The sequence below is a fragment of the Calliopsis andreniformis genome, unplaced genomic scaffold (genome assembly GCF_051401765.1).
Source record: "Calliopsis andreniformis isolate RMS-2024a unplaced genomic scaffold, iyCalAndr_principal scaffold0015, whole genome shotgun sequence".
Lineage (NCBI taxonomy): Eukaryota > Metazoa > Arthropoda > Insecta > Hymenoptera > Andrenidae > Calliopsis > Calliopsis andreniformis.
Window position 1 is genome coordinate 14,775,531 of NW_027480428.1, and position 144,179 is coordinate 14,919,709.

Consider the following 144,179-nt stretch of genomic DNA (forward strand, 5'->3'; position numbering starts at 1 on the left):
ACTTCTTAGGCCCTAACTATTCGTCTATGTTGGAACAACGCCCTAGAGTGAAGCCTGGGTTGCCCGGTACGCAGAAATTACCATAACTTTCACACTGGTTGCAATTATTCGTTTTATACGATGGAAAAGCTGTTGTATTTATATTGTATTTTATGCTTCAGGCGTTGTCCTCAAAGGTCGTAGCTATTCTATGTGGTGGAGCAACGGCCTAGAGTGGAGCCTAGGTTGCCCGGAACGTAGAAATGACCATTACTTTCACACTGTTTGCAATTATTCCTGTTGTACAATGGACAAACTGTTGGATTTTTACTGTACTTTATGCTTCTGACGTTGACTTCTAAGGCCCAATGTATTCGATCTAGTGGAGCTATGCCTCACAGTTAAATCTAGGATGCCCGAAACGTTGAAATGGTTATTACTGTCACACTGGTTGCAATTATTCATGCTATACGATGGAAAAACTGCTGCATTCTTATTCTACTTAATGCTTCTGGCGCTGACTTCGTAGGCCCTAACTATTCGATCTGTTGGAACAACGCCCTAGAGTGAAGCCTAGGTTGCCCGGAACCTAGAAATTACCATAACTTTCACACTGGTTGCAATTATTCGTTCTATACAATGGAAAACTGTTGCATTTATATTGTATTTTATGCTTCTGGCGTTGACTTCTAAGGCCGTAGTTATTAGATGTGGCAGAGCAACGCCCTAGAGTGAAGCCTAGGTTGCCTGGAACGTAGAAATGACCATATCTTTCACACTGGTGGCAATTATTCCTGTTATACGATGGAGAAACTGTGGTATTTTTATTGTATTTTATGCTTCAGGCGTTGACTTCTTAGGCCCTAACCATTCGATCTGGTGGAACAACGCCCTAGAGCAAAGCCTCGGTTGCCCGGAACGTAGATATGACCATATCTTTAACACTGGTGGCAGTTATACCTGTTATACGATGGAAAATCTGTTGGATTTTTATTGTACTTTATGCTTCTGGCGTTGACTTCTAAGGCCCTAACTATACGATCTCGTGGAGCAACGCCCTAGAGTGAAGCCTAGGTTTACCGGAACGTAGAAATGACCATTACTTTCACACTGGTTGCAATTATTCTTTCTATACGATGGAAAAACTGTTGTATTTTTATTGTATTTTATGCGTCTGGAGTTGTTTTCTAAGGCCGTAACTATTCGGCCTGGTGGGGCAACGCCCTAGTGTGCAGCCTAGCTTGCACGGAACGTGGAGATGCCCACCACTTTCTCACTGGCTTCAATTATTCATGCTATACGATGGAAAAACTGTTTCATTTTTATTGTATTTTGTGCTTCCGGCGTTGACTTCTTAGGCCCTAACTATTCGATCTGGTGGAGCTACGCTCAAGAGAGGAGCCTAGGTTGCACGGAACGTAGAAATGGTCATTACTTTCACGCTGGTTGCAATTGTTCGTTTTATACGATGGAAAAACTGTTGCATTTATATTGTATTTTATGCTTCTGGCGTTGACTTCTACGGCTCTAGCTATTCGATCTGGTGGAGCAACGCCCTAGTGTGAGGCCTAGGTTGCTCGGAACGTTGAAATGACCATTAGTTTCACACTGGTTGCAATTATTCCTGTTATATGACGGAATACAGCCTTAGAAGACAACGACCGAAGCATCAAATACAATATAAATGCAACAGTTTATCCATTGTACAACAGGAATAATTGCAACCAGTGTGAAAGTAATGGTCATTTCTACGTTCCGGGTAACCTTGGCGTCACTCTATGGCGTTGCTCCACTAAATCTAATGGCTACGACCTTAGAAGTCGTCGCCAGAAGCATAAAATACAATATAAATACAACAGCCTTTCCATCGTATAAAATGAATAATTGCAAAGAGTGTGAAAGTAATGGTCATTTCTACTTTCCGGGCAACCTAGGCTTCACCCCAGTGCGTTGTTCCACCAGATCGAATAGTTCAGGCCTAAGAAGTGAACGCCAGAAGCATAAAATACAATATAAATACAACAGTTTTTCCATCGTATAAACCGGATAATTGCAACCAGTATGGAAGTTATGGTCATTTCTACTTTCCGGGCAACCTAGGATTCACCCTAGGGCGTTGCTCCAACAGATTGAATAGTTGGTGCCTAAGAAGTGAACGCCAGAAGCATAAAATACAATATAAATACAACTGTTTTTCCATCGCATAAAACGAATAATTGCAACCAGTATGAAAGTCATGGTCATTTCTACTTTCCGGGCACCCTAGGATTCACCCTAGGACGTTGCTTCAACAGATTGAATAGTTAGTGCCTTAGAAGTCAACGCCCGAAGCATCAAATGCAATAAAAATACAACAGTTTTTCCATCATATAACAGGAGTAATTGCAACCAGTTTGAAAGTGATTGTCATTTCTACGTTCCGGGCACCCTAGGCTTCACTCTAGGGCGTTGCTCCACCATATCGAATACTTAGTGCCTTAGAAGTCAACGCCAGAAGCATAAAATACAATATAAATACAACAGTTTTTCCGTCGTATAACAGGAATAATTGCAAACCAGTTTGAAAGTTATGGTCATTTCTACGTTCCGGGCACCCTAGGCTTCACTCTAGGGCGTTGCCCCAACAGATCGAATAGTTAGGGCCTAAGAAGTCAACACCAGGAGCATAAAATACAATATAAATACAACAGGTTTTCCATCCTATGATATGAATAAATGCAAACAGTGTGAAAGTGATGGCCATTTCTACGTTTCGGGCAACCTAGACATCACTCTAGGGCGTTGTTCCACCAGATCGAATAGTTAGGGCCTAAGAAGTCAACGCCAGAAGCATAAAATACAATAAAAATGCAACGGGTTTTCCACAGCATAGCATGAATAATTGCAACCAGTGTGAAAGTAATGGTCATCTCTACGTTTCGGGCAACACAGGCTTCACTCTTGAACGTTGCCCCACGAGATCGAATAGTTAGGACCTTAGAAGTCAACCCCAGAAGCATAATGTACAGTAAGAATCCAACAGTTTGTCCATCGTATAGCATGAATAATTGCAACCAGTGTGAAAGTAATGGTCATTTCTACGTTCCGGGCAACCTATTCTTCACTCTTGAGCGTTGCCCCACGAGATCGAATAGCTAGGAACTTAGAAGTCAACGCCAGAAGCATAAAGTACAGTAAAAATACAAAAGTTTTTCCATCGTATAACAGGAATAATTGCAACCAGTGTGAAAGTAATGGTCATTTCTACGTTCCGGGCAACCTAGGTATCACTCTAGGGCGTTGCTCCGCCAGATCGAATAGTTATGGCCTAAGAAGTCAACGCCAGAAACATAAAATACAATATAAATGCAACAGCTTTTCCATCGTATAAAATGAATAATTGCAAAGAGTGTGAAAGTAATGGTCATTTCTACGTTCCGGGCAACCTAGGTTTCACTCTAGGGAGTTGCTCCACCAGATCGAATAGTTAGTGCGTTAGAAGTCAACGTCAGAGGCATAAAATACGGTATAAATACAACAGTTCTTCCATCGTATAAAACGAATAATTGCAAGCAGTATGAAAGTTATGGACATTTCTACATTCCGCGCAACCTAGGCTTCACCCTATGGCGATGCTCCACCAGATCGAATAGTTAGGGCCTTAGGAGGCAACGCGCGAAACATAAAACACAATATAAATATAACAGTTTTTCCATCGAATAAAACGAATAATAGTCACCAGTGTGAAGGTTATGGTCATTTCTATGTTCCGGGCAACCTAAGCTTCACTCTAGGGCGTTGCTCCACCAGATCGAACAGTTAGTGCCTTAGAAGTCAACGCCAGAAGCATAAAATAAAGTATAAATACAACAGTTTTTCCATCGTATAAAACGAATAATTGCAACCAGTATGAAACACATGGTCATTTCTACGTTCCGAGAAACCAAGGCTCCACTCTAGGGCGTTGCTCCAACAGATCGAATAGTTAGGGTCTCAGAAGTCAACGCCAGAAGCATAAAATACAATATAAATACAACAGTTTTTCCATCGTATAAAACGAATAATTGCAACCACTATGAAAGTTATGGTCATTTCTACTATCCGGGCACCCTAGGCTTCACTCTAGGGCGTTGCTCCACCATATCGAATACTTAGTGCCTTAGAAGTCAACGCCAGAAGCATAAAATACAATATAAATACAACAGTTTTTCCGTCGTATAACAGGAATAATTGCAAACCAGTTTGAAAGTTATGGTCATTTCTACTATCCGGGCAACCTAGGGTTCACCCTAGGGCGTTGCTCCACCAGATCGAATAGTTAGGGCCTTAGAAGTCAACGCCCAAAGCATCAAATGCAATAAAATACAACAGTTTTTCCATCATATAACAGGAGTAATTGCAACCAGTTTGAAAGTGATTGTCATTTCTACGTTCCGGGCACCCTAGGCTTCACTCTAGGGCGTTGCTCCACCATATCGAATACTTAGTCCCTTAGAACTCAACGCCAGAAGCATAAAATACAATATAAATACAACAGCTTTTCCGTCGTATAACAGGAATAATTGCAAACCAGTTTGAAAGTTATGGTCATTTCTACTTTCCGGGCAACCTAGGCTTCACCCTAGGGCGTTGTTCCACCCGATCGAATAGTTAGGGCCTAAGAAGTGAACGCCAGAAGCATAAAATACAATATAAATACAACAGTTTTTCCATCGTATAAAACGAATAATTGCAACCAGTGTGAAAGTTATGGTCATTTCTACGTTCCGGGCAACCTAGGCTTCACTCTAGGGCGTTGCTCCAAGAGATTGAATAGTTAGGGCCTTAGAAGTCAACGCCCGAAGCATAAAATGCAATAAAAATACAACAGTTTTTCCATCGTATAACAGGAATAATTGTAACCAGTTTGAAAGTGATGGTCATTTCTACGTTCCGGGCAACCTAGGCTTCACTCTAGGGCGTTGCTCCACCTGGTCGAATAGTTAGGGCCTAAGAAGTCAACACCAGGAGCATAAAATACAATATAAATACAACAGGTTTTCCATCCTATGATATGAATAAATGCAAACAGTGTGAAAGTGATGGCCATTTCTACGTTTCGGGCAACCTAGACATCACTCTAGGGCGTTGTTCCACCAGATCGAATAGTTAGGGCCTAAGAAGTCAGCGCCGGAAGCATAAAATACAGTATAAATATAACAGTTTTTCCATCGAATAAAACGAATAATAGCCACCAGTGTGAAGGTTATGGTCATTTCTATGTTCCGGGCAACCTAAACTTCACTCTAGGGCGTTGCTCCACCAGATCGAATAGTTATGGCCTAAGAAGTCAACGCCAGAAGCATAAAATACAATAAAAATGCAACGGGTTTTCCACAGCATAGCATGAATAATTGCAACCAGTGTGAAAGTAATGGTCATCTCTACGTTTCGGGCAACACAGGCTTCACTCTTGAACGTTGCCCCACGAGATCGAATAGTTAGGACCTTAGAAGTCAATCCCAGAAGCATAATGTACAGTAAGAATCCAACAGTTTGTCCATCGTATAGCATGAATAATTGCAACCAGTGTGAAAGTAATGGTCATTTCTACGTTCCGGGCAACCTATGCTTCACTCTTGAGCGTTGCCCCATGAGATCGAATAGCTAGGACCTTAGAAGTCAACGCAAGAAGCATAAAGTACAGTAAAAATTCAAAAGTTTTTCCATCGTATAACAGGAATAATTGCAACCAGTGTGAAAGTAATGGTCATTTCTACGTTCCGGGCAACCTAGGTATCACTCTAGGGCGTTGCTCCGCCAGATCGAATAGTTATGGCCTAAGAAGTCAACGCCAGAAACATAAAATACAATATAAATGCAACAGTTTTTCCATCGTATAACAGGAATAATTGCCACCAGTGTGAAAGATATGGTCATTTCTACGTTCCAGACAACCTAGGCTTCACTCTAGGGCGTTGCTCTGCCACATCCTAATAACTACGGCCTTAGAAGTCAACGCCAGAAGCATAAAATACAATATAAATGCAACATGTTTCCATTGTATAGAACGAATAATTGCAACCAGTGTGAAAGTTATGGTAATTTCCAGGTTCCGGGCAACCTAGGCTTCACTCTAGGGCGTTGTTCCAGCAGATCGAGTAGTTAGGGCCTACGAAGTCAGCGCCAGAAGCATTAAGTAGAATAAGAATGCAGCAGTTTTTCCATCGTATAGCATGAATAATTGCAACCAGTGTGACAGTAATAATCATTTCAACGTTTCGGGCATCCTAGATTTAACTGTGAGGCATAGCTCCACTAGATCGAATACATTGGGCCTTAGAAGTCAACGTCAGAAGCATAAAGTACAGTAAAAATCCAACAGTTTGTCCATCGTATAACTGGAATAATTGCAACCAGTGTGAAAGTGATGGTCATTTCTACGTTCCGGGCAACCCAGGCTTCACTCTAGGGCGTTGTTCCACCAGATCGAATAGTTAGGGCCTAAGAAGTCTGCGCCAGAAGCATAAAGTACAATAAAAATGCAACAGTTTTTCCAACATATAGCATGAATAATTGCAACCAGTGTGACAGTAATAATCGTTTCAACGTTTCGGGCACCCTAGACTTAACTGTGAGGCATTGCTCCACCAGATCGAATAAATTGGGCCTTAGAAGTCAACGCCAGAAGAATAAAGTACAGTAAAAATCCAACAGTTTGTCCATCGTACAACAGCAATAATTGCAAACAGTGTGAAAGTAATGGTAATTTCTACGTTCCGGCAACCTAGACTTAACTGTGAGGCATTGCTCCACCAGATCGAATAAATTGGGTCTTAGAAGTCAACGCCAGAAGAATAAAGTACGGTAAAAATCCAACAGTTTGTCCATCGTACAACAGCAATAATTGCAAACAGTGTGAAAGTAATGGTAATTTCTACGTTCCGGCAACCTAGGCTCCACACTAGGGCGTTGCTCCACCACATAGAATAGCTACGACCTTTGAGGTCAACGCCTAAAGCATAAAATACAATATAAATCCAACAGCTTTTCCACCGTATAAAACGTATAATTGCAACCAGTGTGAAATTTATGGTCTTTTCTACGTTCCGGGCAACCTAGGCTTCCCTCTAGGGCGTTGCTCCAATGGATCGAATAGTTAGGGCCTTAGAAGTCAACGCCAGAAGCATAAAATACAATATAAATACAACAGCTTTTCCATCGTATAGCATGAATAATTGCAACAAGTGTGAAAGTAATGGTCATTTCTACGTTCCGGGCAATCTAGGCTTCACTCTAGGGCGTTGCTCCACCACATCGAATAGTTAGGGCCTTAGTAGTCGACGCCCGAAGCATAAAATACAAAATAAATAGATCAGTTTTACCATTGTATAAAACGAATAATTGCAACCAGTGAGAAGGTAATGGTCATTTCTACGTAACAGGCAACCTAGGCTTCACTCTAGGGCGTTGATCCGCCAGATAGAATAGTTAGGGCCTAAGAAGTCTACGCCAGAAGCATAAAATACAATATAAATACAACAGCTTTTCCATCGTATAACAGGAATAATTGTCACCAGTGTGAAAGATATGGTCATTTCTACATTCCGGGAAACCTAGGCTTCACTCTAGGGCGTTGCTCCACCACATCGACTAGTTAGGGCCTTAGTAGTCGACGCCCGAAGCATAAAAGACAAAATATATACAACAGTTTTTCCATCGTATAAAACGAATAATTGCAACCAGTATGAAAGTTGTGGTCATTTCTACGTTCCGGGCTACCTAGGCTTCACTCTAGGGCGTTGCTCCACCACATCGAATAGTTAGGGCCTTAGTAGTCGACGCCCGAAGCATAAAATACAAAATAAATAGAACAGTTTTTCCATTGTATAAAACGAATAATTGCAACCAGTGTGAAAGTTATGGTCATTTCTACGTCCTGGCCAACCGAGGCTTCACTCTAGGGCGTTGGTCCACCAGATCGAATAGTTAGGGCCTATGAATTCAACGCCAGAGGCATAAAATACAATAAATATACAACAGTTTTTCCAGCGTATAGCATGAATAATTGCAACCAGTGTGAAAGTAATGGTCCTTTCTACTTTCCGGGCAACCTAGGCTTCACTCTAGGGCGTTGCTCCGCCAGATCGAATAGTTACGGCCTAAGAAGTCAACGCCAGAAGCATAAAATACAATATAAATACAACAGCTTTTCCATCGTATAACAGGAGTAATTGCAACCAGTGTGAAAGTTATGGTAATTTCTGCGTTCCGGGCAACCCAGGCTTCACTCTAGGGCGTTGTTCCAACAGATCGTATAGTTAGGGCCTAAGAAGTCAACGCCAGAAGCATAAAATGCAATATAAATAAAACAGTTTTTCCATTGTATAAAATGAATAATTGCAATCAGTATGAAAGTAATGGTCATTTCTACGTTTCGGGCATCCTAGACTTAACTCTGAGGCATAGCACCACCAGATCGAATACATAAGGCCTTAGAAGTCAAATCCAAAAGCATAAAGTACAGTAAAAATCCAACAGTTTGTCCATCGTACAACCGGAATAATTGCAACCAGTGTGAAAGTTATGGTCATTTCTACGATCCGGGCAACCTAGGCTTCACTCTAGGGCGTTGCTGCGCCAGATCGAATAGTTATGGCCTAAGAAGTCAACGCCAGAAGCATAAAATACAATAAAAATGCAACGGGTTTTCCACAGCATAGCATGAATAATTGCAACCAGTGTGAAAGTAATGGTCATCACTACGTTTCGGGCAACATAGGCTTCACTCTTGAACGTTGCCCCACGAGATCGAATAGTTAGGACCTTAGAAGTCAACCCCAGAAGCATAATGTACAGTAAGAATCCAACAGTTTGTCCACCGTATAGCATGAATAATTGCAACCAGTGTGAAAGTAATGGTCATTTCTACGTTCCGGGCAACCTATGCTTCACTCTTGAGCGTTGCCCCACGAGATCGAATAGCTAGGACCTTAGAAGTCAACGCCAGAAGCATAAAGTACAGTAAAAATACAAAAGTTTTTCCATCGTATAACAGGAATAATTGCAACCAGTTTGAAAGTAATGGTCATTTCTACGTTCCGGGCAACCTGGGCATCACTCTAGGGCGTTGCTCCGCCAGATCGAATAGTTATGGCCTAAGAAGTCAACGCCAGAAACATAAAATACAATATAAATGCAACTGTTTTTCCATCGTATAACAGGAATAATTGCCACCAGTGTGAAAGATATGGTCATTTCTACGTTCCAGGCAACCTAGGCTTCACTCTAGGGCGTCGCTCCACCAGATCGAATAGGTAGGGCCTTAGAAGTCAAGGCCAGAAGCATAAAGTACAGTAAAAATCCAACAGTTTGTCCATCGGAGAACGGGAATAATTGCAAGCAGTGTGAAAGTAATGGTCATTTCTACGTTCCGGGCAACCTAGGCTTCACTCCAGGGCGACGCTCCACCACATCGAATAGCTACGACCTTAGAGGCCAACGCCTGAAGCATAAAATACAATATAAATACAACAGCTTTTCCATCGTACAAAACGAATAATTGCAACCAGTGTGAAAGTAATGGTCATTTCTACGTTTCGGGCAACATAGGCTTCACTCTTGAACGTTGCCCCACGAGATCGAACAGTTAGGACCTTAGAAGTCAACCCCAGAAGCATAAAATACACTAAAAATACACCAGCTTTCCATCGTATAACAGGATTAATTGCCACCAGTGTGAAAGATATGGCCATTTCTACGTTCCAGGCAACCTAGGCTTCACTCTAGGGCGTTGCTCTACCACATCTAATAGCTACGGCCTTAGAAGTCAACGCCAGATGCATAAAATACAATATAAATACAACAGTTTTTCCATCGTATAAAACGAATAATTGCAACCACTATGAAAGTTATGGTCATTTCTACTATCCGGGCAACCTAGGTTTCACACTAGGGCGTTGCTCCGCCAGATCGAATGGTTAGGGCCTTAGGAGTCAACGCCAGAAGCATAAGGTACAATATAAATACAACAGCTTTTCCATCGTATAACAGGAACAATAGCAACCAGTGTGAAAGGTATGGTCATTTCTACGTTCCAGGCAACCTAGGCGTCACTCTAAGGCGTTGCCCCACCAGATCGAATAGTTTGGGCCCAAGAAGACAACGCCAGAAGCATAAAATACAATATAAATACAACAGTTTTTCCATCGTATAACTGGAATAAATGCAACCAGTTTGAAAGTTATGGTCATTTCTACTTTCCCAGCAACCTAGGCTTCACCATAGGGCGTTGTTCCACCCGATCGAATAGTTAGGGCCTAGGAAGTGAACGCCAGAAGCATAAAATACAATATAAATACAACAGTTCTTCCATCGTATAAAACGAATAATTGCAACCAGTGTGTAAGTTATGGTCATTTCTACGTTCCGGGCAACCTCGGCTTCACTCTAGGGCGTTGCTCCAAAAGATCGAATAGCTGGTGCCTTAGAAGTCAACGTCAGAAGCATAAAATACGATATAAATACAACAGTTTTTCCATCGTATAAAACGAATAATTGCAACCAGTATGAAAGTTAGGGACATTTCTACTTTCCGTGCAACCTAGGCTTCACCCTAGCGCGTTGCTCCAACAGATTGAATAGTTAGTGCCTTAGAAGTCAACGCCCGAAGCATAAAATACAATATAAATGCAACAGCTTTTCCATCGGATAAAATGAATAATTGCAAAGAGTGTGAAAGTAATGGTCATTTCTACGTTCCGGGCAACCTAGGTTTCACTCTAGGGCGTTGCTCCACCAGATCGAATAGTTAGCGCGTTAGAAGTCAACGTCAGAAGCATAAAATACAGTATAAGTACAACAGTTTTTCCATCGTATAAAACGAATAATTGCAACCAGTATGAAAGTTATGGACATTTCTACTTTCCGGGCAACCTAGGCTTCACACTAGGGCGATGCTCTACCAGATCGAATAGTTAGGGCCTTAGAAGTCAACGCGCGAAACATAAAACACAAAATAAATAGAACAGTTTTTCCATTGTATAAATCGAATAATTGCAACCAGTGTGAAAGTTATGGTCATTTCTACGTTCCGGGCAACATAGGCTTCACTCTAGGGCGTTGCTCCAACAGATCGAATAGTTGGTGCCTTACAAGTCAACGTCAGAAGCATAAAATACAATACAAAAACAACAGTTTTTCCATCGTATAAAACGAATAATTGCAACCAGTATGAAAGTTATGGACATTTCTACTTTCCGGGCAACCTAGGCTTCACCCTAGGGCGTTGCTCCAACAGATTGAATAGTTAGGGCCTTAGAAGTCAACGCCCGAAGAATAAAATGCAATAAAAATACAACAGTTTTTCCATCGTATAACAGGAATAATTGTAACCAGTTTGAAAGTGATGGTCATTTCTACGTTCCGGGCAACCTAGGCTTCACTCTAGGGCATTGCTCCACCAGATCGAATAGTTAGGGCCTATGAAGTCAACACCAGGAGCATAAAATACAATATAAATTCAACAGGTTTTCCACCCTATAATACGAATAATTGCAACCAGTGTGAAAGTGATGGTCATTTTTACGTTCCGGGCAACCTAGACTTCACTCTAGGGCGTTGTTCCACCAGATCGAATAGTTAGGGCCTAAGAAGTCAGCGCCAGGAGCATAAAATACAATATAAATATAACAGTTTTTCCATCGAATAAAACGAATAATAGCGACCAGTGTGAAGGTTATGGTCATTTCTACGTTCCGCGCAACCTAGGCTTCACTCTAGGGCGTTGCTCCAACACATCGAATAGTTAGGGCCTTAGTAGTCGACGCCCGAAGCATAAAATACAAAATAAATAGAACAGTTTTTCCATTGTATAAAACGAATAATTGCAATCAGTATGAAAGTTATGGTCATTTCTACGTTTCGAGCATCCTAGACTTAACTGTGAGGCATAGCTCCACCAGATCGAATACATGAGGCCTTAGAAGTCAAATCCAAAGGCATAAAGTACAATAAAAATCCAACAAGTTTGTCCATCGTATAACAGGAATAATTGCAACCAGTGTGAAAGTGATGGTCATTTCTACGCTCCGGGCAACCCAGGCTTCACTCTAGGGCGTTGTTCCACCAGATCGAATAGATAGTGCGTTAGAAGACAACGTCAGAAGCATAAAATACAGTATAAATACAACAGTTTTTCCATCGTATAAAACGAATAATTGCAACCAATATGAAAGTTATGGACATTTCTACTTTACGGGCAACCTAGGCTTCACCCTAGGGCGATGCTGCTCCAGATCGAATAGTTAGGGCCTTAGAAGTCAACGCGCGGAACATAAAACACAAAATAAATAGAACAGATTTTCCATTGTATAAATCGAATAATTGCTACCAGTGTGAAAGTTGTGGTAATTTCTACGTTCCGGCAACCTAGGCTCCACACTAGGGCGTTGCTCCAATGGATCGAATAGTTAGGGCCTAAGAAGTCAACGCCCGAAGCATAGAATACAAAATAAATAGATCAGTTTTTCCGTTGTATAAAACGAATAATTGCAACCAGTGTAAAAGTTATGGACATTTCTACGTTTCGTGCAACCTAGGTTTCACTCTAGGGCGTTGTTCCACCAGATGGTATAGTTAGGGCCTTAGTAGTCGACGACCGAAGCATAAAATACAAAATAAATACATCAGTTTTTCCGTTGTATAAAATGAATAATTGCAACCAGTGTGAAAGTTATGGACATTTCTACGTTCCGTGCAACCTAGGTTTCACTCTAGGCCGTTGTTCCACCAGATGGTATAGTTAGGGCCTATGAATTCAACGCCAGAAGCATAGAATACAATAAAAATACAACAGTTTTTCCATCGTATAACAGGAATAATTGCAACCAGTGTGAAAGTTATGGTCATTTCCACGTACCGGGCAACCTAGGCATCACTCTAGGGCATTGCTCCGCCAGATCGAATAGTTATGGCCTAAGAAGTCAGCGCCAGAAACATAAAATACAATATAAATGCCACAGTTTTTCCATCGTATAACATGAATAATTGCCACCAGTGTGAAAGATATGGTCATTTCTACGTTCCAGGCAACCTAGGCTTCGCTATAGGGCGTTGCTCCAATGGATCGAATAGTTAGGGCCTTAGTAGTCGACGCCCGAAGCATAAAATACAAAATAAATACATCAGTTTTTCCGTTGTATAAAATGAATAATTGCAACCAGTGTGAAAGTTATGGACATTTCTACGTTCCGTGCAACCTAGGTTTCACTCTAGGCCGTTGTTCCACCAGATGGTATGGTTAGGGCCTATGAATTCAACGCCAGAAGCATAGAATACAATAAAAATACAACAGCTTTTCCATCGTATAACAGGAATAATTGCAACCAGTGTGAATGTAATGGTCATTTCTACGTTCCGGCAACCTAGGCTTCACTCTAGGGTGTGGTACCACCACATCGAATAACTACGGCCTTAGAAGTCAACGCCAAGAACATAAAATGCAATATAAATACAACAGTTTTTCCACCGTATAAAATGAATAATTGCAAACATTGTGAAAGTACCGGTCATTTCTACGTTCCGTGCAACCTAGGCTTGACTCTAGGGCGTTGCTCCACCAAATCGAATAGCTATGGCCTTAGAAGTCAACGCCAGGAGCATAAAATGCAATATAAATAGAACAGCTTTTCCATCGTATAAAATAAATAATTGCAAACATTGTGAAAGTAACTGTCATTTCTATGTCCCGGGCAACCTAGACTTAACTGTGAGGCATTGCTCCATCAGATCGAACACATTGGGCCTTAGAAGTCAACGCCAGAAGCATAAAGTACAGTAAAAATCGAACAGTTTGTCCATCGTACAACAGCAATAATTGCAAACAGTGTGAAAGTAATGGTAATTTCTACGTTCCGGCAACCTAGGCTCAACACTAGGGCGTTGCTCCACCACATATAATAGCTACGACCTTTGAGGTCAACGCCTAAAGCATAAAATACAATATAAATACAACAGCCTTTCCATCGTATAAAACGAATAATTGCAACCAGTGTGAAAGTTATGGTCATTTCTACGTTCCGGGCACCCTATGCTTCACCCTAGCGTGTTGATCCAATGGATCGGATAGTTAGGGACTTAGAAGTCAACGCCAGAACCATAAAATACAATATAAATACAACAGTTTTTCCATCGTATAACAGGAATAATTGCAACCAGTGTGAAAGTAATGGTCATTTCTACGTACCGGGCAGCCTAGGCATCACTCTAGGGCGTTGATCCGCCAGATAGAATAGTTAGGGCCTAAGAAGTCTACGCCAGAAGCATAAAATACAATATAAATACAACAGCTTTTCCATCGTATAACAGGAATAATTGTCACCAGTGTGAAAGGTATGGTTATTTCTACATTCCGGGAAACCTAGGCTTCACTCTAGGGCATTGCTCCACCACATCGACTAGTTAGGGCCTTAGTAGTCGACGCCCGAAGCATAAAAGACAAAATAAATACAACAGTTTTTCCATCGTATAAAACGAATAATTGCAACCAGTATGAAAGTTGTGGTCATTTCTACGTTCCGGGCTACCTAGGCTTCACTCTAGGGCGTTGCTCCACCACATCGAATAGTTAGGGCCTTAGTAGTCGACGCCCGAAGCATAAAATACAAAATTAATAGAACAGTTTTTCCATTGTATAAAACGAATAATTGCAACCAGTGTGAAAGTTTAGGTCATTTCTACGTCCTGGCCAACCGAGGCTTCACTCTAGGGCGTTGCTCCACCAGATCGAATAGTTAGGGCCTATGAATTCAACGCCAGAGGCATAAAATACAACAAATATACAACAGTTTTTCCAGCGTATAGCATGAATAATTGCAACCAGTGTGAAAGTAATGGTCCTTTCTACTTTCCGGGCAACCTAGGCTTCACTCTAGGGCGTTGCTCCGCCAGATCGAATAGTTACGGCCTAAGAAGTCAACGCCAGAAGCATAAAATACAATATAAATACAACAGTTTGTTCATCGTATAACAGGAATAATTGCAACCAGTGTGAAAGTGATGGTCATTTCTACGTTCCGGGCATCCCAGGCTTCACTCTAGGGCGTTCCTCCTCCAGATCGAGTAGTTATGGCCTAAGAAGTCAACGCCAGAAGCGTAAAATACAATATAAATACAACAGTTTTTCCATTGCATAAAGCGAATAATGCAACCAGTGTGAAAGTTAAGGTCATTTCTACGTTCCGTGCAACCTAGTCTTCACTCTAGGTCGTTGGTCCACTAGACCGAATAGTTTGGACCTAAGAAGTCAACGCCAGAAGCATAAAATACAGTATAAATACAACAGTTTTTCCATCGTAGAGAGCGAATAATTGCAACCAGTATGAAAGTTATGGTCACTTCTATTATCCGGGCAACCTAGGCTTCACTCAAGGGCGTTGCTCCACCACATCTAATTGTTACGGACTTAGAAGTCAACGCCAGAAGCATAAAATACAATAAAAATACAGCAGTTTTTCAATCGTATAAAAGGGCTAATTGTAACCAGTTTGAAAGTGATTGTTATTTCTACGTTCCGGGCAACCTAGGCTTCACTCTAGGGCGTTGCTCCACCAGATCGAATAGTTAGGGCCTTAGAAGTCAACGCCAGAAGCATAAAATACAATATAAATACAACAGTTTTTCCATCGTATAACAGGAATAATTGCAACCAGTGTGAAAGTAATGGTCATTTCTACGTTCCGGGCAACCTCAGCTTCACCCTAGGGTGTTGTTCCACCAGATCGACTAGTTAGGTCCTAGGAAGTCAACGCCAGAAGAATAAAATACAATATAAGTACAACAGCTTTTCCATCGTTTAAAAGGTATAATTGCAACCAGTTTGAATGTTATGGTCATTTCTACGTTCCGGGCAACCTGCGTTTCACTCTATGGCGTTGCTCCATCAGATCGCATAGTTAGGGCCTAAGAAGTCAACGCCAGAAGCACCAAATACAAAATAAATACAACAGTTCTTCCATCGTATAAAACGAATAATTGCAACCAGTGTGAAAGTAATGGTCATTTCTACTTTCCGGGAAACCTAGGCTTCACAATAGGGCGTTGTTTCACCACACCGAATAGCTACGGCCTTAGAGTTCAACGCCAGAAGCATAAAATACAATATAAATACAACAGCTTTTCCATCGTATAAAATGAATAATTGCAAACAGTGTGAAAGTAATGGTCATTTCTACGTTCCGGGCAACCTGGGCTTCACAATAGGGCGTTGCCCCACCAGATCGAATAGTTAGGGCCTAAGAAGTCAACGCCAGAAGCACCAAATACAAAATAAATACAACAGTTTTTCCATCGTATAAAACGAATGATTGCAACCAGTGTGAAAGTAATGGTCATTTCTACATTGCGGGCAACCTAGGCTTCACTCTAGGGCGTTGCTCCAACAGATTGAATAGTTAGGGCCTTAGAAGTCAACGTTCGAAGCATAAAATGCAAGAAAAATACAACAGTTTTTCCATCGTATAAAAGGGCTAATTGTAACCAGTTCGAAAGTGATTGTTATTTCTACGTTCCGGGCAATCTAGGCTTCACTCTAGGGCGTTGCTCCACCAGATCGAATAGTTAGGGCCTTAGAAGTCAACGCCAGAAGCATAAAATACAATATAAATACAACAGTTTTTCCATCGTATAACAGGAATAATTGCAACCAGTGTGAAAGTAATGGTCATTTCTACGTTCCGTGCAACTTAGGCTTCACCCTAGGGTGTTGTTCCACCAGATCGAATAGTTAGGGCCCAGGAAGTCAACGCCAGAAGAATAAAATACAACATAAGTACAACAGCTTTTCCATCGTATACAAGGACTAATTGCAACCAGTGTGAATGTTATGGTCATTTCTACGTTCCGGGCAACCTACGTTTCACTCTATGGCGTTGCTCCACCAGATCGAATAGTTAGGGCCTAAGAAGTCAACGCCAGAACCATAAAATACAATATAAATAGAACAGTTTTTCCATTGCATAAAGCGAATAATGCAACCAGTGTGAAAGTTATGGTCATTTCTACGTTCCGTGCAACCTAGGCTTCACTCTAGGTCGTTGGTCCACTAGACCGAATAGTTTGGACCTAAGAAGTCAACGCCAGAAGCATAAAATACAATATAAATACAACAGTTTTTCCATTGTATAAAGCGAATAATTGCAACCAGTGTGAAAGTTATGGTCATTTCTACGTTCCGGGCAATCGAGGCTTCACTTTAGGGCGTTGCTCCAACAGATCGAATAGTTAGGGCCTTAGAAGTCAACGCCAGAAGCATAAAATACAATAAAAATTCAACAGTTTTACGATCGTATAAAAAGAATAATTGCAACCAGTGTGAAAGTAATGGTCATTTCTACATTGCGGGCAACCTAGGCTTCACTCTAGGGCGTTGCTCCTACAGATTGAATAGTTAGGGCCTTAGAAGTCAACGTTAGAAGCATAAAATGCTATAAAAATACAACAGTTTTTCCATCGTATAAAAGAGCTAATTGTAACCAGTTTGAAAGTGATTGTTATCTCTACGTTCCGGGCAACCTAGGCTTCACTCTAGGGCGTTGCTCCACCAGATCGAATAGTTAGGGCCTAAGAAGGCAACGCCAGAAGCATAAAATACAATATAAATACAACAGTTTTTCCATCGTATAACAGGAGTAATTGCAACCAGTGTGAAAGTAATGGTCATTTCTACGTTTCGGGCAACCTAGGCTTCACCCTAGGGTGTTGTTCCGCCAGATCGAATAGTTAGGGCCAAGGAAGTCAACGCCAGAAGAATAAAATACAATATAAATACAACAGCTTTTCCATCGTATAAAATGAATAATTGCAAGCAGTGTGAAAGTAATGGTCATTTCTACGTTCCGGGCAACCTAGGTTTCACTCTATGGCGTTGCTCCACCAGATGGAATAGTTATGGCCTAAGAAGACAACGCCAGAAGCACCAAATACATAATAAATACAACAGCTTATTCATCGTACAAAATGAATAATTGCAAGCAGTGTGAAAGTAATGGTCATTTCTACGTTCCCGGCAACCTAGGTTTCACTCTAGGGCGATGCTCCACCACAGCGAATAGCTACGGCCTTAGAATTCAACGTCAGAAACATAAAATACAATATAAATACAACAATTTTTCCATCGTATAAAACGAATAATTGCAACCAGTATGAAGGTTATGGTCATTTCTACTTTCCGGGCAACCTAGGCTTCACTCTAGGGCGTTGCTCCACCACATCAAATTGTTACGGACTTAGAAGTCAACGGCAGAAGCATAAAATACAATATAAATACAACAGCTTTTCCATCGTATAAAATGAATGATTGTAAACAGTGTGAAAGTAATGGTCATAACAGGAATAATTGCAACCAGTGTGAAAGTTATGGTCATTTCTACGTTCCGCGCAACCTAGGCTTCACTCTAGGTCGTTGGTCCACTAGACCGAATAGTTTGGACCTAAGAAGTCAACGCCAGAAGCATAAAATACAATATAAATACAACAGTTTTTCCATTGTATAAAGCAAATAATTGCAACCAGTGTGAAAGTTATGGTCATTTCTACGTTCCGGGCAATCGAGGCTTTACTCTAGGGCGTTGCTCCACCAGATCGTATAGATACGGCCTAAGAAGTCAACGCCAGAACCATAAAATACAATATAAATAGAACAGTTTTTCCATTGCGTAAAGCGAATAATGCAACCAGTGTGAAAGTTATGGTCATTTCTACGTTCCGTGCAACCTAGGCTTCACTCTAGGTCGTTGGTCCACTAGACCGAATAGTTTGGACCTAAGAAGTCAACGCCAGAAGCATAAAATACATTATAAATACAACAGTTTTTCCATTGTATAAAGCGAATAATTGCAACCAGTGTGAAAGTTATGGTCATTTCTACGTTCCGGGCAATCGAGGCTTCACTTTAGGGCGTTGCTCCAACAGATCGAATAGTTAGGGCCTTAGAAGTCAACGCCAGAAGCATAAAATACAATAAAAATTCAACAGTTTTACGATCGTATAACAAGAATAATTGCAACCAGTGTGAAAGTAATGGTCATTTCTACATTGCGGGCAACCTAGGCTTCACTCTAGGGCGTTGCTCCTACAGATTGAATAGTTAGGGCCTTAGAAGTCAACGTTAGAAGCATAAAATGCTATAAAAATACAACAGTTTTTCCATCGTATAAAAGGGCTAATTGTAACCAGTTTGAAAGTGATTGTTATCTCTACGTTCCGGGCAACCTAGGCTTCACTCTAGGGCGTTGCTCCACCAGATCGAATAGTTAGGGCCAAGGAAGTCAACGCCAGAAGAATAAAATACAATATAAATACAACAGCTTTTCCATCGTATAAAATGTATAATTGCAAGCAGTGTGAAAGTAATGGTCATTTCTACGTTCCGGGCAACCTGGGCTTCACAATAGGGCGTTGCTCCGCCAGATCGAAAAGCTAGGGACTTAGAATTCAACGCCAGAAGCATAAAATACAATAAAAATACAACAGTTTTTCCATCGTATAACAGGAATAATTGCAACTAGTGTGAATATAATGGTCATTTCTACGTTCCGGGCAACCTAGGTTTCACTCTATGGCGTTGCTCCACCAGATGGAATAGTTATGGCCTAAGAAGACAACGCCAGAAGCACCAAATACATAATAAATACAACAGCTTATTCATCGTACAAAATGAATAATTGCAAGCAGTGTGAAAGTAATGGTCATTTCTACGTTCCCGGCAACCTAGGTTTCACTCTAGGGCGATGCTCCACCACAGCGAATAGCTACGGCCCTAGAATTCAACGTCAGAAACATAAAATACAATATAAATACAACAATTTTTCCATCGTATAAAACGAATAATTGCAACCAGTATGAAGGTTATGGTCATTTCTACTTTCCGGGCAACCTAGGCTTCACTCTAGGGCGCTGGTCCACCACATCTAATTGTTACGGACTTAGAAGTCAACGGCAGAAGCATAAAATACAATATAAATACAACAGCTTTTCCATCGTATAAAATGAATGATTGTAAACAGTGTGAAAGTAATGGTCATAACAGGAATAATTGCAACCAGTGTGAAAGTTATGGTCATTTCTACGTTCCGTGCAACCTAGGCTTCACTCTAGGTCGTTGGTCCACTAGACCGAATAGTTTGGACCTAAGAAGTCAACGCCAGAAGCATAAAATACAATATAAATACAACAGTTTTTCCATTGTATAAAGCGAATAATTGCAACCAGTGTGAAAGTTATGGTCATTTCTACGTTCCGGGCAATCGAGGCTTTACTCTAGGGCGTTGCTCCACCAGATCGAATAGATACGGCCTAAGAAGTCAACGCCAGAACCATAAAATACAATATAAATAGAACAGTTTTTCCATTGCATAAAGCGAATAATGCAACCAGTGTGAAAGTTATGGTCATTTCTACGTTCCGTGCAACCTAGGCTTCACTCTAGGTCGTTGGTCCACTAGACCGAATAGTTTGGACCTAAGAAGTCAACGCCAGAAGCATAAAATACAATATAAATACAACAGTTTTTCCATTGTATAAAGCGAATAATTGCAACCAGTGTGAAAGTTATGGTCATTTCTACGTTCCGGGCAATCGAGGCTTCACTTTAGGGCGTTGCTCCAACAGATCGAATAGTTAGGGCCTTAGAAGTCAACGCCAGAAGCATAAAATACAATAAAAATTCAACAGTTTTACGATCGTATAAAAAGAATAATTGCAACCAGTGTGAAAGTAATGGTCATTTCTACATTGCGGGCAACCTAGGCTTCACTCTAGGGCGTTGCTCCTACAGATTGAATAGTTAGGGCCTTAGAAGTCAACGTTAGAAGCATAAAATGCTATAAAAATACAACAGTTTTTCCATCGTATAAAAGAGCTAATTGTAACCAGTTTGAAAGTGATTGTTATCTCTACGTTCCGGGCAACCTAGGCTTCACTCTAGGGCGTTGCTCCACCAGATCGAATAGTTAGGGCCTAAGAAGGCAACGCCAGAAGCATAAAATACAATATAAATACAACAGTTTTTCCATCGTATAACAGGAGTAATTGCAACCAGTGTGAAAGTAATGGTCATTTCTACGTTTCGGGCAACCTAGGCTTCACCCTAGGGTGTTGTTCCGCCAGATCGAATAGTTAGGGCCAAGGAAGTCAACGCCAGAAGAATAAAATACAATATAAATACAACAGCTTTTCCATCGTATAAAATGAATAATTGCAAGCAGTGTGAAAGTAATGGTCATTTCTACGTTCCGGGCAACCTGGGCTTCACAATAGGGCGTTGCTCCGCCAGATCGAAAAGCTAGGGACTTAGAATTCAACGCCAGAAGCATAAAATACAATAAAAATACAACAGTTTTTCCATCGTATAACAGGAATAATTGCAACTAGTGTGAATATAATGGTCATTTCTACGTTCCGGGCAACCTAGGTTTCACTCTATGGCGTTGCTCCACCAGATGGAATAGTTATGGCCTAAGAAGACAACGCCAGAAGCACCAAATACATAATAAATACAACAGCTTATTCATCGTACAAAATGAATAATTGCAAGCAGTGTGAAAGTAATGGTCATTTCTACGTTCCCGGCAACCTAGGTTTCACTCTAGGGCGATGCTCCACCACAGCGAATAGCTACGGCCTTAGAATTCAACGTCAGAAACATAAAATACAATATAAATACAACAATTTTTCCATCGTATAAAACGAATAATTGCAACCAGTATGAAGGTTATGGTCATTTCTACTTTCCGGGCAACCTAGGCTTCACTCTAGGGCGTTGCTCCACCACATCTAATTGTTACGGACTTAGAAGTCAACGGCAGAAGCATAAAATACAATATAAATACAACAGCTTTTCCATCGTATAAAATGAATGATTGTAAACAGTGTGAAAGTAATGGTCATAACAGGAATAATTGCAACCAGTGTGAAAGTTATGGTCATTTCTACGTTCCGCGCAACCTAGGCTTCACTCTAGGTCGTTGGTCCACTAGACCGAATAGTTTGGACCTAAGAAGTCAACGCCAGAAGCATAAAATACAATATAAATACAACAGTTTTTCCATTGTATAAAGCGAATAATTGCAACCAGTGTGAAAGTTATGGTCATTTCTACGTTCCGGGCAATCGAGGCTTTACTCTAGGGCGTTGCTCCACCAGATCGTATAGATACGGCCTAAGAAGTCAACGCCAGAACCATAAAATACAATATAAATAGAACAGTTTTTCCATTGCGTAAAGCGAATAATGCAACCAGTGTGAAAGTTATGGTCATTTCTACGTTCCGTGCAACCTAGGCTTCACTCTAGGTCGTTGGTCCACTAGACCGAATAGTTTGGACCTAAGAAGTCAACGCCAGAAGCATAAAATACAATATAAATACAACAGTTTTTCCATTGTATAAAGCGAATAATTGCAACCAGTGTGAAAGTTATGGTCATTTCTACGTTCCGGGCAATCGAGGCTTCACTTTAGGGCGTTGCTCCAACAGATCGAATAGTTAGGGCCTTAGAAGTCAACGCCAGAAGCATAAAATACAATAAAAATTCAACAGTTTTACGATCGTATAACAAGAATAATTGCAACCAGTGTGAAAGTAATGGTCAATTCTACATTGCGGGCAACCTAGGCTTCACTCTAGGGCGTTGCTCCTACAGATTGAATAGTTAGGGCCTTAGAAGTCAACGTTAGAAGCATAAAATGCTATAAAAATACAACAGTTTTTCCATCGTATAAAAGGGCTAATTGTAACCAGTTTGAAAGTGATTGTTATCTCTACGTTCCGGGCAACCTAGGCTTCACTCTAGGGCGTTGCTCCACCAGATCGAATAGTTAGGGCCAAGGAAGTCAACGCCAGAAGAATAAAATACAATATAAATACAACAGCTTTTCCATCGTATAAAATGTATAATTGCAAGCAGTGTGAAAGTAATGGTCATTTCTACGTTCCGGGCAACCTGGGCTTCACAATAGGGCGTTGCTCCGCCAGATCGAAAAGCTAGGGACTTAGAATTCAACGCCAGAAGCATAAAATACAATAAAAATACAACAGTTTTTCCATCGTATAACAGGAAGGATTGCAACTAGTGTGAATATAATGGTCATTTCTACGTTCCGGGCAACCTAGGTTTCACTCTATGGCGTTGCTCCACCAGATGGAATAGTTATGGCCTAAGAAGACAACGCCAGAAGCACCAAATACATAATAAATACAACAGCTTATTCATCGTACAAAATGAATAATTGCAAGCAGTGTGAAAGTAATGGTCATTTCTACGTTCCCGGCAACCTAGGTTTCACTCTAGGGCGATGCTCCACCACAGCGAATAGCTACGGCACTAGAATTCAACGTCAGAAACATAAAATACAATATAAATACAACAATTTTTCCATCGTATAAAACGAATAATTGCAACCAGTATGAAGGTTATGGTCATTTCTACTTTCCGGGCAACCTAGGCTTCACTCTAGGGCGTTGGTCCACCACATCTAATTGTTACGGACTTAGAAGTCAACGGCAGAAGCATAAAATACAATATAAATACAACAGCTTTTCCATCGTATAAAATGAATGATTGTAAACAGTGTGAAAGTAATGGTCATAACAGGAATAATTGCAACCAGTGTGAAAGTTATGGTCATTTCTACGTTCCGTGCAACCTAGGCTTCACTCTAGGTCGTTGGTCCACTAGACCGAATAGTTTGGACCTAAGAAGTCAACGCCAGAAGCATAAAATACAATATAAATACAACAGTTTTTCCATTGTATAAAGCGAATAATTGCAACCAGTGTGAAAGTTATGGTCATTTCTACGTTCCGGGCAATCGAGGCTTTACTCTAGGGCGTTGCTCCACCAGATCGAATAGATACGGCCTAAGAAGTCAACGCCAGAACCATAAAATACAATATAAATAGAACAGTTTTTCCATTGCGTAAAGCGAATAATGCAACCAGTGTGAAAGTTATGGTCATTTCTACGTTCCGTGCAACCTAGGCTTCACTCCAGGGCGTTGTTCCACCAGACCGAAAAGTTTGGACCTAAGAAGTCGACGCCAGAAGCATAAAATACAATATAAATACAACAGTTTTTCCATCCTATAAAGCGAATAATTGCAACCAGTGTGAAAGTAATGGTCATTTCTACGTTTCGGGCAACCTAGGCTTCACTCAAGGGCGTTGCTCCACCACATCTAATTGTTACGGACTTAGAAGTCAACGCCAGAAGCATAAAATACAATAAAAATACAGCAGTTTTTCAATCGTATAAAAGGGCTAATTGTAACCAGTTTGAAAGTGATTGTTATTTCTACGTTCCGGGCAACCTAGGCTTCACTCTAGGGCGTTGCTCCACCAGATCGAATAGTTAGGGCCTTAGAAGTCAACGCCAGAAGCATAAAATGCAATATAAATACAACAGTTTTTCCATCGTATAACAGGAATAATTGCAACCAGTGTGAAAGTAATGGTCATTTCTACGTTCCGGGCAACCTAAGCTTCACCCTAGGGTGTTGTTCCACCAGATCGACTAGTTAGGTCCTAGGAAGTCAACGCCAGAAGAATAAAATACAATATAAGTACAACAGCTTTTCCATCGTTTAAAAGGTATAATTGCAACCAGTTTGAATGTTATGGTCATTTCTACGTTCCGGGCAACCTGCGTTTCACTCTATGGCGTTGCTCCATCAGATCGCATAGTTAAGGCCTAAGAAGTCGACGCCAGAAGCACCAAATACAAAATAAATACAACAGTTCTTCCATCGTATAAAACGAATAATTGCAACCAGTGTGAAAGTAATGGTCATTTCTACTTTCCGGGAAACCTAGGCTTCACAATAGGGCGTTGTTTCACCACACCGAATAGCTACGGCCTTAGAGTTCAACGCCAGAAGCATAAAATACAATATAAATACAACAGCTTTTCCATCGTATAAAATGAATAATTGCAAACAGTGTGAAAGTAATGGTCATTTCTACGTTCCGGGCAACCTGGGCTTCACAATAGGGCGTTGCTCCACCAGATCGAATAGCTAGGGACTTAGAATTCAACGCCAGAAGCATAAAATACAATAAAAATACAACAGTTTTTCCATCGCATAACAGGAATAATTGCAACGAGTGTGAATATAATGGTCATTTCTACGTTCCGGGCAACGTACGTTTCACTCTATGGCGTTGCTCCACCAGATGGAATAGTTATGGCCTAAGAAGACAACGACAGAAGCACCAAATACATAATAAATACAACAGCTTTTTCATCGTATAGAACGAATAATTGCAAGCAGTGTGAAAGTAATGGTCATTTCTACGTTACCGGCAACCTAGGCTTCACTCTAGGGCGTTGCTCCACCACATCTAATTGTTACGGACTTAGAAGTCAGCGGCAGAAGCATAAAATACAATATAAATACAACAGCTTTTCCATCGTATAAAATGAATGATTGCAAACAGTGTGAAAGTAATGGTCATAACAGGTATAATTGCAACCAGTGTGAATGTAATGGTCATTTCTACGTTCCGGGCAACCTATCTTCCACTCTATGGCGTTGCTCCATCAGGTCGAATAGTTAGGGCCTAAGAAGTCAACGCCAGAAGCATCAAATACAAAATAAATACAACAGCTTTTCCATCGTATAAAACGAATAATTGCAACCAGTGTGAAAGTAATGGTCATTTCTACGTTCCGGGCAACCTAGGCTTCTGTCTTGGGCGTTGCTCCACCACATCGAATAGTTAGGGACTTAGAATTCAACGCCAGAAGCATAAAATACAACAAAAATTCAACAGTTTTTCCTTCGTATAACAGGAATAACTGCAACTAGTGTGAAAGTACTGGTCATTTATACGTTCCGGGTAACCTAGCCTTCACTCTAGGGCGTTGTGCCACCAGATCGAATAGTTAGGGCCTAAGAAGTCAACGCCAGAAGCATAAAATACGATATAAATAGAACAGTTTTTCCATTGCATAAAGCGAATAATGCAACCAGTGTGAAAGTTATGGTCATTTCTACGTTCCGTGCAACCTAGGCTTCACTCTAGGTCGTTGGTCCACTAGACCGAATAGTTTGGACCTAAGAAGTCAACGCCAGAAGCATAAAATACAATATAAATACAACAGTTTTTCCATTGTATAAAGCGAATAATTGCAACCAGTGTGAAAGTTATGGTCATTTCTACGTTCCGGGCAATCGAGGCTTCACTTTAGGGCGTTGCTCCAACAGATCGAATAGTTAGGGCCTTAGAAGTCAACGCCAGAAGCATAAAATACAATAAAAATTCAACAGTTTTACCATCGTATAAAAAGAATAATTGCAACCAGTGTGAAAGTAATGGTCATTTCTACATTGCGGGCAACCTAGGCTTCACTCTAGGGCGTTGCTCCTACAGATTGAATAGTTAGGGCCTTAGAAGTCAACGTTAGAAGCATAAAATGCTATAAAAATACAACAGCTTTTCCATCGTATAAAATGAATAATTGCAAGCAGTGTGAAAGTAATGGTCATTTCTACGTTCCGGGCAACCTGGGCTTCACAATAGGGCGTTGCTCCGCCAGATCGAAAAGCTAGGGACTTAGAATTCAACGCCAGAAGCATAAAATACAATAAAAATACAACAGTTTTTCCATCGTATAACAGGAATAATTGCAACTAGTGTGAATATAATGGTCATTTCTACGTTCCGGGCAACCTAGGTTTCACTCTATGGCGTTGCTCCACCAGATGGAATAGTTATGGCCTAAGAAGACAACGCCAGAAGCACCAAATACATAATAAATACAACAGCTTATTCATCGTGCAAAATGAATAATTGCAAGCAGTGTGAAAGTAATGGTCATTTCTACGTTCCCGGCAACCTAGGTTTCACTCTAGGGCGATGCTCCACCAGATCGAATAGTTAGGGCCTTAGAAGTCAACGCCAGAAGCATAAAATACAATAAGGATGCAACAGTTTTTCCATCGTATAACAGGAATAACTGCAACCAGGGTGAAAGTACTGGTCATTTCTACGTTCCGGGCAACCTAGGCTTCTCTCTAGGGCGTTGCTCCACCAGATCGTATAGCTAGGGACTTGGAAGTCACGCCCGGGGCGTAAAATACGATAAAGATGCAACAGTTTTTCCATCGTATAAAACGAATAATTGCGACCAGTGTGATAGTTACGGTCATTTCTACATTCCGAGCAACCTAGTCTTCAACCTAGGGCGTTGCTCCACCAGATCGAGTGGTTAGGGCCTTAGAAGTCAGCGCCAGAAGCATAAAATACAATAAAGGTGCAACAGTTTCTCCATCGCATAAGAGGAATATCAGCAGCCAATGTGAAAGTACTGGTCATTTCTACGTTCCGGGTAACCTAGGTTTCACTCTAGGGCGTTGCTCCACCAGGTCGAATAGCTAGGGACTTAGAATTCAACGCCCGAAGAATAAAATACAATATAAGTACAACAGCTTTTCCATCGTATAAATCGAATAATTGCATCCAGTTCGAAAGCTATGGACATTTCTACATTCCGAGCAACACAGGCTTCACTCTAGGGCGTTGCTAAACCAGGTCGAATAGCTACGGCCTTAGAAGTCAACGCTAGAAGCATAAAATACAATAAGGATGCAACAGTTTTTCCATCGTATAACAGGAATAACTGCAACCAGGGTGAAAGTACTGGTCATGTCTACGTTCCGGGTAACCTAGGTTTCACTCTAGGGCGTTGCTCCACCAGATCGAATAGCTAGCGACTTAGAAGTCACGCCAGAAGCATAAAATACGATAAAGATGCAACAGTTTTTCCATCGTATGAAACGAATAATTGCGACCAGTGTGAAAGTTATGGTCATTTCTACGTTCCGTGCAACCTAGGCTTCACTCTAGGTCGTTGGTCCACTAGACCGAATAGTTTGGACCTAAGAAGTCAACGCCAGAAGCATAAAATACAATATAAATACAACAGTTTTTCCATTGTATAAAGCGAATAATTGCAACCAGTGTGAAAGTTATGGTCATTTCTACGTTCCGGGCAATCGAGGCTTTACTATAGGGCGTTGCTCCACCAGATCGTATAGATACGGCCTAAGAAGTCAACGCGAGAACCATAAAATACAATATAAATAGAACAGTTTTTCCATTGCGTAAAGCGAATAATGCAACCAGTGTGAAAGTTATGGTCATTTCTACGTTCCGTGCAACCTAGGCTTCACTCCAGGGCGTTGTTCCACCAGACCGAAAAGTTTGGACCTAAGAAGTCAACGCCAGAAGCATAAAATACAATATAAATACAACAGTTTTTCCATTGTATAAAGCGAATAATTGCAACCAGTGTGAAAGTTATGGTCATTTCTACGTTCCGGGCAATCGAGCCTTTACTCTAGGGCGTTGCTCCACCAGATCGTATAGATACGGCCTAAGAAGTCAACGCCAGAACCATAAAATACAATATAAATAGAACAGTTTTTCCATTGCGTAAAGCGAATAATGCAACCAGTGTGAAAGTTATGGTCATTTCTATGTTCCGCGCAACCTAGGCTTCAATCTTGGGCGTTGCTCCACCACATAGAATAGTTAGGGACTTAGAATTCAACGCCAGAAGCATAAAATACAATAAAAATTCAACAGTTTTTCCTTCGTATAACGGGAATAACTGCAACTAGCGTGAAAGTACTGGTCATTTCTACGTTCCGGATAACCTAGGCTTGACTCTAGGGCGTTGCTCCACCAAATCGAATAGCTAGGGCCTAAGAAGTCAACGCCAGAAGCGTAAAAGACAATAAAAATACATCAGCTTTTCCATCGTATAACAGGAATAATTGCAACCAGTATGAAAGATATGATCATTTCTACGGTCCGGGCAACCTGCGTTTCACTCTATGGCGTTGCTCCACCAGATCGAATAGTTAGGGCCTAAGAAGTCAACGCCAGAACCAATAAGTACAATATAAATAGAACAGTTTTTCCATTGTATAAAGTGAATAATGCAACCAGTGTGAAAGTTATGGTCATTTCTACGTTCCGTGCAACCTAGGCTTCACTCTAGGGCGTTGCTCCACCAGATCGAACAGTTAGGGCCTAAGAAGTCAACGCCAGAACCATAAAATGCAATATAAATAGAACAGTTTTTCCATTGCGTAAAGCGAATAATGCAACCAGTGTGAAAGTTATGGTCATTTCTACGTTCCGTGCAACCTAGGCTTCACTCTAGGGCGTTGGTCCACCAGACCGAATAGTTTGGACCTAAGAAGTCGACGCCAGAAGCATAAAATACAATATAAATACAACAGTTTTTCCATCGTATAAAACGAATAATTGCAACCAGTGTGAAAGTAATGGTCATTTCTTCTTTCCGGGAAACCTAGGCTTCACAGTAGGGCGTTGCTCCACCACACCGAATAGCTACGGCCTTAGAATTCAACGCCAGAAGCATAAAATACAATTATAAATACAACAGCTTTTCCATCGTATAAAATGAATAATTGCAAACAGTGTGAAAGTAATGGTCATTTCTACGTTCCGGGCAACCTGGGCTTCACAATAGGGCGTTGCCCCACCAGATCGAATAGTTAGGGCCTAAGAAGTCAACGCCAGAAGCACCAAATACAAAATAAATACAACAGTTTTTCCATCGTATAAAACGAATGATTGCAACCAGTGTGAAAGTAATGGTCATTTCTACATTGCGGGCAACCTAGGCTTCACTCTAGGGCGTTGCTCCAACAGATTGAATAGTTAGGGCCTTAGAAGTCAACGTTCGAAGCATAAAATGCAAGAAAAATACAACAGTTTTTCCATCGTATAAAAGGGCTAATTGTAACCAGTTCGAAAGTGATTGTTATTTCTACGTTCCGGGCAACCTAGGCTTCACTCTAGGGCGTTGCTCCACCAGATCGAATAGCTAGGGCCTAAGAAGTCAACGCCAGAAGCGTAAAAGACAATAAAAATACATCAACTTTTCCATCGTATAACAGGAATAATTGCAACCAGTATGAAAGATATGATCATTTCTACGGTCCGGGCAACCTGCGTTTCACTCTATGGCGTTGCTCCACCAGATCGAATAGTTAGAGCCTAAGAAGTCAACGCCAGAACCAATAAGTACAATATAAATAGAACAGTTTTTCCATTGTATAAAGTGAATAATGCAACCAGTGTGAAAGTTATGGTCATTTCTACGTTCCGTGCAACCTAGGCTTCACTCTAGGGCGTTGCTCCACCAGATCGAACAGTTAGGGCCTAAGAAGTCAACGCCAGAACCATAAAATGCAATATAAATAGAACAGTTTTTCCATTGCGTAAAGCGAATAATGCAACCAGTGTGAAAGTTATGGTCATTTCTACGTTCCGTGCAACCTAGGCTTCACTCTAGGGCGTTGGTCCACCAGACCGAATAGTTTGGACCTAAGAAGTCGACGCCAGAAGCATAAAATACAATATAAATACAACAGTTTTTCCATCCTATAAAGCGAATAATTGCAACCAGTGTGAAAGTAATGGTCATTTCTACGTTTCGGGCAACCTAGGCGTGACTCTAGATTGTTGTTCGACCAGATCGAATAGTTAGGGCCTAGGAAGTCTACGCCAGGAGAATAAAATACAATATAAGTACAACATCTTTTCCATCGTATAAAACGATTAAATGCAACCAGTGTCAATGTCATGGTCATTTCTACGTTCCGGGCAACCTACGTTTCACACTATGGCGTTGCTCCACCAGATCGAATAGTTAGGGCCTAACAAGTCAACGCCAGTAGCACCAAATACAAAATAAATACAACAGCTTTTCCATCGTATAAAACGAATAATTGCAACCAGTGTGAAAGTAATGGTCATTTCTACATTGCGGGCAACCTGGGCTTCACTCTAGGGCGTTGCTCCAACAGATTGAATAGTTAGGGCCTTAGAAGTCAACGTTCGAAGCATAAAATGCAATAAAAATACAACAGATTTTCCATCGTATAAAACGAATAATTGCAACCAGTGTGAATGCTATGAACATTTCTACATTCCGAGCAACCTAGGCTTCACTCTAGGGCGTTGCTCCACCAGATCGAATAGTTAGGGCCTTAGAAGTCAACGCCAGAAGCACGAAGTACAATATAAATACAACAGCTTCTCCATCGTATAAAACGAATAATTGCAACCAGTGTGAAAGTTATGGACATTTCTACATTCCGAGCAACCTAGGCTTCACTCTAGGGCGTTGCTCCACCAGATCGAATAGTTAGGGCCTTAGAAGTCAACGCCAGAAGCATAAAATACAATAAGGATGCAACAGTTTTTCCATCGTATAACAGGAATAACTGCAACCAGGGTGAAAGTACTGGTCATTTCTACGTTCCGGGCAACCTAGGCTTCTCTCTAGGGCGTTGCTCCACCAGATCGTATAGCTAGGGACTTGGAAGTCACGCCAGAAGCGTAAAATACGATAAAGATGCAACAGTTTTTCCATCGTATAAAACGAATAATTGCGACCAGTGTGATAGTTACGGTCATTTCTACATTCCGAGCAACCTAGTCTTCAACCTAGGGCGTTGCTCCACCAGATCGAGTGGTTAGGGTCTTAGAAGTCAGCGCCAGAAGCATAAAATACAATAAAGGTGCAACAGTTTCTCCATCGCATAAGAGGAATATCAGCAGCCAATGTGAAAGTACTGGTCATTTCTACGTTCCGGGTAACCTAGGTTTCACTCTAGGGCGTTGCTCCACCAGGTCGAATAGCTAGGGACTTAGAATTCAACGCCCGAAGAATAAAATACAATATAAGTACAACAGCTTTTCCATCGTATAAATCGAATAATTGCATCCAGTTCGAAAGCTATGGACATTTCTACATTCCGAGCAACACAGGCTTCACTCTAGGGCGTTGCTAAACCAGGTCGAATAGTTACGGCCTTAGAAGTCAACGCTAGAAGCATAAAATACAATAAGGATGCAACGGTTTTTCCATCGTATAACAGGAATAACTGCAACCAGGGTGAAAGTACTGGTCATGTCTACGTTCCGGGTAACCTAGGTTTCACTCTAGGGCGTTGCTCCACCAGATCGAATAGCTAGCGACTTAGAAGTCACGCCAGAAGCATAAAATACGATAAAGATGCAACAGTTTTTCCATCGTATGAAACGAATAATTGCGACCAGTGTGAAAGTTATGGTCATTTCTACGTTCCGTGCAACCTAGGCTTCACTCTAGGTCGTTGGTCCACTAGACCGAATAGTTTGGACCTAAGAAGTCAACGCCAGAAGCATAAAATACAATATAAATACAACAGTTTTTCCATTGTATAAAGCGAACAATTGCAACCAGTGTGAAAGTTATGGTCATTTCTACGTTCCGGGCAATCGAGGCTTTACTATAGGGCGTTGCTCCACCAGATCGTATAGATACGGCCTAAGAAGTCAACGCCAGAACCATAAAATACAATATAAATAGAACAGTTTTTCCATTGCGTAAAGCGAATAATGCAACCAGTTTGAAAGTTATGGTCATTTCTACGTTCCGTGCAACCTAGGCTTCACTCCAGGGCGTTGTTCCACCAGACCGAAAAGTTTGGACCTAAGAAGTCAACGCCAGAAGCATAAAATACAATATAAATACAACAGTTTTTCCATTGTATAAAGCGAATAATTGCAACCAGTGTGAAAGTTATGGTCATTTCTACGTTCCGGGCAATCGAGGCTTTACTCTAGGGCGTTGCTCCACCAGATCGTATAGATACGGCCTAAGAAGTCAACGCCAGAACCATAAAATACAATATAAATAGAACAGTTTTTCCATTGCGTAAAGCGAATAATGCAACCAGTGTGAAAGTTATGGTCATTTCTACGTTCCGTGCAACCTAGGCTTCACTCCAGGGCGTTGTTCCACCAGACCGAAAAGTTTGGACCTAAGAAGTCGACGCCAGAAGCATAAAATACAATATAAATACAACAGTTTTTCCATCCTATAAAGCGAATAATTGCAACCAGTGTGAAAGTAATGGTCATTTCTACGTTCCGGGCAACCTGCGTTTCAGTCTATGGCGTTGCTCCATCAGATCGCATAGTTAGGGGCTAAGAAGTCAACGCCAGAAGAACCAAATACAAAATAAATACAACAGTTCTTCCATCGTATAAAACGAATAATTGCAACCAGTGTGAAAGTAATGGTCATTTCTACTTTCCGGGAAACCTAGGCTTCACAATAGGGCGTTGTTTCACCACACCGAATAGCTACGGCCTTAAAGTTCAACGCCAGAAGCATAAAATACAATATAAATACAACAGCTTTTCCATCGTATAAAATGAATAATTGCAAACAGTGTGAAAGTAATGGTCATTTCTACGTTCCGGGCAATCGAGGCTTCACTTTAGGGCGTTGCTCCAACAGATCGAATAGTTAGGGCCTTAGAAGTCAACGCCAGAAGCATAAAATACAATAAAAATTCAACAGTTTTGCGATCCTATAAAAAGAATAATTGCAACCAGTGTGAAAGTAATGGTCATTTCTACATTGCGGGCAACCTAGGCTTCACTCTAGGGCGTTGCTCCACCACATCGAATAGATACGGCCTTAGAAGTCAACGCCAGAAGCATAAAATACAATATAAATACAACAGCTTTTCCATCGTATAACAGGAATAATTGCAAGCAGTGTGAAAGTAATGGTCATTTCTACGTTCCGGGCAACCTGGGCTTCACAATAGGGCGTTGCTCCGCCAGATCGAATAGCTAGGGACTTAGAATTCAACGCCAGAAGCATAAAATACAATAAAAATACAACAGTTTTTCCATCGTATAACAGGAATAATTGCAACTAGTGTGAATATAATGGTCATTTCTACGTTCCGGGCAACCTAGGTTTCACTCTATGGCGTTGCTCCACCAGATGGAATAGTTATGGCCTAAGAAGACAACGCCAGAAGCACCAAATACATAATAAATACAACAGCTTATTCATCGTATAAAATGAATAATTGCAAGCAGTGTGAAAGTAATGGTCATTTCTACGTTCCCGGCAACCTATGTTTCACTCTAGGGCGATGCTCCACCACAGCGAATAGCTACGGCCTTAGAATTCAACGTCAGAAACATAAAATACAATATAAATACAACAGTTTTTCCATCGTATAAAACGAATAATTGTAACCAGTATGAAAGTTATGGCCATTTCTACTTTCCGGGCAACCTAGGCTTCACTCTTGGGCGTTGCTCCACCACATCTAATTGTTACGGACTTAGAAGTCAACGGCAGAAGCATAAAATACAATATAAATACAACAGCTTTTCCATCGTATAAAATGAATGATTGCAAACAGTGTGAAAGTAATGGTCATAACAGGAATAATTGGAACCAGTGTGAATGTAATGGTCATTTCTAAGTTCCGGGCAACCTATCTTCCACTCTATGGCGTTGCTCCATCAGGTCGAATAGTTAGGGCCTAAGAAGTCAACGCCAGAAGCATCAAATACAAAATAAATACAACAGCTTTTCCATCGTATAAAACGAATAATTGCAACCAGTGTGAAAGTAATGGTCATTTCTACGTTCCGGGCAACCTGGGCTTCACAATAGGGCGTTGCTCCACCAGATCGAATAGCTAGGGACTTAGAATTCAACGCCAGAAGCATAAAATACATTAAAAATACAACAGTTTTTCCATCGTATAACAGGAATAATTGCAACTAGTGTGAATATAATGGTCATTTCTACTTTCCGGGCAACCTAGGCTTCACTCTAGGGCGTTGCTCCACCACATCTAATTGTTACGGACTTAGAAGTCAACGGCAGAAGCATAAAATACAATATAAATACAACAGCTTTTCCATCGTATAAAATGAATAATTGCAACCAGTGTGAAAGTAATGGTCATTTCTACGTTCCGCGCAACCTAGGCTTCAATCTTGGGCGTTGCTCCACCACATAGAATAGTTAGGGACTTAGAATTCAACGCCAGAAGCATAAAATACAATAAAAATTCAACAGTTTTTCCTTCGTATAACGGGAATAACTGCAACTAGCGTGAAAGTACTGGTCATTTCTACGTTCCGGGTAACCTAGGCTTGACTCCAGGGCGTTGTTCCACCAGACCGAAAAGTTTGGACCTAAGAAGTCGACGCCAGAAGCATAAAATACAATATAAATACAACAGTTTTTCCATCCTATAAAGCGAATAATTGCAACCAGTGTGAAAGTAATGGTCATTTCTACGTTTCGGGCAACCTAGGCGTGACTCTAGATTGTTGTTCGACCAGATCGAATAGTTAGGGCCTAGGAAGTCTACGCCAGGAGAATAAAATACAATATAAGTACAACATCTTTTCCATCGTATAAAACGATTAAATGCAACCAGTGTCAATGTCATGGTTATTTCTACGTTCCGGGCAACCTACGTTTCACACTATGGAGTTGCTCCACCAGATCGATTAGTTAGGGCCTAAGAAGTCAACGCCAGAAGCACCAAATACAAAATAAATACAACAGCTTTTCCATCGTATAAAACGAATAATTGCAACCAGTGTGAAAGTAATGGTCATTTCTACATTGCGGGCAACCTGGGCTTCACTCTAGGGCGTTGCTCCATCAGATTGAATAGTTAGGGCCTTAGAAGTCAACGTTCGAAGCATAAAATCCAAAAAAATACAACAGTTTTTCCATCGTATAAAACGAATAATTGAAACCAGTGTGAAAGATATGGACATTTCTACATTCCGAGGAACCTGGGCTTCACACTAGGGCGTTGCTCCACCAGATCGAATAGTTAGGGCCTAAGAAGTCAACGCCAGAAGCGTAAAATACAATATAAATACAACAGATTTTCCATCGTATAAAACGAATAATTGCAACCAGTGTGAATGCTATGAACATTTCTACATTCCGAGCAACCTAGGCTTCACTCTAGGGCGTTGCTCCACCAGATCGAATAGTTAGGGCCTTAGAAGTCAACGCCAGAAGCACGAAGTACAATATAAATACAACAGCTTCTCCATCGTATAAAACGAATAATTGCAACCAGTGTGAATGTAATGGTCATTTCTACATTCCGGGAAACCTAGGCGTCACTCCAGGGCGTTGCACCACCACATCTAATAGCTACGGCCTTAGAAGTCAAAGCCAGAAGCATAAAATACAATAAAAATACAACATTTTTTCCATCGTGTAACAGGAATAATTGCAACCATTGTGATAGTAATGGTCATTTCTACGTTCCGGGCAAACTAGGTTTCACTCTAGGTCGCTGCACCACCAGATCGTATAGTTAGGGCCTATGAAGTCAACGCCAGATGCATAAAATACAATATAAATACAACAGTTCTTCCATCGTAAAACAGGAATAATTGCAACCAGTGAGAAAGTAATGGTCATTTCTACGTTCCGGGCAACCCAGGTTTCACTCTAGGGCGTTACTTCACCAGATCGAGTAGTTAGGGCCTAAGAAGTCAACGCCAGAAGAATAAAATACAATAAGGCTGCAACAGTTTTTCCATCGTATAAAACGAATAATTGCAACCAGTATGAAAGTTGTGGTCATTTCTACTTTCAGGGCAACCTAGGCTTCACTCTAGGTCGTTGCTCCACGAGATCGAATAGTTAAGGCCTTAGGAGTCAACGCCAGAAGCATAAAATACAAAATAAATACAACAGCCTTTCCAGAGTATAAAACGAATAATTGCAACCAGTGTGAAAGTTATGGACATTTCTACATTCCGAGCAAAATAGGCTTTACTCTAGGGCGTTGCTCCACCAGATCGAATAGTTAGGGCCTTAGAAGTCAACGACAGAAGCATGAAGTACAACATAAATACAACAGCTTCTCCATCGTATAAAACGAATAATTGCAACCAGTGTGAAAGTTGTGGTCATTTCTACGTTCCGGCCGACCTAGGCTTCAATCTAGTGCTTTGCTCCATCAGATCAAATAGTTAGGGCCTAAGAAGTCAACGCCAGAAGCATAAAATACAATATAAATACGACAGCTTTTATATGGTATATAATGTATATTTGCAAACAGTGTGAAAGTAATGGTCATTTCTACGTTCCGGGCAACCTAGGCTTCACTCTAGGCCGTAGCTCCACCACATCGAATAGCTCCGGCCTTAGAAATCAACGCCTGAAGCATAAAATACAATAAGAATACAACAGTTTTTTCATCATATAACAGGAATAATTGCAACAAGCGTGAAGGTAATGGTCATTTCTACGTTCCGGGCAACCGAGGCTTCACTCTAGGGCGTTGCTCCACCAGAGCGAATAGCTAGGGACTTAGACGTCAACGCCAGAAGCATGAAATACATTATAAATACAACAGCTTTTCAATCGTATAAAACGAATAAATGCAACCAGTGTGAAAGTTATGGTCATTTCTACGTTCCGAGCAACCTAGGCTTCACTCTAGGGCGTTGCTCCACGAGAACGTATAGTTAGAGCCTTAGAAGTCAACGCCAGAAGCATAAAATACGATATAAATACAATAGACTTTCCATCGCATAAAACGGATAATTGCAACCAGTGTGAAAGTTATGGTCATTTCTACGTTCCGGCGACCTAGGCTTCAATCTAGGGCGTTGCTCCACCAGACCGAATAGTTAGCGCCTTAGAAGCCAACGCCAGAAGCATAAAATACAATAAAGATGCAACAGTTTTTCCATCGTATAACAGGAATAACTGCAACCAGTGTGAAAGTACTGGTCATTTCTACGTTCCGGGTAACCTAGGTTTCACTCTAGGGCGTTGCTCCACCAGATCGAATAGCTTGGGACTTAGAATTCAACGCCAGAAGGATAAAATACAATATAAATACAACAGCTTTTCCATCGTATAAGACGAATAATTGCAACCAGTGTGAAAGTTATGGTCATTTCTACGTTCCGTGCAACCTAGGCTTCACTCTAGGGCGTTGGTCCACCAGACCGAATAGTTTGGACCTAAGAAGTCGACGCCAGAAGCATAAAATACAATATAAATACAACAGTTTTTCCATCGTATAACAGGAATAATTGCAACCAGTGTGAAAGTAATGGTCATTTCTACGTTCCGGGCAACTTAGGCTTCACCCTAGGGTGTTGTTCCACCAGGTCGAATAGTTAGGGCCCAGGAAGTCAACGCCAGAAGAATAAAGTACAACATAAGTACAACAGCTTTTCCATCGTATACAAGGACTAATTGCAACCAGTGTGAAAGTAATGGTCATTTCCACGTTCCGGGCAACCTGGGCTTCACAATAGGGCGTTGCTCCGCCAGATCGAATAGCCAGGGACTAAGAATTCAACGCCAGAAGCATAAAATACAATAAAAATACAACAGTTTTTCCATCGTATAACAGGAATAATTGCAACTAGTGTGAATATAATGGTCATTTCTACGTTCCGGGCAACCTAGGTTTCACTCTATGGCGTTGCTCCACCAGATGGAATAGTTATGGCCTAAGAAGACAACGCCAGAAGCACCAAATACATAATAAATACAACAGCTTATTCATCGTACAAAATGAATAATTGCAAGCAGTGTGAAAGTAATGGTCATTTCTACGTTCCCGGCAACCTATGTTTCACTCTAGGGCGATGCTCCACCACAGCGAATAGCTACGGCCTTAGAATTCAACGTCAGAAACATAAAATACAATATAAATACAACAGTTTTTCCATCGTATAAAACGAATAATTGTAACCAGTATGAAAGTTATGGCCATTTCTACTTTCCGGGCAACCTAGGCTTCACTCTTGGGCGTTGCTCCACCACATCTAATTGTTACGGACTTAGAAGTCAACGGCAGAAGCATAAAATACAATATAAATACAACAGCTTTTCCATCGTATAAAATGAATGATTGCAAACAGTGTGAAAGTAATGGTCATAACAGGAATAATTGGAACCAGTGTGAATGTAATGGTCATTTCTAAGTTCCGGGCAACCTATCTTCCACTCTATGGCGTTGCTCCATCAGGTCGAATAGTTAGGGCCTAAGAAGTCAACGCCAGAAGCATCAAATACAAAATAAATACAACAGCTTTTCCATCGTATAAAACGAATAATTGCAACCAGTGTGAAAGTAATGGTCATTTCTACGTTCCGGGCAACCTGGGCTTCACAATAGGGCGTTGCTCCACCAGATCGAATAGCTAGGGACTTAGAATTCAACGCCAGAAGCATAAAATACATTAAAAATACAACAGTTTTTCCATCGTATAACAGGAATAATTGCAACTAGTGTGAATATAATGGTCATTTCTACTTTCCGGGCAACCTAGGCTTCACTCTAGGGCGTTGCTCCACCACATCTAATTGTTACGGACTTAGAAGTCAACGGCAGAAGCATAAAATACAATATAAATACAACAGCTTTTCCATCGTATAAAATGAATAATTGCAACCAGTGTGAAAGTAATGGTCATTTCTACGTTCCGCGCAACCTAGGCTTCAATCTTGGGCGTTGCTCCACCACATAGAATAGTTAGGGACTTAGAATTCAACGCCAGAAGCATAAAATACAATAAAAATTCAACAGTTTTTCCTTCGTATAACGGGAATAACTGCAACTAGCGTGAAAGTACTGGTCATTTCTACGTTCCGGGTAACCTAGGCTTGACTCCAGGGCGTTGTTCCACCAGACCGAAAAGTTTGGACCTAAGAAGTCGACGCCAGAAGCATAAAATACAATATAAATACAACAGTTTTTCCATCCTATAAAGCGAATAATTGCAACCAGTGTGAAAGTAATGGTCATTTCTACGTTTCGGGCAACCTAGGCGTGACTCTAGATTGTTGTTCGACCAGATCGAATAGTTAGGGCCTAGGAAGTCTACGCCAGGAGAATAAAATACAATATAAGTACAACATCTTTTCCATCGTATAAAACGATTAAATGCAACCAGTGTCAATGTCATGGTTATTTCTACGTTCCGGGCAACCTACGTTTCACACTATGGCGTTGCTCCACCAGATCGATTAGTTAGGGCCTAAGAAGTCAACGCCAGAAGCACCAAATACAAAATAAATACAACAGCTTTTCCATCGTATAAAACGAATAATTGCAACCAGTGTGAAAGTAATGGTCATTTCTACATTGCGGGCAACCTGGGCTTCACTCTAGGGCGTTGCTCCATCAGATTGAATAGTTAGGGCCTTAGAAGTCAACGTTCGAAGCATAAAATCCAAAAAAATACAACAGTTTTTCCATCGTATAAAACGAATAATTGAAACCAGTGTGAAAGATATGGACATTTCTACATTCCGAGGAACCTGGGCTTCACACTAGGGCGTTGCTCCACCAGATCGAATAGTTAGGGCCTAAGAAGTCAACGCCAGAAGCGTAAAATACAATATAAATACAACAGATTTTCCATCGTATAAAACGAATAATTGCAACCAGTGTGAATGCTATGAACATTTCTACATTCCGAGCAACCTAGGCTTCACTCTAGGGCGTTGCTCCACCAGATCGAATAGTTAGGGCCTTAGAAGTCAACGCCAGAAGCACGAAGTACAATATAAATACAACAGCTTCTCCATCGTATAAAACGAATAATTGCAACCAGTGTGAATGTAATGGTCATTTCTACATTCCGGGAAACCTAGGCGTCACTCCAGGGCGTTGCACCACCACATCTAATAGCTACGGCCTTAGAAGTCAAAGCCAGAAGCATAAAATACAATAAAAATACAACATTTTTTCCATCGTGTAACAGGAATAATTGCAACCATTGTGATAGTAATGGTCATTTCTACGTTCCGGGCAAACTAGGTTTCACTCTAGGTCGCTGCACCACCAGATCGTATAGTTAGGGCCTATGAAGTCAACGCCAGATGCATAAAATACAATATAAATACAACAGTTCTTCCATCGTAAAACAGGAATAATTGCAACCAGTGAGAAAGTAATGGTCATTTCTACGTTCCGGGCAACCCAGGTTTCACTCTAGGGCGTTACTTCACCAGATCGAGTAGTTAGGGCCTAAGAAGTCAACGCCAGAAGAATAAAATACAATAAGGCTGCAACAGTTTTTCCATCGTATAAAACGAATAATTGCAACCAGTATGAAAGTTGTGGTCATTTCTACTTTCAGGGCAACCTAGGCTTCACTCTAGGTCGTTGCTCCACGAGATCGAATAGTTAAGGCCTTAGGAGTCAACGCCAGAAGCATAAAATACAAAATAAATACAACAGCCTTTCCAGAGTATAAAACGAATAATTGCAACCAGTGTGAAAGTTATGGACATTTCTACATTCCGAGCAAAATAGGCTTTACTCTAGGGCGTTGCTCCACCAGATCGAATAGGTAGGGCCTTAGAAGTCAACGACAGAAGCATGAAGTACAACATAAATACAACAGCTTCTCCATCGTATAAAACGAATAATTGCAACCAGTGTGAAAGTTGTGGTCATTTCTACGTTCCGGCCGACCTAGGCTTCAATCTAGTGCTTTGCTCCATCAGATCAAATAGTTAGGGCCTAAGAAGTCAACGCCAGAAGCATAAAATACAATATAAATACGACAGCTTTTATATGGTATATAATGTATATTTGCAAACAGTGTGAAAGTAATGGTCATTTCTACGTTCCGGGCAACCTAGGCTTCACTCTAGGCCGTAGCTCCACCACATCGAATAGCTCCGGCCTTAGAAATCAACGCCTGAAGCATAAAATACAATAAGAATACAACAGTTTTTTCATCATATAACAGGAATAATTGCAACAAGCGTGAAGGTAATGGTCATTTCTACGTTCCGGGCAACCGAGGCTTCACTCTAGGGCGTTGCTCCACCAGAGCGAATAGCTAGGGACTTAGACGTCAACGCCAGAAGCATGAAATACATTATAAATACAACAGCTTTTCAATCGTATAAAACGAATAAATGCAACCAGTGTGAAAGTTATGGTCATTTCTACGTTCCGAGCAACCTAGGCTTCACTCTAGGGCGTTGCTCCACGAGAACGTATCGTTAGAGCCTTAGAAGTCAACGCCAGAAGCATAAAATACGATATAAATACAATAGACTTTCCATCGCATAAAACGGATAATTGCAACCAGTGTGAAAGTTATGGTCATTTCTACGTTCCGGCGACCTAGGCTTCAATCTAGGGCGTTGCTCCACCAGACCGAATAGTTAGCGCCTTAGAAGCCAACGCCAGAAGCATAAAATACAATAAAGATGCAACAGTTTTTCCATCGTATAACAGGAATAACTGCAACCAGTGTGAAAGTACTGGTCATTTCTACGTTCCGGGTAACCTAGGTTTCACTCTAGGGCGTTGCTCCACCAGATCGAATAGCTTGGGACTTAGAATTCAACGCCAGAAGGATAAAATACAATATAAATACAACAGCTTTTCCATCGTATAAGACGAATAATTGCAACCAGTGTGAAAGTTATGGTCATTTCTACGTTCCGTGCAACCTAGGCTTCACTCTAGGGCGTTGGTCCACCAGACCGAATAGTTTGGACCTAAGAAGTCGACGCCAGAAGCATAAAATACAATATAAATACAACAGTTTTTCCATCGTATAACAGGAATAATTGCAACCAGTGTGAAAGTAATGGTCATTTCTACGTTCCGGGCAACTTAGGCTTCACCCTAGGGTGTTGTTCCACCAGGTCGAATAGTTAGGGCCCAGGAAGTCAACGCCAGAAGAATAAAGTACAACATAAGTACAACAGCTTTTCCATCGTATACAAGGACTAATTGCAACCAGTGTGAAAGTAATGGTCATTTCCACGTTCCGGGCAACCTGGGCTTCACAATAGGGCGTTGCTCCGCCAGATCGAATAGCCAGGGACTAAGAATTCAACGCCAGAAGCATAAAATACAATAAAAATACAACAGTTTTTCCATCGTATAACAGGAATAATTGCAACTAGTGTGAATATAATGGTCATTTCTACGTTCCGGGCAACCTAGGTTTCACTCTATGGCGTTGCTCCACCAGATGGAATAGTTATGGCCTAAGAAGACAACGCCAGAAGCACCAAATACATAATAAATACAACAGCTTATTCATCGTACAAAATGAATAATTGCAAGCAGTGTGAAAGTAATGGTCATTTCTACGTTCCCGGCAACCTAGGTTTCACTCTAGGGCGATGCCCCACCACAGCGAATAGCTACGGCCTTAGAATTCAACGTCAGAAACATAAAATACAATATAAATAGAACAGTTTTTCCATTGCGTAAAGCGAATAATGCAACCAGTGTGAAAGTTATGGTCATTTCTACGTTCCGTGCAACCTAGGCTTCACTCCAGGGCGTTGTTCCACCAGACCGAAAAGTTTGGACCTAAGAAGTCGACGCCAGAAGCATAAAATACAATATAAATACAACAGTTTTTCCATCCTATAAAGCGAATAATTGCAACCAGTGTGAAAGTAATGGTCATTTCTACGTTTCGGGCAACCTAGGCGTGACTCTAGATTGTTGTTCGACCAGATCGAATAGTTAGGGCCTAGGAAGTCTACGCCAGGAGAATAAAATACAATATAAGTACAACATCTTTTCCATCGTATAAAACGATTAAATGCAACCAGTGTCAATGTCATGGTTATTTCTACGTTCCGGGCAACCTACGTTTCACACTATGGCGTTGCTCCACCAGATCGATTAGTTAGGGCCTAAGAAGTCAACGCCAGAAGCACCAAATACAAAATAAATACAACAGCTTTTCCATCGTATAAAACGAATAATTGCAACCAGTGTGAAAGTAATGGTCATTTCTACATTGCGGGCAACCTGGGCTTCACTCTAGGGCGTTGCTCCATCAGGTTGAATAGTTAGGGCCTTAGAAGTCAACGTTCGAAGCATAAAATCCAAAAAAATACAACAGTTTTTCCATCGTATAAAACGAATAATTGAAACCAGTGTGAAAGATATGGACATTTCTACATTCCGAGGAACCTGGGCTTCACACTAGGGCGTTGCTCCACCAGATCGAATAGTTAGGGCCTAAGAAGTCAACGCCAGAAGCGTAAAATACAATATAAATACAACAGATTTTCCATCGTATAAAACGAATAATTGCAACCAGTGTGAATGCTATGAACATTTCTACATTCCGAGCAACCTAGGCTTCACTCTAGGGCGTTGCTCCACCAGATCGAATAGTTAGGGCCTTAGAAGTCAACGCCAGAAGCACGAAGTACAATATAAATACAACAGCTTCTCCATCGTATAAAACGAATAATTGCAACCAGTGTGAAAGTTATGGACATTTCTACATTCCGAGCAACCTAGGCTTCACTCTAGGACGTTGCTCCACCAGATCGAATAGTTAGGGCCTTAGAAGTCAACGCCAGAAGCATAAAATACAATAAAGGTGCAACAGTTTCTCCATCGCATAAGAGGAATATCAGCAACCAATGTGAAAGTACTGGTCATTTCTACGTTCCGGGAAACCTAGGTTTCACTCTAGGGCGTTGCTCCACCAGGTCGAATAGCTAGGGACTTAGAATTCAACGCCCGAAGAATAAAATACAATATAAGTACAACAGCTTTTCCATCGTATAAATCGAATAATTGCATCCAGTTCGAAAGCTATGGACATTTCTACATTCCGAGCAACACAGGCTTCACTCTAGGGCGTTGCTAAACCAGGTGGAATAGTTACGGCCTTAGAAGTCAACGCCGGAAGCATAAAATACAATAAGGATGCAACAGTTTTTCCATCGTATAAAACGAATAATTGCGACCAGTGTGATAGTTACAGTCATTTCTACATTCCGAGCTACCTAGTCTTCAACCTAGGGCGTTGCTCCACCAGATCGAATAGTTAGGGCCTAAGAAGTCAACGCCAGAAGCATAAAATACGATATAAATACAACAGCTTTGCCATCGTATATAATGTATATTTGCAAACAGTGTGAAAGTAATGGTCATTTCTACGTTCCGGGCAACCTTGGCTTCACTCTAGGGCGTTGCTCCACCAGATCGTATAGCTAGGGACCTAGAAGTCAACGCCAGAAGCATAAAATACAATATAAATAAAACAGCTTTGCCATCGTATAAAGTGAATAATTGCAAACAGTGTGAAAGTTATGATCATTTCTACGTTCCGGGTAACTTAGGTTTCACTCTAGGGCGTTGCTCCACCAGATCGAATAGTAAGGGCCTAAGAATTCATCGCCAGAAGCATGAAATACATTATAAATACAACAGCTTTTCCATCGTATAAAATGAATAATTGCAACCAGTGTGAAAGTTATGGACATTTCTACATTCCGAACAACCTAGGCTTCACTCTAGGGCGTTGCTCCACCAGATCGAATAGTTAGGGCCTTGTAAGTCAACGCCAGGAGCATAAAATACAATAAAGATGCAACAGTTTTTCCATTGTATAACAGGAATAATTGCAACCAGTGTGAAGGTAATGGTATGTTCTACGTTCCAGGCAACCTAGGCTTCACTTTAGGGCCGTGCTCCACCAGTTCAAATAGTTAGGGCCTAAGAAGTCAACGCCAGAAGCATAAAATACGATATAAATACAACAGCTTTTCCATCGTATATAATGTATATTTGCAAACAGTGTGAAAGTAATGGTCATTTCTACGTTCCGGGCAACCTTGGCTTCACTCTAGGGCGTTGCTCCACCAGATCGTATAGCTAGGGACTTAGAAGTCAACGCCAGAAGCATAAAATACAATATAAATAAAACAGCTTTGCCACCGTATAAAGTGAATAATTGCAAGCAGTGTGAAGGTAATGGTCCTTTCTACGATCCGAGCAACGTAGGCTTCACTCTAGTGCGTTGCTCCACCAGACCGAATAGTTAGGGCCTTAGAATTCAACGCCAAAAGCATAAAATACAATAAAAATACAACAGTTTCTCCATCGTATAAAACGAATAATTGCAACCAGTGTGAAAGTTATGGACATTTCTACATTCCGAGCATGCTAGGTTTCACTCTATGGCGTTCCTTCACCAGATCGAATAGTTAGGGCCTAAGAAGTCAGCGCCAGAAGCATAAAATACAATAAAGGTGCAACAGTTTTTCCACCGTATAGGAGGAATATCTGCAACCAATGTGAAAGTACTGGTCATTACAACATTCCGGGTAACCTAGGTTTCACTCTAGGGCGTTGCTCCACCAGGTCGAATAGCTAGGGACTTAGAATTCAACGCCAGAAGAATAAAATACAATATAAGTACAACAGTTTTTCCATCGTATAAAACGAATAATTGTAAACAGTGTGAATGTAATGGTCATTTCTGCATTCCGGGAAACCTAGGCGTCACTCCAGGGCGTTGCACCACCACATCTAATAGCTACGGCCTTAGAAGTCAAAGCCAGAAGCATAAAATACAATAAAAATACAACATTTTTTCCATCGTGTAACAGGAATAATTGCAACCATTGTGATAGTAATGGTCATTTCTACGTTCCGGGCAAACTAGGTTTCACTCTAGGTCGCTGCACCACCAGATCGTATAGTTAGGGCCTATGAAGTCAACGCCAGATGCATAAAATACAATATAAATACAACAGTTCTTCCATCGTAAAACAGGAATAATTGCAACCAGTGAGAAAGTAATGGTCATTTCTACGTTCCGGGCAACCCAGGTTTCACTCTAGGGCGTTACTTCACCAGATCGAGTAGTTAGGGCCTAAGAAGTCAACGCCAGAAGAATAAAATACAATAAGGCTGCAACAGTTTTTCCATCGTATAAAACGAATAATTGCAACCAGTATGAAAGTTGTGGTCATTTCTACTTTCAGGGCAACCTAGGCTTCACTCTAGGTCGTTGCTCCACGAGATCGAATAGTTAAGGCCTTAGGAGTCAACGCCAGAAGCATAAAATACAAAATAAATACAACAGCCTTTCCAGAGTATAAAACGAATAATTGCAACCAGTGTGAAAGTTATGGACATTTCTACATTCCGAGCAAAATAGGCTTTACTCTAGGGCGTTGCTCCACCAGATCGAATAGTTAGGGCCTTAGAAGTCAACGACAGAAGCATGAAGTACAACATAAATACAACAGCTTCTCCATCGTATAAAACGAATAATTGCAACCAGTGTGAAAGTTATGGTCATTTCTACGTTCCGGCCGACCTAGGCTTCAATCTAGTGCTTTGCTCCATCAGATCAAATAGTTAGGGCCTAAGAAGTCAACGCCAGAAGCATAAAATACAATATAAATACGACAGCTTTTATATCGTATATAATGTATATTTGCAAACAGTGTGAAAGTAATGGTCATTTCTACGTTCCGGGCAACCTAGGCTTCACTCTAGGCCGTAGCTCCACCACATCGAATAGCTCCGGCCTTAGAAATCAACGCCTGAAGCATAAAATACAATAAGAATACAACAGTTTTTTCATCATATAACAGGAATAATTGCAACAAGCGTGAAGGTAATGGTCATTTCTACGTTCCGGGCAACCGAGGCTTCACTCTAGGGCGTTGCTCCACCAGAGCGAATAGCTAGGGACTTAGACGTCAACGCCAGAAGCATGAAATACATTATAAATACAACAGCTTTTCAATCGTATAAAACGAATAAATGCAACCAGTGTGAAAGTTATGGTCATTTCTACGTTCCGAGCAACCTAGGCTTCACTCTAGGGCGTTGCTCCACGAGAACGTATAGTTAGAGCCTTAGAAGTCAACGCCAGAAGCATAAAATACGATATAAATACAATAGACTTTCCATCGCATAAAACGGATAATTGCAACCAGTGTGAAAGTTATGGTCATTTCTACGTTCCGGCGACCTAGGCTTCAATCTAGGGCGTTGCTCCACCAGACCGAATAGTTAGCGCCTTAGAAGCCAACGCCAGAAGCATAAAATACAATAAAGATGCAACAATTTTTCCATCGTATAAAACGAATAATTGCAACCAGTATGAAGGTTACGGTCATTTCTACTTTCCGGGCAACCTAGGCTTCACTCTAGGGCGTTGCTCCACCACATCTAATTGTTACGGACTTAGAAGTCAACGGCAGAAGCATAAAATACAATATAAATACAACAGCTTTTCCATCGTATAAAATGAATGATTGTAAACAGTGTGAAAGTAATGGTCATAACAGGAATAATTGCAACCAGTGTGAAAGTTATGGTCATTTCTACGTTCCGCGCAACCTAGGCTTCACTCTAGGTCGTTGGTCCACTAGACCGAATAGTTTGGACCTAAGAAGTCAACGCCAGAAGCATAAAATACAATATAAATACAACAGTTTTTCCATTGTATAAAGCGAATAATTGCAACCAGTGTGAAAGTTATGGTCATTTCTACGTTCCGGGCAATCGAGGCTTTACTCTAGGGCGTTGCTCCACCAGATCGTATAGATACGGCCTAAGAAGTCAACGCCAGAACCATAAAATACAATTATAAATACAACAGCTTTTCCATCGTATAAAATGAATAATTGCAAACAGTGTGAAAGTAATGGTCATTTCTACGTTCCGGGCAACCTGGGCTTCACAATAGGGCGTTGCCCCACCAGATCGAATAGTTAGGGCCTAAGAAGTCAACGCCAGAAGCACCAAATACAAAATAAATACAACAGTTTTTCCATCGTATAAAACGAATGATTGCAACCAGTGTGAAAGTAATGGTCATTTCTACATTGCGGGCAACCTAGGCTTCACTCTAGGGCGTTGCTCCAACAGATTGAATAGTTAGGGCCTTAGAAGTCAACGTTCGAAGCATAAAATGCAAGAAAAATACAACAGTTTTTCCATCGTATAAAAGGGCTAATTGTAACCAGTTCGAAAGTGATTGTTATTTCTACGTTCCGGGCAACCTAGGCTTCACTCTAGGGCGTTGCTCCACCAGATCGAATAGTTAGGGCCTTAGAAGTCAACGCCAGAAGCATAAAATACAATATAAATACAACAGTTTTTCCATCGTATAACAGGAATAATTGCAACCAGTGTGAAAGTAATGGTCATTTCTACGTTCCGGGCAACTCAGGCTTCACCCTAGGGTGTTGTTCCACCAGATCGAATAGTTAGGGCCCAGGAAGTCAACGCCAGAAGAATAAAATACAACATAAGTACAACAGCTTTTCCATCGTATACAAGAACTAATTGCAACCAGTGTGAAAGTAATGGTCATTTCTACGTTCCGGGCAACCTGGGCTTCACAATAGGGCGTTGCTCCGCCAGATCGAATAGCTAGGGACTTAGAATTCAACGCCAGAAGCATAAAATACAATAAAAATACAACAGTTTTTCCATCGTATAACAGGAATAATTGCAACTAGTGTGAATATAATGGTCATTTCTACGTTCCGGGAAACCTAGGTTTCACTCTATGGCGTTGCTCCACCAGATGGAATAGTTATGGCCTAAGAAGACAACGCCAGAAGCACCAAATACATAATAAATACAACAGCTTATTCATCGTACAAAATGAATAATTGCAAGCAGTGTGAAAGTAATGGTCATTTCTACGTTCCCGGCAACCTAGGTTTCACTCTAGGGCGATGCTCCACCACAGCGAATAGCTACGGCCTTAGAATTCAACGTCAGAAACATAAAATACAATATAAATAGAACAGTTTTTCCATTGCGTAAAGCGAATAATGCAACCAGTGTGAAAGTTATGGTCATTTCTACGTTTCGGGCAACCTAGGCGTGACTCTAGATTGTTGTTCGACCAGATCGAATAGTTAGGGCCTAGGAAGTCTACGCCAGGAGAATAAAATACAATATAAGTACAACATCTTTTCCATCGTATAAAACGATTAAATGCAACCAGTGTCAATGTCATGGTTATTTCTACGTTCCGGGCAACCTACGTTTCACACTATGGCGTTGCTCCACCAGATCGATTAGTTAGGGCCTAAGAAGTCAACGCCAGAAGCACCAAATACAAAATAAATACAACAGCTTTTCCATCGTATAAAACGAATAATTGCAACCAGTGTGAAAGTAATGGTCATTTCTACATTGCGGGCAACCTGGGCTTCACTCTAGGGCGTTGCTCCAACAGATTGAATAGTTAGGGCCTTAGAAGTCAACGTTCGAAGCATAAAATCCAAAAAAATACAACAGTTTTTCCATCGTATAAAACGAATAATTGAAACCAGTGTGAAAGATATGGACATTTCTACATTCCGAGGAACCTGGGCTTCACACTAGGGCGTTGCTCCACCAGATCGAATAGTTAGGGCCTAAGAAGTCAACGCCAGAAGCGTAAAATACAATATAAATACAACAGATTTTCCATCGTATAAAACGAATAATTGCAACCAGTGTGAATGCTATGAACATTTCTACATTCCGAGCAACCTAGGCTTCACTCTAGGGCGTTGCTCCACCAGATCGAATAGTTAGGGCCTTAGAAGTCAACGCCAGAAGCACGAAGTACAATATAAATACAACAGCTTCTCCATCGTATAAAACGAATAATTGCAACCAGTGTGAAAGTTGTGGACATTTCTACATTCCGAGCAACCTAGGCTTCACTCTAGGGCGTTGCTCCGCCAGATCGAATAGTTAGGGCCTTAGAAGTCAACGCCAGAAGCATAAAATACAATAAGGATGCAACAGTTTTTCCATCGTATAACAGGAATAACTGCAACCAGGGTGAAAGTACTGGTCATTTCTACGTTCCGGGCAACCTAGGCTTCTCTCTAGGGCGTTGCTCCACCAGATCGTATAGCTAGGTACTTGGAAGTCACGCCAGAAGCGTAAAATACGATAAAGATGCAACAGTTTTTCCATCGTATAAAACGAATAATTGCGACCAGTGTGATAGTTACGGTCATTTCTTCATTCCGAGCAACCTAGTCTTCAACCTAGGGCGTTGCTCCACCAGATCGAATGGTTAGGGCCTTAGAAGTCAACGACAGAAGCATGAAGTACAACATAAATACAACAGCTTCTCCATCGTATAAAACGAATAATTGCAACCAGTGTGAAAGTTATGGTCATTTCTACGTTCCGGCCGACCTAGGCTTCAATCTAGTGCTTTGCTCCATCAGATCAAATAGTTAGGGCCTAAGAAGTCAACGCCAGAAGCATAAAATACAATATAAATACGACAGCTTTTATATGGTATATAATGTATATTTGCAAACAGTGTGAAAGTAATGGTCATTTCTACGTTCCGGGCAACCTAGGCTTCACTCTAGGCCGTAGCTCCACCACATCGAATAGCTCCGGCCTTAGAAATCAACGCCTGAAGCATAAAATACAATAAGAATACAACAGTTTTTTCATCATATAACAGGAATAATTGCAACAAGCGTGAAGGTAATGGTCATTTCTACGTTCCGGGCAACCGAGGCTTCACTCTAGGGCGTTGCTCCACCAGAGCGAATAGCTAGGGACTTAGACGTCAACGCCAGAAGCATGAAATACATTATAAATACAACAGCTTTTCAATCGTATAAAACGAATAAATGCAACCAGTGTGAAAGTTATGCTCATTTCTACGTTCCGAGCAACCTAGGCTTCACTCTAGGGCGTTGCTCCACGAGAACGTATAGTTAGAGCCTTAGAAGTCAACGCCAGAAGCATAAAATACGATAAAGATGCCACAGTTTTTCATCGTAGAAAACGAATAAATGCAACCAGTGTGAAGGCTATGGTCATTTCTACATTCCGAGCAACCTAGGCTTCACTTCAGGGCGTTGCTCCACCAGATCGAATAGTTGGGGCCTTAGAAGTCAACGCCAGAAGCATGAAATACGATAAAAACATAACAGTTTTTCCAACGTATAACAGGAATAATTGCAACCAGTGTGAAAGTAATGGTCATTTCTACGTTCTGGGCATGCTAGGTTTCACTCTATGGCGTTCCTCCACCAGATCGAATAGTTAGGGCCTAATAAGTCAACGCCAGAAGCATAAAATACGATATAAATACAATAGACTTTCCATCGCATAAAACGGATAATTGCAACCAGTGTGAAAGTTATGGTCATTTCTACGTTCCGGCGACCTAGGCTTCAATCTAGGGCGTTGCTCCACCAGACCGAATAGTTAGCGCCTTAGAAGCCAACGCCAGAAGCATAAAATACAATAAAGATGCAACAGTTTTTCCATCGTATAACAGGAATAACTGCAACCAGTGTGAAAGTACTGGTCATTTCTACGTTCCGGGTAACCTAGGTTTCACTCTAGGGCGTTGCTCCACCAGATCGAATAGCTTGGGACTTAGAATTCAACGCCAGAAGGATAAAATACAATATAAATACAACAGCTTTTCCATCGTATAAGACGAATAATTGCAACCAGTGTGAAAGTTATGGACATTTCTGCGTTCCGGGCAACCTAGGCTCCACTCTAGGGCGCTGCTCCACCGGATCGAATAGTTAGGGCATTAGAAATCAACGCCTGAAGCATAAAATACAATAAGAATACAACAGTTCTTTCATCATACAACAGGAATAATTGCAACAAGCGTGGAGGCAATGGTGAATTCTACGTTCCGGGCAACCTAGGCTTCACTCTAGGGCGTTGCTCCACCAGATCGAATAGCTAGGGATTTAGAATTCAACGCCAGAAGGATAAAATACAATATAAATACAACAGCATTTCCATCGTATAAAACGAATAATTGCAACCAGTGAGAAAGTAATGGTCATTTCTACGTTCCGGGCAACCCAGGTTTCACTCTAGGGCGTTACTTGACCAGATCGAGTAGTTAGGGACTTAGAAGCCAACGCCAGAAGCATAAAATACAATATAAATGCAACAGCTTTGCCATCGTATAAGGTGAATAATTGCAAACAGTATGAAAGTTATGGTCCTATCTACGATCCGAGCAACCTAGGCTTCACAGTAGGGCGTTGCTCCACCAGATCGAATAGCTAGGGACTTAGAATTCAACGCCAAAAGCATAAAATACAATAAAAATACAACAGTTTTTCTATCGTATAACAGGAATAATTGCAACCAGTGTGATAGTAATGGTCATTTCTACGTTCCGGGCAACCTGGGTTTCACTCTAGGGCGTAGCTCCACCAGATCGAATAGTTAGGGCCTTAGAAGTCAACGCCAGAAGCATAAAATACAATATAAATACGACAGCTTTTATATCGTATATAATGTATATTTGCAAACAGTGTGAAAGTACTGGTCATTTCTACGTTCCGGGCAACCTAGGCTTCACTCTAGGCCGTAGCTCCACCTCATCGAATAGCTCCGGCCTTAGAAATCAACGCCTGAAGCATAAAATACAATAAGAATACAACAGTTTTTTCATCATATAACAGGAATAATTGCAACAGCGTGAAGGTAATGGTCATTTCTACGTTCCGGGAAACCTAGGCTTCACAGTAGGGCGTTGCTCCACCACACCGAATAGCTACGGCCTTAGAATTCAACGCCAGAAGCATAAAATACAATTATAAATACAACAGCTTTTCCATCGTATAAAATGAATAATTGCAAACAGTGTGAAAGTAATGGTCGTTTCTACGTTCCGGGCAACCTGGGCTTCACAATAGGGCGTTGCCCCACCAGATCGAATAGTTAGGGCCTAAGAAGTCAACGCCAGAAGCACCAAATACAAAATAAATACAACAGTTTTTCCATCGTATAAAACGAATGATTGCAACCAGTGTGAAAGTAATGGTCATTTCTACATTGCGGGCAACCTAGGCTTCACTCTAGGGCGTTGCTCCAACAGATTGAATAGTTAGGGCCTTAGAAGTCAACGTTCGAAGCATAAAATGCAAGAAAAATACAACAGTTTTTCCATCGTATAAAAGGGCTAATTGTAACCAGTTCGAAAGTGATTGTTATTTCTACGTTCCGGGCAACCTAGGCTTCACTCTAGGGCGTTGCTCCACCAGATCGAATAGTTAGGGCCTTAGAAGTCAACGCCAGAAGCATAAAATACAATATAAATACAACAGTTTTTCCATCGTATAACAGGAATAATTGCAACCAGTGTGAAAGTAATGGTCATTTCTACGTTCCGGGCAACTCAGGCTTCACCCTAGGGTGTTGTTCCACCAGATCGAATAGTTAGGGCCCAGGAAGTCAACGCCAGAAGAATAAAATACAACATAAGTACAACAGCTTTTCCATCGTATACAAGAACTAATTGCAACCAGTGTGAAAGTAATGGTCATTTCTACGTTCCGGGCAACCTGGGCTTCACAATAGGGCGTTGCTCCGCCAGATCGAATAGCTAGGGACTTAGAATTCAACGCCAGAAGCATAAAATACAATAAAAATACAACAGTTTTTCCATCGTATAACAGGAATAATTGCAACTAGTGTGAATATAATGGTCATTTCTACGTTCCGGGAAACCTAGGTTTCACTCTATGGCGTTGCTCCACCAGATGGAATAGTTATGGCCTAAGAAGACAACGCCAGAAGCACCAAATACATAATAAATACAACAGCTTATTCATCGTACAAAATGAATAATTGCAAGCAGTGTGAAAGTAATGGTCATTTCTACGTTCCCGGCAACATAGGTTTCACTCTAGGGCGATGCTCCACCACAGCGAATAGCTACGGCCTTAGAATTCAACGTCAGAAACATAAAATACAATATAAATAGAACAGTTTTTCCATTGCGTAAAGCGAATAATGCAACCAGTGTGAAAATTATGGTCATTTCTACGTTCCGTGCAACCTAGGCTTCACTCCAGGGCGTTGTTCCACCAGACCGAAAAGTTTGGACCTAAGAAGTCGACGCCAGAAGCATAAAATACAATATAAATACAACAGTTTTTCCATCCTATAAAGCGAATAATTGCAACCAGTGTGAAAGTAATGGTCATTTCTACGTTTCGGGCAACCTAGGCGTGACTCTAGATTGTTGTTCGACCAGATCGAATAGTTAGGGCCTAGGAAGTCTACGCCAGGAGAATAAAATACAATATAAGTACAACATCTTTTCCATCGTATAAAACGATTAAATGCAACCAGTGTCAATGTCATGGTTATTTCTACGTTCCGGGCAACCTACGTTTCACACTATGGCGTTGCTCCACCAGATCGATTAGTTAGGGCCTAAGAAGTCAACGCCAGAAGCACCAAATACAAAATAAATACAACAGCTTTTCCATCGTATAAAACGAATAATTGCAACCAGTGTGAAAGTAATGGTCATTTCTACATTGCGGGCAACCTGGGCTTCACTCTAGGGCGTTGCTCCAACAGATTGAATAGTTAGGGCCTTAGAAGTCAACGTTCGAAGCATAAAATCCAAAAAAATACAACAGTTTTTCCATCGTATAAAACGAATAATTGAAACCAGTGTGAAAGATATGGACATTTCTACATTCCGAGGAACCTGGGCTTCACACTAGGGCGTTGCTCCACCAGATCGAATAGTTAGGGCCTAAGAAGTCAACGCCAGAAGCGTAAAATACAATATAAATACAACAGATTTTCCATCGTATAAAACGAATAATTGCAACCAGTGTGAATGCTATGAACATTTCTACATTCCGAGCAACCTAGGCTTCACTCTAGGGCGTTGCTCCACCAGATCGAATAGTTAGGGCCTTAGAAGTCAACGCCAGAAGCACGAAGTACAATATAAATACAACAGCTTCTCCATCGTATAAAACGAATAATTGCAACCAGTGTGAAAGTTATGGACATTTCTACATTCCGAGCAACCTAGGCTTCACTCTAGGGCGTTGCTCCACCAGATCGAATAGTTAGGGCCTTAGAAGTCAACGCCAGAAGCATAAAATACAATAAGGATGCAACAGTTTTTCCATCGTATAACAGGAATAACTGCAACCAGGGTGAAAGTACTGGTCATTTCTACGTTCCGGGCAACCTAGGCTTCTCTCTAGGGCGTTGCTCCACCAGATCGTATAGCTAGGTACTTGGAAGTCACGCCAGAAGCGTAAAATACGATAAAGATGCAACAGTTTTTCCATCGTATAAAACGAATAATTGCGACCAGTGTGATAGTTACGGTCATTTCTACATTCCGAGCAACCTAGTCTTCAACCTAGGGCGTTGCTCCACCAGATCGAATGGTTAGGGCCTTAGAAGTCAGCGCCAGAAGCATAAAATACAATAAAGGTGCAACAGTTTCTCCATCGCATAAGAGGAATATCAGCAGCCAATGTGAAAGTACTGGTCATTTCTACGTTCCGGGTAACCTAGGTTTCACTCTAGGGCGTTGCTCCACCAGGTCGAATAGCTAGGGACTTAGAATTCAACGCCCGAAGAATAAAATAGAATATAAGTACAACAGCTTTTCCATCGTATAAATCGAATAATTGCATCCAGTTCGAAAGCTATGGACATTTCTACATTCCGAGCAACACAGGCTTCACTCTAGGGCGTTGCTAAACCAGGTCGAATAGTTACGGCCTTAGAAGTCAACGCTAGAAGCATAAAATACAATATGGATGCAACAGTTTTTCCATCGTATAACAGGAATAACTGCAACCAGGGTGAAAGTACTGGTCATGTCTACGTTCCGGGTAACCTAGGTTTCACTCTAGGGCGTTGCTCCACCAGATCGAATAGCTAGGGACTTAGAAGTCACGCCAGAAGCATAAAATACGATAAAGATGCAACAGTTTTTCCATCGTATGAAACGAATAATTGCGACCAGTGTGAAAGTTATGGTCATTTCTACGTTCCGTGCAACCTAGGCTTCACTCTATGTCGTTGGTCCACTAGACCGAATAGTTTGGACCTAAGAAGTCAACGCCAGAAGCATAAAATACAATATAAATACAACAGTTTTTCCATTGTATAAAGCGAATAATTGCAACCAGTGTGAAAGTTATGGTCATTTCTACGTTCCGGGCAATCGAGGCTTCACTTTAGGGCGTTGCTCCAACAGATCGAATAGTTAGGGCCTTAGAAGTCAACGCCAGAAGCATAAAATACAATAAAAATTCAACAGTTTTGCGATCGTATAAAAAGAATAATTGCAACCAGTGTGAAAGTAATGGTCATTTCTACATTGCGGGCAACCTAGGCTTCACTCTAGGGCGTTGCTCCACCAGATCGAATAGTTAGGGCCTTAGAAGGCAACGCCAGAAGCATAAAATACAATATAAATAGAACAGTTTTTCCATTGCGTAAAGCGAATAATGCAACCAGTGTGAAAGTTATGGTCATTTCTACGTTCCGTGCAACCTAGGCTTCACTCCAGGGCGTTGTTCCACCAGACCGAATAGTTTGGACCTAAGAAGTCGACGCCAGAAGCTTAAAATACAATATAAATACAACAGTTTTTCCATCGTATAACAGGAATAACTGCAACCAGGGTGAAAATACTGGTCATGTCTACGTTCCGGGTAACCTAGGTTTCACTCTAGGGCGTTGCTCCACCATATCGAATAGCTACTGACTTAGAAGTCACGCCAGAAGAATAAAATACGATAAAGATGCAACAGTTTTTCCATCGTATGAAACGAATAATTGCGACCAGTGTGATAGTTACGGTCATTTCTACATTCCGAGCAACCTAGTCTTCAACCTAGGGCGTTGCTCCACCAGATCGAATAGTTAGGGCCTAAGAAGTCAACGCCAGAAGCTTAAAATACGATATAAATACAACAGCTTTGCCATCGTATATAATGTATATTTGCAAACAGTGTGAAAGTAATGGTCATTTCTACGTTCCGGGCAACCTTGGCTTCACTCTAGGCGTTGCTCCACCAGATCGTATAGCTAGGGTCTTAGAATTCAACGCCAAAAGCACAAAATACGAAATAAATACAACAGCTTTTCCATCGTACAAAACGAATAATTGCAACCAGTGTGAAAGTTATGGTCATTTCTTCGTTCCGGGTAACTTAGGGTTCACTCTAGGGCGTTGCTCCACCAGATCGAATAGTAAATGCCTAAGAATTCATCGCCAGAAGCATGAAATACATTATAAATACAACAGCTTTTCCATCGTATAAAACGAATAATTGCAACCAGTGTGAAAGTTATGGACATTTCTACATTCCGAACAACCTAGGCTTCACTGTAGGGCGTTGCTCCACCAGATCGAATAGTTAGGGCCTTGTAAGTCAACGCCAGGAGCATAAAATACAATAAAGATGCAACAGTTTTTCCATTGTATAACAGGAATAATTGCAACCAGTGTGAAGGTAATGGTATGTTCTACGTTCCAGGCAACCTAGGCTTCACTTTAGGGCCGTGCTCCACCAGTTCAAATAGTTAGGGCCTAAGAAGTCAACGCCAGAAGCATAAAATACGATATAAATACAACAGCTTTTCCATCGTATATAATGTATATTTGCAAACAGTGTGAAAGTAATGGTCATTTCTACGTTCCGGGCATCCTTGGCTTCACTCTAGGGCGTTGCTCCACCAGATCGTATAGCTAGGGACTTAGAAGTCAACGCCAGAAGCATAAAATACAATATAAATAAAACAGCTTTGCCATCGTATAAAGTGAATAATTGCAAACAGTGTGAAGGTAATGGTCCTTTCTACGATCCGAGCAACGTAGGCTTCACTCTAGTGCGTTGCTCCACCAGACCGAATAGTTAGGGCCTTAGAATTCAACGCCAAAAGCATAAAATACAATAAAAATACAACAGTTTCTCCATCGTATAAAACGAATAATTGCAACCAGTGTGAAAGTTATGGACATTTCTACATTCCGAGCATGCTAGGTTTCACTCTATGGCGTTCCTTCACCAGATCGAATAGTTAGGGCCTAAGAAGTCAGCGCCAGAAGCATAAAATACAATAAAGGTGCAACAGTTTTTCCACCGTATAGGAGGAATATCTGCAACCACTGTGAAAGTACTGGTCATTACAACATTCCGGGTAACCTAGGTTTCACTCTAGGGCGTTGCTCCACCAGGTCGAATAGCTAGGGACTTAGAATTCAACGCCAGAAGAATAAAATACAATAAGGCTGCAACAGTTTTTCCATCGTATAAAACGAATAATTGCAACCAGTATGAAAGTTGTGGTCATTTCTACTTTCAGGGCAACCTAGGCTTCACTCTAGGTCGTTGCTCCACGAGATCGAATAGTTAAGGCCTTAGGAGTCAACGCCAGAAGCATAAAATACAAAATAAATACAACAGCCTTTCCAGAGTATAAAACGAATAATTGCAACCAGTGTGAAAGTTATGGACATTTCTACATTCCGAGCAAAATAGGCTTTACTCTAGGGCGTTGCTCCACCAGATCGAATAGTTAGGGCCTTAGAAGTCAACGACAGAAGCATGAAGTACAACATAAATACATCAGCTTCTCCATCGTATAAAACGAATAATTGCAACCAGTGTGAAAGTTATGGTCATTTCTACGTTCCGGCCGACCTAGGCTTCAATCTAGGGCTTTGCTCCATCAGATCAAATAGTTAGGGCCTAAGAAGTCAACGCCAGAAGCATAAAATACAATATAAATACGACAGCTTTTATATCGTATATAATGTATATTTGCAAACAGTGTGAAAGTAATGGTCATTTCTACGTTCCGGGCAACCTAGGCTTCACTCTAGGCCGTAACTCCACCACATCGAATAGCTCCGGCCTTAGAAATCAACGCCTGAAGCATAAAATACAATAAGAATACAACAGTTTTTTCATCATATAACAGGAATAATTGCAACAAGCGTGAAGGTAATGGTCATTTCTACGTTCCGGGCAACCGAGGCTTCACTCTAGGGCGTTGCTCCACCAGAGCGAATAGCTAGGGACTTAGACGTCAACGCCAGAAGCATGAAATACATTATAAATACAACAGCTTTTCCATCGTATAAAACGAGTAAATGCAACCAGTGTGAAAGTTATGGTCATTTCTACGTTCCGAGCAACCTAGGCTTCACTCTAGGGCGTTGCTCCACGAGATCGTATAGTTAGAACCTTAGAAGTCAACGCCAGAAGCATAAAATACGATAAAGATGCCACAGTTTTTCATCGTAGAAAACGAATAAATGCAACCAGTGTGAAGGTTATGGTCATTTCTACATTCCGAGCAACCTAGGCTTCACTTCAGGGCGTTGGTCCACCAGATCGAATAGTTGGGGCCTTAGAAGTCAACGCCAGAAGCATGAAATACGATAAAAACATAACAGTTTTTCCAACGTATAACAGGAATAATTGCAACCAGTGTGAAAGTAATGGTCATTTCTACGTTCTGGGCATGCTAGGTTTCACTCTATGGCGTTCCTCCACCAGATCGAATAGTTAGGGCCTAATAAGTCAACGCCAGAAGCATAAAATACGATATAAATACAATAGACTTTCCATCGCATAAAACGGATAATTGCAACCAGTGTGAAAGTTATGGTCATTTCTACGTTCCGGCGACCTAGGCTTCAATCTAGGGCGTTGCTCCACCATACCGAATAGTTAGCGCCTTAGAAGCCAACGCCAGAAGCATAAAATACAATAAAGATGCAACAGTTTTTCCATCGTATAACAGGAATAACTGCAACCAGTGTGAAAGTACTGGTCATTTCTACGTTCCGGGTAACCTAGGTTTCACTCTAGGGCGTTGCTCCACCAGATCGAATAGTTAGGGACTTAGAATTCAACGCCAGAAGGATAAAATACAATATAAATACAACAGCTTTTCCATCGTATAAAACGAATAATTGCAACCAGTGTGAAAGTTATGGACATTTCTGCGTTCCGGGCAACCTAGGTTCCACTCTAGGGCGCTGCTCCACCGGATCGAATAGTTAGGGCCTAAGAAGTCAACGCCAGAAGCATAAAATACAATAAGAATACAACAGTTTTTTCATCATATAACAGGAATAATTGCAACAAGCGTGAAGGTAATGGTCATTTCTACGTTCCGGGCAACCGAGGCTTCACTCTAGGGCGTTGCTCCACCAGAGCGAATAGCTAGGGACTTAGACGTCAACGCCAGAAGCATGAAATACATTATAAATACAACAGCTTTTCCATCGTATAAAACGAATAAATGCAACCAGTGTGAAAGTTATGGTCATTTCTACGTTCCGAGCAACCTAGGCTTCACTCTAGGGCGTTGCTCCACGAGATCGTATAGTTAGAACCTTAGAAGTCAACGCCAGAAGCATAAAATACGATAAAGATGCCACAGTTTTTCATCGTAGAAAACGAATAAATGCAACCAGTGTGAAGGTTATGGTCATTTCTACATTCCGAGCAACCTAGGCTTCACTTCAGGGCGTTGGTCCACCAGATCGAATAGTTGGGGCCTTAGAAGTCAACGCCAGAAGCATGAAATACGATAAAAACATAACAGTTTTTCCAACGTATAACAGGAATAATTGCAACCAGTGTGAAAGTAATGGTCATTTCTACGTTCTGGGCATGCTAGGTTTCACTCTATGGCGTTCCTCCACCAGATCGAATAGTTAGGGCCTAATAAGTCAACGCCAGAAGCATAAAATACGATATAAATACAATAGACTTTCCATCGCATAAAACGGATAATTGCAACCAGTGTGAAAGTTATGGTCATTTCTACGTTCCGGCGACCTAGGCTTCAATCTAGGGCGTTGCTCCACCATACCGAATAGTTAGCGCCTTAGAAGCCAACGCCAGAAGCATAAAATACAATAAAGATGCAACAGTTTTTCCATCGTATAACAGGAATAACTGCAACCAGTGTGAAAGTACTGGTCATTTCTACGTTCCGGGTAACCTAGGTTTCACTCTAGGGCGTTGCTCCACCAGATCGAATAGTTAGGGACTTAGAATTCAACGCTAGAAGGATAAAATACAATATAAATACAACAGCTTTTCCATCGTATAAAACGAATAATTGCAACCAGTGTGAAAGTTATGGACATTTCTGCGTTCCGGGCAACCTAGGTTCCACTCTAGGGCGCTGCTCCACCGGATCGAATAGTTAGGGCCTAAGAAGTCAACGCCAGAAGCATAAAATACGATATAAATACAACAGCTTTTCCATCGTATATAATGTATATTTGCAAACAGTGTGAAAGTAATGGTCATTTCTACGTTCCGGGCAACCTTGGCTTCACTCTAGGGCGTTGCTCCACCAGATCGTATAGCTAGGGACTTAGAAGTCAACGCCAGAAGCATAAAATACAATATAAATAAAACAGCTTTGCCATCGTATAAAGTGAATAATTGCAAACAGTGTGAAGGTAATGGTCCTTTCTACGATCCGAGCAACGTAGGCTTCACTCTAGTGCGTTGCTCCACCAGACCGAATAGTTAGGGCCTTAGAATTCAACGCCAAAAGCATAAAATACAATAAAAATACAACAGTTTCTCCATCGTATAAAACGAATAATTGCAACCAGTGTGAAAGTTATGGACATTTCTACATTCCGAGCATGCTAGGTTTCACTCTATGGCGTTCCTTCACCAGATCGAATAGTTAGGGCCTAAGAAGTCAGCGCCAGAAGCATAAAATACAATAAAGGTGCAACAGTTTTTCCACCGTATAGGAGGAATATCTGCAACCACTGTGAAAGTACTGGTCATTACAACATTCCGGGTAACCTAGGTTTCACTCTAGGGCGTTGCTCCACCAGGTCGAATAGCTAGGGACTTAGAATTCAACGCCAGAAGAATAAAATACAATAAGGCTGCAACAGTTTTTCCATCGTATAAAACGAATAATTGCAACCAGTATGAAAGTTGTGGTCATTTCTACTTTCAGGGCAACCTAGGCTTCACTCTAGGTCGTTGCTCCACGAGATCGAATAGTTAAGGCCTTAGGAGTCAACGCCAGAAGCATAAAATACAAAATAAATACAACAGCCTTTCCAGAGTATAAAACGAATAATTGCAACCAGTGTGAAAGTTATGGACATTTCTACATTCCGAGCAAAATAGGCTTTACTCTAGGGCGTTGCTCCATCAGATCGAATAGTTAGGGCCTTAGAAGTCAACGACAGAAGCATGAAGTACAACATAAATACATCAGCTTCTCCATCGTATAAAACGAATAATTGCAACCAGTGTGAAAGTTATGGTCATTTCTACGTTCCGGCCGACCTAGGCTTCAATCTAGGGCTTTGCTCCATCAGATCAAATAGTTAGGGCCTAAGAAGTCAACGCCAGAAGCATAAAATACAATATAAATACGACAGCTTTTATATCGTATATAATGTATATTTGCAAACAGTGTGAAAGTAATGGTCATTTCTACGTTCCGGGCAACCTAGGCTTCACTCTAGGCCGTAACTCCACCACATCGAATAGCTCCGGCCTTAGAAATCAACGCCTGAAGCATAAAATACAATAAGAATACAACAGTTTTTTCATCATATAACAGGAATAATTGCAACAAGCGTGAAGGTAATGGTCATTTCTACGTTCCGGGCAACCGAGGCTTCACTCTAGGGCGTTGCTCCACCAGAGCGAATAGCTAGGGACTTAGACGTCAACGCCAGAAGCATGAAATACATTATAAATACAACAGCTTTTCCATCGTATAAAACGAATAAATGCAACCAGTGTGAAAGTTATGGTCATTTCTACGTTCCGAGCAACCTAGGCTTCACTCTAGGGCGTTGCTCCACGAGATCGTATAGTTAGAACCTTAGAAGTCAACGCCAGAAGCATAAAATACGATAAAGATGCCACAGTTTTTCATCGTAGAAAACGAATAAATGCAACCAGTGTGAAGGTTATGGTCATTTCTACATTCCGAGCAACCTAGGCTTCACTTCAGGGCGTTGCTCCACCAGATCGAATAGTTGGGGCCTTAGAAGTCAACGCCAGAAGCATGAAATACGATAAAAACATAACAGTTTTTCCAACGTATAACAGGAATAATTGCAACCAGTGTGAAAGTAATGGTCATTTCTACGTTCTGGGCATGCTAGGTTTCACTCTATGGCGTTCCTCCACCAGATTGAATAGTTAGGGCCTAATAAGTCAACGCCAGAAGCATAAAATACGATATAAATACAATAGACTTTCCATCGCATAAAACGGATAATTGCAACCAGTGTGAAAGTTATGGTCATTTCTACGTTCCGGCGACCTAGGCTTCAATCTAGGGCGTTGCTCCACCATACCGAATAGTTAGCGCCTTAGAAGCCAACGCCAGAAGCATAAAATACAATAAAGATGCAACAGTTTTTCCATCGTATAACAGGAATAACTGCAACCAGTGTGAAAGTACTGGTCATTTCTACGTTCCGGGTAACCTAGGTTTCACTCTAGGGCGTTGCTCCACCAGATCGAATAGTTAGGGACTTAGAATTCAACGCCAGAAGGATAAAATACAATATAAATACAACAGCTTTTCCATCGTATAAAACGAATAATTGCAACCAGTGTGAAAGTTATGGACATTTCTGCGTTCCGGGCAACCTAGGTTCCACTCTAGGGCGCTGCTCCACCGGATCGAATAGTTAGGGCCTAAGAAGTCAACGCCAGAAGCATAAAATACGATATAAATACAACAGCTTTTCCATCGTATATAATGTATATTTGCAAACAGTGTGAAAGTAATGGTCATTTCTACGTTCCGGGCAACCTTGGCTTCACTCTAGGGCGTTGCTCCACCAGATCGTATAGCTAGGGACTTAGAAGTCAACGCCAGAAGCATAAAATACAATATAAATAAAACAGCTTTGCCATCGTATAAAGTGAATAATTGCAAACAGTGTGAAGGTAATGGTCCTTTCTACGATCCGAGCAACGTAGGCTTCACTCTAGTGCGTTGCTCCACCAGACCGAATAGTTAGGGCCTTAGAATTCAACGCCAAAAGCATAAAATACAATAAAAATACAACAGTTTCTCCATCGTATAAAACGAATAATTGCAACCAGTGTGAAAGTTATGGACATTTCTACATTCCGAGCATGCTAGGTTTCACTCTATGGCGTTCCTTCACCAGATCGAATAGTTAGGGCCTAAGAAGTCAGCGCCAGAAGCATAAAATACAATAAAGGTGCAACAGTTTTTCCACCGTATAGGAGGAATATCTGCAACCACTGTGAAAGTACTGGTCATTACAACATTCCGGGTAACCTAGGTTTCACTCTAGGGCGTTGCTCCACCAGGTCGAATAGCTAGGGACTTAGAATTCAACGCCAGAAGAATAAAATACAATAAGGCTGCAACAGTTTTTCCATCGTATAAAACGAATAATTGCAACCAGTATGAAAGTTGTGGTCATTTCTACTTTCAGGGCAACCTAGGCTTCACTCTAGGTCGTTGCTCCACGAGATCGAATAGTTAAGGCCTTAGGAGTCAACGCCAGAAGCATAAAATACAAAATAAATACAACAGCCTTTCCAGAGTATAAAACGAATAATTGCAACCAGTGTGAAAGTTATGGACATTTCTACATTCCGAGCAAAATAGGCTTTACTCTAGGGCGTTGCTCCATCAGATCGAATAGTTAGGGCCTTAGAAGTCAACGACAGAAGCATGAAGTACAACATAAATACATCAGCTTCTCCATCGTATAAAACGAATAATTGCAACCAGTGTGAAAGTTATGGTCATTTCTACGTTCCGGCCGACCTAGGCTTCAATCTAGGGCTTTGCTCCATCAGATCAAATAGTTAGGGCCTAAGAAGTCAACGCCAGAAGCATAAAATACAATATAAATACGACAGCTTTTATATCGTATATAATGTATATTTGCAAACAGTGTGAAAGTAATGGTCATTTCTACGTTCCGGGCAACCTAGGCTTCACTCTAGGCCGTAACTCCACCACATCGAATAGCTCCGGCCTTAGAAATCAACGCCTGAAGCATAAAATACAATAAGAATACAACAGTTTTTTCATCATATAACAGGAATAATTGCAACAAGCGTGAAGGTAATGGTCATTTCTACGTTCCGGGCAACCGAGGCTTCACTCTAGGGCGTTGCTCCACCAGAGCGAATAGCTAGGGACTTAGACGTCAACGCCAGAAGCATGAAATACATTATAAATACAACAGCTTTTCCATCGTATAAAACGAATAAATGCAACCAGTGTGAAAGTTATGGTCATTTCTACGTTCCGAGCAACCTAGGCTTCACTCTAGGGCGTTGCTCCACGAGATCGTATAGTTAGAACCTTAGAAGTCAACGCCAGAAGCATAAAATACGATAAAGATGCCACAGTTTTTCATCGTAGAAAACGAATAAATGCAACCAGTGTGAAGGTTATGGTCATTTCTACATTCCGAGCAACCTAGGCTTCACTTCAGGGCGTTGCTCCACCAGATCGAATAGTTGGGGCCTTAGAAGTCAACGCCAGAAGCATGAAATACGATAAAAACATAACAGTCTTTCCAACGTATAACAGGAATAATTGCAACCAGTGTGAAAGTAATGGTCATTTCTACGTTCTGGGCATGCTAGGTTTCACTCTATGGCGTTCCTCCACCAGATCGAATAGTTAGGGCCTAATAAGTCAACGCCAGAAGCATAAAATACGATATAAATACAATAGACTTTCCATCGCATAAAACGGATAATTGCAACCAGTGTGAAAGTTATGGTCATTTCTACGTTCCGGCGACCTAGGCTTCAATCTAGGGCGTTGCTCCACCATACCGAATAGTTAGCGCCTTAGAAGCCAACGCCAGAAGCATAAAATACAATAAAGATGCAACAGTTTTTCCATCGTATAACAGGAATAACTGCAACCAGTGTGAAAGTACTGGTCATTTCTACGTTCCGGGTAACCTAGGTTTCACTCTAGGGCGTTGCTCCACCAGATCGAATAGCTAGGGACTTAGAATTCAACGCCAGAAGGATAAAATACAATATAAATACAACAGCTTTTCCATCGTATAAAACGAATAATTGCAACCAGTGTGAAAGTTATGGACATTTCTGCGTTCCGGGCAACCTAGGTTCCACTCTAGGGCGCTGCTCCACCGGATCGAATAGTTAGGGCATTAGAAATCAACGCCTGAAGCATAAAATACAATAAGAATACAACAGTTCTTTCATCATACAACAGGAATAATTGCAACAAGCGTGGAGGCAATGGTGAATTCTACGTTCCGGGCAACCTAGGCTTCACTCCAGGGCGTTGCCCCACCAGATCGAATAGCTAGGGATTTAGAATTCAACGCCAGAAGGATAAAATACAATATAAATACAACAGCATTTCCATCGTATAAAACGAATAATTGCAACCAGTGAGAAAGTAATGGTCATTTCTACGTTCCGGGCAACCCAGGTTTCACTCTAGGGCGTTACTTGACCAGATCGAGTAGTTAGGGACTTAGAAGCCAACGCCAGAAGCATAAAATACAATATAAATGCAACAGCTTTGCCATCGTATAAGGTGAATAATTGCAAACAGTATGAAAGTTATGGTCCTATCTACGATCCGAGCAACCTAGGCTTCACAGTAGGGCGTTGCTCCACCAGATCGAATAGCTACTGACTTAGAATTCAACGCCAAAAGCATAAAATACAATAAAAATACAACAGTTTTTCTATCGTATAACAGGAATAATTGCAACCAGTGTGATAGTAATGGTCATTTCTACGTTCCGGGCAACCAGGGTTTCACTCTAGGGCGTAGCTCCACCAGATCGAACAGTTAGGGCCTTAGAAGTCAACGCCAGAAGCATAAAATACAATATAAATACGACAGCTTTTATATCGTGTATAATGTATATTTGCAAACAGTGTGAAAGTAATGGTCATTTCTACGTTCCGGGCAACCTGGGCTTCACTCTAGGCCGTAGCTCCACCACATCGAATAGCTCCGGCCTTAGAAATCAACGCCTGAAGCATAAAATACAATAAGAATACAACAGTTTTTTCATCATATAACAGGAATAATTGCAACAGCGTGAAGGTAATGGTCATTTCTGCGTTCCGGGCAACCTAGGCTTCACTCTAGGGCGTTGCTCCACCAGAGCGAATAGCTAGGGACTTAGACGTCAACGCCAGAAGCATGAAATACATTATAAATACAACAGCTTTTCCATCGTATAAAACGAATAAATGCAACCAGTATGAAAGTTATGGTCATTTCTACGTTCCGTGCAACCTAGGCTTCACTCTAGGGCGTTGGTCCACCAGACCGAATAGTTTGGACCTAAGAAGTCAACGCCAGAAACATAAAATACATTATAAACACAACTGTTTTTCCATCGTATAAAGCGAATAAATCCAACCAGCGTGAAAGTAATGGTCATTTCTACGGTCCGGGCAACCTAGGCTTTAGTCTAGGGCGTTGCTCCACCACATCGAATAGTTAGGGACTTAGAATTCAACGCCAGAAGCATAAAACACAATAAAAATTCAACAGTTTTTCCTTCGTATAACAGGAATAACTGCAACTATTGTGAAAGTACTGGTCATTTCTACGTTCCGGGTAACCTAGGCTTCACTCTAGGGCGTTGCTCCACCAGATCGAATAGTTAGCGACTAAGAAGTCAACGCCAGAAGCATAAAATACTATAAAAATACAACAGACCTTCCATTGTATAACAGGAATAATTGCAACCAGTATGAAAGTAACGGTCATTTCTACGTTCCGGGCAACCAAGACTTCACTCTAGGGCGTTGATCGACCACATCGAATAGCTACGGCCTTAGAGTTCAACGTCAGAAGCATAAAATACAATATAAATACAACAGTTTTTCCATCGTATAAAGCGAATAATTGCAACCAGTGTGAAAGTAATGGTCATTTCTACGTTCCGGGTAACCTAGGCTTCACTCTAGGGCGTTGCTCCACCAGATCGAATAGTTAGCGACTAAGAAGTCAACGCCAGAAGCATAAAATACTATAAAAATACAACAGTCCTTCCATTGTATAACAGGAATAATTGCAACCAGTATGAAAGTAATGGTCATTTCTACGTTCCGGGCAACCAAGACTTCACTCTAGGGCGTTGCTCCACCGCATCGAATAGCTACGGCCTTAGAATTCAACGTCAGAAGCATAAAATACAATATAAATACAACAGTTTTTCCATCGTATAAAGCGAATAATTGCAACCAGTGTGAAAGTAATGGTCATTTCTACGTTCCGGGCATCCTAGGCTTCAGTCTAGGGCGTTGGTCCACCGCATCGAATAGTTAGGGACTTAGAATTCAACGCCAGAGGCATAAAATACTATAAAAATAAAACAGTTCTTCCATCGTATAACAGGAATAAATGCAACCAGTGTGAAAGTAATGGTCATTTCTACGTTTCGGGCAACCAAGACTTCACTCTAGGGCGTTGCTCCACCAGATCGAATAGTTAGGGCATTAGAAATCAACGCCTGAAGCATAAAATACAATAAGATTACAACAGTTCTTTCATCATACAACAGGAATAATTGCAACAAGCGTGGAGGCAATGGTGAATTCTACGTTCCGGGCAACCTAGGCTTCACTCCAGGGCGTTGTCCCACCAGATCGAATAGCTAGGGATTTAGAATTCAACGCCAGAAGGATAAAATACAATATAAATACAACAGCATTTCCATCGTATAAAACGAATAATTGCAACCAGTGAGAAAGTAATGGTCATTTCTAGGTTCCGGGCAACCCAGGTTTCACTCTAGGGCGTTACTTGACCAGATCGAGTAGTTAGGGACTTAGAAGCCAACGCCAGAAGCATAAAATACAATATAAATGCAACAGCTTTGCCATCGTATAAGGTGAATAATTGCAAACAGTATGAAAGTTATGGTCCTATCTACGATCCGAGCAACCTAGGCTTCACAGTAGGGCGTTGCTCCACCAGATCGAATAGCTAGGGACTTAGAATTCAACGCCAAAAGCATAAAATACAATAAAAATACAACAGTTTTTCTATCGTATAACAGGAATAATTGCAACCAGTGTGATAGTAATGGTCATTTCTACGTTCCGGGCAACCAGGGTTTCACTCTAGGGCGTAGCTCCACCAGATCGAACAGTTAGGGCCTTAGAAGTCAACGCCAGAAGCATAAAATACAATATAAATACGACAGCTTTTATATCGTGTATAATGTATATTTGCAAACAGTGTGAAAGTAATGGTCATTTCTACGTTCCGGGCAACCTAGGCTTCACTCTAGGCCGTAGCTCCACCACATCGAATAGCTCCGGCCATAGAAATCAACGCCTGAAGCATAAAATACAATAAGAATACAACAGTTTTTTCATCATATAACAGGAATAATTGCAACAGCGTGAAGGTAATGGTCATTTCTACGTTCCGGGCAACCTACGCTTCACTCTAGGGCGTTGCTCCACCAGAGCGAATAGCTAGGGACTTAGACGTCAACGCCAGAAGCATGAAATACATTATAAATACAACAGCTTTTCCATCGTATAAAACGAATAAATGCAACCAGTATGAAAGTTATGGTCATTTCTACGTTCCGTGCAACCTAGGCTTCACTCTAGGGCGTTGGTCCACCAGACCGAATAGTTTGGACCTAAGAAGTCAACGCCAGAAACATAAAATACATTATAAACACAACTGTTTTTCCATCGTATAAAGCGAATAAATCCAACCAGCGTGAAAGTAATGGTCATTTCTACGGTCCGGGCAACCTAGGCTTGAGTCTAGGGCGTTGCTCCACCACATCGAATAGTTAGGGACTTAGAATTCAACGCCAGAAGCATAAAACACAATAAAAATTCAACAGTTTTTCCTTCGTATAACAGGAATAACTGCAACTATTGTGAAAGTACTGGTCATTTCTACGTTCCGGGTAACCTAGGCTTCACTCTAGGGCGTTGCTCCACCAGATCGAATAGTTAGCGACTAAGAAGTCAACGCCAGAAGCATAAAATACTATAAAAATACAACAGACCTTCCATTGTATAACAGGAATAATTGCAACCAGTATGAAAGTAACGGTCATTTCTACGTTCCGGGCAACCAAGACTTCACTCTAGGGCGTTGATCGACCACATCGAATAGCTACGGCCTTAGAATTCAACGTCAGAAGCATAAAATACAATATAAATACAACAGTTTTTCCATCGTATAAAGCGAATAATTGCAACCAGTGTGAAAGTAATGGTCATTTCTACGTTCCGGGTAACCTAGGCTTCACTCTAGGGCGTTGCTCCACCAGATCGAATAGTTAGCGACTAAGAAGTCAACGCCAGAAGCATAAAATACTATAAAAATAAAACAGTTCTTCCATCGTATAACAGGAATAAATGCAACCAGTGTGAAAGTAATGGTCATTTCTACGTTTCGGGCAACCAAGACTTCACTCTAGGGCGTTGCTCCACCAGATCGAATAGTTAGGGCATTAGAAATCAACGCCTGAAGCATAAAATACAATAAGAATACAACAGTTCTTTCATTATACAACAGGAATAATTGCAACAAGCGTGGAGGCAATGGTGAATTCTACGTTCCGGGCAACCTAGGCTTCACTCCAGGGCGTTGCCCCACCAGATCGAATAGCTAGGGATTTAGAATTCAACGCCAGAAGGATAAAATACAATATAAATACAACAGCATTTCCATCGTATAAAACGAATAATTGCAACCAGTGAGAAAGTAATGGTCATTTCTACGTTCCGGGCAACCCAGGTTTCACTCTAGGGCGTTACTTGACCAGATCGAGTAGTTAGGGACTTAGAAGCCAACGCCAGAAGCATAAAATACAATATAAATGCAACAGCTTTGCCATCGTATAAGGTGAATAATTGCAAACAGTATGAAAGTTATGGTCCTATCTACGATCCGAGCAACCTAGGCTTCACAGTAGGGCGTTGCTCCACCAGATCGAATAGCTAGGGACTTAGAATTCAACGCCAAAAGCATAAAATACAATAAAAATACAACAGTTTTTCTATCGTATAACAGGAATAATTGCAACCAGTGTGATAGTAATGGTCATTTCTACGTTCCGGGCAACCAGGGTTTCACTCTAGGGCGTAGCTCCACCAGATCGAACAGTTAGGGCCTTAGAAGTCAACGCCAGAAGCATAAAATACAATATAAATACGACAGCTTTTATATCATATATAATGTATATTTGCAAACAGTGTGAAAGTAATGGTAATTTCTACGTTCCGGGCAACCTAGGCTTCACTCTAGGCCGTAGCTCCACCACATCGAATAGCTCCGGCCTTAGAAATCAACGCCTGAAGCATAAAATACAATAAGAATACAACAGTTTTTTCATCATATAACAGGAATAATTGCAACAGCGTGAAGGTAATGGTCATTTCTACGTTCCGGGCAACCTAGGCTTCACTCTAGGGCGTTGCTCCACCAGAGCGAATAGCTAGGGACTTAGACGTCAACGCCAGAAGCATGAAATACATTATAAATACAACAGCTTTTCCATCGTATAAAACGAATAAATGCAACCAGTATGAAAGTTATGGTCATTTCTACGTTCCGTGCAACCTAGGCTTCACTCTAGGGCGTTGGTCCACCAGACCGAATAGTTTGGGCCTAAGAAGTCAACGCCAGAAACATAAAATACATTATAAACACAACTGTTTTTCCATCGTATAAAGCGAATAAATCCAACCAGCGTGAAAGTAATGGTCATTTCTACGGTCCGGGCAACCTAGGCTTGAGTCTAGGGCGTTGCTCCACCACATCGAATAGTTAGGGACTTAGAATTCAACGCCAGAAGCATAAAACACAATAAAAATTCAACAGTTTTTCCTTCGTATAACAGGAATAACTGCAACTATTGTGAAAGTACTGGTCATTTCTACGTTCCGGGTAACCTAGGCTTCACTCTAGGGCGTTGCTCCACCAGATCGAATAGTTAGCGACTAAGAAGTCAACGCCAGAAGCATAAAATACTATAAAAATACAACAGACCTTCCATTGTATAACAGGAATAATTGCAACCAGTATGAAAGTAACGGTCATTTCTACGTTCCGGGCAACCAAGACTTCACTCTAGGGCGTTGATCGACCACATCGAATAGCTACGGCCTTAGAGTTCAACGTCAGAAGCATAAAATACAATATAAATACAACAGTTTTTCCATCGTATAAAGCGAATAATTGCAACCAGTGTGAAAGTAATGGTCATTTCTACGTTCCGGGTAACCTAGGCTTCACTCTAGGGCGTTGCTCCACCAGATCGAATAGTTAGCGACTAAGAAGTCAACGCCAGAAGCATAAAATACTATAAAAATACAACAGTCCTTCCATTGTATAACAGGAATAATTGCAACCAGTATGAAAGTAATGGTCATTTCTACGTTCCGGGCAACCAAGACTTCACTCTAGGGCGTTGCTCCACCACATCGAATAGCTACGGCCTTAGAATACAACGTCAGAAGCATAAAATACAATATATATACAACAGTTTTTCCATCGTATAAAGCGAATAATTGCAACCAGTGTGAAAGTAATGGTCATTTCTACGTTCCGGGCATCCTAGGCTTCAGTCTAGGGCGTTGGTCCACCGCATCGAATAGTTAGGGACTTAGAATTCAACGCCAGAGGCATAAAATACTATAAAAATAAAACAGTTCTTCCATCGTATAACAGGAATAAATGCAACCAGTGTGAAAGTAATGGTCATTTCTACGTTTCGGGCAACCAAGACTTCACTCTAGGGCGTTGCTCCACCAGATCGAATAGTTAGGGCCTAAGAAGTCAACGCCAGACGCATAAAATACAATATAAATACAACAGTTTTTCCATCGTATAGCATGAATAATTGCAAGCAGTGTGAAAGTAATGGTAATTTCTACGTTTCGGATAACCTAGGCTTGACTCTAGGGCGTTGCTCCACCAAATCGAATAGCTAGGGCCTTAGAAGTCAACGCCAGAAGCATAAAATACTATAAAAATACAACAGACCTTCCATTGTATAACAGGAATAATTGCAACCAATATGAAAGTAATGGTCATTTCTACGTTCCGGGCAACCAAGACTTCACTCTAGGGCGTTGCTCCACCAGATCGAATAGTTAGGGCCTAAGAAGTCAACGCCAGAACCATAAAATACAACATAAATAGAACAGTTTTTCCATTGCGTAAAGCGAATTACGCAACCAGTGTGAAAGTTATGGTCATTTCTACGTTCCCTGCAACCTAGGCTTCGCTCTAGGGCGTTGGTCCACAAGACCGAATAGTTTGGACCTAAGAAGTCGACGGCAGAAGCATAAAATACAATATAAATACAACAGTTTTTCCATCGTATAAAGCGAATAATTGCAACCAGTGTGAAAGTTATGGTCATTTCTACGATCCGGGCAAACGAGGCTTCACTCTAGTGCGTTGTGCCACCAGATCGAATAGTTAGGGCCTAAGAAGTCAGCTCCGGAAGCATAAAATACGATATAAGTACAACACTTTTTCCATCGTATAAAACGAATAATTGCAGCCAGTTTGAAAGTAATGGCCATTTCTACGTTTCGGGCAACGTAGGCTTCGCCCTAGGGCGTTGTTCCACCAGATCGAATAGATAGGGACTTGGAGGTCAACGCCCGAAGCATAAAATACAATAAAAATACAACAGTTTTTCCATCGTATAGCAGGAATAATTGCAACCAGTGTGAAAGTAATGGGCATTTCTACGTTCCGCGCAACCTAGGCTTCACTCTAGGGCGTTGCTCCGCCAAATGGAATAGTTAGGGCCTAAGAAGTCAACGCCAGAAGCATAAAATACAATAAAAATAGAACAGTTTTTCCATTCCATAAAGAGAATAATGCAACCAGTGTGATAGTTAAGGTCATTTCTACGTTCCGTGAAACCTAGGCTTCACTCTAGGGCGTTGGTCTACCAGACCGAATTGTTTGGACCTAAGAAGTCAACGCCAGAAGCATAAAATACAATATAAATTCAACAGTTTTTCCATCGTATAAAGCGAGTAATTGGAACCAGTGTGAAAGTTATGGTCATTTCTACGATCCGGGCATCCTGGGCTTCAGTCTAGGGCGTTGCTCCACCGCATCGAATAGTTAGGGACTTAGAATTCAACGCCAGAGGCATAAAACACAATAAAAATTCAACAGCTTTTCCATCGTATACCAGGAACAATTGCAACCAGTATGAAAGTACTTGTCATTTCTACATTCCGGGTAACCTAGGCTTCACTCTAGGGCGTTCCTCCACCAGATCGAATAGTTAGGGCCTAATAAGTCAACGCCAGAACCATAAAATACAATATAAATAGAACAGCTTTTCCATTGCGTAAAGCGAATAATGCATCCAGTGTGTAAGTTATGGTCATTTCTACGTTCCGTGCAACCTAGGCTTCACTCTAGGGCGTCCCTCCACCAGATCGAGTAGCTAGGGACTTAGAATTCAACGCCAGAAGCATAAAATGCAATGTAAATACAACAGTTTTTCCATCGAATAAAGCGAATAATTGCAACCAGTGTGAAATTTATGGTCATTTCTACGATCCGGGCAAACTAGGCTTCACTCTAGTGCGTTGTTGCACCAGGTCGAATAGTTAGGGCCTAAGAAGTCAACGCCGGAGGCATAAAATACGATATAAGTACAACACTTTTTCCATCGTATAAAACGCATAATTGTTACCAGTTTGAAAGTAATGGCCATTTCTACGTTGCGGGCAACGTAGGCTTCGCCCTAGGGCGTTGTTCCACAAGATCGAATAGTTAGCGCCTGCGAAGTCAACGCCAGAAGCATAAAATACAATAAAAATACACAATCTTTCCATAGTATAACAGGAATAATTGCAAACAGTGTGAAAGTAATGGTCATTTCTACGTTCCGGGCATCCTAGGCTTCAGTCTAGGGCGTTGCTCCACCGCATCGAATAGTTAGGGACTTAGAATTCAACGCCAGAGGCATAAAACACAATAAAAATTCAACAGTTTTTCCTTCGTGTAACAGGAATAACTGCAACAAGTGTGAAAGCACTGGTCATTTCTACGTTCCGGGTAACCTAGGCTTCACTCTAGGGCGTTGCTCCACCAGATCGAATAGTTAGGGACTAAGAAGTCAACGCCAGAATCAGAAAGTACTATAAAAATACGACAGTCCTTCTATCGTATAACAGGAATAAATGCAACCAGTCTGAAAGTAATGGTCATTTCTACGTTTCGGGCAACCAAGACTTCACTCTAGGGCGTTGCTCCACCAGATCGAATAGTTAGGGCCTAAGAAGTCAACGCCAGAACCATAAAATACAATATAAATAGAACAGCTTTTCCATTGCGTAAAGCGAATAGTGCATCCAGTGTGTAAGTTATGGTCATTTCTACGTTCCGTGCAACCTAGGCTTCACTCAAGGGCGTCCCTCCACCAGATCGAGTAGCTAGGGACTTAGAATTCAACGCCAGAAGCATAAAATGCAATATAAATACAACAGTTTTTCCATCGAATAAAGCGAATAATTACAACCAGTGTGAAATTTATGGTCATTTCTACGATCCGGGCAAACTAGGCTTCACTCTAGTGCGTTGTGGCACCAGATCGAATAGTTAGGGCCTAAGAAGTCAACGCCGGAGGCATAAAATATGATATAAGTACAACATTTTTTCCATCGTATAAAACGCATAATTGTAACCAGTTTGAAAGTAATGGCCATTTCTACGTTGCGGGCATCCTAGGCTTCAGTCTAGGGCGTTGCTCCACCGCATCGAATAGTTAGGGACTTAGAATTCAACGCCAGAGGCATAAAACACAATAAAAATTCAACAGTTTTTCCTTCGTGTAACAGGAATAACTGCAACCAGTGTGGAAGTTATGGTCATTTCTACGTTCCGGGCAAACTAGGCTTCACTCTAGTGCGTTGTGCCACAAGATCGAATAGTTAGCGCCTGCGAAGTCAACGCCCGAAGCAAAAAATACAATAAAAATACACAATCTTTCCATAGTATAACAGGAATAATTGCAAACAGTGTGAAAGTAATGGTCATTTCTACGTTCCGGGCATCCTAGGCTTCAGTCTAGGGCGTTGCTCCACCGCATCGAATAGTTAGGGACTTAGAATTCAACGCCAGAGGCATAAAACACAATAAAAATTCAAGAGTTTTTCCTTCGTGTAACAGGAATAACTGCAACAAGTGTGAAAGCACTGGTCATTTCTACGTTCCGGGTAACCTAGGCTTCACTCTAGGGCGTTGCTCCTCCAGATCGAATAGTCAGGGTCTAAGATGTCAACGCCAGAATCATAAAGTACTATAAAAATACGACAGTCCTTCTATCGTATAACAGGAATAAATGCAAGCAGTCTGAAAGTAATGGTCATTTCTACGTTTCGGGCAACCAAGACTTCACTCTAGGGCGTTGCTCCACCAGATCGAATAGTTAGGGCCTAAGAAGTCAACGCCACAACCATAAAATACAATATAAATAGAACAGCTTTTCCATTGAGTAAAGCGAATAGTGCATCCAGTGTGTAAGTTATGGTCATTTCTACGTTCCGTGCAACCTAGGCTTCACTCAAGGGCGTCCCTCCACCAGATCGAGTAGCTAGGGACTTAGAATTCAACGCCAGAAGCATAAAATACAATATAAATACAACAGGTTTTCCATCGTATGAAACGAATAATTACAACCAGTATGAAAGTTATGGTCATTTCTACGTTCGGGGCAACCGAGGCTTCACTCTATGGCGTTTGTCCACCAGATCGAATAGGTAGGGACTTAGAATTCAACGACAGAAGCATAAAATACGATATATGTACAACAGTTTTTCCATTGTATAGAACGAATAATTGCAACCAGTGTGAAAGTTATGTTCATTTCTACGTTCCGGGCAACCTAGGCTTCACTCTAGGGCGGAGGACAACCAGATCTAATAGTTAGAGCCATAGAGGTCAATACGCGAAGCATAAAATACAAAATAAATAGAACAGCTTTTCCATCGTATAAAATGCATAATTGCAAACAGTGTGAAAGTAATGGTCATTTCTACGTTCCAGGTAACCTAGGTTTCAATCTAGGGCGAAACTCCACCAGATCGAAAAGCTAGGGACTTAGAATTCAACGTCAGAAGGATAAAATACAATATAAGTACAACAGTTTTTCCATCGTTTAAAATGAATAATTGCAAACAGTGTGAAAGTAATGGTCATTTCTACGTTCCAGGCAACCTAGTCTTCACTCTAGGGCGGTGCACCACCAGATCGAATAGTTAGAGCCATAGAAGTCAACGCCCGAAGTATAAAATACAAAATAAATAGAACAGCTTTTCCATCGTATAAAATGAATAATTGCAAACAGTGTGAAAGTAATGGTCATTTCTACGTTCCAGGTAACCTAAGTTTCACTCTAGTGCGTTGCTCCACCAGATTGAATAGCTAGGGACTTAGAATTCAACGTCAGAAGGATAAAATACAACATGAGTACACCAGTTTTTCCATTGTATAACAGGAATAATTGCAACCAGTGTGAAAGTAATGGTTATTTCTACGTTCCGGGCAACCTAGGCTTTACCCTAGGGCGTTGCTCCAACAGATTGAATAGTTAGGGCCTAAGAAATCAACGCCAGAAGCATAAAATAAAGTATAAATACAACAGCTTTTCCATCGCATATAATGTTTATTTGCATACAGTTTGAAAGTAATGGTCATTTCTACGTTCCGGTCAACCTAGGCTTCACTCTAGGTCGTTGCTTCACCAGATCGAATAGCTAGGGACTTAGAATTAAACGCCAGAAGCATAAAATACAATGAAAATACAACAGCTTTTCCATCGTATAAAACGAATAATTGCAACCAGTGTGAGAGTTATGGTCATTTCTACGTACCGTGCAACCTAGGCTTCACTCTAGGGCGTTGCTCCACCAGATTGAATAGTTAGGGGCTTAGAAGACAACGCCAGAAGCATAAGATAAAATAAAGATGCAACAGCTTTTCCATCGTATAACAGGAATAATTGCAACCAGTGCGAAGGTAATGGTATGTTCTATGTTCCGGGCAACTTAGGCTTCACTCTAGGGCGGTGCTCCACCAGATCAAATAGTTAGGGCCTAAGAAATCAACGCCAGAAGCATAAAATACATTATAAATACAACAGTTTTTCACCGTATAAAACGAATAATTGCTACCAGTGTGAAAGTTATGGTCATTTCTACGTTCCGGGCAAGCTAGGCGTCACTCTAGGGCGTTGCTCTACCACACCTAATAGCTACGGCCTTAGAAGTCAACGCCAGAAGCATAAAATACAATATAAATACAACAGCTTTTCCATCGTATAAAATGAATAATAGCAAACAGTGTGAAAGTAATGGTCATTTCTACGTTCCGGGCAACCTAGGCTTCACTCTAGGGCGTTGCTCCACCAGATCGAATAGCTAGCGACTTAGAATTAAACGCCAGAAGCATAAAATACAATAAAAATACAACAGCTTCTCCATCGTATAAAACGAATAATTGCAACCAGTGTGAGAGTTATGGTCATTTCTACGTTCCGTGCAACCTAGGCTTCACTCTAGTGCGTTGCTCCACCAGATCGAATAGTTTGGGCCTTAGAAGCCAACGCCAGAAGCATAAAATACAATATAAATACAACAGGTTTTCCATCGTATAAAACGAATAATTACAACCGGTATGAAAGTTATGGTCATTTCTACGTTCCGGGCAACCTAGGCTTCACTCTAGCGCGCTGTGCCATCAGATCGAGTACTTAGGGCCTAAGAAGTCAACGCCAGAAGCATAAAACACGATATATGTACAACAGTTTTTCCATCGTGTAAAACGAATAATTGCAACCAGTGTGAAAGTAATGGCCATTTCTACATTGCGGGTATCCCAGACTGAACACTGAGGCATGGCTCCACCAGATCGAATACATAGTGCTTTAGAAGTCAACGCAAGAAGCATAAAATACAAAATAAGTCCAACAGTTTTTCCATCGCCTAAGACGAATGATTGCATCCAGTGTGAATGTTATGGTCTTTTATACGTTCCGGGCAACCGAGGCTTCACTCTAGGGCGTTGCTCCAACAGATCGAATAGTTAGGGCCTTAGAAGTCAACGCCAGAAGCATAAAATACGATATATGTACAACAGTTTTTCCATCGTATAACAGGAATAATTGCAACCAGTGTGAAAGTAATGGTCATTTCTGCGTTCCAGGCAACCTAGGTTTCGCTCTAGGGCGTTGCTCCACCACATCGAATAGCTACGGCCGTAGAAGTCAACGCCAGAAGCATAAAATACAATATAAATACAACAGCTTTTCCATTGTATAGAATGAATAATTGCAAACAGTGTGAAAGTTACGGTCATTTCTGTGATTCCGGGCAGCCTAGGCTTCACTCTAGTGCGTTGCTCCACGAGATCGAATAGTTAGGGACTCACACTTCTACGCCAGAAGCATAAAATACAATAAAAATGCAACAGTTTTTCCATCGTATAAAACGAATAATTGCAACCAGTGTGAAAGGTACGGTCATTTCTACGTTCCGGGCAACCGAGGCTTCACTCTATGGCGCTGCTCCACCAGATCGAAAAGTTAGGACATTAGAAGTCAACGCTTGAAGCATAAAATAAAATATAAATACAACAGTTTTTCCATTGTATAAAATGAATAATTACAAACAGTGTGAAAGTTACGGTCATTTCTACGATTACGGGCAGCCTAGGCTTCACTCTGGGGCGTTGCTCCACCAGATCGAATAATTAGGACCTTAGAAGTCAACGCTTGAAGCATAAACTACAATACAAATACAACAGTATTTCCATCGTAGAACAGGAACAATTGCGACCAGTGTGAAGGCAATGATCATTTCTACTTTCCGGGCATCCTAAGTTTCGCTCTAGGGCGTTGCTCCTCCACATCGAATAGTTAGGGCCTTAGAAGTCAACGCCAGAAGCATAAACTACAACATAAATACAACAGCTTTTCCATCGTATATAATGTACATCTGCACACAGTGGGAAAGTAATGGTCATTTCTACGTTCCTTTCAACATAGGCTTCACTCTAGGGCGTTGTGCCACCAGATCGAGTACTTAGGGCCTAAGAAGTCAACGCTTGAAGCATAAACTACAATACAAATACAACAGTTTTTCCATCGTAGAACAGGAACAATTGCAACCAGTGTGAAAGATATGGTCATATCTACGTTCCGGGCAACCTGGGCTTCACTCTAGGGCGTTGTTCCACCACATCGAATAGTTAGGGCCTTAGAAGTCAACGCCAGAAGCATAAAATACGATATAAATACAAAAGCTTTTCCATCGTATAAAACGAATAATTGCAACCAGTATGAAACTTATGGTCAATTCTACTTTCCGAGCAAGCTAGGCTTCACCCTAGGGCGTTGCACCAACAGATTAAATATTTAGGCCCTTAGAAGTCTACGCCCGAACCATAAAATGCAAAAAAAATACAACAGTGTTTCCATCATATAACAGGAATAACTTCGACCAGTTTGAAAGTGATGGCCAATTCTACGTTCCGGGCAACCTAGGCTTCACTCTAGGGCGTTGCTCCACCAGATCGAATAGTTAGTGCCTTAGAAGTCAACGCCAGAAGCATAAAATACAATATAAATACAACAGTTTTTCCTTCGTATGAAACAAATAATTGCAACCAGTATGAGACATATGGTCATTTCTACTTTCCGAGCAACCTAGGCTTCACCCTAGGGCGTCGCTCCAACGGATTGAATAGTTAGGGCCTTAGAAGTCAACGCCCGTACCATAAAATGCAAAAAAAATACAACAGTGTTTCCATCATATAACAGGAATAATTGCAACCAGTTTGAAAGTGATGGCCAATTCTACGTTCCGGGCAACCTAGGTTTCACTCCAGTGCGTTGCTCCACCAGACCGAATAGTTACGGCCTAAGAAGTCAACGCCAGAAGCATAAGATACGATATAAATACAACAGCTTTTCCATTGTATAAAACGAATAATTGCAACCAGTGTGAAAGTAATGGTCATTTCTACGTTCCGAGCACCCTAGGCGTCACTCTAGGGCGTTGCTCCACCACATCTAATAGCTACGGCCTTAGAAGTCAACGCCAGAGGCATAAAGTACAATATAAATACAACAGCTTTTCCATCGTATAAAACGAATAATTGCAACCAGTGTGAAAGTTATGGTCAGTTCTACATTGCAAGCAACCTAGGATACACTCTAGGGCGTTGCTGCACCAGATCGAATAGTTAGGTCCTTAGAAGTAAACGCGAGAAGCACAAAATACGATATAAATACAACAGCGTTTGCATCGTATAAAACGAATAATAGCAACCAGTATGAAACTTAAGGTCATTTCTACTTTCCGAGCCAGCTAGGCTTCACCATAGGGCGTTGCTCCAGCAGATTGAATAGTTAGGGTCTTAGAAGTCAATGCCCGAAGCATAAAATGCAATAAAAATACAACAGTGTATCCATCATATAACAGGAATAATTGCAACCAGTTTGAAAGTGATGGCCAATTCTACTTTCCGGGCATACCTAGGCTTCACCCTAGGGAGTTGCTCCAACAGATTGAATAGTTAGGGCCATAGAAGTCAACGCCCGAAGCATAAAATGCAAAAAAAATACAACAGTGTTTCAATCATATATCAGGCATAATTGCAACCAGTATGAAACTTATGGTCATTTCTACTTTCCGAGCCACCTAGGCTTCACCCTAGGGCGTTGCTCCAACAGATTGAATAGTTAGGGCCTTAGAAGTCAACGCCCGAACCATAAAATACAATATAAATACAACAGTTTTTCCATTGTATAAAACGAATAATTGCAACCAGTTTGAAAGTGATGGCCAATTCTACCTTCCGGGCAACCTAGGTTTCACTCTAGGGCGTTGCTCAACCAGATCGAATAGTTAGTGCCTTAGAAGTCAACGCCAGAAGCATAAAACACAATATAAGTACAACAGTTTTTCCATCGTCTAAAACGAATAATTGCAACCAGTATGAAACTTATTGTCATTTCTACTTTTCGAGCAAGCTAGGCTTCACCCTAGGGCGTTGTTCCACCAGATCGAATAGTTAGGGCCTAAGAAGTCAACGCCAGAAGCATAAAATACAATATAAATATAACAGTTTTTCCATCGTATAAAACGAATAATAGCAACCAATGTGAAAGTTATGGTCATTTCTACGTTCCGGGCAACCTAGGTTTCACTCTACGGCGTTGCTCCACCAGATCAAACAGTTAGGGCCTTAGAAGACAAGGCCCGAAGCATTAAATACAAAACAAATAGAACAGTTTTTCCATAGTATAAAACGCATAATTGCTACCAGTGTAAAAGTTATGGTTATTTCTACGTTCCGGGCAACCTAGGCTTCACCCTAGGCCGTTGTTCCACCAGATCGAATAGTTAGGGCCTTAGAAGTCAACGCCCGAACCATAAAATGCAAAAAAATACAACAGTGTTTCCATCATATATCAGGAATAATTGCAACCAGTTTGAAAGTGATGGCCAATTCTACGTTCCGGGCAACCTAGGCTTCACTCTAGGGCGTTGCTCCACCAGATCGAATAGTTAGTGCCTTAGAAGTCAACGCCAGAAGCATAAAATACAATATAAATAGAACAGTTTTTCCATCGTATGAAACGAATAATTGCAACCAGTATGAAACTTATGGTCATTTCTACTTTCCGAGCAACCTAGGCTTCACCCTAGGGCGTTGCCCCAACAGATTGAATAGTTAGGGCCTTAGAAGTCAACGGCCGAACCATAAAATGCAAAAAAAATACAACAGTGTTTCAATCATATATCAGGCATAATTGCAACCAGTTTGAAAGTGATGGCCAATTCTACGTTCCGGGCAACCTAGGCTTCACTCTAGGGCGTTGCTCCACCAGATCGAATAGTTAGTGCCTTAGAAGTCAACGCCAGAAGCATAAAATACAATATAAATACAACAGTTTTTCCTTCGTATGAAACAAATAATTGCAACCAGTATGAGACATATGGTCATTTCTACTTTCCGAGCAACCTAGGCTTCACCCTAGGGCGTTGCTCCAACGGATTGAATAGTTAGGGCCTTAGAAGTCAACGCCCGTACCATAAAATGCAAAAAAAATACAACAGTGTTTCCATCATATAACAGGAATAATTGCAACCAGTTTGAAAGTGATGGCCAATTCTACATTCCGGGCAACCTAGGTTTCACTCCAGTGCGTTGCTCCACCAGACCGAATAGTTACGGCCTAAGAAGTCAACGCCAGAAGCATAAGATACGTTATAAATACAACAGCTTTTCCATTGTATAAAACGAATAATTGCAACCAGTGTGAAAGTAATGGTCATTTCTACGTTCCGAGCGCCCTAGGCGTCACTCTAGGGCGTTGCTCCACCACATCTAATAGCTACGGCCTTAGAAGTCAACGCCAGAGGCATAAAGTACAATATAAATACAACAGCGTTTCCATCGTATAAAACGAATAATTGCAACCAGTGTGAAAGTTATGGTCAGTTCTACATTGCAAGGAACCTAGGATACACTCTAGGGCGTTGCTGCACCAGATCGAATAGTTAGGTCCTTAGAAGTAAACGCCAGAAGCATAAAATACGATATAAATACAACAGCGTTTGCATCGTATAAAACGAATAATAGCAACCTGTATGAAACTTATGGTCATTTCTACTTTCCGAGCCAGCTAGGCTTCACCATAGGACGTTGCTCCAGCAGATTGAATAGTTAGGGTCTTAGAAGTCAATGCCCGAAGCATAAAATCCAATAAAAATACAACAGTGTATCCATCATATAACAGGAATAATTGCAACCAGTTTGAAAGTGATGGCCAATTCTACTTTCCGGGCAACCTAGGCTTCACCCTAGGGAGTTGCTCCAACAGATTGAATAGTTAGGGCCATAGAAGTCAACGCCCGAACCATAAAATGCAAAAAAAATACAACAGTGTTTCCATCATATATCAGGAATAATTGCAACCAGTTTGAAAGTGATGGCCAATTCTACGTTCCAGCCAACCTAGGCTTCACACTAGGGCGTTGTTCCACCAGATCGAATAGTTAGGGCCTAAGAAGTCAACGCCAGAAACATAAAATACAAAATAAATAGAACAGTTTTTCCATAGTATAAAACGCATAATTGCTACCAGTGTAAAAGTTATGGTTATTTCTACGTTCCGGGCAACCTAGGCTTCACCCTAGGCAGTTGTTCCACCAGATCGAATAGTTAGGGCCTCAGAAGGGAACGCCAGAAGCATAAAATACAATATAAATACAACAGTTTTTCCATCATATAAAACGAATAATTGCAACCAGTATGAAAACTATGGTCATTTCTACTTTCCGGGCAACCTAGGCTTCACCCTAGGGCGTTGCTCCAACTGATTGAATAGTTAGGGCCTTAGAAGTCAACGCCCGAAGCATAAAATGCAAAAAAAATACAGCAGTGTTTCCATCATACAACAGGTATAATTGCAACCAGTTTGAAAGTGATGGCCAATTCTACGTTCCGGGCAACCTAGGCATCACTCTATTGCGTTGCTCCACCAGATCGAATAGTTAATGCCTTAGAAGTCAACGCCAGAAGCATAAAATACAATATAAATACAACATTTTTTCCATCGCATAAAGCGAATAATTGCAACCAGTATGATGCTTCTGGACATTTCTACTTTCCGAGCAACCTAGGCTTCACCCTAGGGCGTTGCTCCAACAGATTGAATAGTTAGGGCCTTAGAAGTCAGCGCCCGAACCATAAAATGCAAAAAAAATACAACAGTGTTTCCATCATATAACAGGAATAATTGCAACCAGTTTGAAAGTGATGGCCAATTCTACGTTCCGGGCAACCTAGGTTTCACACCAGGTCGTTGCTCCACCAGACGGAATAGTTACGGCCTAAGAATTCAACGCCAGAAGCATAAAATACGATATAAATGCAACAGCTTTTCCATCGTATAAAACGTATAATTGCAACCAGTATGAAACTTATGGTCATTTCTACTTTCCGAGCAACCTAGGCTTCATCCTAGGGCGTTGCTCCAACAGATTGAATAGTTAGGCCCTTAGAAGTCTACGCCCGAACCATAAAATGCAAAAAAAATACAACAGTGTTTCCATCATATAACAGGAATAACTTCGACCAGTTTGAAAGTGATGGCCAATTCTACGTTCCGGGCAACCTAGGCTTCACTCTAGGGCGTTGCTCCACCAGATCGAATAGTTAGTGCCTTAGAAGTCAACGCCAGAAGCATAAAATACAATATAAATACAACAGTTTTTCCTTCGTATGAAACAAATAATTCCAACCAGTATGAGACATATGGTCATTTCTACTTTCCGAGCAACCTAGGCTTCACCCTAGGGCGTTGCTCCAACGGATTGAATAGTTAGGGCCTTAGAAGTCAACGCCCGTACCATAAAATGCAAAAAAAATACAACAGTGTTTCCATCATATAACAGGAATAATTGCAACCAGTTTGAAAGTGATGGCCAATTCTACGTTCCAGGCAACCTAGGCTTCACACTAGGGCGTTGTTCCACCAGATCGAATAGTTAGGGCCTAAGAAGTCAACGCCAGAAGCATAAAATACAAAATAAATAGAACAGTTTTTCCATAGTATAAAACGCATAATTGATACCAGTGTAAAAGTTATGGTTATTTCTACGTTCCGGGCAACCTAGGCTTCACCCTAGGCAGTTGTTCCACCAGATCGAATAGTTAGGGCCTCAGAAGGGAACGCCAGAAGCATAAAATACAATATAAATACAACAGTTTTTCCATCATATAAAACGAATAATTGCAACCAGTATGAAAACTATGGTCATTTCTACTTTCCGGGCAACCTAGGCTTCACCCTAGGGCGTTGCTCCGACGGATTGAATAGTTAGGGCCTTAGAAGTCAACGCCGGAGCCATAAAATGCAAAAAAAATACATCAGTGTTTCCATCATATAACAGGTATAATTGCAACCTGTTTGAAATTGATGGCCAATTCTACGTTCCGGGCAACCTAGGCTTCACTCTAGGGCGTTGCTCCACCAGATCGAGTAGTTAGTGCCTTAGAAGTCAACGCCAGAAGCATAAAATACAATATAAATACAACAGTTTTTCCATCGTATAAAACGAATAATTGCACCCAGTATGAAACTTATGGTCATTTCTACTTTCCGAGCAACCTAGGCTTCACCCTAGGGCGTTGCTCCAACAGATTGAATAGTTAGGACCTTAGAAGTCAACGCCCGAACCATAAAATGCAAAAAAAATACAACAGTGTTTCCACCATATATCATTAATAATTGCAACCAGTTTGAAAGTGATGGCCAATTCTACGTTCCGGGCAACCTAGGTTTCACTCCAGGGCGTTGCTCCACCAGACCGAATAGTTACGGCCTAAGAAGTCAACGCCAGAAGCATAAAATACGATATAAATACAACAGCTTTTCCATCGTATAAAACGAATAATGGCAACCAGTATGAAACTTATGGTCATTTCTACTTTCCGAGCAAGCTAGGCTTCACCATAGGGCGTTGCTCCAGCAGATTGAATAGTTAGGGCCTTAGAAGTCTACGCCCGAACCATAAAATGCAAAAAAAATACAACAGTGTTTCCATCATATAACAGGAATAACTTCGACCAGTTTGAAAGTGATGGCCAATTCTACGTTCCGGGCAACCTAGGCTTCACTCTAGGGCGTTGCTCCACCAGATCGAATAGTTAGTGCCTTAGAAGTCAACGCCAGAAGCATAAAATACAATATAAATACAACAGTTTTTCCTTCGTATGAAACAAATAATTCCAACCAGTATGAGACATATGGTCATTTCTACTTTCCGAGCAACCTAGGCTTCACCCTAGGGCGTTGCTCCAACGGATTGAATAGTTAGGGCCTTAGAAGTCAACGCCCGTACCATAAAATGCAAAAAAAATACAACAGTGTTTCCATCATATAACAGGAATAATTGCAACCAGTTTGAAAGTGATGGCCAATTCTACGTTCCAGGCAACCTAGGCTTCACACTAGGGCGTTGTTCCACCAGATCGAATAGTTAGGGCCTAAGAAGTCAACGCCAGAAGCATAAAATACAAAATAAATAGAACAGTTTTTCCATAGTATAAAACGCATAATTGATACCAGTGTAAAAGTTATGGTTATTTCTACGTTCCGGGCAACCTAGGCTTCACCCTAGGCAGTTGTTCCACCAGATCGAATAGTTAGGGCCTCAGAAGGGAACGCCAGAAGCATAAAATACAATATAAATACAACAGTTTTTCCATCATATAAAACGAATAATTGCAACCAGTATGAAAACTATGGTCATTTCTACTTTCCGGGCAACCTAGGCTTCACCCTAGGGCGTTGCTCCGACGGATTGAATAGTTAGGGCCTTAGAAGTCAACGCCGGAGCCATAAAATGCAAAAAAAATACATCAGTGTTTCCATCATATAACAGGTATAATTGCAACCTGTTTGAAATTGATGGCCAATTCTACGTTCCGGGCAACCTAGGCTTCACTCTAGGGCGTTGCTCCACCAGATCGAGTAGTTAGTGCCTTAGAAGTCAACGCCAGAAGCATAAAATACAATATAAATACAACAGTTTTTCCATCGTATAAAACGAATAATTGCACCCAGTATGAAACTTATGGTCATTTCTACTTTCCGAGCAACCTAGGCTTCACCCTAGGGCGTTGCTCCAACAGATTGAATAGTTAGGACCTTAGAAGTCAACGCCCGAACCATAAAATGCAAAAAAAATACAACAGTGTTTCCACCATATATCATTAATAATTGCAACCAGTTTGAAAGTGATGGCCAATTCTACGTTCCGGGCAACCTAGGTTTCACTCCAGGGCGTTGCTCCACCAGACCGAATAGTTACGGCCTAAGAAGTCAACGCCAGAAGCATAAAATACGATATAAATACAACAGCTTTTCCATCGTATAAAACGAATAATGGCAACCAGTATGAAACTTATGGTCATTTCTACTTTCCGAGCAACCTAGGCTTCACCCTAGGGAGTTGCTCCAACAGATTGAATAGTTAGGGCCATAGAAGTCAACGCCCGAACCATAAAATGCAAAAAAAATACAACAGTGTTTCCATCATATATCAGGAATAATTGCAACCAGTTTGAAAGTGATGGCCAATTCTACGTTCCAGGCAACCTAGGCTTCACTCTAGGGCGTTGTTCCACCAGATCGAATAGTTAGGGCCTAAGAAGTCAACGCCAGAAGCATAAAATACAATATAAATATAACAGTTTTTCCATCGTATAAAACGAATAATAGCAGCCAATGTGAAAGTTATGGTCATTTCTACGTTCCGGGCAACCTAGGTTTCACTCTACGGCGTTGCTCCACCAGATCAAACAGTTAGGGCCTTAGAAGACAAGGCCCGAAGCATTAAATACAAAATAAATAGAACAGTTTTTCCATAGTATAAAACGCATAATTGCTACCAGTGTAAAAGTTATGGTTATTTCTACGTTCCGGGCAACCTAGGCTTCACCCTAGGCCGTTGTTCCACCAGATCGAATAGTTAGGGCCTTAGAAGTCAACGCCCGAACCATAAAATGCAAAAAAATACAACAGTGTTTCCATCATATATCAGGAATAATTGCAACCAGTTTGAAAGTGATGGCCAATTCTACGTTCCGGGCAACCTAGGTTTCACTCCAGGGCGTTGCTCCACCAGACCGAATAGTTACGGCCTAAGAAGTCAACGCCAGAAGCATAAAATACGATATAAATACAAAAGCTTTTCCATCGTATAAAACGAATAATTGCAACCAGTATGAAACTTATGGTCAATTCTACTTTCCGAGCAAGCTAGGCTTCACCCTAGGGCGTTGCACCAACAGATTAAATAGCTAGGGCCTTAGAAGTCAGCGCCCGAACCATAAAATGCAAAAAAAATACAACAGTGTATCCATCATATAACAGGAATAATTGCAACCAGTTTGAAAGTGATGGCCAATTCTACCTTCCGGGCAACCTAGGTTTCACTCTAGGGCGTTGCTCCACCAGATCGAATAGTTAGTGCCTTAGAAGTCAACGCCAGAAGCATAAAACACAATATAAGTACAACAGTTTTTCCATCGTCTAAAACGAATAATTGCAACCAGTATGAAACTTATTGTCATTTCTACTTTTCGAGCAAGCTAGGCTTCACCCTAGGGCGTTGCTCCAACAGATTGAATAGTTAGGGCCTTAGAAGTCAACGCCAGAAGCATAAGATACGATATAAATACAACAGCTTTTCCATTGTATAAAACGAATAATTGCAACCAGTGTGAAAGTAATGGTCATTTCTACGTTCCGAGCACCCTAGGCGTCACTCTAGGGCGTTGCTCCACCACATCTAATAGCTACGGCCTTAGAAGTCAACGCCAGAGGCATAAAGTACAATATAAATACAACAGCGTTTCCATCGTATAAAACGAATAATTGCAACCCGTGTGAAAGTTATGGTCAGTTCTACATTGCAAGCAACCTAGGATTCACTCTAGGGAGTTGCTGCACCAGATCGAATAGTTAGGTCCTTAGAAGTAAACGCCAGAAGCATAAAATACGATATAAATACAACAGCGTTTGCATCGTATAAAACGAATAATTGCAACCAGTGTGAAAGTTATGGTCATTTCTACATTCCGAGCAACCTAGGATTCACTCTAGGGCGTTGCTCCACGAGATCGAATAGTTAGGTCCTAAGAAGTAAACGCCAGAAGCATAAAATACGATATAAATACAACAGCCTTTCCACCGTATAAAAGGAATAATTGCAAACAGTGTGAAAGTAATGGTCATTCCTCCTTTTCGGGCAACCTACGCTTCACTCTAGGGTGTTGCTCCAACAGATCGAATAGCTAGGGCCTTAGAAGTCAACGCCAGAAGCATAAAATACGATATAAATACAACAGCGTTTCCATCGTATGAAACGAATAATTGCAACCAGTGTGAACGTTATGGTCATTTCTACATTCCGAGCAACCTAGGATTCACTCTAGGGAGTTGCTGCACCAGATCGAATAGTTAGGTCCTTAGAAGTAAACGCCAGAAGCATAAAATACGATATAAATACAACAGCGTTTGCATCGTATAAAACGAATAATTGCAACCAGTGTGAAAGTTATGGTCATTTCTACATTCCGAGCAACCTAGGATTCACTCTAGGGCGTTGCTCCACGAGATCGAATAGTTAGGTCCTAAGAAGTAAACGCCAGAAGCATAAAATACGATATAAATACAACAGCCTTTCCACCGTATAAAAGGAATAATTGCAAACAGTGTGAAAGTAATGGTCATTCCTCCTTTTCGGGCAACCTACGCTTCACTCTAGGGTGTTGCTCCAACAGATCGAATAGCTAGGGCCTTAGAAGTCAACGCCAGAAGCACAAAATAAAATATAAATACAACAGTTTTTCCATCGTATAAAACGAATAATTGCAGCCAGTATGAAACTGATGGTCATTTCTACTTTCCGAGCAACCTAGGCTTCACCCTAGGGCGTTGCTCCAACAGATTGAATAGTTAGGGCTTTAGAAGTCAACGCCAGAGGCTTAAAGTACAATATAAATACAACAGCGTTTCCATCGTATAAAACGAATAATTGCAACCAGTGTGAAAGTTATGGCCATTTCTACATTCCGAGCAACCTAGGATTCACTCTAGGGCGTTGCTTCACCAGATCGAATAGTTAGGTCCTCAGAAGTAAACGCCAGAAGCATAAAATACGATATAAATACAACAGCGTTTCCATCGTATGAAACGAATAATTGCAACCAGTGTGAACGTTATGGTCATTTCTACATTCCGAGCAACCTAGGATACACTCTAGGGCGTTGCTCCACCAGATCGAATAGTTAGGTCCTTAGAAGTAAACGCCAGGAGCATAAAATACGATATAAATACAACAGCGTTTCCATCGTATAAAACGAATAATTGCAACCAGTGTGAAAGTTATTTTCATTTCTACATTCCGAGCAACCTAGGATTCACTCCAGGGCGTTGCTCCACCAGACCGAATAGTTACGGCCTAAGAAGTCAACGCCAGAAGCATAAAATGCGATATAAATACAACAGCTTTTCCATCGTATAGAACGAATAATTGCAACCAGTGTGAAAGTTATGGTCATTTCTACTTTTCGAGCAAGCTAGGCTTCACCCTAGGGCGTTGCTCCAACAGATTGAATAGTTAGGGCCTTAGAAGTCAACGCCCGATCCATAAAATGCAAAAAAAATACAACAGTGTTTCCATCATATAACAGGAATAATTTCAACCAGTTTGAAAGTGATGGCCAATTCTACGTTCCGGGCAACCTAGGTTTCACACCAGGTCGTTGCTCCACCAGACGGAATAGTTACGGCCTATGAATTCAACGCCAGAAGCATAAAATACGATATAAATGCAACAGCTTTTCCATCGTATAAAACGTATAATTGCAACCAGTATGAAACATATGGTCATTTCTACTTTCCGAGCAACCTAGGCTTCATCCTAGGGCGTTGCTCCAACAGATTGAATAGTTAGGCCCTTAGAAGTCTACGCCCGAACCATAAAATGCAAAAAAAATACAACAGTGTTTCCATCATATAACAGGAATAACTTCGACCAGTTTGAAAGTGATGGCCAATTCTACGTTCCGGGCAACCTAGGCTTCACTCTAGGGCGTTGCTCCACCAGATCGAGTAGTTAGTGCCTTTGAAGTCAACGCCAGAAGCATAAAATACAATATAAATAGAACAGTTTTTCCATCGTATAAAACGAATAATTGCAACCAGTATGAAACTTATGGTCATTTCTACTTTCCGAGCAACCTAGGCTTCACCCTAGGGCGTTGCTCCAACAGATTGAATAGTTAGGGCCTTAGAAGTCAACGGCCGAACCATAAAATGCAAAAAAAATACAACAGTGTTTCAATCATATATCAGGCATAATTGCAACCAGTTTGAAAGTGATGGCCAATTCTACGTTCCGGGCAACCTAGGCTTCACTCTAGGGCGTTGCTCCACCAGATCGAATAGTTAGTGCCTTAGAAGTCAACGCCAGAAGCATAAAATACAATATAGATACAACAGTTTTTCCATCGTATAAAACGAATAATTGCAACCAGTATGAAACTTATGGAAATTTCTACTTTCCGAGCAACCTAGGCTTCACCCTAGGGCGTTGCTCCAACAGATTGAATAGTTAGGGCCTTAGAAGTCAACGCCCGAACCATAAAATGCAAAAAAAATACAACAGTGTTTCAATCATATATCAGGCATAATTGCAACCAGTTTGAAAGTGATGGCCAATTCTACGTTCCGGGCAACCTAGGTTTCACTCCAGGGCGTTGCTCCACCAGACCGAATAGTTACGGCCTAAGAAGTCAACGCCAGAAGCATAAAATACGATATAAATACAAAAGCTTTTCCATCGTATAAAACGAATAATTGCAACCAGTATGAAACTTATGGTCAATTCTACTTTCCGAGCAAGCTAGGCTTCACCCTAGGGCGTTGCACCAACAGATTAAATAGTTAGGGCCTTAGAAGTCAGCGCCCGAACCATAAAATGCAAAAAAAATACAACAGTGTATCCATCATATAACAGGAATAATTGCAACCAGTTTGAAAGTGATGGCCAATTCTACGTTCCGGGCAACCTAGGCTTCGCTCTAGGGCGTTGCTCCACCAGATCGAATAGGTAGTGCCTTAGAGGTCAACGCCAGAAGCATAAAATACGATATAAATACAACAGTTTTTCCATCGTATAAAACGAATAATTGCAACCAATATGAAACTTATGGTCATTTCTACTTTCCGAGCCACCTAGGCTTCACCCTAGGGCGTTGCTCCAACAGATTGAATAGTTAGGGCCTTAGAAGTCAACGCCCGAACCATAAAATGCAATATAAATACAACAGTTTTTCCATTGTATAAAACGAATAATTGCAACCAGTTTGAAAGTGATGGCCAATTCTACCTTCCGGGCAACCTAGGTTTCACTCTAGGGCGTTGCTCCACCAGATCGAATAGTTAGTGCCTTAGAAGTCAACGCCAGAAGCATAAAACACAATATAAGTACAACAGTTTTTCCATCGACTAAAACGAATAATTGCAACCAGTATGAAACTTATTGTCATTTCTACTTTTCGAGCAAGCTAGGCTTCACCCTAGGGCGTTGCTCCAACAGATTGAATAGTTAGGGCCTTAGAAGTCAACGCCCGAACCATAAAATGCAAAAAAAATACAACAGTGTTTCCATCATATAACAGGAATAATTGCAACCAGTTTGAAAGTGATGGCCAATTCTACGTTCCGGGCAACCTAGGTTTCACTCCAGGGCGTTGCTCCACCAGACCGAATAGTTACGGCCTAAGAAGTCAACGCCAGAAGCATAAAATACGATATAAATACAACAGCTTTTCCATCGTATAAAACGAATAATTGCAACCAGTGTGAAAGTAATGGTCATTTCTACGTTCAGAGCACCCTAGGCGTCACTCTAGGGCGTTGCTCCACCACACCTAATAGCTACGGCCTTAGAAGTCAACGCCAGAGGCATAAAGTACAATATAAATACAACAGCGTCTCCATCGTATAAAACGAATTATTGCAACCAGTGTGAAAGTTATGGTCAGTTCTACATTGCAAGCAACCAAGGATTCACTCTAGGGCGTTGCTGCACCAGATCGAATAGTTAGGTCCTTAGAAGTAAACGCCAGAAGCATAAAATACTATATAAATACAACAGCGTTTGCATCGTATAAAACGAATAATTGCAACCAGTGTGAAAGTTATGGTCACTTCTACATTCCGAGCAACCTAGGATTCACTCTAGGGCGTTGCTCCACGAGATCGAATAGTTAGTGCCTTAGAAGTCAACGCCAGAAGCATAAAATACAATATAAATGCAACAGTTTTTCCATCGTATAAAACGAATAATTGCAACCAGTGTGAAAGTTATGGTCATTTCTACGTTCCGGGCAACCTAGGCTTCTCTCTAGGGCGTTGCTATACCAGACCGAATAGATAGTGCCTTAGAAGTCAACGCCAGAAGCATAAAATACAATATAAATGCAACAGTTTTTCCATCGTATAAAACGAATAATTGCAACCAGTGTGAAAGTTATGGTCATTTCCACATTCCGAGCAACCTGGGCTTCACTCTAGGGCGTTGCTCCACCAGATCGAATAGTTAGGTCCTAAGAAGTAAACGCCAGAAGCATAAAATACGATATAAATACAACAGCCTTTCCACCGTATAAAAGGAATAATTGCAAACAGTGTGAAAGTAATGGTCATTTCTACGTTCAGGGCAAGCTAGGCTTCACCCTAGGCCCTTGTTACACCAGATCGAATAGTTAGGGCCTAAGAAGTGAACGCCAGAAGCATAAAATGCAATAAAAATACAACAGTTTTTCCATCGTATAACAGGATTAATTGCATCCAGTTTGAAAGTGATGGTCATTCCTCCTTTTCGGGCAACCTAGGCTTCACTCTAGGGTGTTGCTCCAACAGATCGAATAGCTAGGGCCTTAGAAGTCAACGCCAGAAGCATAAAATAAAATATAAATACAACAGTTTTTCCATCGTATAAAACGAATAATTGCAGCCAGTATGAAACTGATGGTCATTTCTACTTTCCGAGCAACCTAGGCTTCACCCTAGGGCGTTGCTCCAACAGATTGAATAGTTAGGGCTTTAGAAGTCAACGCCAGAGGCATAAAGTACAATATAAATACAACAGCGTTTCCATCGTATAAAACGAATAATTGCAACCAGTGTGAAAGTTATGGTCAGTTCTACATTCCGAGCAACCTAGGATTCACTCTAGGGCGTTGCTGCACCAGATCGAATAGTTAGGTCCTTAGAAGTAAACGCCAGAAGCATAAAATACGATATAAATACAACAGCGTTTGCATCGTATAAATCGAATAATTGCAACCAGTGTGAAAGTTATGGTCAGTTCTACATTCCGAGCAACCTAGGATTCACTCTAGGGCGTTGCTGCACCAGATCGAATAGTTAGGTCCTTAGAGGTAAACGCCAGAAGCATAAAATACGATATAAATACAACAGTTTTTCCATCGTATAAAACGAATAATTGCAACCAGTATGAAACTGATGGTCACTTCTACTTTCCGAGCAACCTAGGCTTCACCCTAGGGCGTTGCACCAACAGATTGAATAGTTAGGGCCTTAGAAGTCAACGCCCGAGGCATAAAATGCAATAAAAATACAACAGTGTTTCCATCGTGTATAACGAATAATTCCAACCAGCTTGAAAGTGATGGCCAATTCTACGTTCCGGGCAACCTAGGTTTCAATCCAGGGTGTTGCTCCACCAGATCGAATAGATAGTGCCTTAGAAGTCAAGGCTAGAAGCATAAAATACAATATAAATACAACAGTTTTTCCATCGTATAAAACGAATAATTGCAACCAGTATGAAACTTATGGTCATTTCTACTTTCCGAGCAACCTAGGCTTCACCCCAGGGTCCTTGCTCCAACAGATTGAATAGTTAGGGCCTTAGAAGTCAACGCCCGAACCATAAAATGCAAAAAAAGTACAACAGTGTTTCCATCATATATCAGGAATAATTGCAACCAGTTTGAAAGTGATGCCAATTCTACGTTCCGGGCAACCTAGGTTTCAATCCATGGTGTTGCTCCACCAGACCGAATAGCTACGGCCTAAGAAGTCAACGCCAGAAGCATAAAACACGATATAAATACAACAGCTTTTCCATCGTATAAAACGAATAATTGCAACCAGTGTGAAAGTTATGGTCATTTCTACATTCCGAGCAACCTAGGATTCACTCCAGGGCGTTGCTCCACCAGACCGAATAGTTACGGCCTAAGAAGTCAACGCCAGAAGCATAAAATGCGATATAAATACAACAGCTTTTCCATCGTATAAAACGAATAATTGCAACCAGTGTGAAAGTTATGGTCAGTTCTACGTTCCGAGCACCCTAGGCGTCACTCTAGGGCGTTGCTCCACCACATCTAATAGCTACGGCCTTAGAAGTCAACGCCAGAGGCATAAAGTACAATATAAATACAACAGCGTTTCCATCGTATAAAACGAATAATTGCAACCAGTGTGAAAGTTATGGTCAGTTCTACATTCCGAGCAACCTAGGATTCACTCTAGGGCGTTGCTGCACCAGATCGAATAGTTAGGTCCTTAGAAGTAAACGCCAGAAGCATAAAATACGATATAAATACAACAGCGTTTGCATCGTATAAATCGAATAATTGCAACCAGTGTGAAAGTTATGGTCAGTTCTACATTCCGAGCAACCTAGGATTCACTCTAGGGCGTTGCTGCACCAGATCGAATAGTTAGGTCCTTAGAAGTAAACGCCAGAAGCATAAAATACGATATAAATACAACAGCTTTTCCATCGTATAAATCGAATAATTGCAACCAGTATGAAACTTATGGTCATTTCTACTTTCCGAGCAACCTAGGCTTGACCCTAGGGCGTTGCTCCAACAGATTGTATAGTTAGGGCCTTAGAAGTCAACGCCCGAACCATAAAATACAATATAAATACAACAGTTTTTCCATTGTATAAAACGAATAATTGCAACCAGCTTGAAAGTGATGGCCAATTCTACCTTCCGGGCAACCTAGGTTTCACTCTAGGGCGTTGCTCCACCAGATCGAATAGTTAGTGCCTTAGAAGTCAGCGCCAGAAGCATAAAACACAATATAAGTACAACAGTTTTTCCATCGTCTAAAACGAATAATTGCAACCAGTAAGAAACTTATTGTCATTTCTACTTTTCGAGCAAGCTCGGCTTCACCCTAGGTCGTTGCTCCAACAGATTGAATAGTTAGGCCCTTAGAAGTCTACGCCCGAACCATAAAATGCAAAAAAAATACAACAGTGTTTCCATAATATAACAGGAATAAATGCTACCAGTGTGAAAGTTATGGTCATTTCTACGTTCCGCGCAACCTAGGCTTCACTCTAGGGCGTTGCTCCACCAGATCGAATAGTTAGTGCCTTAGAAGTCAACGCCAGAAGCATAAAATACAATATCAATACAACAGTTTTCCATCGTATAAAACGAAGAATTGCAACCAGTATGAAGCATATGGTCATTTCTACTTTCCGAGCAACCTAGGCTTCACCCTAGGGCGTTGCTCCAACGGATTGAATAGTTAGGGCCTTAGAAGTCAACGCCCGAACCATAAAATGCAAAAAAAATACAACACTGTTTCCATCATATAACAGGAATAATTGCAACCAGTTTGAAAGCGATGGCCAATTCTACGTTCCGGGCAACCTACGTTTCACTCCAGGGCGTTGGTCCGCCAGACCGAATAGTTACGGCCTAAGAAGTCAACGCCAGAAGCATAAAATACGATATAAATACAACAGCTTTTCCATCGTATAAAACGAATAATTGCAACCAGTGTGAAAGTAATGGTCATTTCTACGTTCCGGGCAACCTAGGCTTCTCTCTAGGGCGTTGCTATACCAGACCGAATAGATAGTGCCTTAGAAGTCCACGGCCGAAGCATAAAATACGAAATAAATAGAGCTGTTTTTCCATCGTATAAAACGAATAATTGCTACCAGTGTAAAAGTTATGGTCATTTCTACGTTCCGGCAACCTAGGCTTCACCCCAGGGCGTTGTTCCACCAGATCGAATAGTTAGGGGCTAAGAAGTGAACGCCAGCAGCATAAAATACAATATAAATACAATAGTTCTTCCATCATATAAAACGAATAATTGCAACCAGTATGAAAGTTATGGTCATTTCTACGTTCCGGGCAACCTAGGCTTCACTCTATGGCGTTCTTCCACCACATCGAATAGCTGCGGCCTCAGAAGTCAACGCCTGAAGCATTAAATACAATAAAAATACAACAGTCTTTCCATCCTATAACTGGAATAATTGCAACCCTTGTGAAAGTGATGGTCATTTATACGTTCCAGGCAACCTAGGCATCACTCGAGGGCGTTGTTCCACCAGATCGAATTGTTAGGGCCTAAGAAGTCAACGCCAGAAGCATAAGATACAATATAAATATAACAGTTTTTCCATCGTATAGAACGAATAATAGCAACCAGTGTGAAAGTTATGGTCATTTCTACGTTCCGGCAACCTAGGCTTCACCCCAGGGCGTTGTTCCACCAGATCGAATAGTTAGGGGCTAAGAAGTGAACGCCAGCAGCATAAAATACAATATAAATATAACCGTTTTTCCATCATATAAAACGAGTAATTGCAACCAGTATGAAAGTAGTGGTCATTTCTACTTTCCGGGCAACCTAGACTACACCACAGGGCGTTGCGCCAACAGATCGAATAGTTAGTGCCTTAGAAGTCACGGCCGAAGCATAAAATACGAAATAAATAGAACTGTTTTTCCATCGTATAAAACGAATAATTGCTACCAGTGTAAAAGTTATGGTCATTTCTACGTTCCGGGCAACCTAGGCTTCACACTAGGGCGTTGCTCCAACAGATTGAATAGTTAGGGCATTAGAAGTCAACGCCCGAACCATAAAATGCAAAAAAAATCGAACAGTGTTTCCATCATATAACAGGAATAATTGCAACCCGTGTGAAAGTGATGGTCATTTGTACGTTCCAGGCAACCTAGGCTTCACCCCAGGTCTTTGTTCCACCAGATCGAATAGTTAGGGCCTAAGAAGTGAACGCCAGAAGCATAAGATACAATATAAATACAACAGTTCTTCCATCATATAAAACGAATAATTGCAACCAGTATGAAAGTTATGGTCATTTCTACGTTCCGGGCAACCCAGGCTTCACTCTATGGCGTTCTTCCACCACATCGAATAGCTACGGCCTCAGAAGTCAACGCCTGAAGCATAAAATACAATAAAAATACAACTGTCTTTCCATCCTATAACAGGAATAATTGCAACCAGTTTGAAAGTGATGGTCATTTCTACGTTCCGGGCAACCTAGGCTTCACTCTAGGGCGTTGCTCCACCAGATCGAATAGTTAGTGCCTTAGAAGTCAACGCCAGATGCATAAAATACAATATAAAGACAACAGCTTTTCCATCGTATAAAACGAATAATTGCTACCAGTATGGAAGTGATGGTCATTTCTACGTTCCGGGCAACCTATGCCTCACTCTAGGGCGTTGTTCCACCAGATTGAATAGTTAGGGCCTAAGAAATCAACGCTAGAAGCATAAAATTCAATATAAATATTACAGTTTTTCCATCGTATAAAACGAATAATTTCAACCAGTGTGAATGTCATGGTCATTTCTACATTCCGAGCAACCTAGGCTTCACTCTAGGGCGTTGATCCACCAGATAGAATAGTTAGGGCCTTAGAAGTCAGCGCCAGAAGCATAAAATTCAATAAAGATGCAACAGTTTTTCCATCGTATAGCAGGAATAACTGCAAACAGTGTGAAAGTACTGGTCATTTCTACGTTCCGGGTAACCTAGGCTTCACTCTAGGGCGTTGTTCCACCAGATCGAACAGTTAGGGCCTAAGAAGGCAACGCCAGGAGCATAAAATACAATATAAATACAACAGTTTTTCCATCTTATAAAACGAATAATTGCAACCAGTATGAAGGTTAACGTCATTCCTACTTTCCGGGCAACCTAGGCTTCACCCTAGGGCGTTGCTCTAACAGATTGAATAGTTAGGACCTTATAAGTCAATGCCCGAAGCATAAAATGCAATAAAAATACAACAGTTTTTCCATCATATAACAGGAATAATTGCAACCCGTGTGAAAGTGATGGTCATTTGTACGTTCCAGGCAACCTAGGCTTCACCCCAGGTCGTTATTCCACCAGATCGAATAGTTAGGGCCTAAGAAGTGAACGCCAGCAGCATAAAATACAATATAAATACAACAGTTCTTCCATCATATAAAACGAATAATTGCAACCAGTATGAAACTTATGGTCATTTCTACGTTCCGGGCAACCCAGGCTTCACTCTATGGCGTTCTTCCACCACATCGAATAGCTACGGGCTCAGAAGTCAACGCCTGAAGCATAAAATACAACAAAAATACAACACTCTTTCCATCCTATAACAGGAATAATTGCAACCAGTTTGAAAGTGATGGTCATTTCTACGTTCCGGGCAACCTAGGCTTCACTCTAGGGCGTTGCTCCACCAGATCGAATAGTTAGTGCCTTAGAAGTCAACGCCAGATGCATAAAATACAATATAAACACAACAGTTTTTCCATCGTATAAAACGAATTATTGCTACCAGTATGGAAGTGATGGTCATTTCTACGTTCCGGGAAACCTAGGCTTCACCCCAGGTCGTTGTTCCACCAGATCGAATAGTTAGGGCCTAAGAAGTGAACGCCAGCAGCATAAAATACAATATAAATACAACAGTTCTTCCATCATATAAAACGAATAATTGCAACCAGTATGAAAGTTATGGTCATTTCTACGTTCCGGGCAACCCAGGCTTCACTCTATGGCGTTCTTCCACCACATCGAATAGCTACGGCCTCAGAAGTCAACGCCTGAAGCATAAAATAAAATAAAAATACAACTGTCTTTCCATCATATAACAGGAATAATTGCAACCAGTTTGAAAGTGATGGTCATTTCTACGTTCCGGGCATCCTAGGCTTCACTCTAGGGCGTTGCTCCACCAGATCGAATAGTTAGTGCCTTAGAGGTCAACGCCAGATTCATAAAATACAATATAAACGCAACAGTTTTTCCATCGTATCAAACGAATAATTGCTACCAGTATGGAAGTGATGGACATTTCTACGTTCCGGGCAACCTAGGCCTCACTCTAGGGCGTTGTTCCACCAGATTGAATAGTTAGGGCCTAAGAAATCAACGCCAGAAGCATAAAATTCAATATAAATATAACAGTTTTTCCATCGTATAAAACGAATAATTTCAACCAGTGTGAATGTTATGGTCATTTCTACATCCCGAGCAACCTAGGATTCACTCTAGTGCGTTGATCCACCAGATAGAATAGTTAGGGCCTTAGAAGTCAGCGCCAGAAGCATAAAATTCAATAAAGATGCAACAGTTTTTACATCGTATAGCAGGAATAACTGCAAACAGTGTGAAAGTACTGGTCAGTTCTACGTTCCGGGTAACCTAGGCTTCACTCTAGGGCGTTGTTCCACCAGATCGAACAGTTAGGGCCTAAGAAGGCAACGCCAGAAGCATAAAATACAATATAAATATAACAGTTTTTCCATCGTATAAAACGAATAATAGCAACCAGTGTGAAAGTTATGGTCATTTCTACGTTCCGGGCAACCTAGGCTTCACCCCAGGTCGTTGTTCCACCAGATCGAATAGTTAGGCCCTAAGAAGTGAACGCCAGCTGCATAAAATACAATATAAATACAACAGTTCTTCCATCATATAAAATGAATAATTGCTACCAGTATGAAAGTTATGGTCATTTCTACGTTCCGGGCAACCTAGGCTTCACTATATGGCGTTTTTCCACCACATCGAATAGCTACGGCCTCAGAAGTCAACGCCTGAAGCATAAAATACAATAAAAATACAACAGTCTTTCCATCCTATAACAGGAATAATTGCAACCAGTTTGAAAGTGATGGTCACTTCTACGTTCCGGGCAACCTAGGCTTCACTCTAGGGCGTTGCTCCACCAGATCGAATAGTTAGTGCCTTAGAAGTCAACGCCAGATGCATAAAATACAATATAAACACAACAGTTTTTCCATCGTATAAAACGAATAATTGCTACCAGTATGGAAGTGATGGTCATTTCTACGTTCCGGGAAACCTAGGCTTCACCCCAGGTCGTTGTTCCACCAGATCGAATAGTTAGGGCCTAAGAAGTGAACGCCAGCAGCATAAAATACAATATAAATACAACAGTTCTTCCATCATATAAAACGAATAATTGCAACCAGTATGAAAGTTATGGTCATTTATACGTTCCGGGCAACCCAGGCTTCACTCCATGGCGTTCTTCCACCACATCGAATAGCTACGGCCTCAGAAGTCAACGCCTGAAGCATAAAATAAAATAAAAATACAACAGTCTTTCCATCATTTAACAGGAATAATTGCAACCAGTTTGAAAGTGATGGTCATTTCTACGTTCCGGGCAACCTAGGCTTCACTCAAGGGCGTTGCTCCACCAGATCGAATAGTTAGTGCCTTAGAGGTCAACGCCAGATTCATAAAATACAATATAAACGCAACAGTCTTTCCATCGTATCAAACGAATAATTGCTACCAGTATGGAAGTGATGGACATTTCTACGTTCCGGGCAACCTAGGCCTCACTCTAGGGCGTTGTTCCTCCAGATTGAATAGTTAGGGCCTAAGAAATCAACGCCAGAAGCATAAAATTCAATATAAATATAACAGTTTTTCCATCGTATAAAACGAATAATTTCAACCAGTGTGAATGTTATGGTCATTTCTACATCCCGAGCAACCTAGGATTCACTCTAGGGCGTTGATCCACCAGATAGAATAGTTAGGGCCTTAGAAGTCAGCGCCAGAAGCCTAAAATTCAATAAAGATGCAACAGTTTTTCCATCGTATAGCAGGAATAACTGCAAACAGTGTGAAAGTACTGGTCATTTCTACGTTCCGGGTAACCTAGGCTTCACTCTAGGGCGCTGTTCCACCAGATCGAATAGTTAGGGCCTAAGAAGTGAACGCCAGCTGCATAAAATACAATATAAATACAACAGTTCTTCCATCATATAAAATGAATAATTGCTACCAGTATGAAAGTTATGGTCATTTCTACGTTCCGGGCAACCTAGGCTACACTATATGGCGTTTTTCCACCACATCGAATAGCTACGGCCTCAGAAGTCAACGCCTGAAGCATAAAATACAATAAAAATACAACAGTCTTTCCATCCTATAACAGGAATAATTGCAACCAGTTTGAAAGTGATGGTCACTTCTACGTTCCGGGCAACCTAGGCTTCACTCTAGGGCGTTGCTCCACCAGATCGAATAGTTAGTGCCTTAGAAGTCAACACCAGATGCATAAAATACAATATAAACACAACAGTTTTTCCATCGTATAAAACGAATAATTGGTACCAGTATGGAAGTGATGGTCATTTCTACGTTCCGGGAAACCTAGGCTTCACCCCAGGTCGTTGTTCCACCACATCGAATAGTTAGGGCCTAAGAAGTGAACGCCAGCAGCATAAAATACAATATAAATACAACAGTTCTTCCATCATATAAAACGAATAATTGCAACCAGTATGAAAGTTATGGTCATTTATACGTTCCGGGCAACCCAGGCTTCACTCTATGGCGTTCTTCCACCACATCGAATAGCTAGGGCCTCAGAAGTCAACGCCTGAAGCATAAAATAAAATAAAAATACAACACTCTTTCCATCATATAACAGGAATAATTGCAACCAGTTTGAAAGTGATGGTCATTTTTACGTTCCGGGCAACCTAGGCTTCACTCTAGGGAGTTGCTCCACCAGATCGAATAGTTAGTGCCTTACAGGTCAACGCCAGATTCATAAAATACAATATAAACGCAACAGTCTTTCCATCGTATCAAACGAATAATTGCTACCAGTATGGAAGTGATGGACATTTCTACGTTCCGGGCAACCTAGGCCTCACTCTAGGGCGTTGTTCCACCAGATTGAATAGTTAGGGCCTAAGAAATCAACGCCAGAAGCATAAAATTCAATATAAATATAACAGTTTTTCCATCGTATAAAACGAATAATTTCAACCAGTGTGAATGTTATGGTCATTACTACATCCCGAGCAACCTAGGATTCACTCTAGGGCGTTGATCCACCAGATAGAATAGTTAGGGCCTTAGAAGTCAGCGCCAGAAGCATAAAATTCAATAAAGATGCAACAGTTTTTCCATCGTATAGCAGGAATAACTGCAAACAGTGTGAAAGTACTGGTCATTTCTACGTTCCGGGTAACCTAGGCTTCACTCTAGGGCGTTGTTCCACCAGATCGAACAGTTAGGACCTAAGAAGGCAACGCCAGAAGCATAAAATACAATATAAATATAACAGTTTTTCCATCGTATAAAACGAATAATAGCAACCAGTGTGAAAGTTATGGTCATTTCTACGTTCCGGGCAACCTAGGCTTCACCCCAGGTCGTTGTTCCACCAGATCGAATAGTTAGGCCCTAAGAAGTGACGCCAGCTGCATAAAATACAATATAAATATAACAGTTTTTCCATCGTATAAAACGAATAATAGCAACCAGTGTGAAAGTTATGGTCATTTCTACGTTCCGGGCAACCTAGGCTTCACTCTATGGCGTTCTTCCACCACATCGAATAGCTGCGGCCTCAGAAGTCAACGCCTGAAGCACTAAATACAATAAAAATACAACAGTCTTTCCATCCTATAACAGGAATAATTGCAACCAGTTTGAAAGTGATGGTCATTTCTACGTTCCGGGCAACCTAGGCTTCACTCTAGGGCGTTGCTCCACCAGATCGAATAGTTAGTGCCTTAGAAGTCAACGCCAGATGCATAAAATACAACATAAACCCAACAGTTTTTCCATCGTATAAAACGAATAATTGCTACCAGTATGGAAGTGATGGTCATTTCTACGTTCCGGGCAACCTATGCCTCACTCTAGGGCGTTGTTCCACCAGATTGAATTGTTAGGGCCTAAGAAATCAACGCCAGAAGCATAAAATTCAATATAAATATAACAGTTTTTCCATCGTATAAAACGAATAATTGCAACCAGTATGAAGGTTAACGTCATTCCTACTTTCCGGGCAACCTAGGCTTCAACCTAGGGCGTTGCTCTAACAGATTGAATAGTTAGGACCTTATAAGTCAATGCCCGAAGCATAAAATGCAATAAAAATACAACAGTTTTTCCATCATATAACAGGAATAATTGCAACCCGTGTGAAAGTGATGGTCATTTGTACGTTCCAGGCAACCTAGGCTTCACCCCAGGTCGTTGTTCCTCCAGATCGAATAGTTAGGGCCTAAGAAGTGAACGCCAGCAGCATAAAATACAATATAAATACAACAGTTCTTCCATCATATAAAACGAATAATTGCAACCAGTATGAAAGTTATGGTCGTATCTACGTTCCGGGCAACCCAGGCTTCACTCTATGGCGTTCTTCCACCACATCGAATAGCTACGGGCTCAGAAGTCAACGCCTGAAGCATAAAATACAACAAAATTACAACACTCTTTCCATCCTATAACAGGAATAATTGCATCCAGTTTGAAAGTGATGGTCATTTCTACGTTCCGCGCAACCTAGGCTTCACTCTAGGGCGTTGCTCCACCAGATCGAATAGTTAGTGCCTTAGAAGTCAACGCCAGATGCATAAAATACAATATAAACACAACAGTTTTTCCATCGTATAAAACGAATAATTGCTACCAGTATGGAAGTGATGGTCATTTCTGCGGTCCGGCCAACCTAGGCTTCACTCTGGGGCGTTGCTCCACCAGATGGAATAGTTAGTGCCTTAGAAGTCAACGCCAGATGCATAAAATACAATATAAACACAACAGTTTTTCCATCGTATAAAACGAATAATTGCTACCAGTATGGAAGTGATGGTCATTTCTACGTTCCGGGCAACGTAGGCCTCACTCTAGGGCGTTGTTCCACCAGATTGAATAGTTAGGGCCTAAGAAATCAACGCCAGAAGCATAAAATTCAATATAAATATAAAAGTTTTTCCATCGTATAAAACGAATAATTTCAACCAGTGTGAATGTTATGGTCATTTCTACATTCCGAGCAACCTAGGCTTCACTCTAGGGCGTTGATCCACCAGATAGAATAGTTAGGGCCTTAGAAGTCAGCGCCAGAAGCATAAAATTCAATAAAGATGCAACAGTTTTTCCATCGTATAGCAGGAATAACTGCAAACAGTGTGAAAGTACTGGTCATTTCTACGTTCCGTGTAACCTAGGCTTCACTCTAGGGCGTTGTTCCACCAGATCGAACAGTTAGGGCCTAAGAAGGCAACGCCAGGAGCATAAAATACAATATAAATACAACAGTTTTTCCATCTTATAAAACGAATAATTGCAACCAGTATGAAGGTTAACGTCATTCCTACTTTCCGGGCAACCTAGGCTTCACCCTAGGGCGTTGCTCTAACAGATCGAATAGTTAGTGCCTTAGAGGTCAACGCCAGATTCATAAAATACAATATAAACGCAACAGTCTTTCCATCGTATCAAACGAATAATTGCTACCAGTATGGAAGTGATGGACATTTCTACGTTCCGGGCAACCTAGGCCTCACTCTAGGGCGTTGTTCCACCAGATTGAATAGTTAGGGCCTAAGAAATCAACGCCAGAAGCATAAAATTCAATATAAATATAACAGTTTTTCCATCGTATAAAACGAATAATTTCAACCAGTGTGAATGTTATGGTCATTACTACATCCCGAGCAACCTAGGATTCACTCTAGGGCGTTGATCCACCAGATAGAATAGTTAGGGCCTTAGAAGTCAGCGCCAGAAGCATAAAATTCAATAAAGATGCAACAGTTTTTCCATCGTATAGCAGGAATAACTGCAAACAGTGTGAAAGTACTGGTCATTTCTACGTTCCGGGTAACCTAGGCTTCACTCTAGGGCGTTGTTCCACCAGATCGAACAGTTAGGGCCTAAGAAGGCAACGCCAGAAGCATAAAATACAATATAAATATAACAGTTTTTCCATCGTATAAAACGAATAATAGCAACCAGTGTGAAAGTTATGGTCATTTCTACGTTCCGGGCAACCTAGGCTTCACCCCAGGTCGTTGTTCCACCAGATCGAATAGTTAGGCCCTAAGAAGTGACGCCAGCTGCATAAAATACAATATAAATATAACAGTTTTTCCATCGTATAAAACGAATAATAGCAACCAGTGTGAAAGTTATGGTCATTTCTACGTTCCGGGCAACCTAGGCTTCACTCTATGGCGTTCTTCCACCACATCGAATAGCTGCGGCCTCAGAAGTCAACGCCTGAAGCACTAAATACAATAAAAATACAACAGTCTTTCCATCCTATAACAGGAATAATTGCAACCAGTTTGAAAGTGATGGTCATTTCTACGTTCCGGGCAACCTAGGCTTCACTCTAGGGCGTTGCTCCACCAGATCGAATAGTTAGTGCCTTAGAAGTCAACGCCAGATGCATAAAATACAACATAAACACAACAGTTTTTCCATCGTATAAAACGAATAATTGCTACCAGTATGGAAGTGATGGTCATTTCTACGTTCCGGGCAACCTATGCCTCACTCTAGGGCGTTGTTCCACCAGATTGAATTGTTAGGGCCTAAGAAATCAACGCCAGAAGCATAAAATTCAATATAAATATAACAGTTTTTCCATCGTATAAAACGAATAATTTCAACCAGTGTGAATGTTATGGTCATTTCTACATTCCGTGCAACCTAGGCTTCACTCTAGGGTGTTGATCCACCGGATAGAATAGTTAGGGCCTTAGAAGTCAGCGCCAGAAGCATAAAATTCAATAAAGATGCAACAGTTTTTCCATCGTATAGCAGGAACAACTGCAAACAGTGTGAAAGTACTGGTCATTTCTACGTTCCGGGTAACCTAGGCTTCACTCTAGGGCGTTGATCCACCAGATCGAACAGTTAGGGCCTAAGAAGGCAACGCCAGGAGCATAAAATACAATATAAATACAACATTTTTTCCATCTTATAAAACGAATAATTGCAACCAGTATGAAGGTTAACGTCATTCCTACTTTCCGGGCAACCTAGGCTTCAACCTAGGGCGTTGCTCTAACAGATTGAATAGTTAGGACCTTATAAGTCAATGCCCGAAGCATAAAATGCAATAAAAATACAACAGTTTTTCCATCATATAACAGGAATAATTGCAACCCGTGTGAAAGTGATGGTCATTTGTACGTTCCAGGCAACCTAGGCTTCACCCCAGGTCGTTGTTCCACCAGATCGAATAGTTAGGGCCTAAGAAGTGAACGCCAGCAGCATAAAATACAATATAAATACAACAGTTCTTCCATCATATAAAACGAATAATTGCAACCAGTATGAAAGTTATGGTCGTATCTACGTTCCGGGCAACCCAGGCTTCACTCTATGGCGTTCTTCCACCACATCGAATAGCTACGGGCTCAGAAGTCAACGCCTGAAGCATAAAATACAACAAAAATACAACACTCTTTCCATCCTATAACAGGAATAATTGCATCCAGTTTGAAAGTGATGGTCATTTCTACGTTCCGCGCAACCTAGGCTTCACTCTAGGGCGTTGCTCCACCAGATCGAATAGTTAGTGCCTTAGAAGTCAACGCCAGATGCATAAAATACAATATAAACACAACAGTTTTTCCATCGTATAAAACGAATAATTGCTACCAGTATGGAAGTGATGGTCATTTCTGCGGTCCGGCCAACCTAGGCTTCACTCTGGGGCGTTGCTCCACCAGATGGAATAGTTAGTGCCTTAGAAGTCAACGCCAGATGCATAAAATACAATATAAACACAACAGTTTTTCCATCGTATAAAACGAATAATTGCTACCAGTATGGAAGTGATGGTCATTTCTACGTTCCGGGCAACGTAGGCCTCACTCTAGGGCGTTGTTCCACCAGATTGAATAGTTAGGGCCTAAGAAATCAACGCCAGAAGCATAAAATTCAATATAAATATAAAAGTTTTTCCATCGTATAAAACGAATAATTTCAACCAGTGTGAATGTTATGGTCATTTCTACATTCCGAGCAACCTAGGCTTCACTCTAGGGCGTTGATCCACCAGATAGAATAGTTAGGGCCTTAGAAGTCAGCGCCAGAAGCATAAAATTCAATAAAGATGCAACAGTTTTTCCATCGTATAGCAGGAATAACTGCAAACAGTGTGAAAGTACTGGTCATTTCTACGTTCCGTGTAACCTAGGCTTCACTCTAGGGCGTTGTTCCACCAGATCGAACAGTTAGGGCCTAAGAAGGCAACGCCAGGAGCATAAAATACAATATAAATACAACAGTTTTTCCATCTTATAAAACGAATAATTGCAACCAGTATGAAGGCTAACGTCATTCCTACTTTCCGGGCAACCTAGGCTTCACCCTAGGGCGTTGTTCTAACAGATTGAATAGTTAGGACCTTATAAGTCAATGCCCGAAGCATAAAATGCAATAAAAATACAACAGTTTTTCCATCATATAACAGGAATAATTGCAACCCGTGTGAAAGTGATGGTCATTTGTACGTTCCAGGCAACCTAGGCTTCACCCCAGGTCGTTGTTCCACCAGATCGAATAGTTAGGGCCTAAGAAGTGAACGCCAGCAGCATAAAATACAATATAAACACAACAGTTCTTCCATCATATAAAACGAATAATTGCAACCAGTATGAAAGTTATGGTCATATCTACGTTCCGGGCAACCCAGGCTTCACTCTATGGCGTTCTTCCACCACATCGAATAGCTACGGGCTCAGAAGTCAACGCCTGAAGCATAAAATACAACAAAAATACAACACTCTTTCCATCCTATAACAGGAATAATTGCAACCAGTTTGAAAGTGATGGTCATTTCTGCGTTCCGGGCAACCTAGGCTTCACTCTAGGGCGTTGCTCCACCAGATCGAATAGTTAGTGCCTTAGAAGTCAACGCAAGATGCATAAAATACAATATAAACACAACAGTTTTTCCATCGTATAAAACGAATAGTTGCTACCAGTATGGAAGTGATGGTCATTTCTACGGTCCGGGCAACCTAGGCTTCACTCTGGGGCGTTGCTCCACCAGATCGAATAGTTAGTGCCTTAGAAGTCAACGCCAGATGCATAAAATACAATGTAAACACAACAGTTTTTCCATCGTATAAAACGAATAATTGCTACCAGTATGGAAGTGATGGTCATTTCTACGTTCCGGGCAACCTAGACCTCACTCTAGGCCGTTGTTCCACCAGATTGAATAGTTAGGGCCTAAGAAATCAACGCCAGAAGCATAAAATTCAATATAAATATAAAAGTTTTTCCATCGTATAAAACGAATAATTTCAACCAGTGTGAATGTTATGGTCATTTCTACTTTACGAGCAACCTAGGCTTCACCCTAGGGCGTTGCTCCACCAGATCGAATAGTTACGGCCTAAGAAGTCAAAGCCAGAAGCATAAAATACGATATAAATACAACAGCTTTTCCATCGTATAAAACGAATAATTGCCACCAGTGTGTAAATTATGGTCACTTCTACGTCCCGTGCAACCTAGGCTTCACCCCAGGTCGTTGTTCCACCAGGTCGAATAGTTAGGGCCTAAGAAGTGAACGCCAGCAGCATAAAATACAACATAAATACAACAGCTATTCCATCATATAAAACGAATAATTGCAACCAGTATGAAAGTTATGGTCATTTCTAAGTTCCCGGCAACCCAGGCTTCACTCTATGGCGTTCTTCCACCACATCCAATAGCTACAGCCTCAGAAGTCAACGCCTGAAGCATAAAATACAATAAAAATACAACAGTCTTTCCATCCTATAACAGGAATAATTACAACAAGTTTGAAAGTGATGGTCGTTTCTACGTACCGGGCAACCTAGGCTTCACTCTATGGCGTTGCTCCACCAGATCGAATAGTTAGTGCCTTAGAAGTCAACGCCAGAAGCATAAAATACAATATAAACACAACAGTTTTTCCATCGTATAAGACAAATAATTATTACCAGTATGGAAGTGATGGTCATTTCTACGTTCCGGGCAACCTAGGCCTCACTCTAGGGCGTTGTTCCACCACATTGAATAGTTAGGGCCTAAGAAATCAACGCCAGAAGCATAAAATACAATATAAATATAACAGTTTTTCCATCGTATAAAACGAATAATTTCAACCAGTGTGAATGTTATGGTCATTTCTACATTCCGAGCAACCTAGGCTTCACTCTAGGGCGTTGATCCACCAGATAGAATAGTTAGGGCCTTAGAAGTCAACGCCAGAAGCATAAAATTCAATAAAGATGCACCAGTTTTTCCATCGTATAGCAGGAATAACTGCAAACAGTGTGAAAGTACTGGTCATTTCTACGTTCCGGGTAACCTAGGCTTCACTCTAGGGCGTTGTTCCACCAGATCGAACAGTTAGGGCCTAAGATGGCAACGCCAGAAGCATAAAATACAATATAAATATAACAGTTTTTCCATCGTATAGAACGAATAATAGCAACCAGTGTGAAAGTTAACGTCATTTCTACTTTCCGGGCAACCTAGGCTTCACCCTAGGGCGTTGCTCCAACAGATTGAATAGTTAGGGCCTTAGAAGTCAACGCCCGATGCATAAAATACAAAATAAGAAGAACAGTTTTTCAATCGTGTAAAACGAATAATTGCTACCGGTGTGAAAGTTATGGTCATTTCTACGTTGCGGTCAACATAGGCTTCACCATAGGGCGTTGTTCCACCAGATCGAATAGTTAGGGCCTAAGAAGTGAACGCCAGAAGCATAAAATACAATATAAATACAACTGTTTTTCCATCATACAAAACGAATAATTGCAACCAGTATGAAAGCTATGGTCATTTCTACTTTACGGGCAACCTAAGCTACACCCTAGGGCGTTGATCTTACAGATTGAATAGTTAGGGCCTTAGAAGTTAATGCCCGAAGCATAAAATGCAATAAAAATACAACAGTTTTTCCATCATATAACAGGAATATTTGCAACCAGTTTGAAAGTGATGGTAATTGCTACGTTCCGGGCAACTTCGGCTTCACTCTAGGGCGTTGCTCCACCAGATCGAATAGTCAGTGCCTTAGAAGTCAACGCCAGAAGCATAAAATACAATATAAATACAACAGTTTTTCCATCGTATAAAACATATAATTGCAACCAGTATGAAGGTTATGGTCATTTCTACTTTCCGGGCAACCTAGGCTTCACCCTAGGGCGTTGTTCCAACAGATTGAAGAGTTAGGGCCTTAGAAGCCAACGCCCGAAGCATGAAATACAAAATAAATAGAACAGTTGTTCCATCGTATAGAACGAATAATAGCAACCAGTGTGAAAGTTATGATCATTTCTACGTTCCGGCAACCTAGGCTTCACCCCAGGGCGTTATTCCACCAGATCGAATAGTTAGGGGCTAAGAAGTGAACGCCAGCAGCATAAAATACAATATAAATACAATAGTTCTTCCATCATATAAAACGAATAATTGCAACCGGTATGAAAGTTATGGTCATTTCTACGTTCCGGGCAACCTAGGCTTCACTCTATGGCGTTCTTCCACCACATCGAATAGCTGCGGCCTCAGAAGTCAACGCCTGAAGCATTAAATACAATAAAAATACAACAGTCTTTCCATCCTATAACTGGAATAATTGCAACCCTTGTGAAAGTGATGGTCATTTGTACGTTCCAGGCAACCTAGGCATCACTCTAGGGCGTTGTTCCACCAGATCGAATTGTTAGGGCCTAAGAAGTCAACGCCAGAAGCATAAGACACAATATAAATATAACAGTTTTTCCATCGTATAGAACGAATAATAGCAACCAGTGTGAAAGTTATGGTCATTTCTACGTTCCGGGCAACCTAGGCTTCACGCCTAGGGCGTTGCTCCACCAGATCAAACAGTTAGGGCCTAAGAAGTCAACGCCCGAAGCATAAAATACAAAATAAATAGAACAGTTTTTCCATTGTATAAAACGAATAATTGCTACCAGTGTAAAAGTTATGGTTGTTTCTACGTTCCGGGCAACCTAGGCTTCACCCTAGGGCGTTGTTCCACCAGATCGAATAGTTAGGGCCTAAGAAGTGAACGCCAGCAGCATAAAATACAATATAAATACAACAGTTCTTCCATCATATAAAACGAATAATGGCAACCAGTATGAAAGTTATGGTCATATCTACGTTTCGGGCAACCCAGGCTTCACTCTATGGCGTTCTTCCACCACATCGAATAGCTACGGGCTCAGAAGTCAACGCCTGAAGCATAAAATACAACAAAAATACAACACTCTTTCCATCCTATAACAGGAATAATTGCCACCAGTTTGAAAGTGATGGTCATTTCTACGTTCCGGGCAACCTAGGCTTCACTCTAGGGCGTTGCTCCACCAGATCGAATAGTTAGTGCCTTAGAAGTCAACGCCAGATGCATAAAATACAATATAAACACAACAGTTTTTCCATCGTATAAAACGAATAATTGCTACCAGTATGGAAGTGATGGTCATTTCTACGTTCCGGGCAACCTAGGCTTCACTCCAGGGCGTTGCTCCACCAGATCGAATAGTTAGTGCCTTAGAAGTCAACGCCAGATGCATAAAATACAATATAAACACAACAGTTTTTCCATCGTATAAAACGAATAATTGCTACCAGTATGGAAGTGATGGTCATTTCTACGTTCCGGGCAACCTAGGCCTCACTCTAGGGCGTTGTTCCACCAGATTGAATAGTTAGGGCCTAAGAAATCAACGCCAGAAGCATAAAATTCAATATAAATATAAAAGTTTTTCCATCGTATAAAACGAATAATTTCAACCAGTGTGAATGTTATGGACATTTCTACATTCCGAGCAACCTAGGCTTCACTCTAGGGCGTTGATCCACCAGATAGAATAGTTAGGGCCTTAGAAGTCAGCGCCAGAAGCATAAAATTCAATAAAGATGCAACAGTTTTTCCATCGTATAGCAGGAATGACTGCAAACAGTGTGAAAGTACTGGTCATTTCTACGTTCCGGGTAACCTAGGCTTCACTCTAGGGCGTTGTTCCACCAGATCGAACAGTTAGGGCCTAAGAAGGCAACGCCAGAAGCATAAAATACAATATAAATATAACAGTTTTTCCATCGTATAAAACGAATAATAGCAACCAGTGTGAAAGTTATGGTCATTTCTACGTTCCGGGCAACCTAGGCTTCACCCCAGGTCGTTGTTCCACCAGAACGAATAGTTAGGCCCTAAGAAGTGAACGCCAGCTGCATAAAATACAATATAAATACAACAGTTCTTCCATCATATAAAACGAATAATTGCTACCAGTATGAAAGTTATGGTCATTTCTACGTTCCGGGCAACCTAGGCTTCACTCTATGGCGTTTTTCCACCACATCGAATAGCTACGGCCTCAGAAGTCAACGGCTGAAGCATTAAATACAATAAAAATACAACAGTCTTTCCATCCTATAACAGGAATAATTGCAACCCGTGTGAAAGTGATGGTCATTTCTACGTTCCGGGCAACCTAGGCTTCACTCTAGGGCGTTGATCCACCAGATAGAATAGGAAGGGCCATAGAAGTCTACGCCCGAAGCTTAAAATACAATAAATATACATGAGTTTTTCCATCGTATATCAGGAATAATTGCAACCAGTGTGAAAGTGATGGTCATTTCTAAGGTTCCGGGCAACGTAGGCTTCAAGCTAGGACGTTGTTCCACCAGATTGAATAGTTAGGGCCTAAGAAATCAACGCCAGAAGCATAAAATTCAATATAAATATAACAGTTTTTCCATCGTATAAAACGAATAATTTCAACCAGTGTGAATGTTATGGTCATTTCTACGTTCCGGGCAACCTAGGCTTGACTCTAGGGCGTTGCTCCACCAGGTCGAATAGTTAGGGCCTTAGAAATTAACGCCAGAAGCATAAAATACAATTTAAGTACAACAGTTTTTCCATCGTATAAAATGAATAATTGCAAACATTGCGAAAGTAATGGTCATTCCACGTTCCGGGCAACCTAGGCGTCACTCTAGTGCGTTGCTCCACCACATCTAATAGCTACGGCCTTAGACGTCAACGACAGAAGAATAAAATACAATAAAGATGCAACAGCTTTTCCATCGTATTAAACGAATAATTGCACCCAGTGTGAAAGTTATTGTCATTTCTACTTTCCGCGCAACCTAGGCTTCACCCTAGGGCGTTGCTCCAACAGATTGAATAGTTAGGACCTTAGAAGTCAATGCCCGAAGCATAAAATGCAATAAAAATACAACAGTTTTTCCATCGTATAAAATGAATAATTGCAACCAGTATGAAACTTATGGTCATTTCTACTTTCCGAGCAACCTAGGCTTCACCCTAGGGCGTTGCTCCACCAGATCGAATAGTTACGGCCTAAGAAGTCAATGCCAGAAGCATAAAATACGATATAAATACAACAGTTTTTCCATCGTATAAAACGAATAATTGCCACCAGTGTGTAAGTTATGGTCATTTCTACGTCCCGGGCAACCTAGGCTTCACCCAAGGTCGTTGTTCCACCAGGTCGAATAGTTAGGGCCTAAGAAGTGAACGCCAGCAGCATAAAATACAATATAAATACAACAGATATTCCATCATATAAAACGAATAATTGCAACCAGTATGAAAGTTATGGTCATTTCTACGTTCCCGGCAACCCAGGCTTCACTCTATGGCGTTCTTCCACCACATCGAATAGCTACAGCTTCAGAAGTCAACGCCTGAAGCATAAAATACAATAAAAATACAACAGTCTTTCCATCCTATAACAGGAATAATTGCAACAAGTTTGAAAGTGATGGCCGTTTCTACGTTCCGGGCAACCTAGGCGTCACTCTATGGCGTTGCTCCACCAGATCGAATAGTTAGTGCCTTAGAAGTCAACGCCAGAAGCATAAAATACAATATAAACACAACAGTTTTTCCATCGTATAAGACAAATAATTATTACCAGTATGGAAGTGATGGTCATGTCTACGTTCCGGGCAACCTAGGCCTCACTCTAGGGCGTTGTTCCACCAGATTGAATAGTTAGGGCCTAAGAAATCAACGCCAGAAGCATAAAATACAATATAAATATAACAGTTTTTCCATCGTATAAAACGAATAATTTCAACCAGTGTGAATGTTATGGTCATTTCTACATTCCGAGCAACCTAAGCTTCACTCTAGGGCGTTGATCCACCAGATAGAATAGTTAGGGCCTTAGAAGTCAACGCCAGAAGCATAAAATTCAATAAAGATGCAACAGTTTTTCCATCGTATAGCAGGAATAACTGCAAACAGTGTGAAAGTACTGGTCATTTCTACGTTCCGGGCAACCTAGGCTTCACCCTAGGGCGTTGCTCCAACAGATTGAATAGTTAGGGCCTTAGAAGTCAACGCCCGATGCATAAAATACAAAATAAGAAGAACAGTTTTTCCATCGTGTAAAACGAATAATTGCTACCGGTGTGAAAGTTATGGTCATTTCTACGCTGCGGTCAACATAGGTTTCACCATAGGGCGTTGTTCCACCTGATCGAATAGTTAGGGCCTAAGAAGTGAACGCCAGAAGCATAAAATACAATATAAATACAACAGTTTTTCCATCATACAAAACGAATAATTGCAACCAGTATGAAAGCTATGGTCATTCCTACTTTACGGGCAACCTAAGCTACACCCTAGGGCGTTGCTCTTACAGATTGAATAGTTAGGGCCTTAGAAGTTAATGCCCGAAGCATAAAATGCAATAAAAATACAACAGTTTTTCCATCATATAACAGGAATATTTGCAACCAGGTTGAAAGTGATGGTAATTGCTACGTTCCGGGCAACTTAGGCTTCACTCTAGGGCGTTGCTCCACCAGATCGAATAGTTAGTGCCTTAGAAGTCAACGCCAGAAGCATAAAATACAATATAAATACAACAGTTTTTCCATCGTATAAAACGAATAATTGCAACCAGTATGAAAGTTAACGTCATTTCTACTTTCCGGGCAACCTAGGCTTCACTCTATGGCGTTCTTCCACTACATCGAATAGCAACGGCCTCGGAAGTGAACGCCTGAAGCATAAAATACAATAAAAATACAACAGTCTTTCCGTCCTATAACAGGAATAATTGCAACCCGTTTGAAAGTGATGGTCATTTGTACGTTCCAGGCAACCAAGGCTTCACTCTAGGGCGTTGTTCCACCAGATTGAATAGTTAGGGCCTAAGAAATCAACGCCAGAAGCATAAAATTCAATATAAATCTAACAGTTTTTCCATCGTATAAAACGAATAATTGCTACCAGTATGGAATTGATGGTAATTTCTACGTTCCGGGAAACCTAGGCCTCACTCTAGGGCGTTGTTCCACCAGATTGAATAGTTAGGGCCTAAGAAATCAACGCCAGAAGCATAAAATTCAATATAAATCTAACAGTTTTTCCATCGTATAAAACGAATAATTTCAACCAGTGTGAATGTTATGGTCATTTCTACATTCCGAGCAACCTAGGCTTCACTCTAGGGCGTTGATCCACCAGATAGAATAGTTAGGGCCTTAGAAGTCAGCGCCAGAAGCATAAAATTCAATAAATATGCAACAGTTTTTCCATCGTATAGCAGGAATAACTGCAAACAGTGTGAAAGTACTGGTCATTTCTACGTTCCGGGTAACCTAGGCTTCACTCTAGGGCGTTGTTCCACCAGATCGAACAGTTAGGGCCTAAGAAGGCAACGCCAGAAGCATAAAATGCAATATAAATATAACACTTTTTCCATCGTATAAAACGAATAATAGCAACCAGTGTGAAAGTTATGGTCATTTCTACGTTCCGGGCAACCTAGGCTTCACCCCAGGTCGTTGTTCCACCAGAACGAATAGTTAGGCCCTAAGAAGTGTACGCCAGCTGCGTAAAATACAATACAAATACAACAGTTCTTCCATCATATAAAACGAATAATTGCTACCAGTATGAAGGTTATGGTCATTTCTACGTTCCGGGCAACCTAGGCTTCACTCTATGGCGTTTTTCCACCACATCGAATAGCTACGGCCTCAGAAGTCAACGCCTGAAGCATAAAATACAATAAAAATACAACAGTCTTTCCATCCTATAACAGGAATAATTGCAAACCGTGTGAAAGTGATGGTCATTTCTACGTTCCGGGCAACCTAGGCTTCACTCTAGGGCGTTGCTCCACCAGATCGAATAGTTAGTGCCTTAGAAGTCAACGCCAGATGCATAAAATACAATATAAACAAAACAGTTTTTCCATCGTATAAAACGAATAATTGCTACCAGTATGGAAGTGATGGTCATTTCTACGTTCCGGGCAACCTAGGCCTCACTCTAGGGCGTTGTTCCACCAGATTGAATAGTTAGGGCCTAAGAAATCAACGCCAGAAGCATAAAATTCAATATAAATCTAACAGTTTTTCCATCGTATAAAACGAATAATTTCAACCAGTGTGAATGTTATGGTCATTTCTACATTCCGAGCAACCTAGGCTTCACTCTAGGGCGTTGATCCACCAGATAGAATAGTTAGGGCCTTAGAAGTCAGCGCCAGAAGCATAAAATTCAATAAATATGCAACAGTTTTTCCATCGTATAGCAGGAATAACTGCAAACAGTGTGAAAGTACTGGTCATTTCTACGTTCCGGGTAACCTAGGCTTCACTCTAGGGCGTTGTTCCACCAGATCGAACAGTTAGGGCCTAAGAAGGCAACGCCAGAAGCATAAAATACAATATAAATATAACACTTTTTCCATCGTATAAAACAAATAATAGCAACCAGTGTGAAAGTTATGGTCATTTCTACGTTCCGGGCAACCTAGGGTTCACCCCAGGTCGTTGTTCCACCAGAACGAATAGTTAGGGCCTAAGAAGTGAACGCCAGAAGCATAAAATACAATATAAATACAACAGTTCTTCCATCATATAAAACGAATAATTGCAACCAGTGTGAAAGTTATGGTCATTTCTACGTTCCGGGCAACCCAGGCTTCACTCTATGGCGTTCTTCCACCACATCGACTAGCTACTGCCTCAGAAGTCAACGCCTGAAGCAAAAAATACAATAAAAATACAACAGTCTTTCCACCCTATAACAGGAATAATTGCAACCAGTTTGAAAGTGATGGTCATTTCTACGTTCCGGGCAACCTAGGCTTCACTCTAGGGCGTTGCTCCACCAGATCGAATAGTTAGTGCCTTAGAAGTCAACGCCAGATGCATAAAATACAATATAAACACAACAGTTTTTCCATCGTATAAAACGAATAATTGCTACCAGTATGGAAGTGATGGTCATTTCTACGTTCCGGGCAACCTAGGCCTCACTCTAGGGCGTTGTTCCACCAGATTGAATAGTTAGGGCCTAAGAAATCAACGCCAGAAGCATAAAATTCAATATAAATGTAACAGCTTTTCCATCGTATAAAACGAATAATTTCAACCAGTGTGATTGTTATGGTCATTTCTACATTCCGAGCAACCTAGGCTTCACTCTAGGGCGCTGATCCACCAGATAGAATAGTTAGGGCCTTAGAAGTCAGCGCCAGAAGCATAAAATTCAATAAAGATGCAACAGTTTTTCCATCGTATAGCAGGAATAACTGCAAACAGTGTGAAAGTACTGGTCATTTCTACGTTCCGGGTAACCTAGGCTTCACTCTAGGGCGTTGTTCCACCAGATCGAACAGTTAGGGCCTAAGAAGGCAACGCCAGAAGCATAAAATACAATATAAATATAACACTTTTTCCATCGTATAAAACGAATAATAGCAACCAGTGTGAAAGTTATGGTCATTTCTACGTTCCGGGCAACCTAGGCTTCACCCCAGGTCGTTGTTCCACCAGAACGAATAGTTAGGCCCTAAGAAGTGAACGCCAGCTGCATAAAATACAATACAAATACAACAGTTCTTCCATCATATAAAACGAATAATTGCTACCAGTATGAAGGTTATGGTCATTTCTACGTTCCGGGCAACCTAGGCTTCACTCTATGGCGTTTTTCCACCACATCGAATAGCTACGGCCTCAGAAGTCAACGCCTGAAGCATAAAATACAATAAAAATACAACAGTCTTTCCATCCTATAACAGGAATAATTGCAAACCGTGTGAAAGTGATGGTCATTTCTACGTTCCGGGCAACCTAGGCTTCACTCTAGGGCGTTGCTCCACCAGATCGAATAGTTAGTGCCTTAGAAGTCAACGCCAGATGCATAAAATACAATATGAACACAACAGTTTTTCCATCGTATAAAACGAATAATTGCTACCAGTATGGAAGTGATGGTCATTTCTACGTTCCGGGCAACCTAGGCCTCACTCTAGGGCGTTGTTCCACCAGATTGAATAGTTAGGGCCTAAGAAATCAACGCCAGAAGCATAAAATTCAATATAAATGTAACAGCTTTTCCATCGTATAAAACGAATAATTTCAACCAGTGTGAATGTTATGGTCATTTCTACATTCCGAGCAACCTAGGCTTCACTCTAGGGCGCTGATCCACCAGATAGAATAGTTAGGGCCTTAGAAGTCAGCGCCAGAAGCATAAAATTCAATAAAGATGCAACAGTTTTTCCATCGTATAGCAGGAATAACTGCAAACAGTGTGAAAGTACTGGTCATTTCTACGTTCCGGGTAACCTAGGCTTCACTCTAGGGCGTTGTTCCACCAGATCGAACAGTTAGGGCCTAAGAAGGCAACGCCAGAAGCATAAAATACAATATAAATATAACAGTTTTTCCATCGTATAAAACGAATAATAGCAACCAGTGTGAAAGTTATGGTCATTTCTACGTTCCGGGCAACCTAGGATTCACCCTAGGGCGTTGCTCCAACAGATCGAATAGTTAGTGCCTTAGAAGTCCACGGCCGAAGCATAAAATACAAAATAAATAGAACTGTTTTTCCATCGTATAAAACGAATAATTGCTACCAGTGTAAAAGTTATGGTCATTTCTACGTTCCGTGCAACCTAGGCTTCACACTAGGGCGTTGCTCCAACAGATTGAATAGTTAGGGCCTTATAAGTCAACGCCCGAACCATAAAATGCAAAAAAAATAGAACAGTGTTTCCATCATATAACAGGAGTAATTGCGACCAGTTTGAAAGTGATGGCCAATTCTACGTTCCGGGCAACCTAGGTTTCACTCCAGGGCGTTGCTCCACAATACCGCATAGTTACGGCCTAAGAATTCAACGCCAGAAGCATAAAATACAATATAAATATAACAGTTTTTCCATCGTATAAAACGAATAATTGCTACCAGTGTAAAAGTTATGGTCATTTCTACGTTCCGGACAACCTAGGCTTCACCCTAGGGCGTTCTTCCACCAGATCGAATAGTTAGGGCCTAAGAAGTGAACGCCAGAAGCATAAAATACAATATAAATACAAGGGTTTTTCCATCATATAAAACGAATAATTGCAACCAGTATGAAAGTGATGGTCATTTCTACGTACCGGGCAACCTAGACTTCACTCTAGGGCGTTGCTCCACCAGATCGAATAGTTAGGGTCTTAGAAGTCAACGCCCGAAGCATAAAATATAAAATAAATAGAACAGTTTTTCCATCGTATAAAACAAATAATTGCTACCAGTGTGAAAGTTATGGTTATTTCTACTTTCCGGGCAACCTAGGCTTCACCCTATGGCGTTGTTCCACCAGATTGAATAGTTAGGGCCTAAGAAGTCAACGTCATAAGCATAAAATACGATATAAATACAACAGCTTTTCCATCGTATAAGACGAAGAATTGCAACCAGTTTGAAAGTGATGGTCATTTCTACGTACCGGGCAACCTAGGCTTCACCCTAGGGCGTTGTTCCACCAGATGGAATAGTTAGGGCCTAAGAAGTCAACGCCAGAAGCATAAAATACGATATAAATACAACAGCTTTTCCATCATATTAAATGAGTAATTGCAAACAGTGTGAAAGAAGTGGTCATTTCTACGTTCCGAGCAACCTAGGCTTCACTCTAGGGCGTTGCTCCAACAGATTGAATAGTTAGGGCCTTAGAAGTCAATGCCCGAAGCATAAAATGCAATAAAAATACAACAGTTTTTCCATCGTATAGCAGAAATAATTTGCAACCAGTGTGAAAGTACTGGTCATTTCTACGTTCCGGGTAATCAAGGTTTCACTCTAGGGCGTTGCTCCACGAGATCGAAAAGCTAGGGACTTAGAATTCAACGCCAGAAGAATAAAATACAATATAAGTACAACAGTTTTTGAACCGTATAAAAAGAATATTTGCAAACATTGTGATAGTAATGGTCATTTCTACGTTCCGGGCAACCTATGCGACACTCTAGGGCGTTTGCTCCACCACATCTAATAGCTACGGCCTTAAAATTCAACGCCAGAAGATTAAAATGCAATATAAATACAACAGCTTTTCCATCGTATAAAATGAATAATTGCAAACAGTGTGAAAGTAATGGTCATTTCTACGTTCCGGGAAACCTAGGCTTCACTCTAGGGCGTTGCTCCGCCAGATCGGATAGTTGAGGGCCTTAGTAGTCAACGCCAGAAGCATAAAATACGATATAAATACAACAGCTTTCCCATCGTATAAAACGAATAATAGCAACCAGTGTGAAAGCTATGGTCATTTATACGTTCCGGGCAACCTAGGTTTCACTCTAGGGCGTTGCTCCACCAGATCAAACAGTTAGGGCGTTAGAAGTCAACGCCCGAAGCATTAAATACAAAATAAATAGAACAGTTTTTCCATTGTATAAAACGAATAATTGCTACCATTGTAAAAGTTATGGTCATTTCTACGTTCCGGGCAACCTAGGCTTCACCCTAGGCCGTTGTTCCACCAGATCGAATAGTTAGGGCCTACGAAGTGAACGCCAGAAGCATAAAATACAATATAAATACACCAGTTTTTCCATCATATAAAACGAATGATAGCAACCAGTGTGAAAGTTATGGTCATTTCTACGTTCCGGGAAACCTAGGCTTCACTCTAGGGCGTTGCTCCTCCAGATCGAATAGTTAGGGCCTTAGAACTCAACGCCCGTGGCTTAAAATACAAAATAAATAAAACAGTTCTTCCATCGTATAAAACGAGTAATTGCTACCAGTGTGCAATTAATGGTCATTTCATCGTTCCGGGCAATCTAGGCTTCACCCTAGGGCGTTGTTCCATCAGATGGAATAGTTAGGGCCTAAGAAGTCAACGCCAGAATCATTAAATACGATATAAATACAACAGCTTTTCCATCGTATAAACGAATAATTGCAACCAGTGTGAAAGTTATGGTCATTTCTACGTTCCGGGCAACCTAGGGTTCACCCTAGGGCGTTGCTCCAACTGATTGAATAGTTAGGGCCTTAGAAGTCAACGCCAGAAGCATAAAATACGATATAAATAGAACAGCTTTTCCATCATATTAAATGAATAATTGCAAACAGTGTGAAAGAAGTGGTCATTTCTACGGTCCGAGCAACCTAGGTTTCACTCTAGGACGGTGCTCCACCATATCGAATAGCTACGGCCTTAGAAGCCTACGCCTCAGGCACAAAATACAATAAAAATACAACAGTCTTTTCATGGTATAACAGGAATAATTGCAACAAGCGTGAAAGTAATGATCATTTCGGCGTTTCGGGCATCCTAGACTTAACTCTGAGGCATTGCTCCACCAGATCGAATAGTTAGGACCTAAGAAGTCAACGCCAGAAGCATAAAATACAATAAAAATACAACAGCATTGCCATCGTATAAAATGTATAATTGCAAACAGTGTGAAAGATATGGACATTTCTACGTTCCGGGCAACCTAGGCTTCACTCTATGGCGTTCATCCTCAACATCGAATACCTACGGCCTCAGAAGTCTACGCGTGAAGCATAAAATACAATAAAAATACAACAGTCTTTCCATCCTATAACAGGAATAATTGCAACCCGAGTAAAAGTGATGGTCATTTCTACGTTTCAGGCAACCTAGGCTTCACTCTAGGGTGTTGTTCCACCATATCGAATAGTTACGGCCTTAGAAGTCAACGCCCGAAGCATAAAATACAAAATAAATAAAACAGTTTTTTCATCGTATAAAACGAATAATTGCTACCAGTGTGAAATGAATGGTCATTTCTACGTTCCGGACAACCTAGGCTTCACCCTAGGGCGTTCTTCCACCAGATCGAATAGTTAGGGCCTAAGAAGTGAACGCCAGAAGCATAAAATACAATATAAATACAAGAGTTTTTCCATCATATAAAACGAATAATTGCAACCAGTTTGAAAGTGATGGTCATTTCTACGTACCGGGCAACCTAGGCTTCACTCTAGGGCGTTGCTCAACCAGATCGAATAGTTAGGGTCTTAGAAGTCAACGCCCGAAGCATAAAATATAAAATAAATAGATCAGTTTTTCCATCGTATAAGACAAATAATTGCTACCAGTGTGAAAGTTATGGTTATTTCTACTTTCCGGGCAACCTAGGCTTCACCCTATGGCGTTGTTCCACCAGATCGAATAGTTAGGGCCTAAGAAGTCAACGCCAGAAGCATAAAATACGATATAAATACAACAGCTTTTCCATCGCATAAGACGAAGAGTTGCAACCAGTTTGAAAGTGATGGTCATTTCTACGTACCGAGCAACCTAGGCCTCACTCTAGGGCTTTGCTCCAGCTGATCTAATAGTTAGGGCCTTAGAAGTCAACGCCCGAAGCATAAAATACAAAATAAATAGAACAGCTTTTCCATCGTATAAAACGAATAATTGCTACCAGTGTGAAAGTTATGGTCATTTCTACTTTCCGGGCAACCTACGCTTCACCCTAGGGCGTTGTTCCACCAGATGGAATAGTTAGGGCCTAAGAAGTCAACGCCAGAAGCATAAAATACGATATAAATACAACAGCTTTTCCATCGTATAAAACGAGTAATTGCAACCAGTGTGAAAGTTATGGTCATTTCTACGTTCCGGGCAACCTAGGCTTCACCCAAGGGCGTTGCTCCAACAGATTGAATAGTTAGGTCCTTAGAAGTCAATGCCCGAAGCATAAAATACAAAATAAATAGAACGGTTTTTCCATTGTATAAAACGAACAAATGCTACCAGTGTAAAAGCTATGGCCTTTTCTACTTTCCGGGCAACCTAGGCTTCACCCTAGGGCGTTGGTCCACCAGATCGAATAGTTAGGGCCTAAGAAGTGAACGCCTGAAGCATAAAATACAATATAAATGCAACAGGTTTTCCATCGTATATAATGTATATTTGCAAACAGTGTGAAAGTAATGGTCATTTCTACGTACCGGGCAACCTAGGCTCCACTCTAGGGCGTTGCTCCACCAAATCGAATAGCTAGGGCCTTAGAAGTCAACGCCAGAAGCATAAAATATAAAATAAATAGAACAGTTTTTCCATCGTATAAAACGAATAATTGCTACCAGTGTAAAAGTTATGGTCATTTCTACGTTCCGGGCAACCTAGGATTCACCCTAGGGCGTTGCTCCAACAGATCGAATAGTTAGTGCCTTAGAAGTCCACGGCCGAAGCATAAAATACAAAATAAATAGAACTGTTTTTCCATCGTCTAAAACGAATAATTGCTACCAGTGTAAAAGTTATGGTCATTTCTACGTTCCGTGCAACCTAGGCTTCACACTAGGGCGTTGCTCCAACAGATTGAATAGTTAGGGCCTTATAAGTCAACGCCCGAACCATAAAATGCAAAAAAAATAGAACAGTGTTTCCATCATATAACAGGAGTAATTGCAACCAGTTTGAAAGTGATGGCCAATTCTACGTTCCGGGCAACCTAGGTTTCACTCCAGGGCGTTGCTCCACAATACCGCATAGTTACGGCCTAAGAATTCAACGCCAGAAGCATAAAATACAATATAAATATAACAGTTTTTCCATCGTATAAAACGAATAATTGCTACCAGTGTAAAAGTTATGGTCATTTCTACGTTCCGGACAACCTAGGCTTCACCCTAGGGCGTTCTTCCACCAGATCGAATAGTTAGGACCTAAGAAGCGAACGCCAGAAGCATAAAATACAATATAAATACAAGGGTTTTTCCATCATTTAAAACGAATAATTGCAACCAGTATGAAAGTGATGGTCATTTCTACGTACCGGGCAACCTAGACTTCACTCTAGGGCGTTGCTCCACCAGATCGAATAGTTAGGGTCTTAGAAGTCAACGCCCGAAGCATAAAATATAAAATAAATAGAACAGTTTTTCCATCGTATAAAACAAATAATTGCTACCAGTGTGAAAGTTATGGTTATTTCTACTTTCCGGGCAACCTAGGCTTCACCCTATGGCGTTGTTCCACCAGATTGAATAGTTAGGGCCTAAGAAGTCAACGCCATAAGCATAAAATACGATATAAATACAACAGCTTTTCCATCGTATAAGACGAAGAATTGCAACCAGTTTGAAAGTGATGGTCATTTCTACGTACCGGGCAACCTAGGCTTCACCCTAGGGCGTTGATCCACCAGATGGAATAGTTAGGGCCTAAGAAGTCAACGCCAGAAGCATAAAATACGATATAAATACAACAGCTTTTCCATCATATTAAATGAGTAATTGCAAACAGTGTGAAAGAAGTGGTCATTTCTACGTTCCGAGCAACCTAGGCTTCACTCTAGGGCGTTGCTCCAACAGATTGAATAGTTAGGGCCTTAGAAGTCAATGCCCGAAGCATAAAATGCAATAAAAATACAACAGTTTTTCCATCGTATAGCAGAAATAATTTGCAACCAGTGTGAAAGTACTGGTCATTTCTACGTTCCGGGTAATCAAGGTTTCACTCTAGGGCGTTGCTCCACGAGATCGAAAAGCTAGGGACTTAGAATTCAACGCCAGAAGAATAAAATACAATATAAGTACAACAGTTTTTGAACCGTATAAAAAGAATATTTGCAAACATTGTGATAGTAATGGTCATTTCTACGTTCCGGGCAACCTATGCGACACTCTATGGCGTTTGCTCCACCACATCTAATAGCTACGGCCTTAAAATTCAACGCCAGAAGATTAAAATGCAATATAAATACAACAGCTTTTCCATCGTATAAAATGAATAATTGCAAACAGTGTGAAAGTAATGGTCATTTCTACGTTCCGGGAAACCTAGGCTTCACTCTAGGGCGTTGCTCCGCCAGATCGGATAGTTGAGGGCCTTAGTAGTCAACGCCAGAAGCATAAAATACGATATAAATACAACAGCTTTCCCATCGTATAAAACGAATAATAGCAACCAGTGTGAAAGCTATGGTCATTTATACGTTCCGGGCAACCTAGGTTTCACTCTAGGGCGTTGCTCCACCAGATCAAACAGTTAGGGCGTTAGAAGTCAACGCCCGAAGCATTAAATACAAAATAAATAGAACAGTTTTTCCATTGTATAAAACGAATAATTGCTACCATTGTAAAAGTTATGGTCATTTCTACGTTCCGGGCAACCTAGGCTTCACCCTAGGCCGTTGTTCCACCAGATCGAATAGTTAGGGCCTACGAAGTGAACGCCAGAAGCATAAAATACAATATAAATACACCAGTTTTTCCATCATATAAAACGAATGATAGCAACCAGTGTGAAGGTTATGGTCATTTCTACGTTCCGGGAAACCTAGGCTTCACTCTAGGGCGTTGCTCCTCCAGATCGAATAGTTAGGGCCTTAGAACTCAACGCCCGTGGCTTAAAATACAAAATAAATAAAACAGTTCTTCCATCGTATAAAACGAGTAATTGCTACCAGTGTGCAATTAATGGTCATTTCATCGTTCCGGGCAATCTAGGCTTCACCCTATGGCGTTGTTCCACCAGATGGAATAGTTAGGGCCTAAGAAGTCAACGCCAGAAGCATAAAATACGATATAAATACAACAGCTTTTCCATCGTATAAAACGAGTAATTGCAACCAGTGTGAAAGTTATGGTCATTTCTACGTTCCGGGCAACCTAGGCTTCACCCAAGGGCGTTGCTCCAACAGATTGAATAGTTAGGTCCTTAGAAGTCAATGCCCGAAGCATAAAATACAAAATAAATAGAACGGTTTTTCCATTGTATAAAACGAATAAATGCTACCAGTGTAAAAGCTATGGCCTTTTCTACTTTCCGGGCAACCTAGGCTTCACCCTAGGGCGTTGGTCCACCAGATCGAATAGTTAGGGCCTAAGAAGTGAACGCCTGAAGCATAAAATACAATATAAATGCAACAGGTTTTCCATCGTATATAATGTATATTTGCAAACAGTGTGAAAGTAATGGTCATTTCTACGTACCGGGCAACCTAGGCTCCACTCTAGGGCGTTGCTCCACCAAATCGAATAGCTAGGGCCTTAGAAGTCAACGCCAGAAGCATAAAATATAAAATAAATAGAACAGTTTTTCCATCGTATAAAACGAATAATTGCTACCAGTGTGAAAGTTATGGTTATTTCTACTTTCCGGGCAACCTAGGCTTCACCCTAAGGCGTTGTTCCACCAGATGGAATAGTTAGGGCCTAAGAAGTCAACGCCAGAAGCATAAAATACGATATAAATAGAACAGCTTTTCCATCGTATAAAACGAATAATTGCTACCAGTGTGAAATTTATGGTCATTTCTACGTTCCGGGCAACCTAGGCTTCACTCTAGGGCGGTGCTCCACCAGATCAAATAGTTAGGGCCTAAGAAGTCAACGCCAGAAGCATAAAATACAACATAAATACAACAGACTTTCCATCGTATATAATGTATATTTGCAAACAGTGTGAAAGTAATGGTCATTTCTACGTACCGGGCAACCTAGGATCCACTCTAGGGCGTTGCTCCACCAAATGGAATAGTTAGGGCCTTAGAAGTCAACGCCAGAAGCATAAAATACAATAAAGATGCAAAAGTTTTTCCATCGTATTACAGGAATAACTGCAGACAGTTTGAAAGGACTGGTCATTTCTACGTTCCGGGTAACCTAGGTTTCACTCTAGGGCGTTGCTCCACCAGATTGAATAGCTAGGGCCTTAGAAGTCAATGCCCGAGGCATAAAATGCGATAAAAATACAACAGTTTTTCCATCATATAACAGGAGTAATTGCAACCAGTTTGAGAGTGATGGTCATTTCTACGTACCGGGCAACCTAGGCTTCACTCAAGGGCGTTAGGCCACCAGATCCAATACTTAGGGCCTAAGAAGTCAACGCCAGTAGCACAAAATAAAAAACAAATGGAACAGATTTCCATTGTATAGAACGAATAATTGCAACCAGTGTGAAAGTTATGGTAATTTCTACGTTCCGGGCAACCTGGGCTTCACTCTAGGGCGTTGGTCCAACAGATCGAATAGTTAGGGCCTAAGAAGCCACCGCCAGAAGCATAAAACACAATATAAATAAAACAGTTTTTCCATCGTATGAAATGAATAATTGCAACCAGTGTGAAAGTTATGGTCATTTCTACGTTCCGGGCAACCTAGGCTTCACCCTAGGGCGTTGCTCCAACAGATTGAATAGTTAGGGCCTTAGAAGTCAATGCCGGAAGCATAAAATGCGATAAAAATACAACAGTTTTTCCATCATATAACAGGAATAATTGCAACCAGTTTGAAAGTGATGGTCATTTCTACGTTCCGGGCAATCTAGGCTTCACTCTAGGGCGTTGATCCACTAGACGGAATAGATAGTGCCTTAGAAGTCAACGCCGGATGCATAAAATACAATACAAATACAACAGCTTTTCCATCGTATAAAACTAATAATTGCAACCAATATGAAAGTTAACGTCATTTCTGCTTTCCGGGCAACCTAGGCTTCACCCTAGGGCGTCGCTCCAACAGATTGAATAGTTAGGGCCTTAGAAGTCAACGCCCGAAGCATAAAAGGCAACAAAAATACAACAGTTTTTCCATCGTATAACAGGATTAATTGCAACCAGTTTGAAAGTGATGGTCATTTCGAAGCTCCGGGCAACCTAGGCTTCACTCTAGGTCGTTGCTCCACCAGATCGAATAGTTAAGGTCTTCGAAGTCAACGCCCGAAGCATAAAATACAAAATAAATGGAACAGTTTTTCCATCGTATAAAACGAATAATTGCTACCAGTGTGAAAGTTATGGTCATTTCTACTTTCCGGGCAACCTACGCTTTACCCTAGGGCGTTGTTCCACCAGATGGAATAGTTACGGCCTAAGAAGTCAACGCCAGAAGCATAAAATACGATATAAATACAACAGCTTATCCATCGTATAAAACGAATAATTGCAACCAGTGTGAAAGTTATGGTCATTTCTAAGTTGCGGGCAACCTAGGATTCACCCTAGGGCGTTGTTCCACCACATCGAATAGCTACGTCCTCAGAAGTCAACGACAGAAGCATAAAATACAATATAAATATAACAGTTTTTCCATCGTATATAACGAATAATAGCAACCAGTGTGAAAGTTATGGTCATTTCTATGTTCCGGGCAACCTAGGCTTCACTCTAGGGCGTTGCTCCACCACATCAAACAGTTAGGGCCTTAGAAGTCAACGCCCGAAGCATAAAAAACAAAATAAATATGACAGTTTTTCCATCGTATAAAACGAATAATAGCAACCAGTGTGAAAGTTATGGTCACTTCTACGTTCCGGGCAACCTAGGCTTCACCCTAGGGCGTTGCTCCAACAGATTGAATAGTTAGGGCCTTAGAAGTCAACGCCCGAAGCATAAAAGGCAATAAAAATACAACAGTTTTTCCATCGTATGACAGGATTAATTGCAACCAGTTTGAAAGTGATGGCCAATACTACGTTCCGGGCAACCTAGGCTTCACTCTAGGGCGTTGCTCCACCAGATCGAATGGCTGGAGCCTTAGAAGTCAACGCCAGAAGCATAAAATACAATATAAATACAACAGTTTTTCCAATGTATAAAACGAATAATTGCAACCAGTATGAAACTTATGGTCATTTCTACTTTCCGAGCAACCTAGGCTTCACCCTAGGGCGTTGCTCCAACAGATTGAATAGTTAGGGCCTTAGAAGTCAATGCCCGAATCATTAAATGAAATAAAAATACAACAGCTTTTCCATTGTATAACAGGAATAATTGCAACCAGTGTGAAGGTAATGGTATGTTCTTCGTTCCGGGCAACCTAGGCTTCACTCTAGGGCGGTACTCCACCAGGTTAAATAGTTAGGGCCTAAGAAGTCAACGCCAGAAGCATAAATGCAATATAAGTACAACAGTTTGCCATCGTATAAAATGAATAATTGCAAACATTGTGAAAGTAATGGTCATTTCTACGTGCCGGGCAACCTAGGCGTCACTCTAGGGCGTTGCTCCACCACAGCTAAAAGCTACGGCCTTAGAAGTCAACGCCAGAAGCATAAAATACAATAAATATGCAACTGATTTTCCATCGTATAGCATGACTAATTGCAACCAGTGCGAAAATAATGACCATTTCGACGTTTCGGGCATCCTAGGCTTAACTCTGAGGCGTTGCTCCACCAAATCGAAGAGATAGGGCCTTAGAAGTCAACGCCAGAAGCATAAAATACAATATAAATACAACAGCTTTGCCATCGTATAAAATGAATTATTGCAAACAGTGTGAAGGTAATGGTCATTTCTACGTTCCGAGCAACCTAGGTTTCACTGTAGGGTGTTGCTCCGCCAGATCGAATAGGTAGGGCCTTAGAAGTCAACGCTAGAAGCATAAAAAACAAAATAAATAGAACAGTTTTACCATGTATAAAACGAATAATTGCTACCAGTGTGAAAGTTATGATCATTTCTACGTTCCGGGCAACCTAGGATTCACCCTAGGGCGTTGTTCCACCACATCGAATAGCTACGTCCTCAGAAGTCAACGACAGAAGCATAAAATACAATAAAGATGCAACAGTTTTTCCATCGTATGACAGGAATAATTGCAACCAGTGTGAAGGTAATGGTATGTTCTACGTTCCAGGCAACCAAGGCTTCACTCTAGGGCGGTGCTGCACCAGGTCAAATAGTTAGGGCCTAAGAAGTCAACGCCAGAAGCATAAAATACAATATAAATACAACAGCCTTTCCATCGTATACAATGTATATTTGCAAACAGTTTGGAAGTAATGGTCATTTCTACGTTCCTGGCAACCTAGGCTTCACTCTAGGGCGTTGTTCCACCAGATCGAATAGTTAGGGCCTAGGAAGTCAACGCCAGAAGAATAAAATGCAATATAAGTACAACAGTTTACCATCGTATAAAATGAATAACTGCAAACATTGTGAAAGTAATGGTCATTTCTACGTGCCGGGCAATCTAGGCTTCACTCTGGACCGTTGTTCCACCCGATCGAATAGTTAGGGCCTTAGAAGTCAACGCCCGAGGCATAAAATACAAAATAAATAGAACAGCTGTTCCATGTATAAAACGAATAATTGCTACCAGTGTGAAAGTTATGGTCATTTCTACTTTCCGGGCAACCTACGCTTTACCCTAGGGCGTTGTTCCACCAGATGGAATAGTTACGGCCTAAGAAGTCAACGCCAGAAGCATAAAATACGATATAAATACAACAGCTTATCCATCGTATAAAACGAATAATTGCAACCAGTGTGAAAGTTATGGTCATTTCTAAGTTGCGGGCAACCTAGGATTCACCCTAGGGCGTTGTTCCACCACATCGAATAGCTACGTCCTCAGAAGTCAACGACAGAAGCATAAAATACAATATAAATATAACAGTTTTTCCATCGTATATAACGAATAATAGCAACCAGTGTGAAAGTTATGGTCATTTCTATGTTCCGGGCAACCTAGGCTTCACTCTAGGGCGTTGCTCCACCACATCAAACAGTTAGGGCCTTAGAAGTCAACGCCCGAAGCATAAAAAACAAAATAAATATGACAGTTTTTCCATCGTATAAAACGAATAATAGCAACCAGTGTGAAAGTTATGGTCACTTCTACGTTCCGGGCAACCTAGGCTTCACCCTAGGGCGTTGCTCCAACAGATTGAATAGTTAGGGCCTTAGAAGTCAACGCCCGAAGCATAAAAGGCAATAAAAATACAACAGTTTTTCCATCGTATAACAGGATTAATTGCAACCAGTTTGAAAGTGATGGTCATTTCGAAGCTCCGGGCAACCTAGGCTTCACTCTAGGTCGTTGCTCCACCAGATCGAATAGTTAAGGTCTTCGAAGTCAACGCCCGAAGCATAAAATACAAAATAAATGGAACAGTTTTTCCATCGTATAAAACGAATAATTGCTACCAGTGTGAAAGTTATGGTCATTTCTACTTTCCGGGCAACCTACGCTTTACCCTAGGGCGTTGTTCCACCAGATGGAATAGTTACGGCCTAAGAAGTCAACGCCAGAAGCATAAAATACGATATAAATACAACAGCTTATCCATCGTATAAAACGAATAATTGCAACCAGTGTGAAAGTTATGGTCATTTCTAAGTTGCGGGCAACCTAGGATTCACCCTAGGGCGTTGTTCCACCACATCGAATAGCTACGTCCTCAGAAGTCAACGACAGAAGCATAAAATACAATATAAATATAACAGTTTTTCCATCGTATATAACGAATAATAGCAACCAGTGTGAAAGTTATGGTCATTTCTATGTTCCGGGCAACCTAGGCTTCACTCTAGGGCGTTGCTCCACCACATCAAACAGTTAGGGCCTTAGAAGTCAACGCCCGAAGCATAAAAAACAAAATAAATATGACAGTTTTTCCATCGTATAAAACGAATAATAGCAACCAGTGTGAAAGTTATGGTCACTTCTACGTTCCGGGCAACCTAGGCTTCACCCTAGGGCGTTGCTCCAACAGATTGAATAGTTAGGGCCTTAGAAGTCAACGCCCGAAGCATAAAAGGCAATAAAAATACAACAGTTTTTCCATCGTATGACAGGATTAATTGCAACCAGTTTGAAAGTGATGGCCAATACTACGTTCCGGGCAACCTAGGCTTCACTCTAGGGCGTTGCTCCACCAGATCGAATGGCTGGAGCCTTAGAAGTCAACGCCAGAAGCATAAAATACAATATAAATACAACAGTTTTTCCAATGTATAAAACGAATAATTGCAACCAGTATGAAACTTATGGTCATTTCTACTTTCCGAGCAACCTAGGCTTCACCCTAGGGCGTTGCTCCAACAGATTGAATAGTTAGGGCCTTAGAAGTCAATGCCCGAATCATTAAATGAAATAAAAATACAACAGCTTTTCCATTGTATAACAGGAATAATTGCAACCAGTGTGAAGGTAATGGTATGTTCTTCGTTCCGGGCAACCTAGGCTTCACTCTAGGGCGGTACTCCACCAGGTTAAATAGTTAGGGCCTAAGAAGTCAACGCCAGAAGCATAAATGCAATATAAGTACAACAGTTTGCCATCGTATAAAATGAATAATTGCAAACATTGTGAAAGTAATGGTCATTTCTACGTGCCGGGCAACCTAGGCGTCACTCTAGGGCGTTGCTCCACCACAGCTAAAAGCTACGGCCTTAGAAGTCAACGCCAGAAGCATAAAATACAATAAATATGCAACTGATTTTCCATCGTATAGCATGACTAATTGCAACCAGTGCGAAAATAATGACCATTTCGACGTTTCGGGCATCCTAGGCTTAACTCTGAGGCGTTGCTCCACCAAATCGAAGAGATAGGGCCTTAGAAGTCAACGCCAGAAGCATAAAATACAATATAAATACAACAGCTTTGCCATCGTATAAAATGAATTATTGCAAACAGTGTGAAGGTAATGGTCATTTCTACGTTCCGAGCAACCTAGGTTTCACTGTAGGGTGTTGCTCCGCCAGATCGAATAGGTAGGGCCTTAGAAGTCAACGCTAGAAGCATAAAAAACAAAATAAATAGAACAGTTTTACCATGTATAAAACGAATAATTGCTACCAGTGTGAAAGTTATGATCATTTCTACGTTCCGGGCAACCTAGGATTCACCCTAGGGCGTTGTTCCACCACATCGAATAGCTACGTCCTCAGAAGTCAACGACAGAAGCATAAAATACAATAAAGATGCAACAGTTTTTCCATCGTATGACAGGAATAATTGCAACCAGTGTGAAGGTAATGGTATGTTCTACGTTCCAGGCAACCAAGGCTTCACTCTAGGGCGGTGCTGCACCAGGTCAAATAGTTAGGGCCTAAGAAGTCAACGCCAGAAGCATAAAATACAATATAAATACAACAGCCTTTCCATCGTATACAATGTATATTTGCAAACAGTTTGGAAGTAATGGTCATTTCTACGTTCCTGGCAACCTAGGCTTCACTCTAGGGCGTTGTTCCACCAGATCGAATAGTTAGGGCCTAGGAAGTCAACGCCAGAAGAATAAAATGCAATATAAGTACAACAGTTTACCATCGTATAAAATGAATAACTGCAAACATTGTGAAAGTAATGGTCATTTCTACGTGCCGGGCAATCTAGGCTTCACTCTGGACCGTTGTTCCACCCGATCGAATAGTTAGGGCCTTAGAAGTCAACGCCCGAGGCATAAAATACAAAATAAATAGAACAGCTGTTCCATGTATAAAACGAATAATTGCTACCAGTGTGAAAGTTATGGTCATTTCTACTTTCCGGGCAACCTACGCTTTACCCTAGGGCGTTGTTCCACCAGATGGAATAGTTACGGCCTAAGAAGTCAACGCCAGAAGCATAAAATACGATATAAATACAACAGCTTATCCATCGTATAAAACGAATAATTGCAACCAGTGTGAAAGTTATGGTCATTTCTAAGTTGCGGGCAACCTAGGATTCACCCTAGGGCGTTGTTCCACCACATCGAATAGCTACGTCCTCAGAAGTCAACGACAGAAGCATAAAATACAATATAAATATAACAGTTTTTCCATCGTATATAACGAATAATAGCAACCAGTGTGAAAGTTATGGTCATTTCTATGTTCCGGGCAACCTAGGCTTCACTCTAGGGCGTTGCTCCACCACATCAAACAGTTAGGGCCTTAGAAGTCAACGCCCGAAGCATAAAAAACAAAATAAATATGACAGTTTTTCCATCGTATAAAACGAATAATAGCAACCAGTGTGAAAGTTATGGTCACTTCTACGTTCCGGGCAACCTAGGCTTCACCCTAGGGCGTTGCTCCAACAGATTGAATAGTTAGGGCCTTAGAAGTCAACGCCCGAAGCATAAAAGGCAATAAAAATACAACAGTTTTTCCATCGTATGACAGGATTAATTGCAACCAGTTTGAAAGTGATGGCCAATACTACGTTCCGGGCAACCTAGGCTTCACTCTAGGGCGTTGCTCCACCAGATCGAATGGTTGGAGCCTTAGAAGTCAACGCCAGAAGCATAAAATACAATATAAATACAACAGTTTTTCCAATGTATAAAACGAATAATTGCAACCAGTATGAAACTTATGGTCATTTCTACTTTCCGAGCAACCTAGGCTTCACCCTAGGGCGTTGCTCCAACAGATTGAATAGTTAGGGCCTTAGAAGTCAATGCCCGAATCATTAAATGAAATAAAAATACAACAGCTTTTCCATTGTATAACAGGAATAATTGCAACCAGTGTGAAGGTAATGGTATGTTCTTCGTTCCGGGCAACCTAGGCTTCACTCTAGGGCGGTACTCCACCAGGTTAAATAGTTAGGGCCTAAGAAGTCAACGCCAGAAGCATAAATGCAATATAAGTACAACAGTTTGCCATCGTATAAAATGAATAATTGCAAACATTGTGAAAGTAATGGTCATTTCTACGTGCCGGGCAACCTAGGCGTCACTCTAGGGCGTTGCTCCACCACAGCTAAAAGCTACGGCCTTAGAAGTCAACGCCAGAAGCATAAAATACAATAAATATGCAACTGATTTTCCATCGTATAGCATGACTAATTGCAACCAGTGCGAAAATAATGACCATTTCGACGTTTCGGGCATCCTAGGCTTAACTCTGAGGCGTTGCTCCACCAAATCGAAGAGATAGGGCCTTAGAAGTCAACGCCAGAAGCATAAAATACAATATAAATACAACAGCTTTGCCATCGTATAAAATGAATTATTGCAAACAGTGTGAAGGTAATGGTCATTTCTACGTTCCGAGCAACCTAGGTTTCACTGTAGGGTGTTGCTCCGCCAGATCGAATAGGTAGGGCCTTAGAAGTCAACGCTAGAAGCATAAAAAACAAAATAAATAGAACAGTTTTACCATGTATAAAACGAATAATTGCTACCAGTGTGAAAGTTATGATCATTTCTACGTTCCGGGCAACCTAGGATTCACCCTAGGGCGTTGTTCCACCACATCGAATAGCTACGTCCTCAGAAGTCAACGACAGAAGCATAAAATACAATAAAGATGCAACAGTTTTTCCATCGTATGACAGGAATAATTGCAACCAGTGTGAAGGTAATGGTATGTTCTACGTTCCAGGCAACCAAGGCTTCACTCTAGGGCGGTGCTGCACCAGGTCAAATAGTTAGGGCCTAAGAAGTCAACGCCAGAAGCATAAAATACAATATAAATACAACAGCCTTTCCATCGTATACAATGTATATTTGCAAACAGTTTGGAAGTAATGGTCATTTCTACGTTCCTGGCAACCTAGGCTTCACTCTAGGGCGTTGTTCCACCAGATCGAATAGTTAGGGCCTAGGAAGTCAACGCCAGAAGAATAAAATGCAATATAAGTACAACAGTTTACCATCGTATAAAATGAATAACTGCAAACATTGTGAAAGTAATGGTCATTTCTACGTGCCGGGCAACCTAGGCTTCACTCTGGACCGTTGTTCCACCCGATCGAATAGTTAGGGCCTTAGAAGTCAACGCCCGAGGCATAAAATACAAAATAAATAGAACAGCTGTTCCATGTATAAAACGAATAATTGTTTCCAGTGTGAAAGTTATGATCATTTCTACGTTCCGGGCAACCTAGGCTTCACCGTAGGGCGTTGTTCCACCAGATGGAATAGATGGGGCCTAAGAAGTCAACGGCAGAAGCATAAAATACGATATAAGTACAACAGCTTTTCCATCGTATAATACGAATAATTGCAACCAGTGTGAATGTTATGGTCATTTCTACGTTCCGGGCAACCTAGGCTTCACTCTAGGCTGTTGCTCCACCAGATCGAATAGCTAGGGCCTTAGAAGTCAACGCCCGAAGCATAAAATACAAAATAAATAGGACAGCTTTTCCATGTATAAAACGAATAATTGCTTCCTGTGTGAAAGTTATGGTCATTTCTACGTTCCGGGCAACCTAGGCTTCACCAGAGGGCGTTGTTCTACCAGATCGAATAGCTGGGACCTTAGAAGTCAACGACAGAAGCATAAAATAAGATATAAATACAACAGCTTTTCCATCGTATAAAACGAATAATGGTAACCAGTGTGAAAGTTATGGCCATTTCGACGTTTCGGGCATCCTAGGCTTAACTCTGAGGCGTTGCTCCACCAAATCCAAGAGATAGGGCCTTAGAAGTCAACGCCAGAAGCATAAAATACAATATAAATACAACAGCTTTGCCATCGTATAAAATGAATTATTGCAAACAGTGTGAAGGTAATGGTCATTTCTACGTTCCGAGCAACCTAGGCTTCACTGTAGGGTGTTGCTCCGCCAGATCGAATAGGTAGGGCCTTAGAAGTCAACGCCAGAAGCATAAAATAAGATATAAATACAACAGCTTTTCCATCGTATAAAACGAATAATGGTAACTAGTGTGAAAGTTATGGACATTTCTACGTTCCGGGCAGCCAAGGATTCACTCTAGGACGATGCTCCACCAGATCGAATAGTTAGGGCCTAAGAAGTCTACGCCAGAAGCATAAAATACAATAAAGTTGCAACAGTTGTTCCATCGTATGACAGGAATAACTGCAAGCAGTGTGAAGGTACAGGTCATTTCTACGTTCCGGGTAATCCAGATTTCAGTCTAGGGCGTTGCTCCACCAGATCGAATAGCTAGGGACTTAGAATTCAACGCCAGAAGAATAAAATACAATCTAAGTACAACAGCTTTTCCACCGAATAAAATGAATAATTGCATACATTGTGAAAGCAATGGTCATTTCTACGTTCCGGGCAACCTAGGCTTCACTCTAGGGCGTTGCTCCACCAGATCGAATAGCTAGGGACTTAGAACTCAATGCCAGAAGCATGAAATGCAATATATATATAACAGCTTTTCCATGTATAAAACGAATAATTGCTACCAGTGTGAAAGAGTTGGTCATTTCTACGGTCCGGGCAACCTAGGATTCACCCTAGGGCGTTGTTCCACCAGATGGAATAGTTAGGGCCTAAGAAGTAAACGCCAGAAGCATAAAATACAATATAAATACAACAGTTTTTCCATCGTATAAAACGAATAATTGCAACCAGTATGAAACTTATGGTCATTTATATTTTCCGGGCAACCTAGGCTTCACCCTAGGGCATTGCTCCAACAGATTGAATAGTTAGGGCCTTAGAAGTCAATGCCCGAAGCATAAAATGCAATAAAAATACAACAGTTTTTCCATCATATAACAGGAATAATTGCAACCAGTTTAAGAGTGATGATCATTTCTACGTACCGGGCAACCTAGGCTTCACTCTGGGGCGTTGATCCACTAGATCGAATAGTTAGTGCCTTAGAAGTCAACGCCAGATGCATAAAATACAATATAAATACAACAGTTTTTCCATCGTATAAAACGAATAATTGCAACCACTATGAAAGTTAACGTCATTTCCACTTTCCGAGCAACCTAGGCTTCACCCTAGGGCATTGCTCCAACAGATTGAATAGTTAGGGCCTTAGAAGTCAACGCCCGAAGCATAAAAGGCAAAAAAAATACAACAGTTTTTCCATCGTATAACAGGATTAATTGCAACCAGTTTGAAAGTTATGGTCATTTCTACGTTTCGGGCAACCTAGGCTTCATTCTAGGACGATGCTCCAACGAGATCGAATAGTTAGGGCCTAAGAAGTCAACGCCAGAAGCATAAAATACAATAAAGATGCAACAGTTGTTCCATCGTATAACAGGAATAACTGCAAACAGTGTGAAAGTACAGGTCATTTCTACGTTCCGGGTAATCCAGGTTTCACTCTAGGGCGTTGCTCCACCAGATCGAATAGCTAGGGACTTAGAATTCAACGCCAGAAGAATAAAATACAATCTAAGTACAACAGTTTTTCCATCGAATAAAATGAATAATTGCATACATTGTGAATACAATGGTCATTTCTACGTTCCGGGCAACCTAGGCTTCACTCTAGGGCGTTGCTCCACCAGATCGAATAGCTAGGGACTTAGAATTCAATGCCAGAAGCATAAAATGCAATATATATATAACAGCTTTTCCATGTATAAAACGAATAATTGCTACCAGTGTGAAAGAGTTGGTCATTTCTACGTTCCGGGCAACCTAGGCTTCACCCTAGGGCGTTGTTCCACCAGATGGAATAGTTAGGGCCTAAGAAGTCAACGCCAGAAGCATAAAATACAATAAAGATGCAACAGTTTTTCCATCGTATGACAGGAATAATTGCAACCAGTGTGATGGTAATGGTATGTTCTACGTTCCGGGCAACCAAGGCTTCACTCTAGGGCGGTGCTGCACCAGGTTAAATAGTTAGGGCCTAAGAAGTCAACGCCAGAAGCATAAAATACAATATAAATACAACAGCCTTTCCATCGTATACAATGTATATTTGCAAACAGTTTGAAAGTAATGGTCATTTCTACGTTCCTGGCAACCTAGGTTTCACTCTAGCGCGTTGTTCCACCAGATCGAATAGTTAGGGCCTAGGAAGTCAACGCCAGAAAAATAAAATGCAATATAAGTACAACAGTTTACCATCGTATAAAATGAATAATTGCAAACATTGTGAAAGTAATGGTCATTTCTACGTGCCGGGCAACCAAGGCGTCACTCTAGGGCGTTGCTCCACCACATCGAATAGCTACGGCCTTAGAAGTCAACGCCTGAAGCAAAAAATGCAATTAAAATACAACAGTTTTTTCGTCGTGTAACAGGAATAATTGCAACCAGTGTGAAAGTGATGGTCATTTCTGCGTTCCGGGCAACCTAGGCTTCACTCTAGGGCGTTGTTCCACCAGATCGAATTGTTAAGGCCTAAGAAGTCAACGCCAGGAGCATGAGATACAATATAAATATAACAGTTTTTTCCATCGTATAGAACGAATAATAGCATCCAGTGTGAAAGTTATGGTCATTTCTACGTTCCGGGCAACCTAGGCTTCACTCTAGGGCGTTGCTAAACCAGATCCAACAGTTAGCGCCTTAGAAGTCAACGCCCGAAGCATAAAATACAAAATAAATAGAACAGTTTTTCCATTGTATAACACGAATAATTGCTACCAGTGTAAAAGTTATGGTCATATCTACGTTCCGGGCAACCTAGGCTTCACTCTAGGGCGTTGCTCCACCAGATCGAATAGTTAGGGCCTTAGAAGTCAACGCCCGAAGCATAAAATACAAAATAAATAGAACGGTTTTTCCATTGTATAAAACGTATAATTGCTACCAGTGTGAAAGTTATGCTCATTTCTACGTTCCGGGCAACCTAGGCTTCACTCTAGCGCGTTGTTCCACCAGATCGAAAAGTTAGGGCCTAAGAAGGCAACGCCAGAAGCATAAAGTACAATATAAATATAACAGTTTCTCCATCGTATAAAACGAATAATAGCGGCCAATGTGAAAGTTATGGTCATTTCTACGTTCCGGGCAACCTAGGCTACACCCTAGGGCGTTGCTCCAACAGATTGAATAGTTAAGGCCTTAGAAGTCAATGCCCGAAGCAAAAAATTCAATAAAAATACAACAGTTTTTCCACCATATAACAGGAATAATTGCAACCAGTTTGAAAGTGATGGTCATTTCTACGTTCCGGGCAACCTCGGCTTCACTCTAGGGCATTGCTCCACCAGATCGAATAGTTAGGGCCTAGGAAGTGAACGCCAGAAGCATAAAATACAATATAAATACAACAGTCTTTCCATCATATAAAACGAGTAATTGCAACCAGTATGAAAGTTGTGGTCATTTCTACGTTCCGGGCAACCTAGGCTTCACTCTAGGCGGTTGCTCCACCAGATCGAATAGCTAGGGCCTTAGACGTCAGCGCCCGAAGCATAACATACAAAATAAATAGGACAGCTTTTCCATGTATAAAACGAATTATTGCTTCCTGTGTGAAAGTTATGGTCATTTCTACGTTCCTGGCAGCCTAGGCTTCACCAGAGGGCGTTCTTCTACCAGATCGCATAGCTGGGACCTTAGAAGTCAACGACAGATGCATAAAATAAGATATAAATACAACAGCTTTTCCATCGTATAAAACGAATAATGGTAACCAGTGTGAAAGTTATGGCCATTTCGACGTTTCGGGCATCCTAGGCTTAACTCTGAGGCGTTGCTCCACCAAATCGAAGAGATAGGGCCTTAGAAGTCAACGCCAGAAGCATAAAATACAATATAAATACAACAGCTTTGCCATCGTATAAAATGAATTATTGCAAACAGTGTGAAGGTAATGGTCATTTCTACGTTCCGAGCAACCTAGGCTTCACTGTAGGGTGTTGCTCCGCCAGATCGAATAGGTAGGGCCTTAGAAGTCAACGCCAGAAGCATAAAATAAGATATAAATACAACAGCTTTTCCATCGTATAAAACGAATAATGGTAACTAGTGTGAAAGTTATGGACATTTCTACGTTCCGGGCAGCCAAGGCTTCACTCTAGGACGATGCTCCACCAGATCGAATAGTTAGGGCCTAAGAAGTCTACGCCAGAAGCATAAAATACAATAAAGTTGCAACAGTTGTTCCATCGTATGACAGGAATAACTGCAAGCAGTGTGAAGGTACAGGTCATTTCTACGTTCCGGGTAATCCAGATTTCAGTCTAGGGCGTTGCTCCACCAGATCGAATAGCTAGGGACTTAGAATTCAACGCCAGAAGAATAAAATACAATCTATGTACAACAGCTTTTCCACCGAATAAAATGAATAATTGCATACATTGTGAAAGTAATGGCCATTTCTACGTTCCGGGCAACCTAGGCTTCACTCTAGGGCGTTGCTCCACCAGATCGAATAGCTAGGGCCTTAGAAGTCAACGCCCGAAGCATAAAAGGCAAAAAAAATACAACAGCTTTTCCATCGTATAACAGGATTAATTGCAACCAGTTTGAAAGTTATGGTCATTTCTACGTTTCGGGCAACCTAGGCTTCATTCTAGGACGATGCTCCAACGAGATCGAATAGTTAGGGCCTAAGAAGTCAACGCCAGAAGCATAAAATACAATAAAGATGCAACAGTTGTTCCATCGTATAACAGGAATAACTGCAAACAGTGTGAAAGTACAGGTCATTTCTACGTTCCGGGTAATCCAGGTTTCACTCTAGGGCGTTGCTCCACCAGATCGAATAGCTAGGGACTTAGAATTCAACGCCAGAAGAATAAAATACAATCTAAGTACAACAGTTTTTCCATCGAATAAAATGAATAATTGCATACATTGTGAATACAATGGTCATTTCTACGTTCCGGGCAACCTAGGCTTCACTCTAGGGCGTTGCTCCACCAGATCGAATAGCTAGGGACTTAGAATTCAATGCCAGAAGCATAAAATGCAATATACATATAACAGCTTTTCCATGTATAAAACGAATAATTGCTACCAGTGTGAAAGAGTTGGTCATTTCTACGGTCCGGGCAACCTAGGATTCACCCTAGGGCGTTGTTCCACCAGATGGAATAGTTAGGGCCTAAGAACTAAACGCCAGAAGCATAAAATACAATATAAATACAACAGTTTTTCCATCGTATAAAACGAATAATTGCAACCAGTATGAAACTTATGGTCATTTATATTTTCCGGGCAACCTAGGCTTCACCCTAGGGCATTGCTCCAACAGATTGAATAGTTAGGGCCTTAGAAGTCAATGCCCGAAGCATAAAATGCAATAAAAATACAACAGTTTTTCCATC